A 130,565-nucleotide genomic window follows, 5' to 3' on the forward strand; every position below is an offset into this window, starting at 1 on the left:
CAAATCTTACTTACTGAGGTGCTGTAGTTTTTGAGAAATGAGTAAAACAATGTCATGAAAAAACGTTTGTAAATGATTAAAATAATTTTCGTCTCATGAGACGAAAATTATTTTCATGACATTGCTTTACTCATTACCCCAAAACTACAGCACCCCAGCACGTAGTATTTTCAGGGAAGCTTTCTACTATCATTATCTTCACACTGTGTAAGTTTAGTGTAAATCTGTGGACATTGTGTTTTTTGTCCTACAAAAGTTACATAGACCCTTTAATGATTAAGAAAGCACTACTTGCCACAGCTACCGATGATTCTGAGGGATTCACCGACGAGGGATTCACCGTCGTATCAGGCTATTAGCTGAGTGTGAACTTTCTGAAGCTGATCATGACGTAGACTGACTGCGTAGCTACAAGGCTTCTGGTCACCAATGATAGGAATGGACAGAGTACCAATAGAGGCGAATTCTGTTTTCTCACTCTGAGCCTATGGAAAGGAAATAGTTCAGATTAATTCATTCATTCATAACAATAATAATAATAATAATAACAACAATTGTGGCTTTTTATACAGTGCACATGTCTGTTACTCAGTGACGCTCCTTGCGCTGTTACATACAGTATTTCCTGTAAGATGTGGGACTACAAGGTGCTGTGGTGCAATTTGCTACAAATCAGACCAGGAACACCGGGGTGAACCCCTTCTCTTTTCGATAAGTGAACTGGGTTCTTTTACATGCGCTACATAATACATGGGACCAACAGCTTTTTGTCCCATCCGAAGGACAAAGCAGTGGTTAAGTGTCTTGCTTACGGACACAAGTGTCACGGCTGGGGATTCCAACCCACACTCTGCTGATCAGAAACACCAGAGTTGAAATTCGGTGCTCTTAACCGCTCGGCCACGACACTTCATTCATTCATTCTTGAGTGGCTTATTCTTTACAAAGAAATTTCGTATGAAGGACAGAGAATACATAAGTTCAAAAGTGAAAATCACAGAATGATGCTTTTAGGAGAGTCGCGTAAATACCAGCACTGGTCAACACGCAGTACATGCTAGAATAATGTTTGGCATCAAATTATATGTGTGACATTGTTTTACGAGTTTCTCAAAAACTAACCACAGAACCTCAGCATGGAGGTAGAATTATACATCAGCAAGTAACATTTTAAGGACAGCTTGTTACTATCATTATCTTCAAATGGTGTACGCTTAATGTCAATCTGTGGACATTGTGTTTTGAGTCCTACGAATAGAACCCAAACCCTTTTAAGCGTGTCTTAGAATCTGACCTACCTTGGAGAAGTCCGTTGATGGAAAGACAGAGAAGTCACTCTTAGCCTTGGCACCAGGACGTTGGCTGGACACTACGCTCTGTACCTCAGTCTGGAGCTAGGATTTCAAATCAAAATTGTTGTAAAAGTAAAACCGAATAAGCTGTTGCAAACTGCCAACTAAAAGGCCATACTATGGTACAAATACAAAAAATAGTTAATGGCCTCAATTTTTAACAGTTTATGTAAAGCATATTGATACGGTTATAGTAAAATGCGCTATTATAAGAACTAGTTATTATTGTAATTTAATCAAAGTAGAAACGTCTAAAGTGAAAACTGATATCTCTAAAAAACATCAATGAATGATGATCATATCATGACTAACTTATTAAAATCTGATCATAATCTAATCATTTATTGTTTTATGTGCACCACATACAATTATCTCAGCACACAGTAAAAAGTAAAAAGTTATAGTAATAAAAGATTACCATAATAAGAACGAAAGAAATTAGTTTTAACCAATGACTTAAAGGATTCATAGCTGTGTGCTGCACAAATGTTTGAATAATAACAGTTCTACCCACAGTGTAGTTGGTGCCGGAAACCGCGCCCAGCACTCAGAATTCCCCAACCACCACTGGAAGAATTTTCTCCATTTCCGAAAACCACATATTTTCAAAATTGTCAGATAAACTTTTGCAATTTCCTTTCAACAAAGATTTTCAACAAAACGTAAAATTGAACATTTACCAGTAGGCCTACAAAATGGTTCCAAAAGCCAGGAAAGTACTGCTCTGGTTTTGTGGTATTTTTTTGCGCCACTAATTAAATCCTTGGCACTATTTCAAAGCACAAAAATTGGCTTAGCATGAAATTTCTTCCTTGATGAAAACAGGATTACCAACAAAACTTCCATGTGATTTTCAGGATTTAGCAAATAACATTTGCATACAAGTATCAAGCAATATGCAACAAATGAAAATTTGGCTGGTAATCTTGTTTTTATCAAGGAAGAAATTTTATGCTAAGCAAATATTTGTGTTTACAGGCTTTATGAAATTGGGCCCTGGCAGAACCCTGGAAGACTTGGATTAACTTGGACCAACCGGTCGAGTTGGTCTTTGAAAAGCGTTGGTAACCGTTTGTTATAAAATGCATATGGGTAGAAAGATGTTGTAGAAGTACTTGTTTTACCTTGTCGACTAACACGGTCGACCATTTATGGGAGTCAATAAGTTGACTCCCATAAATGGCGGACCATGTCAATTCGCGACATAAAATGAAAACCGTGCAATTTTGAGTGATACTTGTGTGGTTCATTATATTCTACTTTTAAAACATCTTTCCAACCATATACACTTCACAACAAACGGTTTCAAACGCTTTTTTATAGACCAACTCGTCCGATCTAAGGCAACGTGTTCCTTTAAGTTTGTTCAATCTTCACATTCCACACTAAATGTCTACAGTTAGAGTAGGTCTTAAAAAACTAATCAGGAGAAACTGGTTTCAACACCATGACCAGTGTGTCCAGGGTTTGAACCCCAAGTATGACCATAAATGTACAGATAAATGGTTTAAATGGATGATTAGATAAAATGGTAAAAAATGGATGGATATATGGAGAGAAATGGATAAATAGATAAATGGTACATGTATAAATGGTTTATATATTATTTCAAAATACAAAAAAATACATCAAAAGTCAGAACAATCAATTGCATCAAACTTTACATTAATTCAATTTAAAATGCATAAGAAAATAAATTATTGCACAATACAGAACAGACAATCAGAAGATTTAATTGTGTCTAAATTTACATGAATTCAATAAAAAATGCATTAGCAAATCACAACAACAACAACAACAAGTTTAAACATAACAGAGCATTAAAGGAAATAGACTTTGGCAAATAGATAAAACATAGAAACAAGATATGGCAACATCACCTTCAGATTGCTCTTTAAAGACAGCGGACACTATTGGTAATTGTCAAAGACCAGTCTTCTCACTTGGTGTATCTCAACATATACATAAAATAACAAACCTGTGAAAATTTGAGCTCAATTGGCCATCAAAGTTGCGAGATAATAATGAAAGAAAAAAAACACCCTTGTCACACAAAGTTGTGTGCTTTCAGATGCTTGATTTCGGGCCTCAAATTCTAAATCTGAGGTCTGGAAAGCAAATTTGTGGAAAATAACTTTCTCGAAAACTACGTCACTTCTGATGGAGCCGTTTCTCACAATGTTTTATACTACCAACCTCTCCCCATTACTCATAACCAAATAAGGTTTTATGCTAATAATTATTTTGGGTAATTACCAATATTGTCCACTGACTTTAACTAGAGACCACATCGGGAGAACAAGCAACTTGTACCAAAAACAAACGGCCACAAACCGCTAAAAAGTCTGACCTTCTTCCATTCACATAAAGAGGTCAAACTCAAGGTCACGTCCGGATACAAATCTTACCTGAGTGATACTGGCGTTGAATTGGTGAACCTTAGCCATCTTATCGACGAGCTGATGAATGGGTGTGGCTTTAGTAATGGCTGGGACCACGCCCGGTTTACGCTGAGTGATGTCTATTACTCTTGGATTTGCACTTAGTAGATGCAACTCCTGCAATGGATTACAAGTAATTTGTCGATTATTAAGTATGGTGTATCCATTGTTGTGATTAAACTAACAAGGTACATGTATATTTATATAGGATTTGAGGCATTGCATGGTGAGGTATCAATGTGTATTTGGTTTGCGGTAACACCATGTGTGTATCTACTTGCCAGGTAGAGTTTGTTCTTAGAGAACTGTGTTGCTTTAGGTATATTTATGTTCATACATAGTTTTTGTCTGCTATTCTTTTTAAATGATATCTGTAAATGACGCATTGCAAACCTGTAGGAATTTTTTTTCTGTTGTTTAGAGTTGCCATCCTCAACAAATTTCCTTGATTTTTTTAAAGGATTTCTTTTTTTATTCGATTTAGAAAAAAAAAGTGCACATTGAAAAGCACTACGACAGTTGAAAGAAAAATTGCACCCTGTGCACCTCTTTCTTTGAACAGCGCCCTCTACTGTACATCAAATTAAAATGAAGTTCAGTCATTTCCATCAACATCCTTGAGGGCGCTATTCACAATTGCTGATTCCTGATTAAGCATTGTTAGGCCAAGTAAAAAAAAAAAAAAAACGCATGTTAATTACAGTGTCTTGCTTTTTTTAAAAAAAAGTAAGGAGGAGGAAGGGCCTTTTAAAATTTGGTTTTCTTTCAAAATGACTGCTCGACACATTTTTAAAGACTGGGCTTTTTATCGACATTAATTTTTTCTCATCTGAGATCATTTAACCGATCCTTTTTTTTATCCATTTTAAAGAAAAAGAACAGAAAAGGGGGCAGCCTCTAAAATTTTAAAAATTTTATTTGGCTTTATTAATCTTGTTAGTGATTGCAATTCAGATGTAACTCACATGAAGTAACTTGCGAGTTCTCCGAGCGAGCACAACGACGTCTTTCTGAGGCTCCATAGTAGCGGCTGGTGTAACAGCGCCTTCTGTTGTCCCAGTTTCAGCAGTTGGTACAAGGGCAATAAAGCCTGTTGGACTGGCAAGACCTGTTGGTTTCTTTGGTACATTCAAAGGTTTCAGGGTGTCCATCACTTTCTGTTAGCATAAAACAAAAACAAGATTCTCCAATGTGTTATTTGCAAGGACCCCCCATGTTTAATATGTGGCCAATATTGGTAACAATCCGCATAGACCAGTATCCAAATTTTATGTGACCCAAGTGACTGGTATCCTGCTCATTTTTGCTTAGCTAAACCAATATTTTCTGCTTAAAGTCAGTGGACACTATTGGTAATTACTCAAAAAAATTGTTTGCATAAAACCTTACTTGGTAACAAGTAATGGGGAGAGGTTGATAGTATAAAACATTGTGAGAAACGGCTCCCTCTGAAGTGACGAAGTTTTCGAGAAAGAAGTAATTTTTCATGAATTTGATTTCGAGACCTCAGACTTAGAATTTGAGGTCTCGAAATCAAGCACCTGAAAGCAACAGCTTCGTGTGACAAGGGTGTTTTTTCTTTCATAGTTATCTCGCAACTATATAATAAAGTATACAATAATGTCCAGGGTCATTAAGTAGCTCTATGAAGTGAGGCCCTGCACAGCATTTAACCATAAATTCACAGCTATATATTACAACAACATTGTTTTCATACTGACTCAGGGTAATGATGCATGTCGATGACTGCAGGTAACTAATTGAACAATAAATTAGATTATTGAAACTTAGTAACAGGGTAGAGGAAAATGGAGCCAGCATGGTAGGACAAAAATAAAGCAGATAAGAACAGCTTATGACATTGTGATGACAGATTGATCCGAATATAATTAACTACTATGAGTGAGATTAGTTTGTAATTCCTACCTTCATTTCAGCAGATTTCAGTCTTGTATTCTCTCCCTTGACCTTTCCTAGGGCTTGCCTCAATGAATCAATCTAAGAGGAAAGTCAAGTACATTATCACACCATGTCTATTTCCATTCTTCTAATTTACAGTAGATCAAGTTTTTGGCCATAACATGAAGCCCTACTCACTGTGAATGAAGATGTATGTAATGATTTACATGTAGAAGTTTGTGCTTCATTAAGCCCGGTTCGTACTTCCTGAGAATGCGAATGCGATACGAATGTTGACGTCACAAATTCGCAACGAGTAATTCGCAGCAGTTCAACTTTGCTCAACTCACTTGCGAATATCGCTGCAAATGGAGGGTTGTGACGTCAAATTCACGTCAAATTCACTCCGCATTCGCATTCGCAGGAAGTATGAACCAGGCTTTAGTCAACAAGTTTTGGAGGAGAAAAAGTGGAAATCACAGAGCAATGTTTTCAGGAGAGTCACGTAAGACTGTTATACACGCTATAATATTTGTTGTCTCACTGAGATGGAAATTATTTTTGTTAAATTGTTTTACTAATTTCTCAAAATCTACAGCACCTCAGCAGGTAATATTTAAGGGAAGCTTTCTACCATCATTATCTTCAAACTGTGTAAGTTTAATATAAATCTGTGGCTTTGTGTTTTTTAAAGTACAAAAAGTCCAAACACTTTAAGATTGGAATAATGTTTCCAGCATTCCCCTGAACCTCCCTGGGGTGCGTTTTTGGCGGTCGTAAACAATAAATGTTTTTGGTTTTTGGCCAGTGATTAAACACTGGCCATTTCAACCGAAACAGCTATTGGTGCCTACCTGTTGCACAAGTAGTGGCGAGTCTTTAATAACGACATGGCTGCCAAGAGGTGCACCTCCACCAGTGGGACTAGTTGGTGATGTACCACCTGAAAGATTTAAAAAAAAGAAAAGCAAAGATTACAAACAACTACAGGGTGTCGTTGCCGAGTGGTTAAGAGCATCAAATTCAAGCTCTGGGCCCAGTTTCATAGACCTGCTTAAGCACAAAATTCTGCTTAAGCAAAATAATCAATGCTTAGTAAAATCAGATAACCGGCCAAAACTCCACTCAATTGTTATGCTGTAAGTAAACAATAGCTCAATACCAGTCACAAGCAATGTTTATGGCATGAAATTTTGGCCAGTAGCATGTGTAAAATAAGCGAGCTATTTTCGTGCTTAACCAAATTTTTTGCTTAAGCAGCTCTATGAAATTGGCCCCTGGTGGTTAAGTCTAAGAGTGTGGGTTCAGGCTCCGATCGTGACACTTGTGCCCCTGAGCAAGATCTGTTACTATAATTGCTTCTCTTCACCCAGGGATATAAATGAGTACGTGCGAGGGTTCAATTCCCCAGGGTTTAACTGCTTACCCCTACTCCAGAGCAGGGGTGGCTATTCCCGGGGTATGGCTATTCCCCTGGGCTAGATCAGGGGTAGAGCAATCCAAGTGTGAAAGGAGAGGTCGTTAATTCCCTTTTTTTCTCCAGGAATAGATTAGTGTGAAAAGGGCTATAGAGTCCAGCTTCAAGATCCAAAAAAGTATGGAGTATCAATGTATCTCTGTTGCCATGGTAGGCTTTCCTGGCTTCTGGTTTAGTCAATAACTTAAGTTAGAGAGTAAAACAAACTTGATGTTCCATACCTTGATTACCGCTAGCGCCTCCCCCTACTACTGCTGCGATTCCAGAGGGCGCTGTCTTACTTGTCAAACAGCGCTTTCTTAGAGACAAGAGTCTGGCGATGTTTCAGACTTTAGTTAGAGAGTAAAACAAACTTGATATTTCCATACCTTGATTACCGCTAGCACCTCCCGCTACTACTGCTGCAATTCCAGAGGGAGCTGTCTTACTTGTCAAACTCTCAAACAACGCTTTCTTAGAGACTTGAGTCAGGCGCTGTTTCAGTTCCAGCTTCTCTCTTTCCAAGACGTCAATGTCCGACTGCATGTGATCCAAAGTATCGTCAAACTCCCTGTAAAATCATCGGATGAAAGCTGTATCAAACTTGGGGTAAAACAATAGTTATCATTCTTTATCCCAAATGCAAATTTCCATTATTAAATCGTTGTGGTACCCGCCCATGTTGCCCTTAAGTTGAGCATCGCCATTCAGGGTGGAGCTCAAGAGGCCAACCGTGTAACACTTGGGTGTGTCAGCTGGAAGCAGACTACGATTCCCGGGCATGGCAGCTGTGGCAATCCGCATTAGAACGCATCGGTTGGGCGGCTCTACGTCCACCATGATGGATTCAGAGAATGATGATGATGATGATGTACCCACTGCTAAAATATAGGATTTGAACTGCCTCTAGCTACCGGGCAATCTCAGTGGTCTAGTTGGTATGACACTGCTCTAGAATTGCAAAGGTCGTGGGTTCAAATCCCACCTGAGTAATATGCCTGTACTTGGGAAAGCTTGGGAAAGTACTGAGTATACAGTGCTATCACACATCGGTGTGTATGGGTAAACCAAAAATAATATTCCTTATCCACGAAGCTTTCTACCATCATTATCTTCAAACCGTATGTATAATTTAAATCTGTGGACATTGTGTTTTGAGTCGTACAAAAAGTACCCAAATCATTGAAAAAAAAACCGAACAATTTCAAATGTGAAAAAAAACCACAAAAAAACCAGTATACAATGCTTACTTTTCTTTCTTCTTGAGTACCTCCTGCTGTGCCGATAATTCACGCTCAACTTTTCTGACTTTATCTTCTCCGTCTCGGCTAGCATTTTCTAATTTCTTCTCAACGAGTCCAAGACGTACTGCATTGGCGCTGACTTCCTCTTGCTGCACGAAAACAAAAATATAAGAACAAATAATGAAACAAACTATTGAGCAACGTTTGCAAAGCAAAATTGGAGCTATCTAAAAGAAACAGTTTCTCATTTAACACCTTCTGTTTTAAAGTGTTCAACTGATCGTCTTCAGCTCTTTTTTGTATATGCTTCTAGCTGGTCCTAATGTTGTTGTTATTTCTTGGGCATTATTTGTATAACTAGCTCATTACTGGCACATTTTGGAATTCTCCCCATCTGTTTTCTAGTTTTGTTTTGTCGTCTTTGCTTATTGTTTTTGTATTTTGTCTCGGCTTATCAGAAAGGCTTCTTACTCACAACTTAAGCTGCATCTACTGCCAACTTCAAGTGCCAACTCAAAACACACCTATTCCCAGCTTATGATCTCTTTGTTTTAATGCATTTTCTTTATTTCTTTGTATTTAATTCTGGTGTTGATTGGTGAGGTGTTGTTTTCTTTGTAGAGTGGCTCATAAATGGTCTGTATTATTCAAAATACTCTTCCAAACATGACAGAGTCAGTGGCGGTGTAATGGTGACCAGTGTCTAACCAGGGCCCAATTTCATAGAGCTGCTAATAACAGGCCTGTGAGTGGACCCTTAAAAAAATAGCTGAAACACTACATGATGTAAGAATGATCGTGTGATGTCAAATAAGCGGGCGTCACGCATTTTACGCTTGTCGAATTGGAGCACCCCATGAATCCAGTAACTAGGTGTGTCTCACATTATTATTGTAGTTGGACATTATTGTTACCAAATTTATATAAGGCATGCCATTACAAAACGAGAAAAAACACAAAAAAAAAAAAAAAAACCCGGGAAAAACAAATCGTCCTGATCAATAAAAAAACAGATATCTGCTTTAGAGTGGAGATTTCATAGGCCTATTTTAAAAGCAGACAATATTGTTTAACAATTGTCTGCTAAGCAGAAATATGCAGGATACCAGTCACAAATTGTACAAAAGGTATAGGGTAGTTTGGTTGGTAATCTTATTCTGGTAAGCATCAGTAGTTGTGCAAAGCTACTTGTTGAGCTTAAGCAGCTCTATGAAAATTGGGTCCAGGAATAGTGTCAAACCAAACTAGTATTCTGTATAAGTATTATGATTATCACGACAGACAAACCTTTAATTTCAGCTGTCTCTTCAGCTCCTTCAACTCACTCTCCTTTAGTTCCAACTTGTGGCCAAGACCTTCCGAATCACAGATCTCCGACTTGACCTTAGCGGCTCGTCTAGCTATTGGAGGTTGCACCTGTGATCACCATTTAGAAAAACAGATTGACAGTTAATTTATCTGATCATAAACATCATATCCCTTCCCTGCGAATCCAATTATCACCTTTATATTCTCCTTGGCCTTGGTAATACAAATAATCACGAAAGAGACTGGGTGACCTTGACCCAATCTGGCTATAATATCTACTTAAAGGCACTGGACGCTATATTGGTAATTACTCAAAATAATTGTTAGAATACTTACTTGGTAACAAACAATGGAGAGCTGTTGAGGGGTATAAAACATTGGAGAAATGACTCTCTCTGAAGTAACCTAGTTTTTGAAAAAGAGGTAACTTCTCACTCAAATAATAAAAGACTTCAGCTGAAGCCTTTTATTATGCATCTGAAAGCACACAAAGTAATGCAACAATTTTGTTTCTTCCTTTATTACTCTCTTGCATTGCAAATTTGATTTGTTATTTTATGCATACGTTGGAATACACCAAGTGAGAATACTGGTCTTTGACAATTACCAATAGTGTCCAGTGCCTTTAAATTATCACCTAAAATTTGCCCTAGATCGAGGACGACGTTTGATCATGAGAAACCTGACAGATGCTTCAATAAGACCACCCCTGACGACACCTGCGCTAGCTTCAAAGAAATTGTTTGTTCTCTTTTGATTTTTCAGCGCGACTATCATGTGAATTATTAATTTGACATCTTAGTGTTCAGGGGCTAGAGGGCATACTGAGACAGTAAGGTCGATAAACGCAGTGTCAGGACAACCGACACATCGCAGGTCATCGACTCTGATCTCAATTTAATAGTGTAAGGATAATACATGTGAGGCATGGCATGTTGAGGTATCAGTATATATTTGGTTTTTGCTAACACCATGTGTGAATCTGTACTTGCCAGGTAGAGTCTGTTCTTAGAGAACTGTCTTTCTTTATTCTACTACCGCGGAGTAGATTGTTCAGGTGTTCGGGAGACTTCTCAGTTCTGAAAAGAACTTCCCTGCTTATTAACTGTACCCGGGCGGATGGTATAAAAATTAGCTGGGAATAGGATCGTAATTAACTGTACTACCGCGAAGGCAGTTCATAAAGGCAGTGGACACTATTGGTAATTACTCAAAGTAATTATTAGCCTAAAACCTTTCTTGGTGACGAGTAACGGTGTAGTATAAAATATTTTTAGAAACGGCTCCCTCTGAAGTGCCATAGTTTTTCGAGAAAGACGTAATTTTCCACGAATTTTATTTCAAGACCTCAGATTAAGAACTTGAGGTCTCGAAATCAACCATCTAAATGCACACAACTTTGTGTGACAAGGGTGTTTTTTCTTTCATTATTATCTCGCAAGTTCAGTGACCGATTGAGCTCAAATTTTCACAGGTTTGTTATTTTATGCAGATGTTGAGATACACCAACTGTGAAGGCTAGTCGCATCATCACTCATTGGATCAAACTTATCAGCCTCAAGATTTCAAACCAATCAGAACCCCCGTTAGATTACCTTATCTGATATATCACCATCACTTATTGGATCAAACATCAGCCTCAAGAATTTAAACCAATCAAAATGGCTGTTAGGTTACCTTATCTGATCTCATCATGACTCATTGGATCAAACTTATCAGCCTCAAGATTTTACACCAATCAGAACCACTGTTAGATTACCTCATCTGATATATCACCATCACTTATTGGATCAAACATCAGCCTCAAGATTTCAAACCAATCAGAACCACTGTTAGATTACCTCATCTGATATATCACCATCACTTATTGGATCAAACATCAGCCTCTTAATTTTAAACCAATCAGAATGACTGTTAGATTACCTTATCTGGAGGTACATTGGAGTCATATTCTCCTTCCTGTACAGCTTTGCTGATCTTACTCATGATGACCATCGATTTCACCAAAGACTCTCTGAACACCAAACAAATACATTGGATTCACTTTTCATTTGTTAACTTTCAAAACAGTAGAGGGTAGTAGAACAACCCTCACTCATCTCCTAGAGCAAGTTCGATCAAGGGACTATAGTTGACTATTGTTGACCATTGGACGATTTTGCCTGGTACCCAGGATGTATTTCATGCATAGGTAAACCATGGAACATTGACTGGTGGTTGACAAAATGGGCGCTGAGCGAACTTGCTCCAAGTGTCTTACTCTTAGCTTATAGGGAATTGATGTGGGCTCAAGGCAGGTTTCTAGCACAATTCCTGAGCTGTGTATGCTAAGAATGCCTAGTCACATGGAGTATGCACGCGCACAAGCAAAAATTACCTGCTAACCTGTGAAATACGCTTTATGTTGTGCGGCATTCCCTGCTTAAGTAAGCATCGATTCTTTGCTTACAGTAAGCAGAGCCATTAAAATTGAGCCCTGATCTATAAAAGCTCTGGGCCCAATTTCATAAAGCTGTTAAGCAGAAAATACTGAGTGGGGCATCGGTTGCAACAATGTAAACTTTTGGCTGGTAAAATCAGTTTCTGTTAAGCAATATTTGTCTGTGCTTAGCAAGTTTGTATGCTTACAGGCTTTATGAAATTGGCCCCTGGTATGGACACATCCTAAGATGGATAATCCAGGAGATTGCCGTACTAACCTGAAGCTCTGGTAGGGTCCTTTATCTTGTTTGCCGTAAGCCAAGTCTGAAGCCCTCTCCGCAATCTCCTCCAACCGCATAGCAGGTATACCATCAGCATCTAGCAAACAAAATAAAATATTTAATAGATGTTTAATTTGAATCGGGATAAAGAATATTTGTTTTGGTCTATCCATATGAATTGATGTATGTGTTGGAACTGTGTACTCAGTACTTTCCTGAGTTCTGTAAAAAAAATCATAGGCATATTACTCGGGTGGGATTCAAATCGACGACCTTTGCATCTAGAAAAGTGTCTTACCAACTAGACCACCGAGATTGCAGTAAAATAAAACATCTTACAACTAGCAGGCATGATATTATCTTTTCCTTTTCTTCATTTCTAATGCAGCCTTTGTGATTGAAGATAGTTGCACTGCCATACACACCGGGACGAACAACTTCTCTTAGCGAAATTTTAATTTCTTTCTATCTTCCTTTCTAGTGCAGCTGATTGAAGATAGTGGCACTGCAAGACACACTCTTTGCAATACGTGTGTACTGGGGTCTTTTATACATGCGTTGATAGTTTTTATAACAATACACAGGACCTACAGCTTTACGTCCCGTCCGAAGGATGAAACACTGGTTAAGTGTCTCGCTTAAGGACACAAGTGTTACGATCGGGATTCGAACCCACACTCTGCTGATCAGATACAGCGGAGCTTGAGTTCGGTGCTCTTGGCCCGACAAGGCCACGACACTTTCATTTGGTCCTTGGGGAAAAACTTTTAACATATTTTTTTAGTACAGAGGCTGACCTACTTATTCATATGGTGTAGGCTTTAATAGACTTTTTCAGGTTGTTTAATCCCAATTTCTTCTTTTTCCATGGGGGGGGGGGTGTTGCCATTTGCAAAAACAACTAGTGAACAAGTAATGTAACGATCTGATGAATTTATTACTAAAATAAACAAAAGGGTTAAAAAAAAAAAAAAGTGGTCACAACTTCTTCTCTTCAATCCAAAAGACCAATCCATTAAGCTGACCGCCCCATTGCATTTTGACCAATCATAACCCATCGCGCAACCGAAAGTCCGACAAAATAAAGTCCGACATGCGTTCGTGTATGCTTGACGGGCGCGACAGAGTTGTGCAGAATGGCATTGGAGAGGCTCACGTTTTTTTTTGCTCACACGTGCGCCGTGGGCGGAGCCTAATGGATCGGTCCATTGGTTGCAGCTTAACCCTACTGTTATTACACATTAGAGAACTAGATTTACACTACACAACTGTTTGTTCAAGCTACCCCAGTGAATGACTAACAAACAACACAATTAAAACCCATTCTTTTCAAATTGCTGGGTTCGATAAAAAGAGATTGGCATAAAAAAAATATCCTGGTAGACAGAATTTACAATATCTTTTATTCAGTGATGAGAACCAATTTAACGCATGAAGCAGTCAAGGTAAAATAAAATTGAAAATGTGATGTCACTTTTTTAATTTCTTTTTTATTTGTTTAGAATTTAAAGTTAATGACTCAATGGAAACTCTTATATGTTCTGTCAGGGTAGAATAATTTAACCTTGAAGTATTAACTATTTTGTCGTAGTTTTATTTAAAAAAAAAGTACAGAGTCCTTTGTTCAACAATCTCATATGGTTTCTGTCTGTATGTAGGAATTATCACGGAAGAGATAAATTATTATTTTAAAGGCAGTGGACACTATTGGTAATTACTCAAAATAATTATTATTAGCATAAAAACTTACTTAGTAACGAGCAATGGAGAGCTGTTGATAGTATAGAACATTGTGAGAAACAGCTCCCTCTGAAGTAACAAGTTTTCGAGAAAGAAGTCATTTTCCAGGAATTTGATTTCGAGACTTTAGAATTAGGTCCCGAAATCAAGCATCTGAACGCACACAACTTCGTGTGCAAGGGTGTTTTTTCTTGCATTATTATCTCGCAACTTCGACGACCAATTGAGTTAAAATTTTAGTTTTTTTTGTGTGTGTGCATATGTTGAGATACACCAATACACCGAGTGAGAAGACTGGTCTTTGACAATTACCAATAGTGTTCAGTGTCTTTAAATATATCCTGTTAGGGAATTCATAATCAAAATGACATCCCCTCTCACTGTTTATGTTACACCTAAAGCTTGCAAGCAGAGCCATGAAATTGGTAGCCTTTTTTTGCAAAAAATAACACCCAGCATGTCCAGTACGGCTGTTTGCCTATCATGATGTGTCTAGGTATTCTTGACAAATTTGAACAACAACTCAATAAGCTCAACACTCATTCGATTTTGTTTGGCAATGAATGATCAATTGCATTAGCACTCAACAGTCAAACAGAATAATTTAATTTCAACAGTTCAGCGTTCACTGGTCAACTTAGATTATTCAAATTCATTGGGTCGCAAAGATCGTTCCATTCCGCCTAAAGCCAACAGCAAGAGGCTGGTCAACTGTTCAGTTTCATCAATTATAAATAGAGTAGAAGAAATTTAACTGAAAAATTTTGAAAAATGTAGTCTTGAATGGCTCAAAATGAAACTGAAACGAACCTGAATGAAAAGTACAAAATCATGTGTGTATGAAAACAAAACTGAAAGACTAGCACCTTAAATAAACTAGCTCTAATAATGTCAGGAAATATGGGTAACATTTTTTGCGAGTTACTGAAACTGAATTTAGTTTTGCTGAAATTGAGAGGGGAAACCTACACTATACATGTATACACTAAATCTTGAATGTGGTTTTGCTGTCTACAGAACTTGAATTTGGGGGAAAGTCCACAAGATTGTAGCTCAAAACTTTGAGAGAATTTGTTACAAGACTGGAACAATACAAGAAAAAAAAAAACAGTTTCACATCTAAGCTGTTTTGGGAAAAAGAGAAGATTTATCTCATATTTTGTATTTATCGCCCAGGTGTTATTTCCTAGGCACATGGCCAATCAAAACTAATCTAATTCAACTAAACTCAGTGATTGGTCAGACTCCAACGACTGCTACAACTACGGCTATGGCTGTTGCTAAGGGTGTTGCTAAGGACATACCCCAACGCAAAATGACACGGAAATCTAGCTGTAGCCGTAGCCGCTGTTTTGGTGACAGCTTTAGATCATTCCTAGATAAATTCACCATTATACAACAATGCCTCATCCTCAATCAATCATAGATGTTCAACAGACGACATGACAACCCAACAAAACATCAAGTAATTCCCCATGATGTTCCTCATACTATCCCTGATGCATCAGACTATTTATTACCCCCCCCCTCCACCAGACCAAGGAAAAGAAACACTGTAATTACAAACAATGACACGCCCTAGCAGTTCACAGAAGCCTTTAGAGTGCAGAATGTAGGTGGATACAAAGACTTATCTCACAATAGACAAGATCATGTACTTTTGTTGTTGTTAGTGACTAATAAAAGCACAAATGATTGTCAAGGAAAGTGCAACACCAGGTGCCTAGCCCTGAAAAGTTCAATTGACCCGATGGTTGCACTTTTTTTCAGGCTGTTGTTCTGTAGAGTTGTAGTTTCGCTTCATATCTGTTGCACTTTTAGGGGATACTAAACGTTAATCCCTGAGATTTTAAACACCGTCACTGTCATAATGTCAGTGATTGGGTGATGTTCACAGCTCAGGGTCATCGTTCTTTTTTTTTTCTTCTTGAGAGGGAGACCCTTTGACCTTGTCTTATTAAGCAATTAGCGACTCCATTGGCCGGTTCAGCTGTTTGGCACGTTGTTCACGCTCATAAAAATTTATCATTGTTTCTCCACGCGGAGATCACCTTACATCAAAAAGACTCCATAGAAAAGAAAAAAAAATAGTAAAAATAAATATAGTAAATCACATCTGAGCTGAGCCAAGGACTATGGGGGACTAATCTAGAATAGTTTGTTGCACAAAATAGTTAATGGCCTGACGTTTCGACCCTAGAAGAGTCTTTTTCAAAGGCTAATTGACAAGACTCTGCTATGTTTTATATTGACACCATACATGTAGGTCATTTTGGTTTGTAAGCGATTTGCAACAGCTAATTCTATTTTCTCAAAATATTTGGTTGTGAGTTTTCTTTATTGGCTAAAAAGACGAACAGACTAAAAGACTGAGTTTCAATCAACCTCTGGCTATCTCTCTGACAATTCACAAAATTATGATCAATCAACAAGTAAATTGACATCAGCAGGAAAATACAAATGTTCAAAGAATTGGACATAACTTAAATTGTATAAAGATTGTCATTTCTAAACTATTTAAAAATAGTTTTAAAACATCAACATATAGGATGTTTTTTGTCTCGTTGTGCACTTTCTACTGTTTAAAACATCTACATCTGGATTAACTGAAATTTCCGTCAATTATTTTTTAAAACAACAAAATAAACTGGTTTGCCAGCAGGACTCAATTTCATGAAGCTGTTTTTAGCAGAAAATACTGCTTTACTAATTTCTTTGCACAAAAAATTGAGAGGGACACCAGTAACAACATAGGGTTGAGCTGGCCGAGCGGATAAGAGCACCGAACTCAAGCTCTGGTGCTTCTGTTCAGCAGAGTGTGGGTTTGAATCCCGGTCGTGACACTTGTGTCCCTGAGCAAGACACTTGTGAGGTACCTGTGAGGGCAGAGATGGTTCTTGTGATTGATTTAGCCGAGTAGCGCATATTAATGTTGCACAGGCTACATACTCCTCACCAGGGAGCTGAGATGGTTTAAGGAGTGATTTGAGGCCCAGTGACCAGGGGTAATAATGTGAAGCGCTTTGGGACTCCCTCCAGGTTTGAAAAGCGCTATATAAAAAACGGGTTATTTTTTATTATTAACAATAATGCAAACTTAATACAATTTTGGCTGGTAACCTGGTTCTTTTCTGTTTTAGCAAATTTGTGTGCCAGACTTGTATCCATGACAACATGGTGCGCAATTCCATTAGTACTGGTTCTTTTCTGTTTTAGCAAATTTGTATCCATGACAACATGGTGCGCAATTCCATTAGTATTTAATAAATGACTACAGAAAAAAAATTAATCATGACAATTAATATTTCTACTTCTTGTCAATTAAACAAATAAGATGATTACTATTAATAATGGCGCCATTGGTTTGATGGCATGGAATTATGACATGGTATAATGAATGCGTAGCTCAACCTAGACAAGTTGACTCCATTTCAGTTAAGACATTATTAAAGGAACACGTTGCATTCGATCGGACGAGTTGGTCTATAAAAAGCGTTTGTAACAGTTTTTTTAATAAAATGCAGATGGTTGGAAAGATGTTTTAAAAGTATAATACAATGATCCACACAAACTTGTCTCGAAATTGCGTGGTTTTCCTTTAACTGTGCGAACTAACAAGGTCGGCCATTTATTGACTCCCTCAAATGGCCGACTGTGTTAGTCGACGAGGTATAAGGAAAACCGTGCAATTCGAGGCATGTTTGTGTGGATCATTGTATTCTACTTTTACAACATCTTTCTACCCATGCATTTTATAACAAATCGTTACAAACACTTTTCAAAGACCATCTCGACCGATCCAAGGCAACGTGTTCCTTTAACGATGACGAGAAAACCCGAAGCCGACAATCACCTCAGCATCGGGGTGTATAGACAGGGGATGCATTTAATTACGGAATAAAAAAGGAAGATGGAGAAAAGGTCTTTAGATAATGATGGTGCCGTCTGCCCTTTTATAAAGTACTGGTTCAGTTGAAGGAAAGATCCATTAAAGGCACTGGATACCTTTGGTAATAGTCAAAGACCAGTATTCTCACTTGGTGTATCTCAACAATACATGTGCATAAAATAACAAAACTGTAACAAACCTTACGCTAACAATTATTTTGAGTAGTTACCAATAGTGTCCATTGCCTTTTTTTAAAGTAATTACCAATAGTGTCCACTGCCTTTAAAGGCACTGGACATTATGGTGTCCACTGCCTTTAAAGGCACTAGACACTATTGGTACTTACTCAAAATAATTGTTAACATAAAACCTACTTGGTAACGAGCAATGGAGAGCTGTTGACAGTATAAAACATTGTGAGAAACGGCTCCCTCTTAAGGAACATAGTTTTTGGGAAAGAAGTAATTTCTCACTCATATATTAAAATACTTTAGGCCTGAAGCCTTTTATTCAGGCATACGAGAAAGCACACAAATTTGCTCAACAAGGTTATTTTTTCTTTCATTATTCTCTCGAAACTTCAATGACCAATTAAGTCAAAATTTACACAGGTTTGTTATTTTATGCATATGTTGGGATACACCAAGTGAGAAAACTTGTGTTCAACAATAACCAAAGGTGTCCAAGATTTGGGACCCTAGATATTAAAACTAAGTTAGGACGAGTTAAACTCGAGATAAGACTAGTCTTAATTCTTTGTGAAATCCACCCCAGGGCCTTTAACTAGAAATGAGTCTGGACTCTGGAGGGTGGCACTTAGAAAAAGGTTGTTGCCTTTTATTCCAAGCAATAGGGTGACTGGATGCATTACCTAAAACATGGAGTTTGTAAGCCGCCAGTATATTTAGTGTTCACCAACATCACCATAAGCCATGACTATCCATTCCTCTTTGCTAAACAGATGTTTGGGTACTATTTGTGTGACACAAAACAAAGTCAACAGATGTGCATAAAAATTACATGGGTTGAAGAAAATGACGGTAGAAAGCTTCCCTTTAAAATATTACTTGCCGAGGTGCTGTTGTTTTTGAGAAGTGCATTAAACAATTTCACAAAACATGTTTTCATCTTAGTGAGACAAAACTATTTTAGAATATTTTTTACAATGGATTTACGCGACTCTCCTGAAAACATTGCTTTGTGATTTTCAGGTAAAAGAACCAAGAACACTTATTATGGCAGAGCTGCTAGGGGTTAATCCTGGTTTTACAGGGCTTACATAGCAAGCCCCCTTGTTTTCAAGTTTACTCAGGCTTGCGAGCTACAGTTACTTAGTTCCACTGGTGAGGCATAATCGGTCTGGATACCAGCAGAAACATACAAAAAATAATTCAAAAACAATAACAATCAAATTATATTAATGATGTTCGGTTCAATTCCTACTTTAAAGTTCGTTCCAATGAAACAATAACTGCAAATAATTCACCCTGGCTCCAACTAATCTGAAACCCATACCCTAGTTCTCAGTGAACTTTGGTATTAAGCTGGATTTCAAGCCATCACTTCCACTCATAATTTAGTAGTTAGATTGGTGTCACTGTACATCAACATCTCACCAATAATACAAACTCTTTACTATGGATGTCTATTATCAGAAATGACATTTCCATCCACCCCTGTTTGAGTAATGGACTGAGCTAACAAAACATTTTATTGTATGGATTACAATCATGGTAGGTTAAAAGAGCGGTGCAGACTATTTGACAAAGAGGTGAAGTTTAGTGTGTATTTGAATTTCATGGGGGAAAAAAACACACAAATAAGTGACAAACATTGTATATATGCGTATAAAACAGAGTCTTCAAAGACAATATAAACACAGAGTTCCTTCCACAATCAAGTGAATTAAATGAATTAAATGAATTAAAAAGGAAAGTTGAAATAATGAATTAAAAAGGGAAGTTTTTCCACTAAAGCTCACCCACCTCTTCACAACAATATTTATTTAAACACACCCTTGTATGAGAATGGAATGGTCTGCTTTGTCCAGTGTCTCAGGCCAGTCAACCACAGTGTACTGTTTGTTCGGCCTATAGCATTACTAGCCCAGGGGAGATACAGGTTGTCTACTTATTGCAAGGAAACCCTCTGGGCTTTTACAAAGGAAGTGTCAATTTTGGAAATTAATGTTATACTGTACAGCTGAATAGCAGGTTTGACATGGGTATAGAATTTTAAAGGCAGCGTAAGCTTTTATATAAGAGTAAACCATACATCCAAAGACTGCGGTCTGTAAAGGCAGCACTCACTAAAATTCAACAACAAGGGGGTCAAATCGAGTTTCCAACACCACTAAGGTGTACCCTGCAACCCCCTATCTTACTCTAAAATTCCTGGCCACCTAACTTTATGAAAAAAAAAAAAAAAAACCAACACACATCATTTTGGATCTCGCGTAGTTCTTAATGATATCAATTGAACTGGGATGGATATTGTTTGTTTTATAAATAATTAAAAAAATCAAGTTTTCTGGAACGAAACATCTAAAAAAACTAACCTGTGAATTTTTTTTACTGAAGAACAATATTAAAAAAATTCTTATTGAGATTGATTTCTACAACAGTGACTGGCCTTATTTTTTTAAGTATTTATATGAATGAGCATTTCCCTTTCCTCAAAATGAAATGACAAAATATGAATTTCTTTTCCAGAAAGATGAATTCTTTGAAATGGAAGCTCTCATGATAGCTGCTACTACTGCCAACTGTTTATTGCCGAGTGATAGGCTGTTAGATTAAAAGTAAAACAATTCAATTATTCATTCAATACTCAATAAAATTAATAACTTTAATTAAATACACACTGTCAATCACCAATCCTTCCAACCCATAAAAAGAACACTATTTGACACGTCAATGAACTAACCACAGCTCCACAGGTTATTTCTGTATAATTAGTACCATTATATTTAAAAAAAAAAAAATTATTTTTAGTCACTGACGCCCAAAATATGTATCAAATTCATTCCAACCCAAAAATACAGAAAAATTCATTAGCTGTGTAACACGTATATACGTGTTATGTAGATTGCCGTCTCATTATTTCTAAATAATCCAGTACAACTGGGTAATTGCCAAAAGAAAATTTCAAAATAAAAAACACTCAGTTTTGTTTGGTACTCTGAATGGGTATGAGGAACTTCACATTAAGAATTTTGATCAAATCTGCCACATTATTAAAATTAATAATTTCATGATTTGTGACCAAACTCGGTTTTATTAAATGAATGTGAAACAATCCCCATGAGCTGCTGTATGCCTATGATAGACACCAACTGTAGCAAGCTTTAAAGAAAAAAACAACATCCCATAATTCTATTTGTAGATATTGCTGGATGTTACGAAAGCAAACATCACACCAAATACATGTTGATTTTTAATAATCCCATCCCTTCATCTTTTTACTGACAGCATCATTACAGGGCGTTCTATCATCTAATTCCAGCCTCACCGTTTGTTGTACTTTTCCCATGGTTTAGCTGGTCAATTGCCAGTCAGGCTCCTCAGGTGAACCTAACACTGTACTATCGGTAGGTTCAAAGAACTCCGGAAATAACATTGACTCTATTCTACACGGACATAACAAGAAGAGAGACTAAAAAAAATAAAGAAAAAAAAAAAGCTTGGTTTATCAGCGGACATGCTTCAGCACCATGAACCAGTCTCTGAAGTTACTCCATACAAGGCATGCATTCAATGGACAAGCCACAGGTTGGACTGATCCATTCTACATTCAAGGGGGTAATCAATTTTAATCACCTGGTTTTTTTTTTCCCGTTTTTTTCTTTTCTTTTTTTGTATTCTTTGAGTACATAAATGTCGAATGAGCTGTGGTTAATAATCCGTGACAATTAAGTATTGTAATAAAAAGGGAAAACTAAACTGTAAATAATGTCAGTAAAGTCTGAATTTCAGGCAGCCCTCCTCTGTTTTGGTTTTATACGATTTTAGAAATTGTGTACAAAATCAATGCACTTTGAGCAACAAAAGAACCCATATGGTAAAAGTTTATGTGCGTCCCCATAAGCAAAGCAAAGCTTTTGTAGCTCGTGAATTTTTCACCCCTTAATTTGATAAAATGGAATAACCCCTAGTGATCACTGATAAAATTTTATAACAGGTTTGGGATATTCCATTTGACTAGCAGGCTGAACCTGTCAGACCAGACAAAACAGTAATATAACTGGTAAGCTCCATTAATCTCCTGACGGTGACTAGAGCAAGCTAGTCAAAATGTTTAGACCAAATTAAGAACTTGCTCTGCGGTAGTGAAGTTAATAATGATCCTAAAAGTAAAGTAGTAGGCCTGGCCGATTTTCTGCCATCTGCACAGGTAGTAGTTAATAAACAGGACAGTTCTTTTCAGAACTGAGAAGTCTCCCAAATTCTGAAAATCTACTCCTCAAGATAGTTCTTTAAAGGAACACGTTGCCTTGGATCGGTCAAGCTGGTCTTTGAAAAGCGTTTGTAACAGTTATGAAATGTTATGAAATGATGTTGTAAAAGTAGAATACAGTGATCCACACAAACATGCCTCGAAATTGCATGGTTTTCCTTTTACCTCGTCGACTAACACGGTCGGCCATTTATAAATGGCCGACCGTGTTAGTTCGCAAAGTTAAAGGAAAACCGTGTAATTTCAAGGCAAATTTGTGTGGATCATTGCATTCTACTTTTAAAACATAGTTCTAACCATATGCATTTCAAAACAAACAGTTACAAACACTTTTCAAAGACCAACCCGTCCGATCCAAGGCAACGTGTTCCTTTAAAGAACAAAATCTACCTGGCAAATAGAGACGGTGTAACCGCAAACCAAATATTTACTCATTAATAGACCAATAACAATTTTGTTATATATTACAAAGCAACCTCTTCACCAAAGAAAACGGGTCTCTCCATATATGTATTTATCTTCCAGTACGCGTTAATTCACCAATCAGATGTTCGAACTGGAGGGTGGTATAAAAACTTACAACCTACTTCCAGTTTTTTTATTGCACAGTGCAATGAGTGTCAATGCGTCGCGCTCTGTATACGAACAGTGCAACAATAACCTTCTAAACTTGGTGCGCGTGCATGCTTTTCGTCGCGAAATAATGTTCTAAAATTTTAAACTTTGCGCGTTACATATACGGACAGTGCAACAATAACCTTCTAAACTTGGTGCGCGTGCATGCTTTTCGTCGCGAAATAACGTTCTAAATAGTAAACTTGCAACCATGTGTAAAGGATAATCTAGTTTGAGGGAATGTTTGCTCTGCAGAGAACCAGTGTGGTCTTGAAGTTTCCAACAGTATTTACTGCTCGTCTTCAGGTCCCTCCATGTTGGAATTCTCTTGATACATAACTCTGATGTTAGATCTTTGAGCAAAAGAGCGAAACACGCAACTGCATTTTTAACTATCCTAATACAATTAAACTAATAAACATTAAGAACCCAAGAACTGACTCCGCGGTAGTACAGTTAATTACGATCCTATAAGCTAAAGTAGTAGTCCCAGCCTATTTCTTTACCATCCACCCAGGTAATAGTTCTTTTCAGAACTAAGAAGTCTCCCGAAAACCCGAACAATCTACTCCGCGGTAGTAGAATTAAGCAAGATAGTTCTCTAAGAACAAACTCTACCTGGCAAGTAGATACACACATGATATTACCACAAACCAAATATATATTAATAAACATTCCTTATCGATATAATGTGTTGCGATTTTTCTATAGACTGGTACTACTGATCAAAAAATCAAAAGCTTGATTTGTGATATTAAGTCATTAGTTTAATTCTAGGAATTAGACTACTTGCTGTTTCAAATCACGGAGAAAGAAATAAGTTACCCTTTAACAGTACAGTGACCCCAATTATTAGACTGGTGATTTAGAACAAACTTGTTCCTTTAGTGTGTAATTGATAATGGAAACTAGACCCCCTGTCAGTCAATGATGGATCAGTTCTGTCCACCAGAGGACAGTGATTTGTAAAGAGCAAGAATCCTCCCCTATTCATACAATGGAGGATTCCATAAGTGAACTGGCAGTAAAGGAGGTCAGTTCATTCAAGTGCATAGTATGGGGGCAGGCAGAGTGGGTGAGAACGCCTGAGGGTGAAAGTGCTCAAGAAAACAGACACAGCAGTCTGAGGGTGTAGAGTGGTGCTGAGATGAGCCCAATGACCGGAGAGTCTTTTACCCAACGTCCACCGGTTATCCTAAAGTTCACTCACCCCTTCACTTTCATAGTTTGTTTACTTTTTTTTTTTGAAGGCAGTGGAGCAAGATTTGTTCACGCACCATTGGAGGGAAACCCCCTGGCTCATGAATCATCATCAAAGCCATGACAACGTCAAAGAGTTTGATGAATATCATGCAGTGAGTGGTTTACAAGGAAACCGAGTTAAATCCAATCCAATCCGATACAGCATTTTGGTTGCACCCTTCTTCAATCCCTTAACTCGCTCAGTGCCTGCCTTTTTTTTTAATGGTTTGAACCCAAAATGCAAAGCTTTTGGAGGTTTTTGAAATTATATACATCAAATAAACAAGTAAGTCTTTCAAACCAAGCAAAAATGTATCTTGCTGATTTGTGTTGCATTGGACCTTCCCAGCTTTTTGAGGTTTTTGAAATTCTGTATAACCAACAAACAAATAAGTCTTCCAAACCAAACGAAATTGCATCTTGCTGATGCCTTGGTAATCCCACAGTCACAATGATTTCTTGAGTGACTGATAGAACTACATCATGAAATTCACTAATCACCAAACCCTTTTTAGGAAGTATACGGGCCCTATTTTAAAGTTTAAATTGCTGTTCAATGAGGTGAAAATATTTCACTCTGATAAATTTTTCTTGAAAACTACTACATGAACATGGGTCGGATATAATTTAGACAAATCTGATGTAAATTACTAAAAAAACACTGCTTCCTTAATAACACTGTCCTTAACAAATTTGGATCGTAAGAGAACAGCCAGATTTAGACTGTTAGATTCTCTTCGATAAAGAAAGGAGAGACAAAGGAAATGGGCGGGTTATACCTGTCAAAAATACTAACAAGTTTGGATTTACGATAGCATCATAGAATCAAATTATTGACCACAAAAGTATAACATAAATTATCCAATCTTGACAATAAAACACAGGACAGTTCTTTACAGGAATGAGATGTCTCCCAAATTCATTCTTCTTTAAAGAACAAAATCTACCTGGAAAGTAGATACACACATAGTGTTACTGCAAACCATTGATACCTCACTATGCAATGCCTCAAATCCCACATAAAACAAAACATTTTGATAAATAAAAATTTGCAAGTATCAGGCTGTTACAGCGAATCAATTTCAGGCACAGAAATCAAAATTTGATTTGGTTCGTGTGGATTCATAAAAAAAAAAAGGGCAGGATTCTGGTCAGTTTTGATGAAACATTCTAACTGGATCCAAGCTAATGACAGCGTGTGTGCGATATGACATAGAATAAACCCACGCAGTATCACTCATGTATAGCATTCAAGCCTCCAGCATGTAACCTCATCCTTCACTCACACAGACCAGACCTATATCTACCAAGCCCAACTCTTGTTGCAGGCATTAATAGACACAGTTCTATGTATATGCACAATCAGCCGGGGAAAACACAACAAGCCTTGGTCTAGAAGAAGCGATAACAAGTATATCAACCGCATCTCGATCGAGAAATGAAAAACAATAAGCTAATCAGAACCTACATAGAGTTAAAGGCATTGACCAGAAGAACAACAAATTAAATGCTTTTATTGTGTTTTAAATTTCCGGATGGATTCTTCTATTTTTGCGTTAGGGGTGATGCAAGTGATACATAGTGAGAGACTAAGAAAAGGAAATTTAAACTGATGGAAACTAAAATGAATCTCAAACAAAAAGGGGAAACAATTTGAAACCAAAACAAAACTTTCCTTAAATCTCAGTTGAAAACCACAGACAGTCTACCCCACTTTCTCTACCACACTTTTCTTTATTTCACATAAAATGTGAAAATTCTAACCGTGACTAACAAGACCAAAATGAAAAAAAAAATAACTATAAACATCATCCAAGGAACACAAAGACACATTCTGGAAAAGTACAAACAAACTATAGTCCACATCATTAATCTGTCATTAAATTTGTCCCTTTCACACACCCCCAACAAAAAATTGAAAGTGTCCATAAACAAGCCAGAAAGCAGAGGGCATTGTACTCCGATCTGAGTTCATTGAATGACAAAGTCACCTTAGAACAGTGCATGACATCTAAAGGTGTGCAAGAAAAGTCCTCTGACCTCCCGTGACCCCTGGATGACCCAGCTCTCGTGCCCTCACCCCTACTCAACCCTGTCGAGGGGTATAGTCAATTGCTCCTTCTTAGTATGGTCACCACCCGAGGCTTTGTCAGGACACTGACAGCTTCTCTCGGGATAGTTCACTCTCTTCTGATCTAACTCCTGTGACCAGGAGAAATAATTAGGTTTAAAGGGGACGACATCGTCAGGAGGACTTGATGAGTTTATAAATGATTGAATTTGAGAAACAAATGAGTGAGTTAGTGTGAAATAGCTTGACGGATAACAATTTGGTGTAACCTTCTGAGTAAAGTTTAGCATTTTTGACAAGGAAGGTTTGGTATTTTTGACAATTTGATTTGTGAGTATAAAATAAATATCATATTTATATGGTTTGCGTTAACACCATGTCGCGTATCTCACACTTGCCAGGTAGAGTTTGTTCTTTAGAGAACTGTCTTGCTATATTATATTCTACTACCGAGAAATAGATTTATCAGATTTTTTTTAGACTTCTCAGTTCTCAAAACTCTGGTCATCGTCAGGAGGAGTGAAACAAGTTTCTTTTAAAGGGAATGTATACTGTTGGTAATTGTCAAAGACCAGTCTTCTCACTTTGTGTATCCCAACATATGCATAATATAACAAACCTGTGAAAATTTTAGCTTGATTGGTCGTCAGAGTTGCGAGATAACTATGAAAGAAAAAACATCCTTGTCACACAAAGTTGTGTGCTTTCAGATGCTTGATTTTGAGACCTCAAATTCCAAACATGAGGTTTGAAAATCAAATTTGTGGAAAATTACTTCTTTCTCGAAAACTACCTAGCTGTTTCTCACAATGTTCCGTACTATCAACCTCTCCCCATTACTCGTTACCAAGTAAGGTTTTATGCTCGTAATTATTTTGAGTAATTACCAATAGTGTCCACTGCCTTTAATAGGTTATTACTGGAGAAGACAAAAATAAGCTTGTAAAATAAGCAAAAATAAAAATGTCTGTCCTTCACTAAAAACTCTCCCTCTGTAATGCACCAATACTTCTATTGAATGAATATGTACACAGATCACCATGGAACTATTTATGACCTCTGACTTTGGATCCACAACAATGTTGGAAAATGCTTTCAATTCATTTAAACCAATTCAAAGCCAAAATAAATTTGAGTCCCAGATTTGGCCTTTGTCCAATTCAATTAGAACCTACAAGACATTGCAAACGAAAGGCAACGTGTCACTCCCATATGTGGCCGTACATCACCATCAACATTTTCAAACCTGAATTTATCTCCCCTGATTGTACAATTTTAATTAACAATTAAATTATTAATTAAGATCCTGACAGAATGATGAATTTCAAATTCGGAGTTGGGAATCGGTCAAAGAAATAAAAGAGCAGCCAACTCAAACCCACTGCGAGGGATTACTGACCATGACTAATTATAATCAAGTTTGAAATGAAATTAAAAATTAAACCTTTCAGCATGTAAAAAATTACCACTCATTTACTTTAATGAATACTTAGTCAAAAAGTGAGTTCAACGAACTTCGGAACTTAAAAAAACTGGACGATACCATTCCATATGGGTGAAACCGATCACTCAGTATTCAACATTTCCTAAAATGGAACACCCCTCTCTGTTTTTCCTGCAGCGGTGAAATAACCAGGCCACCATTTTTTTTCTTTCTAGAGGAGACGACGACGGTTCAGGGGAAAGATGGGTTTAGGAACGATCAATGACTCGCTGAACACTGTCACCCTACCGCGGTTATCTAGGTCAGCCTAAGGCTACCTAAACATAGAGGGTAACCGTAACTTAATGAGGGGACAATGTCACGGTGATCCTCTTTCTCCTCAAACGACCCCCCCCTGCCTTCAGAGCGTTCATCAACCTGCAATCATTATCCATAATCTAGTTGAGATGAAGTAAAAGTCTGGTCAAGCCCTAGTTATACAATGAACCAAAAAAAGGGGATGCATTTCTGCATGAGGGATTCTATACACTCAAATGGGAAGTTTTGTTAAGTCAACATGAACGGCAAATTATTTCTGCTGTTTTGTTACACAGAAGTTAAAATCTGGTCAAGCCCTACATGTAGTTATACATGAATTCAAGAGTGATGCATTTCTGCCTGAGGGATTCTACACACTCAATTGGGAAGTGTTGTTAAATCATTGGGAATGGCAGATTATTTCTGCCATTTTGTTACACTGAAGTAAAAATCTGGTCAAGCCCTAGTTGTACAACTCTGGTATGAACTAAAGAGTGATGCATTTCTGCATGAGGGATTCTAAACACTCAATTGGAAAGTGTTGTAAAGTCAACGGGAATGGCAGATTATTTCTGCCGTTTTGTTACACTAAAGTAAAATCTGGTCAAGCCCTAGGTATACAACTCTGGTATGAACTAAAGAGTGATACATTTCTGCATGAGTATATATGTACACTCGAATGGGAAGTGCTATTAAAACGACAGGAATGGCAAATTATTTCTGCCATTTTGTTACACTGAAGTAAAAATCTGATCAAGCCCTAGGTATGACTCTGGTTTTAACTAAAGAGTGATGCATTTCTGCATGAGGGATTCTATACACTCGAATGGGAAGTGTTGTAAAGTCAACGGGATGGGCAAATTATTTCTGCTGTTTCGTTACACTGGCGAACCTCTTCAGTGTTGCATAGTCTACACATGTAGCATCTAGATTCACTGGTACTCCACTACTTATAAACCTAACTACAAATCCTTCTATTTGCAATATAACTACCGGTAGGTATGTTCATGAAAGAAAATGTTCATGAAAGAAAAATCATATCTACAGAATAAGCTGCTGGAGGAATTGGGTTCCAAACGGGGTATATCTCAATGGGGAAGGTTCAAGTGACACAAACCCTGAATACAGGATGGTCTTCTTAAGAAATTCAACACATCATCTTGCCAATAAGTCATTAGTTAAAACCCAACTAATTATCTCATTAACAGCGTTAACAAATCAACGCTTTATTAACTTAAAATAAGAAAGGAAGAGTCTATCACTTCCCTGCATCCAACTGTGCTCGAAATGCGGTGAATGACACACTTGCCCCACCGCAAAAAATAGAAGAAGAAAAAAAATCTGAGAAGAGAATCTAGGTCTATCCACCTAAGGAGGAATCTGTGAGAGTCCAAACGGGCTATTCTTAAGACAACGGCTAAGGGGGGGAAAGTTGGATGTGGTATGGAATTACGTCCCCAGGTTTCCCCTCGTACGACTCCACATCCCTACATGCATGCGTTGACCCAGATTCGCCAGTTCAGAATCCTGATTCCATGCTAATACGATACCCAGTGTGTACTGATGAGTTGAGGAAGAGATAAAAAAAAATAACTGGCTCAGTGCTAGCTTGGGGGGTTTTCAAAGATAGAATTGCGGACATCTGTGTGTTTGAGAGAGGGTAGAGGGAAAGAGAGGGTGGGAAAATAAAACAAGCTCATCTCAAACGATAAGGTGAACGCTCCCCTGTCACCTCTCTGGAAAGTATGGAGGGAGGTGAAAGTCCGGGAAAGACGTTACAGGAGTGCATTTGAGGAGGACGATCGGACTTTGGTCATCAACCAGCTACCCTAGTCAATGGCAGACTTCTGCGACGACCGCTCGGTCGTCAGTCGCAGGCAAAATCTGCAAGTCAACCGGGGACAGGGGTCTGTACTATATTCACATCAGGGATTTGCAAGAAATGTCACACACCGTAAAAATCCAAAGGGAGTTGAGTTTTTAATGAGAAGATAGTCAGTTACAAAAGGGAAAAAAAAAGAAGTAAGTTTTATATATAAGGCTCGTTTACCATAATCATATTCCCCCCTCAATAGGAATAGTCTAGCCTTTATCTTTCATGATAACTTGGACTAGTCCACTGTAGAGATAGGGGTGTCACTCTAAAGCTTTCCCAATATATTTATTGTAATTTTTTCACTTTCTATCAAATGTCAATGAACACTATGGAAATCCCATTATGAGAAGTGTTAATCCTGTAGGTATGAGCCATACAAAAGTCAACATGCTCTTTAGAAAACGGGCCCCCAACTCGCTGAATTTAATTTTACAATTTGGCTCTTTGGAGTCAAGAACCCTCGGATTTGTGCCCGGGGCCTTTATATATTTTTTTTACATGCACAAATCCCCTTGCTACAAGCACGCAAATTATCTAAGTCACTGACTTACCACATATCAGACAAACAAACCGATTTAAACCCACACTGTAGGAGTCAATATGCCTTGAACTAAAATCTCTAAACTAACCACCCCCGTGAAGAGCAGTCGACTGGTCTAAAAATGCTGTTTAAGTTAGCTTCTTTCATTCCAAATAGGGGGGCACAGAAAATTGCAAATTAATATCTTATAATCAAATTTACATTGGCTTTTCATCATATAAAAACACATCTCTATGTCTCTCGTCAACTACAGTTAAATACGTAGAATTTAATTTAGTAAGTTATAAAGCATTTACAGTCACCAATCATTCACTGCCTCAGTCAAAATTAACAGATTGATACATTTTGAAAACACTTTTCAACTATTTCCAATCACAATGAAGAAAAAGTGACAAAATGGTGGTTTAAAGTCCTTGATTCTCAAACTATAATCTCTTGTAACAATGAGCAGTTTTCCATCCTCTATAGTATCACACAGTAATTACTGTAGAAAGATTTAGGTTAGTTTCAGCATTAAATGCCAGCCCAGAATTTCTTTTTGTAAAAAATCACAATGTTACATAGTGAAGCTAAAGTCACCCAGATAAAAACTTCAGCTTATAACGGGACAAGTATTTAATTCATGCTAGTTTGCATCAAAATCACTCATAAGTCTGCAACAAGAGCTGGAAATTCATACAAAAAGTTTTTGGCATTCTCCAGAAGAGGACCAGAACATACCAGCAAAAAAGTCAAGACCAAACTGGCTCCTCCAAGAGCCACAACTTCTCAAAAGAGGTCTTAAGCACATGAAGTTGATCTTCATTACTTGTTTCCAACAAGTTTCCAACTTTGTAAACAAATCACAGGCATATTACACAAGTGGGATTCGAACCCACAGCTAGAGCTTAGGAAAGTACTGAGTATACAGTGCTAACACACATCAGTGTTTATGGGTAAAACAAAAGTAATCTTACATTTCCATCTATTAAGCACAACTTTACTTTGAATTTCCACGATGAGTTGAGCATCTGCAAACAGATTTCTAGAAAGAGTATCAAGTAAGGAGAGCCTTCATTAAAGTGACAAATAAATCTAGACATTGATGGAAGGGAAACATGTGGATTAAAGTCTTTAAGAAACAGAGTTTCATATATCCTCCGAGAAGACATTGTGACTCTTTGGTTTATTTCTAAAGCTTTGACAAGTTTGCTCTTCTCTAACTATCAGAAGATTGTTTGAAAGAAATTGTACATGTACACTAAAGGCCAAGTATGGACCACACTCTAGGTCAAGGATGGACGACACTAGGTCAAGGATGGACGACCCTCTGGATGACACTAGGTCAAGGATGGACGACACTCTAGGTCAAGTATGGATAAAACTAGGTCAAGGATGGACGTCACTCTAGGTCAAGTATGGATGACACTTAAGGTCAAGTATGGACGACACTTTAGGTCAAGTATGGATAAAACTAGGTCAAGGATGGATGAGAATCTAGGTCAAGTATGGATGACACTTAAGGTCAAGTATGGATGACACTCAAGGTCAAGTGTGGATGTCACTCTAGTTCAAGTATGAACGGTCAAGTATGTCGAAAGAAGCTACAAACTTATTCATACTTCAATTAGAAACCAGATATTTGAACATTAAGAACTTTAAGATGATACGACACTGGTATGAACAAAACTGCTACTTATCAGTTAGATTCAGAGTCATAAGTTGTAAAACACTGCAAAAAAAAAGAAATCTGTTAAATGCATTCCAGGGAACCATGTAAAACTGATTACAATCATATGGCCTATTAGCTGGTAACCCATTTCTGCAAACCTTTCAACACAAGCAGGTCAGCTAAGTAGGCTACAGTACAAACCAACTCTTCTATCCTTGGCTTGTTTCATATCGAATAGCTTAAGTATCACCGACACAGAACAGGAAGCGTCGTTCACATTTTCAAAACATAACGGATGTACGCTCTCTCCAACATTCCCCTATTTAACAATGGATGAGTCCACTTTCCCATCAGCTGCTTTTTTTGTCAATACATCCATTTCCAAGTCCGTGAGGGATGTTATTAATTATTTATAATGAATTAGTAAATAATTTAAAGTGGGAGGGCGTGCATTGATTCAACCCAACCCGTATTTGGAATGGAAGATTCTAAATTATGCACGCGGACAATTTCATTAATGATTGAGAGGGGTGGTTAAGATTCTTGGGACTAATAGTTGCTGATGGAGAGTGGTCTACGCAAGGTGAACACCCGATAAGACAAAGTCCTGGCTTCACTATTCAAATGTCGCTGACTCTTAACCGCAAATAAGCTACCTTTTTTTCCTAGAGTTTCTTGTTGTAGCGGATTTGCTCTTATCCCCTTCGGCATGTATTATTAATTGGCCTTTTGCATTAAAAAAAAAAGTATAATATTAGTTTGATTTTGCAAATTGTGATTTCCGAGACCTTTTGAAAAATGCATTAGAATTTGGAGACGTCAAAAATGATGAACTCTACTGGGGTTTGTTGTCAGTTGCTGATCAAAGACCTGTGTAAAATTGTCAGTCTACAATAAATGAATTTAAAGTATTGAAATAACTTCAGTGTTTTTCTAGTATGGCCAGATAGGTGAAGATGGGGCATTGTCATTTCCAAACAAAGACAAAAGGAAACTCTGAACAGAAACATGCAGCCAAAGTTCTGATCATTGTTAGATGTGACAAGCAATCAGAGCTACACAAGTCATGAAATTAAATACACTGGACACTATTGGTAATTGTCAAAATCCAGTCCTCTCTCTTGCTGTATCTCAACATATTTTTGTTATGCATAAAATAACAAACCGGTGAAAATTTGAGCTTGATTGGTCTTCTGAGTTGCGAGATAACTATGAAAGAATAAAACGCCCTTGTCACACGAAGTTGCGTGCTTTCAGATGCTTGATTACGAGACCTCAAATTCTAAACTTGAGGTCTCTAAATCAAATTCGTTGAATATTACTTCGTCACTTCAGAGGGAGCCGTTTCTCACAATGCTTTATACCATCAACCTCTCCCCATTACTCGTTACCAAGTGAGGTTTTATGCTAATAATTATTTTGAGTAATTACCAATAGTGTCGACTGCCTTTCTGTTTTATTACCTAATTTTGTGATTTTTAATTGTATATACAAACATAAATGTGCATTTTATGTGCGAACTATGTTGCAGGGGCATGATGCCTTATGATGCATAAAAAAGAGTTGATTTTAATAAAAACAAAATTGTTGAACAGGAGACATATTCTATAGGATTGGTCTCAGAATGATTGATTATAAGCTTTGTTAATGTAACAAAATAATAATAATAATAGTAAGGCATAAAATTAAAAAAGTTATATGGCGTAACCCGACCTACCCTAAAAATACGGCCCGCCCTGGATATTTTTATTTTTTTAAGGGAAGAAATATAATGATTAAAATCTATTAAAGACTCAAAAATAAAATAAACGTCATCAAGAGTTTAAAAATATACTATTTGTTGTGTGTTGCCTTGTTTTCTTTTGTTATCATGTATACTACCATGTATACTACTTAAACAATTAGAAAACATGTAATTTTCATTGCTGGGAGGGAAGAAAAAAAAAAAAATCACTACCTACCTACCTACCCACCCTTTTTTTTTTTTTTTTGGGGGGGCCCGTTATGCCAACATAACATATATTTTTGTTATGCCTAATAATAATTGTCAGCACTCGAGTGAATGTTTCACAACAGAAAGATTTCAAAACCATTGTTAGCTTTCCCATAATGACACTCAGTGGCTACCACATCTTCCTTAAAAATACCATATAATAATCAATCCAAATTAGAGATATAGCATCCAGGCCCGTATGTTTCGTTTTTGAAAGAGCAAAGTCACACAGGCAGTTTCCCCCCTGGCAAGAAAATTGTAAATTTCTACTGGAGTATTTCAAGGGCACCAAGGCGATGGCCAGGGGGGCATGAAGGCAATCGCCTTCTTTCAGTATCAGGACTGACAATGTGTAGTTTCCCAACTACGCTACCTACAAGTAAGACTCTACTCTAGGTTTGTATCATTCTCTGAAAGTTTAATCTCCCTTAATGCATGTCAATGCCCTCGTACCGACGATGGTTAACTTATCCACATTCTAAAGATTGTCTGAAAACGATACTCGCGCATTTAACCCAAAGCGTCTACACCCTAAGACATGAGGTCATTACCCCCATGCTTGTAGTCCTGAGGGTCACCCTGTGGAACCTAAACTTCAAAATCAAGAGTTTCTTTCCCCAAAAATGTCAAATTCTGTCCAGAACATTCATCCCACAATTAGGAAATCAATATTTGTGTTAAAGGGAAGGTACACGTTTGGTTATTACTCAAAACAAATAAGAACTTAAAAATTGACTTGGTAACGAGCATAGGAGAGTAGTTGAGAGTAAAAAACATTGTGGAAAATGACTCCCTGTGAAGTAACTGTAATTTTTGAGAAAGAGGTATTTTCTCACTTTTATTCCTATCTGAAAGCACAAAAATTCGTCTCACAAGGGTGTTTTTTGTTGTATCATTTTCTCACAACTTCGATAACCGATTGAGCCCAAATTTTCACAGGCTTGTTATTTTATGCTTATGTTGGGATACACCAAGTGAGAACACTGGTCTTTGACAATTACCAAAGGTGTGAAGGTACAACATATGGTTTCTGTAAATTTATGCGTAACACAAGAGACTTTTATGGGATTTGAAGGGGTAAGCATTTCATGGGGATGTATCAATGTGTAGGTGGTTTGCGAAAACACCATTCTACTCGTCGGGTAGATTATATTCTTTTGAGAACTTGTCTTTTTTGAGATTTTTCGGAACTTGGGAGACTTAAATGTATATAGAAGTGACAGGTAAGTACAGTATTGTCCTCCTAATCAAGTTGACAGGTTAAGTGGGCGTTCACAGTTTTAGAGTTAAAAAAAGGAGCGAATAAAGATAACTAATAATTATTTTTGTCAGGGATGGTACACAATGTTTGAAGACTTAAAGACACTGGACACTATTGGTAATTGTCAAAGACCAGTCTTCTCACTTGGTGTATCTCAACATATGCATAATAAACAAACCTGTGAAAATTTGAGCTCAATTTGTCGTCAAAGTTGCGAGATAATAATGAAAGAAAAAACACCCTTGTCACACGAAGTTGTGTGCTTTCAGATGCTTGATTTCGAGACCTCAAATTCTAATTCTGAGGTCTCAAAATCAAATTCACTACATTTCTTCAGAGGGAGCCGTTTCTCACAATGTTTTATACTATCAACAGCTCCCTATTACTTGTTACAAAGTAAGGTTTTATGCTAATAATTATTTTGAGTAATTACCAATAGTGTCCACTGCCTTTATAGGATGATTTGAACCTTCATATTTTAAAGGTTTCCTTACGACTGTTATTATTTGTTATGGAGAACCTACTTTCTAGAAAGCATAGTAAAGCATTTCTTTCTACAAAACTTGACAACTAATAAAGCTGAAACTTTAACATGTAAATTAAATTACATACATCTTCATTCACAGTGAGTGAGGATTCATGTCATGGCCAGAAACTTGATCTACAAAAAGATATCGAAACCCTTTAAACAGTCATCAATCATGTAACTGCAGTCTCACTGCTTCACATTCATGTATTCATAGACGCAGACGATCAAATTACAAACAGTTTGAAATTTAAAAAAATGTTACCGAAACAAGAAATAGCGGCCCTAGAGTGTAGAGAGGGGGGTGGATTATGTCATTCAACTTCGATGCAATCATGTCTAGATCAATCAAGCGTACAATAAACTAAAGAGTCAGTATTGATTCACCACTAGAGGGCGCTGTGTGCAAGCTATATAGCTTGGCCCTTCATAGCCTGAACGTCAGTCCTCGAGGCTCATGAATAACGCCAGAGACCGGCATCAAAAACTGGCGCGTGGTTTAACCTTTGACCTCAGTCATGTCACATAAAGATACGCAGTCAAATTCTATTGCGGCCGTAAGAGCAGTGTACTGTTTGGGCATATTGGGTGCATGTTTATCCAATATCATTGTATCCAATGGAATCACTGGACCTGAGGAGCTGGGACCCGTCTTTATCCTTGCGGATAAAGACAGGGGCCCAGTCTAGGCCCTTCATTGCAGAACAGCCAAACTTGAAACAAGACTTACAACTGGGCTTCGACTAAGGTTTTAAAATGCATCGTAAACGCATAATTACATTTTCTTGTATGATGTAGTTCCAAAGAAAATATGATAACTCCAGAAGCTCCCAAAAAGTAAAAAATAAAATAAAATTAATACCTCGAAAGGGCATGGAAAATGTTGGTTTTGAATACCCAGTCGATAAAGCTCTGGATGTTAAGCACATCTTCAGCACAAGAGGGCAGTAAATAGCTTAAGCTTGCAGTTGCATTCAAATAGATCCATGTGGTGACGGGATCATTTTGGATGTGTCAGTGCACACACAATGCACTACAATAATTAAATGACTACACATGTACAATTAAATGACTATGCTAGCATTGATTATGTCAACTATAAAACAACACAACAAACAAAATAAGTTATTTTCTATTAAACTTTTCTATTAAACTGCATTGCATTTGCATGTTATTTCATGTGGCAGGAAATAAATGTTACTTTTCTTTTCAGCTGTTTTATACACTAGAAAGCTAGAAACATTGGCAGTGTTAGATAAAAAAACCCAAGTCAGAATGCTAGACTCGAATGTGCCATCTGAGGCCAGGCCTGAAACGGCGGCTTCGGCTACAGCTACGGCTAGATCGCGGGTCTGCCTATTCATCAACACTGACAGACAGACTGATCTAGCCATACATGTAGCTGTAGCCGAAGTCGCCAATTCGGATAGGCCTATGTCTAAGTCAGCGGCTATGACTACAGCAGGATCGCTGCATCATCATGCGTTAAAGTATAGGTTAACCTTAGCAAGAGCCTTAACAACGAGTAGATCATAGCTGTGTAGCCGTAAATCAGCCTCATTGTTTCTATCTGAACAACCTTTGAACTATGAATGGCCATTCAAATGGCAGTTTTATCTGTTATATTATTTAAATGATACCTGTAAATGGCGGTTATCCGTTGTTGGATATTGAATAAATAAAATAAATAAAAATAAAGAAATGGTTTGAACAACTAAAGTTTGGGATGCGGCTTCACGCATTTCTTTGTGCATGGTGAAGATGAGTGTCACAGGAAATAATTCCAAAGTGAGAATAACAAAAAAACACCTTTATGTCTCCCCTTGAGCGGAATTAACAACAAGCTAAGATTGATCTCAACTGTGTATCACTATGTCAAGTGTGATACCACAGTACAAACTTCCAAGGTGATATTAACAATTCATCTTAAGATGAGTCTTAGTGCTTTGTGAAATCAATTCCTGTTCTTATAACTGGTTATAACATCAAGTTGCAGATTTAACTTCGGATATAAAGTGCAAAAGTTGACTCTACGGCTGTGTCAAAAATAACCGTTTTGGTGAACGTGCTAATTACATTCATGCAAGTGTATAGGGTGTCATGGCCGAATTGTTCTGGGGAGTGGGTTCGGAGACACTTCACTATAATTGCTTCTCTTCACCCAGGTGTATAAATGGGTACCTGTGAGGGTAGAGACTAATACTGTGTGTGAAACAGCCTCTCGAGCACCAGCTCAAGGCTGTATATTCCCAAGGGAGCTGAGAAAGATTAATACAGGACTGTTATTGGCCCAATGATGACCAGGGCAATAATTTAAAAAGCGCATTGATACATTATTGTAAAATGCACCATATAAAATCTAGTTGTTATTATTATTATTACAGGGTGCGTTCAATTAGCTTCAATGGGTCTACCCCGCGGTGCTCACTCAACTGAGCCCCTGACAAGAGCTAAACGAACGATCACACTCGCCCTCTCGTGGTGACGGCATGCACATCAGGTCACCCCCAAGGGACCCACTCTACAAGCAGGGCACTGGGGGCTGACCCAGGTGAGCCCCGTCAAAGCTATTCGAACGTACCGGGGCAGACCGGGGTCGACCCAGGGAAGCTAAACGAACGCACCCACAGACACTATTGGTGGCCATAAAGTCAAGCACTAGGCAGACGCAAAAATGCACGCATCAAGCCACCATCAGTCCCATACAAATGGGTGCGATGTTCTCTGTTTGCCCACCAGTAGTGAATAGTGCATGTGTGATGTGCAATTAACGTTTCACGGAGAAGGGTCTACTAACAGCTGCGACGCAGCCCATAGCAACACCCTTAACAACAGCTGCAGCTATAGCCGCAACCATTAAATCGGAAAGGCCTCAACAAAAAGATTACAGTGCAATTGCAGTTAGAAAAACAAAAATAAGCCAAATACGCAGAAATCTTCAAATTTGAAGCAGGACAACAATAAAAGGTATTTCAATGAATACCATTGGAATAGTTTGACGTGCTGCAAGACAGTAAACATGCTGGGACAACAAGCTTGAATGCTTTCTTACCGTTCAAGATCTATAAAGTTTAAACTATCAACTTAACAAAACGTAGCAAAACTGTTAGCAAGTGAGAGATATTGTTGCAATATGCATAGTAGGTTAGTTTGAATGCATCCTAGTTGGGCCCAATTTCATAAAGCCTGTAAGCACAAAAACTTGCTTAGCACAAAAAAAAACTTTTGCTAAGCAAAAATAGGTTACCACCCAGAATGCCTTACAGGTACCATCACTGTTTTACTGGTAAACCGGTCATTTCTTGCTTATCCAAGAAATTTGATTAGCAGAATTTTCTGCTCAACAGCTTCTCATTTCAAAGAGCTGCTCAAGTAGAAAATATTGCTTAACAACTATCTGCTAAGCAGAAATGAGCAGGATACAAGTCACATATGTTTGTACACGTGACATGGTAGTTTGGCTGGTAACCTTATTCTGGTAAGCAAAATTTTGTTGTGCTTAGTTACTTTTTGTGCTTAAGCAGCTTTATGAAACTGGGTCTGGTTATAATGCAAGCTATTCATTTGATATTTAACTGTTAGTCTGCGATTGAACGAGCAGATCAAGGATCGAGTGCACAAACCTTTCTTTCCTTCCTTGGATTTCTTCTCTTTCTCTGGTGTGTCTGTTTATAAAATTACCATTGTACACTCTTAAGTAAAGTACAAGATGGAATTCTTACCTAAAAGTTTCCCATCGGATGCCTACCGGTAATAGATAATTTGCAATAGATGCCATCTTTACGGGCAAATTGCATTTTGGCTTGCAGGCGCGTCAAGCGTTCAGTTTATTAACCAATCAGACAACAAGCTTTGTGAAATGTGCGTGTGCTGCATGCCGTTCTCGCGCAAAACGCATATCTGTGTGCTGCAAATTGCCCGTAAAGGCGTCATGTAGGAACTATCTATTGTACCCTCAACAGGAGAAGACGGTTTCAATCCGGGTGCTACATTATACCCCAAATGGGATAGTTTAAGTAACGAAACCTACGAACAAAGCTGAATTTGATTCTATCAATGAAGGGTTTCCACACTTTAGGGTTCCTTTTTTAGCTTTCAGTTTTTGCCTGTTTAGACAATGATAACTGAGGCCTACAATCGCATGAAGTTTTAAGGCTTGAGGAGCTTTACTTGTTTAATTAGGATGATGAGGCAATTTTCTACGCCAGGAACTGACACAAAACTTTGTTGCTCCATTGCTCCGTAATTTAGGACGACGTGCATTAAAAATATATATATATAAATTAAGTTCAAAGCATCATGTCCCCACTTCAAAAACAATTGTTATAAAATACCCCAGAATTTTGTACAAAAGCATGATTTAAGAAAAAAAAAGAATAATTTTAAACACTTTTTTCTCTGTTTGCTACTTGTTACTGGTATCTACATTTGTGTGTTCGTGGTGTCGGTGTTGAACTGGTCAAGAATCTGTCAGGCTTGATAATTCAGAAATGTGATGGGGGGGGGGGGGGGGTTGGGCAGTTGCCTCCATAACCTGGTCATCGCCTTCTGGTGCCCCTTTCAAACTTACAGTAACTTAGAGGAATGTTACAGAATTGGTAAGAAACAAAAATCGTGAAGATCACAGATTTACATAAAACTTACATGGTCTAATGATGATGATAGTAGAAAACATCCCTTGAAATATTTCTGTTTAAAATTTCATATTTGATGATATAAATAATCTAATTTCGCGTTTGGAGTTTATCGCTCAGTGAGCGTTTTATTCATTTTTGTTTTGGCATCGACGCAATGCAAAATTTGTGATCGGTTTTTCACTATTCTCTCGTGACCCAGATGGCCGATCGATCTCAAAGCTCTACAGGTTTGTCAGTTTATGTATATTGTGGATTACATAAAGTGCTTACACTGTCAGCAACTGTTTTGCTTGCTAGCAAAACCAAGTCTGCAATGTTCCTTTAAAATTCATAGAGAAGTGACGTTTTATACTTTTGAGGAACAAACTATCAGGCCTGCATTGATTGTTATCTCTACCAAATTATCCCCTAAATTTTAGCCCCATTGGAAGACAAATACAAAATACCGTAACATTGTTGGCTAAATTCCTGCTATAAATTGATGAGTATCTATGTTCATATTACACAAGTTGTAGGGACATCGAGCTGTTTGCAGTAGGAGTTGTATTACAATTACGTCAGTGAATCATGAAATCAGATCTGTTGAACCATCTGTGCATTCATTGATAGTGTCTTTATGTAGCGATATCTTAAAAGCTTGTTTAAATGCTTGTCATACATGTAAGGGAATAAAAGGGTGGCGTTTAAAACCTTGCAGGGTCGTAACCGTGCGATAAAGGCCTGAGCCGAAGAGTCACTACTCTTTTATTTCAATTCATAAATGCCTTTTTGGTTAAAAGGCGTAAAAAAAGAAAGAAACTCTGTCAAACTTATCCGTTTTTCCGACGTCCTTTCCTTAAGCTTTGTATGTGTGTTGTGTTTTTATGAGACAGTTTTCGGATATTTATTCGAGTGTGTAGTAATGCATCCTCAAATCCTTGGGCTAAAATGGCGCGTGGAGATCGATCACCCCTGGGAACGAGGTTGTGGGCTAACCCGCACATTGCTATCCGCAAACAACCGGTTATAAACAGCTCCAGCTGGTCTTTACGAACCGTATAAACACCCCCACGTGACGCGCTCTCCACCAATAGGAATAGAGAAACTGTCTGGGGTATTTATGAATGCTCATCAAAAAAAAAAAAACGAACAGAACATCACAAGCATCATACTTCTACTTGCAATTGTGCACAGCCACAATCATGGGTACACATTTTCCGTGTCCAATGTCCTTTCTCTATGATCTTTAGCTGCGCCACGCATCTGGAACTCTCTACCACTTAATCTTAGATCTTATCTCTATACCACAAAGTTCAAATCTCGTCTCAAAACTTGCCTATGTTAAAGATTTTTAAGTGCTAACTTAGTTGTGTCTTCTTTCTTTCGTTTAAAAAAAAAAAATTGCACCTTGAACACCCGGCAGGATGGATATGTATGCATTACAAGTCTTTATTTATTATTATTATTATCTAAAAACAAAGCAGAACTTAAAATATTTGCAGATAAATAATCCAGACATGATATGTAACAACATCCACTCGATAATATCGCTGACTTCATTCAATTAAATTAACTCAACTCCAGTCTTATCATATTCAAAAAATTAATCTAATAACCATAACACATAATTTAATAACTAGTTCTTGTATTACAGTATGATTTATTACTAGAGATAACCCAAATACATGGTAATTTTTCATGTTATTTTCTTCATTTTAATTGAAACATAAACTATACCCATGGGGTCATTAAGTATTCTGCCTCACATTGATTTATGAAGGAAAAAAAAAACGAAAAAAAAAAAAAAAAACTCAAGTAATATCGTGAACCTGTGTGTGATCCCTGTTTATACGAGTTATAATGTTGATGAAATAGGGAGACTACCAACATTGGGCGAGATAGCTCAGTTGGTAGAGCGCCGGGTATGCCAATACAGAAGCCGAAAAGGTTCAAGTCACACTCCAGTAAATTTGTATAATTTTGAGTCAACCAAATTCGTTCGACCCAAAATGTTTTGAACAAAAGTTCTGTGTGTTTTCTGTGTCTGTGGACAAATTTACAGATGCCTGGGCCAGTTTCATAGAGCCGCTTAAGCATAAAAATTAGCTAAGCTCAACAAAATTACGCTTACCAGTAATGTTACCAGGCAAAATATCGTGTCAGATGTACCACTTCTAACCGTTAGTCTGCTTGTTTCTGTTAAGCATGAATTTGTTAAGCGACATTGTCTGCTTAAGCAGCTCTTTGAAATTGGATCTTTTGAACTTTAACAGACAGGACTTGAACCCATGAGCTTTTATAGACACCTGGAATAGGATTTGAATCCCACTTTATCACCAATTCAATTATGACATCACTTAAAGACACTGGACACTATTGGTAATTGTCAAAGACCAGTCTTCTCACTTGGTGTATCTCAACATAATGCATAAAATAACAAACCTGTGAAAATTTGAGCTCAATTGGTCGTCCAAGTTGCGAGTGATTATGAAAGAAAAAACACCCTTGTCACACGAAGTTCTAAATCTGAGGTCTCAAAATCAAATTCATGGAAAATTACTTCTTTCCAATCTTGAAAACTATGTTACTTCACAGGGAGCCGTTTCTCACAATGTTTTATACTATCAACAGCTCCCCATTACTCGTCACCAAGTAAGGTTTTATGCTAATAATTATTTTGAGTAATTACCAATAGTGTCCTCTGCCTTTAAAGTGAAAACACCAAAACAAAAGAAAAATTACCCAAGGATGATAAAGAGTAAAAGAAAAGGGTACTTTCTTACCTGCCAATGAGCCAGCCGCCTTCATAGCTCCTTGTCCAAGCTCTCTCATTCCTCCGATTAGGGTGACGAGATGATCACTACACTCAGACAAAGAAGCTTGAATCTATCCAACAAATAGGTGTAGCAAGATTCAATAAGGTTTCAATTTTTGGGCTACTATCTATTTTGTCAATAACTTTGTTCGGGGGGGGGGGGGCTGCCAGTCAGAAGCCATTTAACTGGTTTCTGACTGGCACCCCTGACAAAGATATTGACGATTTTGGGAGAGCCCCAACAGAAGGGCTAGATGGCTAAGTTGATAGAGCACTGACACATATAAACAGAGGTATTTAGGTTCAAGTCCTGCTGTTCAACCTAAAATAAGTAAATAAACAAATTATCCAGTCAGACCCTTGTGGTTTACTACTTGCATGTCAATATGTACCAAACAAAAAACATTCAAGAAAAATCCCTATAGAATGCTTCAGATTGCAGACTGTAGCTTTAATAATTAAGATAAACACCAAGTAGAAAACATTCCAAAGACCTTGTTCCAATAAAAACAAAAAATATAAAAAATCCCCAAACTTCAAAAGTCAACGTATGCGACCCTTGGGTGAGCAGTCAAAGTTCCAATACAAACTTACAATTTTAAGTGACTCGTTAATTAAAGAAATTTAGTTTGATGTTAGTTTTTTCTTATAACTAAAGTAAGTTTTGAGTAAAATATATTTTAATGTATCCCTTATCAGTGACTATGATTTCATCTTATACTTACATCTGCAGTATACACAAGAGCTTGAGGTCCAGGGGTAGGACCATCACTTCCTTCAGCTTGGGGTAAACGACGTCGAATCTATCAACAACAACAACATGCACAAACAATCAACATACTGGATGACACATGCCAAAATTAATCCACCAATGGACATTCATATTAAGCCCAGTTCATACTTTGACGTCACAAATATGCAACAATAATTCTCATTAGTTGAAATGTGCTGAACACTCGCAGCGAAAAACAGGGCTGTGACGACAACAAATGTTTCAGCTTAGCGGTTTTAATACAAAGTTGTGAATGCTTACCATGCGAGCGAATGTCTTCAGGTCTGTGTTGGTACCCTCCAGATCCTTCAGGAGAATAGAGAAATCACTGGTTTCCTGCATCGCCTGTAAGTAGTAATGGTTTTACGAGCTTGATTAATTTCTATGCTTTTTAGTCAGGTTTGTGGTAGCACAGCCTTGCTACCATTAGATATTATAATTAATAATAATAATAATTGTGGCTTCTTATAAAGCGCACATGTCCGTCACCCAGTGGCGCTCCTGGCGCTGTAACATACAGTATTTCCTGCAAGATTGTGGGACTACGTTTGAATTATGAGACCTAATTCTGATAGAACCATGTAATGCTTTACAAGGTGCTGTGGCGCAACTTGCTGCCGATCGGACCAGGAACACAGGGGCGAACCCCTTCTCTTTTCGATAAGTGCACTGGGTTCTCTTACATGCGTTATATAACACATGGGACCAACGGCTTAACGTCCCATCCGAAGGACGAAGCAATGGTTAAGTGTCTTGCTTAAGGACACAAGTGTCACGGCTGGGGATTCGAACCCACACTCTGCTGATCAGAAACACCAGAGTTTGAACTCGATGCTCTTAACCCCTCGGCCACGACACTTCCATTCTGTGCTTCGTCACTGTCCTCACTTTTACAGACATTACAATTAAGGAAATTACTGATCCTCAGAACAGCTTCCCGACCCTTATTCACAAGTGTCACAATTATTACTACTATTGAAGTAATATTATTGGTTAGAAAAAAAACGTGTCTAAGATCACAGATGGCCGATCGCAAACTTCTACAGGTTTGTCAGTTTATGTTTATGGTGGATACCATAGATACACAGCCAGCAACTGTTTTGTTAGCAAAAACCAATTCTGTAATGTTCCTTTAAAGGATTTGGGTACCTTTTCAAAATGTCCATAGATTTACATTAAACTTACAGGGTTTGAAGATAATGATAGTGGAAAGCTTCCCTTATATTACTTACTGAGGTGCTGTATTTTTTGAGAAATGAGTAAAACAATGTCATGAAAATATGTTTGTAAATGCTTAAAATAATTTTCGTCTCATGAGACGAAAATTATTTTCATGACATTGTTTTACTCATTTCCCCAAAACTACAGCACCTCAGCACGTAATATTTTCAGGGAAGCTTTCTACTGTCATTATCTTCAAACTGTGTAAGTTAAGTGTAAATCTATGGACATTGTGTTTTTTGTCCTACATAAGTTACATACCCCCTTTAAGACAACCTTACCTGCATGAGAACTCGTAGTTTCTTGATCTCCAATGCCACCATATCAGTCCCAGAGGTAACCAGCCTGACGGTATCAGCCATAAAGGAAGTTTGATCTAGAGTTTCTTGAGACAGATGAACGCTATAGAGATGAGTGAAGAATCCGATGGCTTTCATCAAGAAGTCCAGGGATGTTGTCTCATCGAGCTAAGGACACCAGATATATCAATCAATTATATTAATTAATGAATAATTCAGTTGATTGGGAAATTATTTCCAATATAAACCATTACATAGTCACAACATCAAGTTAAGATCAACAAATATATGAATAAATTATAACAATTCTATCAGTTTAACCCTTACACCGATGTGTGTTAGCACTTTACAATCGAAAACACGACGGTGTTAGGGTAAAGCCAAAACCAACATATCAATAAATTGTAACTATTCATGCAATCTTTCTAATGATTTGGAAAATGGAAAATGCGAAAACGGCATTTTCGCTGGTGACCGTATTTTGGTAAGCATAATTTTAATAAGGATTTGAAACTTTGATTAGTGGAAATATAATCAGGTAAGGTTTGTGGTATCACCCTGTGTAAATCTCTTATTGAGTAGTGCATAAACAACTGGTTCTTTTCAGAACCAACAGTACTCAAAACAGATTTCCACATGGTGCTAACGCAAACTGTTTTGTTTTGCTAAGCAGAAATAAGCGGGATACCAGTCAAATATTTTACACATTAATTGGTATTTTGGCTGCTAGCCTTATTCTGGTAAGTATAATTGTTGTGCTTAGCAACTTTTTGTGCTTAAGCAAATCTATGAAATCCAACCCTGGTCCCTTGAAATTGCAACTGGCATGACTGGTCTGGTGCCATGACCCATTCACTTACCTGATCTTTACGCAGCAGATCAATCAGATGATCCAATGCAGTCTCATGTGGAGACATTTCAGGATACAGGGTACCAATCTTACAGAACAGAGCCACATTACATGAAGTCAGTGATCTACAGACAAAAGGTTAACACCAAATTGAAATGACAGTTTGGAAGATAATCAAACAAATCTTGCTAAGCACTTTTTGTTAAGTGCTTTTTCAAACACAATGTCAACCTCTACCCTAGCAGGGACACATTTACATCCCTGGTGAAGAGAAGCAACTATAGTACAGCATCTTGACCAGGATCCGAACCCACACTCCGATGACTTAACCACCAGAACTTGAATTTGATGCTCTAAACCACTCTGCCATGACACCCTACATGTGTAGTTCTTTATTGGAAATGAAGAAGAGGGGGGACACAAATTGGAACTCTACTGAGCTGAACTAATGTTTTTTTCATGGTTTTTCGTATCTAAATGACTTGCTTGGACACGGCTACATGTATGATTTCACTCTTTCCTCTATGAATGGTTAGACAGCTGTTCTCTCAACCACAAGGTTGCGGGTTTATATCCTACCAAGCTAGCTGCTGATTTCACCATGACTAGAATAAGTATTGACTTTAAGGGTCTTACATCTGGTACTTGTTGAGGATAGTCTGAAGCTGAGCGATGGTGAAGATGACAAAGTTAGTGAAGGAGAGTTGTTCTCCCTTGTTGTTACGGAGTACGTCCTCACGAGACATTGACTCAGGAATATCGGCCTGTAGGAAACAAAGATCTGATTGGTTAGACACATCGATGAATTAACCAATCACAATTGTGACTGTGCGCTTACCAGTTCAACAATGATCTGTGCCCAATTCCATGAAGCCTGTCAGCACAAAAACTAGCTTAGCACAAACAAGTTTGCTTTAGCAAAAATAGGTTACCAGCCAAAACACCATACAATTACCATTGCTGGGACTGGTACCCTGTTCATTTCTTGAAATTTGCTAAGCAGAATTTATGTGTTGAATTCATGTAAGAAAAACTTTTAACAATTATTTACAATTTTAAATTTGCTAAGTACCTTTTCTTTAAGTTGGCTGACAAGAAGATCAGCCTTGGATAACATCCTCCCAATGAAGAGTAGTACCTGCACACAATCATGATCACCTGAAAACAATAAAACCAGAAATAACTAACTCCCATGTTACTCTTTCAGAAATTTTGTTTCATGAGAGATCAACTAACATCACAAGGTCAGACGGCCACTTCATGGTGAGGGCTATGTTACTGTATTATTGTCCGGTAAAGTTTCTGATCTAGAAGCCCTGTGGTCTTGTTGAAATTTACACAAGGGAAAATAAAAGAACTCCTCAATCAATAGACATTAAATTAAATTAAATTAAATTCAATGAACATTTATTTTCATTTCGACAATAACAATTTAAGCCTACACTAGAAAACAAATATCGATGAATATAATAATGAATGACGGATGCAATGAAGATAATAACTACAAAATTGAACGTAATAGTCAACATGCAGGGAAACAGTTTAAGCATAATGCTTTTGTATATTTTCCTGAGACAGACAAGGACTTGGACGACAAGGAAAAAAAAACAAAAGCAACCAAAAACAGAACAAAGAAACAAACAATGACACAGACCAGACTAATCAATAAAAATAATTATCGACACCACAGTCTTTGTACAATTAGTGTATATACTACATGTATAGTTACAAATACATATTCAAGAGGTGCTGTTTCAATTTCTTTGAGAATGAAGAAATTGAAACATATCTAAACTTACCTCCACGACGCAAGAATTGATCCGGCATAAAAGCACATAGATGATCAACATGCTGATTTGCTTGATCAATACGCAGCTTGAATAAATCAGTCTCTATGGCCTGAAATTAAAATTACATCTTTTGTTAATTGTGTATTAATTATATCAACATGTATTTTGAGTGTGTGACTCTTGCCCCCCTAAACAGTAAATGTTTTCTTTGCTAGGAATTTCATCACATACTTATTGCCCTCAAAGTCAGGTATTATAAAACCCATATCTTATCCAATTCATTGGTATTTGGCGTCTTACATATTGCCCTCAACTTCAGTCATTCGAACAATCTTTTTGGACTAACAGCCTGTCCATTAGTATCCCCTCGTAGTCAGTCATTATCAAACTATCTTTGCCCCCACAGTCAGTCCGCTAGTATCTGTACCTTAGCTTGTGCCTTTGTCTCCAGGAATTTAGCCTTGAAATCATAAGTCGGGATGTCAGCCAGTGTGTCTGGGGATTCAGAAGAATCTGTTTGCTGGCTAACGAGGTCGCGATTCTTCTCCTGAATTCAAAAATCAAACCAAATAAATTTATCAATTATTCAACTTATGTCTGGAGAATCAACTAAATCACAATCAGTTTTGTCTAAAAACTGTCTATTCAAAAACACAGAGGATTAAGATGAAAGTCAAATTTAAGAGATGTTAAATTTGCATTGGGGATAAAGAATATTAATTTTGGTTTAACCCATACACTGATGTGTATTAGCGCTGTATACTCAGTGCTTTCCCAAGTCCTGTGAAAAAATATCACAGGCATGTTACTCGGGTGGAATTCAAACCCACGACCCTTGCAATTCTAGAGCAGTGTCTTACCAACTAGACTACCAAGGTTGCCCGGTAGCTAGAGGCAGTTCGAGGCAGTTCGAAAGTAAAATTGTTTAAAAGAAATGGCTCACAGATCCCTGTAATTGATGGCGTGTTATGTGGCCGAGCGGATAACAGCTCCGGATTCAAGTGTTGGTGTTTCTGATCAGCAAAGTGTGTGTCCAAGTAAGTTTTTTATTATTATTATTGTTATTATTATTGTTATTAATCTTGCCACATCCTTCATGACTGCCCTGACTCCAGACCACCGAAAGGCGAGCAGGGACTCGGAGACCTTGATGAGGATACCACTAAGTGTCTAGAAGTCACTCTAAACTACCAACTTAATTATCTTCAATGTTCACCTAGGTCCAGAGATCAAACGAAAGAAGAGACTATTATTCATACCTGTAGAGAAGCCGTCAGCTGACGGAACTTAGCGATAGTTTCCTGGTAATCATTGGCTGTGTCCTGCATCCCTCCAATACGACGCTGGTACTCCACCACCTTACTACGCTGCATATCAATCTCCTCTCTCAGCTCCATCTCAGTCTCTCGAGCATTCTCCTGAAGCTCCTCATTCATGTCAGACAAAGCTTCCTATTCATCAAATGATTAAGACATGGGAGTTAAAGGGTTTGTGTACTTGTACTAGGACACAAAACACAGATAGATGGATTGCAATACGCGTCATCGGCCGCCATATTTGATGAATTGTGCATGTGTGAAGAGCTAGGGTTTGCTGAGAGTCACGCCCAGCGCGTACTCTTTTTCAGTGTCATTACATCAAAGATGGCGGTCAATGCGGTACTGCAACCCATCTATTGACATTAAACTTACATGGTTTGAAAATAATGATGGTAGAAAGCTTCCTTTAAAATATTACTTGCTGAAGTGCTGTAGTTTTTGAGAAATGAGTAAAACTCTGTCACAAAAACAATTTTAGTCTCAGGAGACGAAAATTATCTTAGCATGCACAATGTGTTGACGCAACTCTCCTGAAAACATTGCTCTGTGATTTTTCATTATTTTTCTCAAAAACTTGACGAGTCATGAAGCTGAAACTTCTACAGGTAAATTATCTTACATACATCTTCATTCACAGAGAGTAGGGATTCATGTCATGGCCAAAAACATTTGTCACATTTACAAAAGGTATCAAAACCCTTTCCAGGGAAGGTATACATTTGGTAATCGCTCTTAAAATTAATGGCAATAGAAACTATTGGTTAGAAGCATACAGCAGCTTTTAATAGTATAAAGCATTTTGAGAAGCATTTCACTTTGAAGTAGTTTGGTAATATGAAAAAATATATCAATGTTATGGCCCAAAATATGAATCTGAGAAGCATTACTGCAGTAATAACTTACCAGATCTGTGACTGTAGTCTGCAAATCTTCAACTCTTTCTTCTAGCTCCAAGTTCTTATCAGTCAACGTTTCTACCATTCCTTCAGCACCCAGAGCAGCATCCACCTGTGTGTTATAAATTAATCCATTAGGAATACTTGTTTTGTTTGGAATTTCCTGTTAATTTGCTCCAAATCAGAAAGACAAATTTGTTTGATTGTAAATCCTCAAAAAAAAATTATTTGAACTTTTTAGAATAGTTGGAATTATCTTGCTACTTACCTGTTCCTTAAGCTCAATGATTTGGTTCTCGGCTTCCTGCAAGAATTAAAAATGAAAACCACTTTTAATATCAGAGAATGAAGTTTCAGTTTGAAATGTGGGAGGAAAAAACCCCAGGGAATTATTCAAGGGAAAACTACGTAGTCAGGTATGGACTGAAAACCCAATCCACACGTTTGAAAACAGTTTGAATATTCTATGACAGCATACCGTTAAGGTTTGGGTAAGTTTGTGTGTCTACACCTAAACCAAACGGTACACTCCTTTCCTGTCCGCCATACCTCGAAAAGGCTTATGGAGTCACGCAGGGACCGAAAACCCAGTCCACACGTTTGAAAACAGTTTGAATATTCTATGACAGCCAGAGTTGTAGCCATGGTGGGCGGCGGTGGGCGGGCCCGCCCAGCACTGACAATTTCCGCCCGGCACTTCAGCTGAAAAATAGACTGCCGCCCACCAATTTCTCCCAAAATTAATAAAAAATTAAAAGTTCTACTGATATTGATCACATTGCAAGACTAGAATGTCATGTTTTTTCGTGTTTTGTCATTTTAAATGCAGTTTGTAATTTTTTTGAGCCAGAATTACGAGCAATAAAAACCTCAAACGTGTTTTCCCACGTAACTTGCCTCTTGCCATCTTGTGAAGTTTTCTTCGTGAAATGTGCCCTGACGTTTTTATTGAACGAACTATAGTACAGTGTAGAAGGCGTACCGTCTATACAGGCTGACAGCAGTGCTGGTACCGTGCACATGTACACGATGTATGTATGTACATGTGGTGTACACCAGTGCGCGCTGTGGTAGACCCTAGAGTGCACTACAAGTCTAGTCGTGAGGTTTTCACAGAGATTTCACGCATTCCATGTACACACAAACAGTATCGCCACACAACAGTACAAGGGCTGTGTAAAGTCTAGTGTACGAGTTCGCGTATCCCGGATGTAGGCATGTAAACACGTTCGCTTCGTGGTCCACACGTGTGACAGTGCGCTGGGTTTTTAACTTGAATGAGATCTGTGTAAATTTTAAGATGGCCTCGCAACATACGGTAAGCTGGACGACTTTTTTGGAAAACGCAAAAAGATTGGAAGATGATATAAAAGTATCTCGTGCAGCTTCAGTTAGTGCTGAGAATGAAACTGTACCTGAGACTATCGAGACAGTTACTCCACCTTCAAAGTTCAAGTTCAACTTTATCGCGGCGGGATTACAACAAGCAAACAGCAGAAACTATTTCAAAAACAGTCTGTTCACAACAAATGCATCACAATTATTTTGTATTAACACATTTTTGTAATAACAATTGTCATTATACTTAAAAATTGTGATTCTTGTATCTTACATAATGTGCATTAAGCTTGGGCGATATCGATTTATTTTATTCACGATATATCGCCGACAATATATCGCGATATTCGATATAATCGCGATTAATTAAATTTGACATCATCAGTCTTCAAACTCCAAGTGAAAGTTGTAGAAGAGACAGTCATAGCATAAGAGAGGTGTTCTAATGACCTATTCTTCTGGTTTTACTCCAAATCCATCCGATATCGAAATCGTTTCCAAAATAATACCGCGATATTCGATAATATCGTGATATCGCCCAAGCTTAATGTGCATTTGTTAATAATTAGCCCTGAAAACAATCCTTACAACAAAGTACGTGCGCAATGCTCGCAGTTTCTGACCAAGTTTAAATTTAGCTGCGCCCACCACTAAAAATGTCCTAGCTACAACACTGATGACAGCATACCATACCTTGAGAGCTTTATTAGCGCTGTCTTTCTGGCCTTTAGTTTCTTTCAGTTCAGCAACAATCTTATCTTTATCCTTCAAGGCTTTCTGATGCTCGTGTTTCTCAGCGTTAGACAAATCTCGCAGCCTAATCATTTTAAATAAATAAAGTTAAATATGAAGTTTTATGAACATTTAAAGCTTGACGTGGTAACCATTGTACATGCCATAGAACTTCATTCATAAATACCTTAGACAGTTTCGCTATTCCTATTGGTGGAGAGCGCGTCACGTGGGGGTGTTTAAGCTGTTGATAATGACCAGTGTTTATAACCGGTTGTCCGCGCTAGTCTTGATGCAAGACAGTGCTTGTTACGGCCGTTGCAGGCGCTATCGGTGATTTGGCCGCGCTGTGTGTGAAAGGAAAACCAGCGAATATGCACTAAGAGTATACGCGCATGTGCACGAACGGAACCGGAAAACACACGCCTAAGGACATCGTACATGTACATTCAACACGTATATTAAACATACCACGGAGGTGGAAACATACAGAGCTCAAGCACTTGGAAACGGATAAGTTTTACAGAGTTTCTTACTTTATTACGCCTTTTAACCAAAAAGGTATTTATGAATGGGAATCAAAGTGTGTTGAATCGGTTTTCAACTAGTGGTTTAAACCCGCCGAGGCCTGGTTCTTGATAACTTACCTCGACTTCGTCTCCATAAAATATCAAGAACCAGGCCTCGTTGGGATTAAACCACTTGTTGAAAACCTCTTCACCACACATTGATTCCCTTATTTTCGAAGGGGCAAGTTTTAATTGAATCTGTTCTCTAATCAGTAGCCAATAAAGTTCTGAAATGTAACATAGTTTTTGAGAAAGGTAACTTTTCACTCAAATAATAAAATACCATGGCCTTGTGCAAGTGAGAATACTGTTCTTTGATATTTACAAAAGGTGTCCCATGACTTTAGGGGAAGAGCATCAAGGGTGTTTTTTCTTTCATTATTCTCATGCAACTTCGATGACCAATTGAGTCAAATTTTTCACAGAATTCCTTATTTTATGCATATGTTGTGATACATCAAGTGAGAATGCTGGTCTTTGACAAGAAACGAAGGTGTCCAGTGCCTTTAATTTAATATGTAATGGAAGTATAATTTGTTAACAGTCTGCATAGAGTTGTTACTCACTTGACCAAAGCTTCTTTCAATCTGGCATTCTGTTGTTCCATCTGCTTGATCTGATAATTGGTTGAAGCTCCATCAGTACCTATCAAAACAACAATCAACAAAAACAACAACAACAGTCAATATGAATGACTGAGATTTCACACACTCATTTTAACGAAGGAACTTCAGCAAGAAGCCTCCATTTCCCGCCCTCGTGCATCACCAAGCTAATCCGCATCACCAGTACTTATAAGCAGCACGCAGCATCAGAGTCCAGCTTTCTCCAGAAGACGATCAGAGTATACTAATCCAAACGTTGAGTTGAAACCAACGGTTCTTTTCAGAACCAGCCAACTCATTTAGAGATAGTCATTACATGGTCAATGGTGTTACCGCAAACCTTGCCATATCGAATTTCCACCATGCAAAGTTTCAAATCCTACCTAACTTCAACAAGAGTTTTGTTTATATTTGTTTATTCAGCATCTTTGGTTCTGGTCACCTTAACATATTACCACAGAGCTGCTTATAACACCTGCAACAACAACCCTGCTGAGAAGTCATCTTTGTTCAATTGACCACACTCTACGAAGACCTGAGGTGCCTCTCGGTACCTTCCTCAGTCCACAAAACCAGCCATCTGAACCCTTTGGACAGCTCCGGGGTGGAAGCCTCTGCTGCATATAACAGCTTATAGACGACCTCAATGCCATCGGCCTACAACACGATCAAGCTGTTCAAGCTGCCCAGGATCGGCCAGGATAGCACAATGGGAGACTTTCTGGGACGATAGAGGGCAGCAGACTTACCGGGTAAATCCATTGTTCTCAGAATTATGCGCATGTTCAGAACTACGTAAACAATGGAAATTTACCCGGTATGTCTGCTGCCACCTAGCGTTGGAAAGTCTCCTATTGAATTTCTAACATTTCTAAAATTTCTAAACGTACCTGGGGTCACAAGGTCTCGAGCAGAGTTCAGCCTGAGTAGCGTCAACTATATATAAGCACCAAAAACTAGCTAACCACAACAAAAATATGCTTACCAGGAAAAGGTAACCAGCTTAATTACCATTTATACATGTAGCAACTATGACTGGTATCCTGCTTATTTTTGCTTAGCAGAAATATTAATGAAATTGGGCTCTGATAAGAATCTGAAATTTCTCATCCCTACATATCAGTAGCCAATCAGCGATCAATGTACGACATCATAGTCTATATTTAGATTCAGTTCACTGACCTCCTTGTTCAATTTCTCCCCTCAGCAGCTCAAGGTCAAGGGTCAATTCTTCAACTCTCTCCTTCAGAGTGTCAACTTCCACTTGTAGTGAGTCACACTAAGAATCAAAACAAACATGCAATAAATAGTGTTGAATAATAACATGAATATTTTCTAATGCGCTGGAGGTATACATCACAAAAGATGCTCATGGCTCAGTAAGCCGTGAAAAAAAAACAGAAAAAAAAGTATAACTATACATGTACCTGAGAGAAAATAGAACGATACTTTATGGGCTATATAAGCTTGAGTGAACAACAATGTTTTGAGAGGTTTTAGAAAACTACACAAAGAAGATATGTAGGACAGTTCTTTTTAGAACTGAAAAGTCTCTCTAAAATCTACTCCACCGCAGTAGATAAAATAGTAAGAGAAGTTCTCAAAAGAACATACTCTACCCGGCGAGTAGATATACACGTGGTGTTTTACAGCAAACGGAATATTAATTTGAAAGCTCTTATTCTAAGAAATATTGTAGTCTAGAGACTTCTAACAAAATAATTCTCACCTTTTCCTCTGCCATTTCTTTGTCCAGTGTTGCCATTTCAATGGTTTCTGCAACTTCAGACATTTCTTCCTGATAACGTTCTCTCGCCTCTGTTGATTCACGAGCCTCCTATCAAGTAAAATATCAACAAAACATAACAAATAAAATCAGGTTTATGAAATGATTTGGTGTTGAATATAGAAAAATTGACTAGAGCAAGATTTAAACAAATGTGATGCAATCATCAAGCTAAATGAGTAGTTTGTCGGTAAATGCATTACTAAATAACAGGCCAAAATAGGTCGACATGTGTGTACATTTCTATACATCTCTTGGTGTTTCGACTTCCATTACTTTTGAACCAAAGGTGGTATCAACACGGGGTTTTTATATCCTTCAAGCTGAGATTGTACTTCTTTCAAATGGATTAAAAAACAAAAATTGACAAGGGTCGACAGAAGACTTATTTAGCTTGATCGCATCACAAATGGACATCTGGATTACGTGCCAGCGCTCTACAACTGCAGACCTGATACTTTACGGAGGCAACAAAGGCGATTGCCTTCATGCCCCCCTGTTCATTGCATTGGTGCCCTTGAAATGCTCCAGTAGAATTTTACCTCATAGGGTGCCTTTTCATTTTTTCAATCCCTACCTACCCCAGCCCTGTTCATTTTCCCCGTCATTTTATTTTTGTCGTTCCCCCGCCCGTCCCCCATTACACAGACGTACCACTTTGTGCCCCTTCCTCCTGTCCCCATCCTAAATCTAACCCGTACTTCCTTCCCTACATCCCGCCCGTGAATTGTTCTTTGCACTTTTTCCGGCCCGACTTTCCCCGTTCTGCGCGGGTCCCGCCAGTCAGGTGGTTCTCCGTTTCGTGTATTTTTCTCTGTCCAGTTTATTTTTCCCTGTCCAATGTCATCGTTAGTCCCTTTTTCTTTTTCCCCTTTCCGTATTATTTTCCCAGCCCTTTTACTATGTTCCCTTCATTTTTTGCGGTTCCCCCGCCCCTTCCAACAGACGTACCACAATGTGTGCCCCTTCCTTCTCCCTGTCCCACAACGTGCTCTAATAACCTCCACCAGCCTACGTCCTGTCGTCGCGCGAAGTTACTGGACGGTCGCGCTGTGACTGTGACGTCACAAACAACACATATTATTTCCAACCCACGGGTACCCTGAAATTGACCCCAGGACGCATCATTTTAGCAGGGTGCGGGCACCACTTAACGTGAAAACAACATGGCGGCGCCCATGCGATTTAAGCGCTTTTATAATATAGAAGCATACAGACATGCAATTGAGTGATCTACAATCCCAGCCAAAAAGCTTGGGCCATGTGAAAGTAAGCATACTCTCTCCTGTTCCCTCGCTCCGTGTTGTTAACCAAAGTTGGAGCTGAGACCGTGCAATGAGTGCCAACATTGAACGGGGGGCGGTCCCCTGACGGGGCAAGGATTGTCTAAAATCGTTGAGCATTGAAATATATAAAATAACAACACAACCAGCCGGCGCATGAACAAATTTAAAGTAAACTGCAAATTGACAAACCTTCTTGGCCTCTTGCAGCTGTCTCTCCAAATCATTTTTTGCTTCAATCATCCTGGCTTTGAATTCAGACAACTACCAAAAAAAAAAAAAAAAAAAACAATCAAACAAGTTTCTAAACAATTTTATTGAAACAATTCAACAGTAAACAAATTATCAGTTTTTTAAACATCTGATTTCCACAAGCTTCTTGTGAGTAAGTTGTATTTGCAAACAACTATTGGCTACTTTGGCAAACTGTTTTTTACAAATGTTATAAAAGGGAATGGTATTTGGTCCTTGGAACAAAGTAAAAAAAATTTCATTTAGAACAAGGGCTAACCTACATGAGCACATGGTGTCAGTCTCAAAGTCTTTTCAGGATACTTAATAACAATTAAAGGAACATTACAGAATTGGTTTTTCTAACAAAGCAGTTGCTGCAGTGTAAGCGTTATCTACCATATACATAAACTGACAAACCTGCAGAAGCTCGAGATCGATCCGCCATCGGGGTCACAAGAAAATAGTGAAAACAACGATTACACATTTTGCATGACATTGATGCAAAAAACAAAATGAATAAAACGCTCACTGAGCGATAAACTCCAACTGCAAATTTAAATTATTTATTCCTCATCAAATATGACATTTTAGACAGAAATATTTTAAGGGATGTTTTCTACTATCATCATCATTAGACAATGTAAGCTTGATGTAAATCTGTGATCTCACGATTTTGTTTTCTTACCAATTCTGTAACGTTCCTTTAATAAAACAAATTTCAAGGGCAAACAAATTGGAGTCAGACTTTTAAAGGCATTTGTTATTACTCAAAACAATAATTAGCATAAAAACATACTTGGTAACGAGCAATGGAAAGCTGCTACAAAACATTGTGAGAAACAACTCCCTCTGGACATATTTTTGAGAAAGAGGTAACTTTAAAAGACATCAAGACTGAAGCTTCTCTTAGGCATCTGAAAGCACACGACTTGTGCAACCAGGGTATTTTTCCTTTTGATATTTTCTTGCAACTTCGATGATCAATTGAGTCTACATTTTCATAGATTTGTTATTTTATGCATATGTAGGGATACAACAAGTGAGAATACTGGTCTTTGACAATTACCGAAGGTGTCCAGTGTCTTTAATTACATAGGACAATCCTCAGTGATTGGATGGCTCGGGTTTTCCGTTGTGTCTTTGCGTAGGATATAAGAGTATCATGCCGGTATAAACTCATTTTTACAAATGCAGAATTAGAAAATAGAATTAGCTGTTGCAAATGCAAAATTAAGTTAAAGGGATACTGCAGTGAATTAAAATAAAAAAGTAAATTTTGCTGTCATTTATTTCTGATATATGTATTGAACATCAATAGAATGTGTTTTGTTTATTCCCGACATATCTGACTTGCGCAATTAGCGAATAAGTCATGCCCCCCCCTTTTGTGGATTGTTACCGCCCCCCCTACCATTGACGTCCCTCGGGAATTCAAACATATCGTCGGCAAAAAGAGTCTGGTCCCTAACTACACACGCCTAGGTACCAGACCACACAGTGCACCTGTCTCTATATGCACACAGCCAGGGGGCCCGACGGCTCGGGTTACCGACATGACGTCCCTTTATGCAAATGAAGGCTCCCTTTTAGGGGCGGGGTGGGTTCCCCTAATCTCTTGAAAACCATTTTTAAAATACTTGCGCATTTAATAAAAAATAGAAAAAAATATTTCATGTTTAAAAAGTCATGTTTAATCGTTTAAATGAATAAAAAAAACACTGCAGCCACCCTTTAATGGCCTGACTTTTTGACCCTAGTAGAGTTTTTCTCGAAGGCTAAATTAGTCTATTTAGAAAAGAAGCATTGTAAGTTACCTGAGCTAGTTGAATCTTAACCTTCTCTGCATCTTTAAGACGCATCTTATCTTCAGCTCGTTTAATTCTCAGCGTCTCAAGCTTCTCTTTAAGATCCTGTACCTCTGCCTTGTAAGACGACACCTGAAAACAGGAAATATTTATTCAAACAACTTTCTGAATCTGGATAATAAAGTCAACAAAGCATTCTTATGGACACATCACACCAGCTTTTTGTAAAAAAGACAATGAAGAAATTTCAGTTTTAGACATGGAAGGAAAACCCCTATCGAACGTATCGAATATAACCCATTTGTTGCCATGAAAGTCGCTATCGCGTAGGTCAGACTGTATGCGTGTCTAAAGGCGCACATCAAAGAAGCATGCAGCGTTCCTGGTTTGATTTCTATGGCACATGCACAAACACACATACACGCTCACAGACGCCATGTTGTAGGGCAGGTATTTGAACGGTGACGTCATTATTCAATAGGGCTGGAAAACCCAACCAAATGTAAGAGGAAGCTAGAGAGATAATTGTTTATTTCTTCGTACTGTTACCGAGCAATCGGACAATGAATCTTGGTGGTGTTCACAATTAACTAGAGATAACTGTTTCAGTTCTTAGTATCGGTACGGATATGTGGGATGTCGTGGCCGAGCGGATAAGAGCACCGAACTCAAGCTCTGGTGATTCTGTTCAGCAGGGTGTGGGTTCGAATCCCAGTAGTGACACTTGTGTCCCTGAGCAAGACACTTAACTGTAATTGCTTCTCTCCACCAAGGGGTAAATGGGTACCTGTGAGGGCAGAGATGGTTCTTGTGATTGATTTAGCCGAGTGACACATGTACTTGTTGCACAGGCTATATACTCCCCAGGGAGCTGAGATGGTTTAAGGAACAAATTAAGGCCCAGTGACCAGGGGTTATAATGTTGGAAGAGCTTTGAGACGCCCTTCGGGTGTGAAAAGCGCTATATAAAAACTGGTTATTATTGTTATTATATTACACGTACCTGCTCAGAGCTTTGTAACTCACTCAATTTGTCATCAATACTGACCGGCTTAGCAGATGGGTGAGGCAAACGTGAGGGAGGAGCAGCAGCTGGTTCAACAGCTGGACTCTCCACACGAGGCTAAGAATGTAATAGAGAGTCAAAGAGAAATATACTGGATTAGGGTGAGTACAAATTGAAAAACCACTCCCTCTGTATCAATGTTAAACTGTGATAAAAAGGGTTGACATATTTTTTAGTATTTTTTTTGTATGGACAGTTGCCAATCACTAGGCCATAAAAACCGGGAACTCACGGTGATGGCTAAAAAGGTAGGAAAGAGTAAAACAGAAGTAGAAAGATGAAATAGTTTTACATAATTCATGTTTTAATATTTAAAGGCAGTGGACACTAATGGTAATTGTCAAAGACTAGCCTTCACAGTTGGTGTATCTCAACATATGCATAAAATAACAAACCTGTGAAAATTTGAGCTCAATCGGTCATCGAAGTTGCGAGATAATAATGAAAGAAAAATAACCATTGTCACACGAAGTTGTGTGCGTTTTTCGAGACCTCAAGTTCTAAACCTGAGGTCTCGAATTCAAATTCGTGGAAAATTACTTCTTTCTCGAAAACTATGGCACTTCAGAGGGAGCCGTTTCTCACAATGTTTTAAACCATCAACTTCTCCCCATATACTCATCACCAAGAAAGGTTTTATGCTAATAATTATTTTGAGTAATTACCAATAGTGTCCACTGCTTTTATAGGGATATGTTGCCTTGGATCGGGCGAGTTATTTTGTGCAGTCAAAAATCCACAAAAATTGGCGTGCTGTGTTAGTTCACGAAGGAAAACTATGCGATGTCATAACAAACGGTTTAAAACGCTTTTCATGGACCAACTCGGCCAATCCAAGGCAATGTGTCCCTTTAATATACTGCATTAAGTGAACAAAAAAAACCCCAGAAATAGCAATATGACCCTCGTTCTGCATGCAACAATGCTCCTTCCAAATGCATCAAACAAACTTATTACGCATAAAGAAAAATGATTTTATTTAAAGGCAGTGGATACTATTGGTAATGACTCAAAATATTTATTAGCATAAAACCTTTCTTGGTAACGAGTAATGGCAATGAATGGAGAGAGGTTGATGGTATAAACCATTGTGAGAAACGGCTCCCTCTGAAGTGCCATAGTTTTCGAGAAAGAAGTAATTTTCCACGAATTTGATTTCGAGACCTCAGGTTTAGAACTTGAGGTCTCGAAATCAACCATCTAAACGCACACAAATTCGCGTGACAAGGGTGATTTTTTCTTTCATTATTATCTCGCAAGTTCGATGAGCGATTGAGCTCAAATTTTCACAGGTTTGCATATGTTGAGATACACCAACTGTGAAGGCTAGTCTTTGACAATTACCAATAGTGTCCACTGCCTTTAACCTTGTTAATGTTATTTAAGCAATCGCACAACATCTGTAAACAGTATTGTCCAAAGTCCCACACTTCGTGTATCACAACTTATATATAAAATAACAAACCTGTGAAAATTTAGGCTCAATCAGTCATTGGAGTCGGGAGAAAATAACGGGAAAAACCGCCCTTGTTTCCGCACGTTTCGCCGTGTCATGACATGTGTTTAAAATAAATCCATTACTCTCGATATCGAAAATTGATAATTGTTTTAATGTTTTCTCAAAAAGTAAAGCATTTCATGGAATAATATTTCAAGGGAAGTCTTCACCATTACCTTCTGTAAACCCTGTCAGTTATTTGTAAATCTGTGAACTTTTAATCTTTGTTCTGTTCAGAAAGTGTCCAATGGCTTTAAAGGGTTTTTAATACCACTTGTTGATCAAGTTTTTGGCCATGACATGAATCCCTACTCACTGTGAATGAAGATGTATGTAATGTAACATTTTAAGCGTAATTAGTCTTTAAGTTAAAAAAAAGTGAAAATCACACGTTAATGTTTTTTAGGAGAGTCGCGTAAATACGCTGTACATGCTAAAATAATTTCTGTGATTTTTGTTTACTCATTTCTCAAAAACAACAGCACCTCAGCAAGTAATATTTTATGTTGACATTGACCAACAACCTAATAACTATTTATGTAAACACTACAAAACATTAGTATTTTTCAATAGTAAACAATCAGTATAACCATAAAGCAAATTAATCTAACACAACGAACCAAAATCAAATCAATAACAATCTATAAAAAAAACTTTTGGAACTGTCTTTAAGTTTGCTGTTAAAATATTAACAAATTAAGATTTGCATTATTATATTTACTAAAAAATAAAAAAATAACTATTTAGTTAGCATGGTGCAAAAAGAAACTATTTTCATAACATTTTATTTTGGGGTTTTATTTACTAATACATTTAGGTTGAATGACCTTCCAATATAAAACAAACGTCTATTTTATTATAAATATTTTTTTCTTGTTGCTTCAGCTCAAGTCAATTTCAACTCTAGCATATTCTCCTAAGACCAACTGTGACTTCTTACAAGAAAAATATTCTTTTTTTTTTTTCCATTTACAAAGTGCACAAAGTTTTAAATCTTACTCTTTACGTTGGTCGGTCAATTAACAGCATGTTTAATTAAGGTTAGTACAAAGAATGTGAAACAAAGCTGAACAAATTATAAAAAGAAAAAAAAAAAGACTGGACTGGAATGTTGTCTCTGATCCACTGAAACAGAGATGTTGTGGCATGTATTATTAAGCAGAGGTACATGGAATTAACCTTTGCCTAGTCTTGGTGCAAGAAGTTCTTGTTGAGTGGGGCCTACGTATATTTACATGTGCACATACTCAACACTACACACGTCGCCACTTTTTCCACAGATAAAGAGAGCGATTCTGGATGCCACAAACTCGCTCTTTTTTATGTGTGATGTATTGTTGATCTGTTCACCATTTTTTAATAGTAATGTGTGTGGCGTGGAGTGGAGTGGGGGATCACAATAGTTGACTGATAATGAACAACAACAACGTCTTGCACCAAGACTAACCTTTGCCATACTGCATAATGGACCAAGTTCAAAAGGTCAAAGTTCAAAGGTCAAGGTAAAAGGGTCTCTAATTTATGAGATTAACATAAAGTAGGATGAGCCCCTCTTTTTTTTATACAAATCTACAGTGCAATAAGAACTAGCCTGATCCTTAAAGACGAATCCAGACGAGAGAAGGGTTTCATAAAAGTCTCCGGTTTCCCAATTGAAGTAATTATGCAAGGGTTATTATTATTCAAATAAATATCAACAAAAACAACCAAATTCCATTGTCAGTTAGAACAGAAGTTTGTGATAAATTTGACCACATTTTCCAAAAGAAGAACGTTCGAATCTTTATTGACATCTTTATTTTGTTGTAATTAATCAGTTGTCATTGGTTCTCACTTCTCAAGATCCAATAAAAATCCAAAATTGAGAACCGCTCTCCATTTTGTTTGGAATTAAGACACGACCCCCAGTTATGTTTTAAAGGTACGGGGGACCCCCAGGTTTTTTTTTAAGATAAAACATTTTGCACAATTGACTCTAAAGAAAATGTGGACAATTCTATGCAGATTAATGAGACACTTTGGAATGTTAGGTGGCGCCAGACACACCAGGGTCAAATGTCATGTAGCTGCTTACCAAAGAAATACGTGCTTACTTGGTACCATGTAAAGTTTACACTTCTATATGGGTTTGAAATTTACACTGGAGTGGAGGTCAAGGCCAGTAATTTAAGCGTCAGTCAGGCCAGTAAAGTCTGGACCAAAAGTCCAGCAGTTTAGTGATTTTCAACTGAACAATTTTACGTCAAGATAAAATAATATAAACTGAAACAAATGGTGTTTAATAATAATTTGATGAATTCCGGTTCAATTCTGTCGATTAAATTGATATGATGTTAAATTTGCATCGGGGATATAGAATATTAATTTTGTGTACTCGGCACTTTCCCGAGTTCTGTGGAAAAAAATCTGTCGAACATTGAAGTACACTAGTGCCTTAACCTTAAGACAATTCTTTGCTTGATGTTTTTTTGTTTTTTTCTAAATAAAACCAGTTTATATGTTAAACTATTTATTTTTTTGAGATAGTTTTTTTTCTCATTTTGTTTCTTGTCTTAAAAAATTCAGTCCAGTAAAAATTTCAGAGCTACAAGCTCAGCGGTCGTGTGAACTTTGTCTTTAATTTCAAACTCTGTAGACCGAAAGTGCAAATTTCCCACTGTAAGCATCGCCATGACATTGGACTCGGGTAATTTGTTACCGTCAACTTTATTCTAGGCATCATTCTGCAAACTAAACGGATTGACTCATTAAGTCTGCTGCCATCAAGAGCAAGTTCGAGTGCGCACATTTTAGTTGACTACTGACCAGCAATATACATGCGCAGTGACTACTCACTCAAACGACTCAGTTGGAAGCCTTTAGTCAGCCATTGGTACCACGGTAACCAAAACTTCTGTGCTTTTGCGTCACAGGTTCCCTTTTGCGCTTTACACTTGTTAGCATGGAAAAGGCTTCTGAGACCAGTGAAGAAACCATGGTCATGCGGTTGGTTCCAAATGGCTGACCACAGTAGTCAACCAATGGTCGACCAGCCTAGGTTTGAGTTAAGCTTTTTTGGGGTCAAACTTTAGTTAACCATGATGCACACTTGAACTTGCTCCTAGTGTCCCTCAATGTCTATTTTCTTCTTAGTGTCAGCGTCTTATTAGTTCCTGCATGCTAGTCATGCTTCAACTCACTCTAGGCAAGCCATCAGAGGGTCTTCGTGCAGGGTTGAATTTGAGTAAACGACGTACAGGCAAACTCTGTAAGAGAAGTTAAGTATGGGGGGAAAACACACACACACAAACGGATGAAAACACACAATCTGGTTTATAACATGCAAGGTTTGTGGGTAGAGAATGTGGGTACCTTGATGAGGACAATAAACAAAAACAAAAACAAACAACAAATAAACAAACCAAGATTCATACTTCCTGCGAATTTTGAGCGCATGTTTCTTAGGAGTTGAGTACAAGTCAACTAACTGGAATTATTCGTTGCGAATTTGTGGCGTCAAAATTCGTATCACATTCGCAGGAATTATTTCCCATAGCTTGATACTGGCTCTGTGCTTAACATGTTTGTGTGTTAAGATTACATGTATATCCCACAGCTTCATACCTATTTCAGCTTCTTAAGTAATTTGTGCTTAACATGTTTGTGTGCTAAGCTTCTCATTTATAAAAATTGAAATGATGACATGGATTCTAAGCATTGAAGTTATTATTAGATATGATGTACATGTGTACATGTACATACAATGTAGGTGTACAAGCTCAGAGCCATGAAGTACTGAGCCTTGAAAAACAGTATCTTTACAGAAATGTGCATGATATGTGATCAGAGTTCAAATAAAATAGTAAAAAAACAAATAATATAGTAATAAACAAATACTAAGAAAAAGCAGTGATAAAACAGTAAATATAATTCTTTTAAAGCATTTATTTATACACTGTGTGTGTAGCATGTGAGTGTGTAGAAGTGTGTAGAAGTGTGTTAAAGTACATTTATCTTGAAGTACACGCTAATCCTCCAATCAGATTTGCAGAATGGAGTGGTGATAAAAACATACTGCACGGCTAATATCACTACTTGCATCTTGTGCGTTCTATGTCACGTGCCAAGTTTGCTTAAAGATAATTACGTTATCACACGCGCGCTCGTGGAAATACAGAAAATATAGCGCATCTGCGTCCCATATCCAACGAGGCAAGGTGCTATATTTTTCCGTATTCCACTCGCGCTTGTGTGATAACTTATAGTATACGATTCAAACCAGCGCCCTATAACAAAAGGGACAATAGGGTCCCCGGTTTGGAAAAGGTCCACGAGTGGAAAACGTGTACAAAACCAATGGGAGTATTAACAAAAGATGAACAATAGGAGGTCCCCAATAGACCGATCCAGTAAGCTCCGCCCACAGCGCACGTGTGAGCAAGAACACGTGGGGCTCTCCAATGCTTTTCTGCACAATTCTGCCGCGCGCCAAGATACGCGCACGTATGTCAGACCTTATTTGTCGGACCTTCATTGCGTTTTGATTGGTCAATACGCAAATGGATCGGTCTATTGGAGGTGTTAACACACTTGCGTGTGTGTGTAGCATGGATTGAAAAGCAGGATTTTATATTGAAAAAAAAAAAAAAAAAATCTTCATTTATTATGTGATATGAAGTGACTTTTAGAAGTAGGTCACTGACAAAAATTGACAAATATACTATTTACCCAAACCTTTTGTAAATAATTGTGAAAGTGGTAGTAACACAAACAAACAATTCACTTTAAAATTAAATTTTAGATGTCATGCAACAAGCCACTAGTTTGTTTATTTATTGATATACTACAAACCAGTTTGTGCGAATTCCTAAGTTATTCATTCTTAAGACACCAGTGTAAGGTCTACTTCTGCAACCAGTCACCAGCATCTAGATTCCACTACTCTACCAACCATGACCCCCATACTACATAACCCATGACCCCCCATACCCATGGTCCCATAATAAACCTGGGCGACTCATGAAATTCACTACTCGACTAGTCATGCCTCATATAGTTGCAACTTTGACGCTAGTCGGGACTAATTTTTAATTCCAACACAACACAACACAACGCATTGCAGCATTTTGTTTGCCAAAGGCACAACATGGTAAAATTCAAGCTGAAAGGATTAAAGGATTGTAATTGAAGGATTGTGTCACTGAGGTCTGATTGTGTGTTCGTAAGTAAAGCATGTTGTGGTGAAAAGTCGTGAGCGACACAAGTGGTTCACCAAGCAGGAAGACGCAACTATTTTTGTAGTAGTCATGGTGGCGCGATTAGTTGAGTAGTTAAAAAACGGTAGACGACACAACTCCACTAAGCAATCAATAGTCGCGACTTTGACACTAGTCACCCAGGCTTATCACAAACTTCAACCAGCTTTTACATCTATGTACTGTTCACTCTAAATGCAATCAATAATAACCAACTCCTCACTCAAGTTATTCCTGTGTGGAGCTGTTTAAATAAATTTAAAAATGCTTGGTGGGAAAAGGATTCATAAAAAACATCGCCAAATTAAAATTTGTTGCATTTTTAAGAGTTACAGGACAGACATTTGTCAAAACAAAAAAAATGAAAAAGAATGCCGCTCTTTTTATTAAAAAAAGAAAAGAAATTTGCACAGACGTACTTTAAGATGCACAAAGATGTATTTTGAGGTGCTTATTTCAGACCATATTAAACATGTTTGCTTTGCACATGGAATGTATCAAAAAAATAAGAGTGAGTTCATAAATTGAACCCTTTTTTCTGCATTTTTCTCAAATTTCAATCATAGATTGGAATAAAACAACGCAACCTGGAACAGCTAACATGCATCATAACAAACCCTGGTAATGATGGCTTAAACTGTTAATAAAGCAACTAAATACTTTTCCTTTGACTTAAAAAAGCAGTGATTAAATATAATAATGGGTGATTACCAAAGTTTATCACTAACACAAAGTGTGCTTTAATAACCAAGTCCACCACAGTGCCACGCTCAGAGATGAAATTGGATGAAATTGATAATTCATGAAAATGGCTCTCAGACCTTGGGGTCCTCATATTTTAGACCTGGAACTAACAGGCATGTATGCTTCCATTTTGAAAGGGCAAGGGCACCAAGGCGTTTTCTCCTTGGCAAAGGGCAAGCTAAGAGGAAAGTGCAAATTTTTACCGGAGTACATGTATTTCAAGGGCACCAAGGCTGGTGCCAGGGGGCAGGGTGCCAGGGGGCATCACCTTTGTTGCCTCTGTTAAGTGTCAGGCCTGCTCCCACATGTTAAAATTAAGGGCGTTGGCCTACTCCATGCAAAACCAGAAATTATATCACAAGTTTGGACACTACTTTTTTCTCTTTTATGACGAATGATTTATGGAACTCTTTAAAAACAATTGACGGTTCAAGGAGATTTGAATCTGCAACCAATACGGATTATTGGCTATTGCTCCACCAACTGAGCTATCTAGCCCTTGCATTCTCCTTATTTTGTCAAATATCTTTGTCCGAGTGTGCCAGTCAGAAGCCATTCAACCTGTAACTGCTCCATAGCCAGGGATCACACCCAAAGTTAATGATACAAGGGATCGCCTTAACGGGATGTGACTTTTTATTTCTTGGCATTTTTTTCAGGCTATGCCGTTTGAGGACTTGGTTATTGAAGCCTTTGGACTTCCTTCAAAGACACAGGCAAGTAAATAGTGCTTTTTATTTTAGCACAATAGCCTTAGAACATCTCGACATGTTTCTATCCGTTTTCCCATGAATATTTTCTTAAATAAAAATAATTAATTCAAGAGCAAAACAGCAGGCATTGAGATACTTTGTGTTAGAGATACCCATAGTCTACGTTGTACTACACATAAGCAGCCAATAAGCATGAACTTGCAATGCAGTTATGACATGAACTTGTTTTTCTTTCAGGAGTACAAAAACCTGGTGGAAAAAAATTGCAATGATTACCAACTCACTTTTTCCAAAGGTGTTTTCTGTTCGCCAGACTTTTGCGACGGACTTGGGGGTTGTTTCTTCACAAGCGGTGACTGTACGTAATGGTTTGTTTTTAAGGGTTAATCACAGAACAACTGCTAGCCTTTCAAAAAGTATGGATAAAACTGTAATAAGGCTTTCTCTTTATATAAGATACCAAACCTAAAACTTCAGCAAAGGTCTAAATATCAAATTAGGTTGTTTTTTGCTGCAGATTTCATTCCCCTACCATGTGTCAATCGAATAAGTCCATTGCAGAAACTAGACACAAAAATAACTGTAATAAGCCATTTTGAGATACGTTGGACATGAAGGGTGCTTTCGATTAGCTTCCCCGGGTCGACCCGATCTGCCTTGATACAATCGAATAGCTTTTATGTCATTCCAGGGTCTCACCCGAGTCAGCCCCAAGTGTCCTGCTTGTGGAATGGGTCACTTGGGGCTGGCTCAAGGTGCATGACGTCACCACGAGAGGGCGAGTGTGATCGTTCGATAAGCTCTTGTCAGGGGCATACCTGACTGAGCAACGCTGTGTCGACTGGGGAAGCTAATCGAACGCACCCAATACTGTAACACTGTTAGGTTTGGGTAAATCTGTCTGTATACACCCAAACCGCACATTGCACTCCTATAGTGGCCACCATATCTCAGCAAGGCTGATGGTGGATGGGTATCGACCTTTTATACTGCATTAAATTAACACAATCAGTCAACAAGTGTTACTTCTAAACTGAAAAGGGACGATTATAAATCTGCAGATTTTGGACTCAACATAAGGGCCATGTCACTTCAGGTGCTTTTACAGGAAACTTTTTCCAGGCAAGTTCCACGAAAATAGCCATTCACATTTCAATGTTCAAATATTTTTTATTGGTGATTGTAAGACATTGAAAAATCGACTCATGTGCTACCTAAGTGGTCCTGTAGCATGCACTGCAGTTGGTTGCCTCCAATAAACTGTTCACAGGAACAGTATTAGCGAGTGAACGCTGAATAAATATCCTATCAGTCTCTACTACTGGTTGCCTCCAAGTTGCCTGTACAAGTTGCCTCGTGCAACAAGGCCCGTAGTCTTCCATCTTAAAATCTGAGAAATTAGGACGAAGAATCCTTTACAACATCCACAAAGGAATTGTCTAGATTGACACTCTCACTGCAAACCAGTGCTCTCTGCTAATGATTAGGCGCCAAAATAAATAGATTAGGAGCGACTCTTGGACGACCCAAATAAATTTTGGTTTCAGACAGGCGAACTTAACATAACATATACATTAGGTTTATCTCATGACAAGATCGTCGTCTGAAACCAAGACGCTCCAGAGTCATTCCAAACGACTGCAACAGTCGATCTTTCGACGTCCAGTCGCTCCTAACTGTTTCAGACAATGAACTTCTCATGTATTTAATTGAGAAATCGATTCGGCGCGAGTCTGGAGCGTCTGTATGAAACGGATGTTAGTTACATGTAATTAGTTGTAAAAAAAGATAATCTTAATCTTACCTTCTCTGTTTTTGGTGCACTGGCTCGAGGGATCGATGTTGGGACGGGAGAGGTGGTCCCTGGGGAGACCACTCCACTTCCTGGGGGAGACTCTTCCACAGTAATCTGTCATCCAAAAATAACAAAATATTACAGTCTTAAAGGGAAGGTACATATGATTGGTAGTCACTCCTAAAATAAATGGCAATTCATTGTACTTCGTTAAAAATATAAAACACTTTTTGATTGTATAGAGCAATTTTAGAATCATTTCACTTTGAAATAATGTGTACTTTAGCTTTAAATGGATCGTTATCAATTTCACTACCGCGGAGTCCCTAGTTGATCTCAGGGTCTACTGCTGTTATGCCTTTACTGGTATATGGATTATCCAAATACACATGGAAGACAAATCTCATGTTTTTTTTATCATGATCAGGACTGGGATTACTAGCACGCCACTGAGGCCATGCCCTCCGTTGCCCCTTGGTGTTGGCCTTTGTGCCCTTCAACAGTTTCCAATTGACTTTAAGATTTCCCCAATGGAAGTGTCCTTTGCAAAATGAAAAAGGCCTTGCCCTTTCAACATTTTCAAAGATGAAACTCCAGGCCTGCATGGCAATAAATATTTGTAATCTTCAATCTTCAGTAGAAGTAGAAGTTAAAGAACATAAAACCTTCAAAATTGTCACTCATGTCTACAAAATGCTTCACACCCAATCTCCATCATATCTGGTTGAACTTGTACATTCCTACAACTCTAATACTGCTGAATGCATACAGGCAACGACTCCGCTCATCAGCGCTCATCAGCTAATCAGACCCGGCTTTCTGTTCCTAGAGCTAGAAGGAAGGGTGGGATGGCTGCCCCGCGTCTATGGAATGAGGTTCCCCGCCGGTCTGAGAGAGGCGATCTCGTTGCCTGTAGTCCTATTCAAAAGCCTCCTCAAGCCTCATTTCTGTTCCCCAACCCATCATAGTTTATTTGTTTTTCTGTGTTGTCCTTGTCTCATCTAAAGTGCTCTGTTCTCAGTAGAGCGCTATATAAATGCTTCATATTATTATTAGAAGTAGCTTACCTGAGACTGGCGTACAAAGATGCCATAGTTGTCCGGACAATTGAAGTACTTCTTTCCCTGAACGACTCCATTGTTCTTCCCTTTGGCATCGTCCAAGACTACACCAATCCATTTCCCGCTGTCAAATTCAATCAATTCAAAACCCGATCAGATTTCACTGAGAATATTCAGTGTTTTTATTTTAAATTCCAACACAATTTAACATTTTTCTCATAGAAGTGCCCCTACCATGGAGGAAAATTGAAGTTCAATGATTGCATTTATAAACAGAGTTGGATGAGATCATTTGGGGAAACTCTATAATGATACAACGATGAGATGAGAAGCTTACGTTGCAAAGGCCGTCACACCAACAAAGGCAACCTTCCCATGGAGTCCCTTGCCAGTAATCTCGACCTTTGACCCGATCTTAACTGGCTTCTCAGCCATGTTGATTTCTCAAAGTCTCCCACAATCTGTGACCAAATATAAAAAAATAAAAAAAGGTAAAATTAAAAAGAAAATCAAATCTAGGCTACAATTGAATTATGTTTACTGACAATTAATTGTTTACAAAGGAACTGAATTCCTCAAAAAGAGTCATGAATCAATGTTAGATTATTTTTGTATAATTTTAATTTTAAATGCCAGAACTTCGAATGGCCTCTAAGGGCCTCAAGTTTAAACCATAGCAGAGTCTTACTCAAAAGATAAACGAAAACACACCAAACAATACAGCAAACATGTAAATTAGTGTAGCCAAAGATACAGAAGGCTTCCAGTCAGGGCTCAATTTCTTAAAGCTGTTAAGCAGGAAAATACTGCTTGACAATTTCTTTTGCTAAGGAAAAATTGAGTCAAGCACCAGCCACATCAATGCAAACATAATGTAATTTGAGCTGGTAAACTGTATCTGCTAAGCAATACAATTCTGTGTTTAGCGCGTTGCTGTGCTTACAGGCTTAATAAGGAACAGAATGCAGTCAGAAGATGGTTTTAACTACAATTCTAAAAATAATCAGAAATGAATTGTTTACAGGCAATATTAAATGTCTTGAATGATTAGGCCTCCCAATGGCCCACAGCACCCACAGCAATTGCCATGGGTGCCCTGTGTATTTGCTGAGGCGCACCCTGCAAGGTTCCAATACAAACTTACATTTCCTCCCTAAAAGTGCGCCTTAAAGGAACACGTTGCCTTGGATCGGGCGAGTTGGTCTTTGAAAAGCGTTTGAAACCATTTGTTTTGAAATGCATGCATGGTTAGATAATTTAAAAATGTAATAGGCCTATAATGATCCACACAAACGTGCCTCGGAATTTCACGGTTTTCCTTTTATGTCGCAAAGAAACACGGTCGGCCATTTATGGGAGTCAACAATTTGACTCCCATAAATGGCCGACCAATGTTAGTCGACGATGTAAAAGGAAAACCAAGCAATTTCGAGGGATATTTGTGCAGATCATTGTATTCTACTTTTACAACATCTTTCTAACCATAACAAACGGTTATAAACGCTTTTTATAGACCAACTCGTCCGATCTAAGGCAACGTGATCCTTTACATATAGAAAATTGATGTGGCTCTTCAAGAGTGAAGATCAAGGCCTGAATGAATAGCATGGTAAAACAAACCCTAACAGCCCAGTAAATGGGGGATTGATTTCACAAAGAGTTAGGACTAGTCTTATCTCAAGTTAGGACCAGTTACTCGTCCTAACTTAGGACTATCCATGCAATTTGTATATCTCCTAGGACTCGTCCTAGGTTAGGACTAGTCCTAACTTTTTGTGAAATCGACCCCTGGCCTGTAATAACTCCCAGGCCACGGAGGCCATGGCCTCCGTTGCCCCTGGTCTTGGCCTTGGTGCCCCTTTGAAAGTTTCCCATTGACTTTAAGATTTTCCAATGGAAGTGCTCTTTGCAAAATGAAAATGGCCTTGCCCTTTTAAAGAAATTCCAGGCCTGCAGTAATCAATTTGTCTTTAATCAAAACCTATATAATCAAAGTACCCACTAACAATAACATTCCGTACATTTGTACAGTGCAAAATCACTGACCTTTGTTTGCTAGTGTACGATGCAGTCGAATTACACGTGTACATTATTGTTCATTGTACATTGTACATGAAGTATTATTTTTAGACACGCAAAACCAAAACGCACTTCTCTGTACAAATATTCGTTTTTTTACAAGTGACAATAAACCACTAATAAAAATAATAAAAGTGATTGGTTATGCCTATTTACACCAATATGTATTCTAATGTACATGTACACAGTGTACAATAATGTACACAGTGTACAATAATGTACACAGTGTACAATAATGTACACAGTGTACAATAATGTACACAGTGTACATTAATGTACACAGTGTACAATAATGTACACAGTGTACAATAATGTACAATGTAATAGTGTGCAGTACACATTTTTATGCAACTGACTAAATTCAGTGACAGACAGCTGCACAACGACCCTCAAAGCATAAAGGTGTCAAATATGTCAACAATTTTCATATTATTGACAATGACTAAATACGACCAATCAATTTAGTCTAATGAATTAGTACCATTCAATATAAAATGTAATACTCAATCAATAGAAGCAAGGTTTAGTTAAAGGTTATCTCATACTTTCAGTTTTCCCTGTTTGTCTGATGTGTGTTCCCCAGTGTTGTTGTCCAGTGTTTTCTTGTTTGTGTTGTTTGGTTGTTTGTTGGAGTGTTTGTTGTTGCTGTGATTTTTGTTTGTTCTTCATTTGATTGTCTGTTTGTTAAGGTGTTGTTTTCTGAAAGTCTTTGGTTTTGTTTTGATAATTGGTTTTTCTGTTTTTCTTGGTCTGATTAAGAAAAATGATGCAGACTTTATAAAAATAGAGTTAGGTATTGTAGCGGCGGTGCCGATCGACCGGTAGGGGGCGCCAGCACGACTCCCCTTCGGGGCACTGCTTGTGGCCCAGACAAGCCGATCGTGTCTGCTCGCTGGAGAGGGCGCTCTCTGGCTTAGGTTTCTGTTTCGTGTAATTTCATGACTGGTTGTGTGTAAGTAAACCTCCAAAGAAACGGACAGAAAAGGCAGTTAATTGTACCTCAATTGTGTCATTAAACTGTGTACAACGCAACCCACGGTCAACGCTACAGTATACACAATACAACCTGTGAGTGTGACAAGACATCACATGTTTATACTGGACACCTTTGGTAGTTGTCAAAGACCAGTCTTCTCACTTGGTGTATCCCAACATATGCATCAAATAACAAACCTGTGAACATTTGAACTCAATTGGTTGTTGAAAAATGGAAGAAAAAACACCCTTGTCGCAGAAGCTATGTGGTTTCAGATGCCTTGATTTTGAGACCTCAGCTGAGCTGAGGTCTTGAATTCAATTCAAATATTTTTGTGAGAAATTACTTCTTTCTCAAAAACTACGTTACTTCAGAGGGAGCTGTTTCTCACAATGTTTCATACCATCAACAGCTCTCAATTGTCGTTGCAATTACACCAAGTAAGTTTTTATGCTAACAGTTATTTTGAGTAATTACCAATAGTGTCCAATGCTCTGCCTTTAACAGCCACAGTACATGGACTCTCTGCAGGCATTATTTGTACACAGCTTAATGAAAAAAACATAAAATAAATTTATACATTTTATTTGTTAACCCTTAAAGTTCAAATTGTTATGGAGACTTTCAATTTTCATTAAACCCTTCATGTTTTTTCAAGTTTAGGTATGAAGAAAGGAGTACATGTCAAAACTTTGTTTTTTTTAAAGTTTTTTTTTGAGCTGTTTCTTTTTATAAACGAATCTTGAATTTATGTGTGAATCTTAAAAATTTGGAAAAACATTCCATATCCGACCGCCCCTTTTTCACTCATTGATTAATAAAAAATAAAAAAATTATGATGATTAATTCATAAAAATGAATGCAAAAGTTGTGGCCGAATACTAAAATGTTTCCGAAAACAAAAATCACACCAATATTATTAGCTTATTTATATGGTAACTTTACTGGGATGGTCTTAGTTGCGATAATCGTAACCCTCCATCCTCCCGACGGTCGGAGACCGGAGGGTTACGACACAAGACTGATATTATCGGTGTAACTAGCAGTTTTGACCAGTTTTTGCCAGACTCGTGATCAGATTCGTCCTTTTTTTCCACTTTCCAAAATCATGACAGACATTCTAAACACATGGAGTTGATCTTTATTGTATGACAACGTCATCTGGAACCCTTAAAACAACATCATGAAAATATTTGGCACAAAAAACGACAAAAACTTACCAAAAGACTGACCGAATATATCCATAATCCATAGCGGGCCCAACTAGTGATTTTGAACGTCACACTTGCTTGGCAACAACCAATCAGCTTGACCCAACCAAACACGCACGATGTTCATACAGTACATGTACATGTACATGCCTGCATGCTGCGCACTCGGTGCGGGGGATCGGTGCTTACACACACAGGCGGTGAGTTTGCAAGCTGGAATGGCTGATACGCATACGACAGCCATGGCTCGTCCAGATGCGTGTTTGGTTGGGTCAAGCTGATTGGTTGTTGCCAAGCAAGTGCGACATTCAAAATCACTAGTTGGGCCCGCTATGGATTATGGATATATTCGGTCAGTCTTTTGGTAAGTTTTTGTCGTTTTTTTCTGCCAAATATTTTCATGATGTTGTTTTAAGGGTTCCAGATGACGTTGTCATACAATAAAGATCAACTCCATGTGTTTAGAATGTCTGTCATGATTTTGGAAAGTGGAAAAAAAGGACGAATCTGATCACGAGTCTGGCAAAAACTGGTCAAAACTGCTAGTTACACCGATAATATCAGTCTTGTGTTGTAACCCTCCGGTCTCCGACCGTCGGGAGGATGGAGGGTTACGATTATCACAACTAGGATGGTCTAGTCTTGTCACAGCACAGAGCAGAGTCAGTTGAATTTAGCCCAAAAGGTCAATACTCAAGGAGGAATAAGTGTTCTTATTCATCCATGGTTAGCCCCACTTCTCTTTGCATTCTCTGTGGCACAGATCTTGGGCACAGACATGACAAGTGGGCCAAAAAGGAAGCGTAAACACCGACTCAAAAGCAAGGAAGGCCCAATCTGTCAACTAAAAAACTGTTCCCAATCGCTGCTGCTGTCGATGAGTGATGTTGGATTACTAAATAGGACTGGTCCTTTGCCACAAAAGTCTACGGTGTTTTGTTAATAAAATGCAATGATTTACAGCTTCAAAATTGTGTATAGTTTTAACCAGATAATAATTTGATTAGTTAAAACGAAGGAAACAAAAAACCAATAATTACCAGAATGAAGATTCCAGGTTTTTTGAGAGAAAAATTACTGTCCGCCCCGTCCTCGTAATCATGTGCGGTAACTGAACTACACTCTAAGAAACGAAGCGGATCCTAGTGAAAGTTACCAGACTATAGAGAGAAAAAATTAACCTCGTATTCAAGAAACGCTTTCACTGATACAATGAGGATGCCTGTACTTGATTGCTTTGGGGGGACGAGCAATACACACAAATGATACACCAAAATAAAGGTTGAGTTCCCCGGAAGAAAACAAAATCACTCAGATTACGAGAGGGCGCTATTTTTAAAAGACGGTGTTTAAAAAAAAAGCAAAACAACAACAGCATAATAATATTATGCTCACTATAGTCTATAGACATTAGACCAAACAAAATTCAGACCAAACAGACTACTGACAATAAAAAGGTTTCCAGGTTTATTGTTAACAAAGATTTGTCTTTAATGGAAGTTTGTGTTGACTCAGTGCGTTCTGCGGTTGAAGCAGAAAGGGGTGGTAAGTGTGGTCGTCTTGTTTGTAATTGTGTATGTAAAGTTATAATTCCTTCTTAATCTTGCTTAATCTTAACCCAACCCAAGTAACAACTGGGGCGCTGTATTCCTTTTTCGAAATTTTGACATTATTATGACAAAATGTCAAAATTTCGAAAAAGGAATACAGCGCCCCAGTTACTGGGTCTACTTGCTTTGATAGATAATGATTAGCAAGTTATTTATTAGTCCAATTCAATATATCCATGGTACATTTGTTTGGTGTCCTGGGCCCAAATTCACAGAGCTGCTAAGCACAACAATTTGCTAAGCATTTTTTGCCTTGATAAAAACAGGATTACCAGCCAACTTTCCACATGATTTTTAGGACGGAAATAAGCAAACAACAGCAGAATACCAGTAACAAGCAATATGCAACAAGTGGAAATTTGTTTGGTAATCCTCATCCTGTTTTTATCAATCAAGGAAGAAATTTCATGCTAAGCAAATTTTTGTGCTTAGCAGCTCTATGAAATTGAGCCCTGCTCTCGAGTTTCTGATGACTCCCTGAGTCCATGGAGGTAGAATTATAGCTACCACTTGTTTTTATTTATATTAATATTGACACCAGTTGTATTGCTTAATCAATTTAAAAAAAAAAAAATTCAGGAGCATCAAGAATTGAACTCTGTGCAAGTCTTGCTGAAGGGGGGATCACCCCAAGTCTTGGTAAGCCCGGTTTAAATTTTTATACTTCAAACATGTACTTTTTGTTAACGTAGAGACTAATTTATGTGAACATTTTGGATACTCAATTGGTTCACCTGCCTGCATGCAACCTCAATTCCCCACTATCATCCACTCTGTGCTATGGTCACATAAGTAGTCACCCAGCACAAAAATGGATTGAATGGACTTAGTTTTAAAGTCTAAAGAGAAGATGCGATGATCGTAACCCTCCATCCTTCGACCGTCAGTAGGATGGAGGGTTACGATCGATCATCGCAACTAAGTTATATTAGAGCACAAATGGATTTTGCAACTCGCCCTCCCCAGGACAGCAGCAATGCTTTGACTTTTTAGGAGAGTATAACAATTCAAGATTCAAGATTGGTATACTCTGCCCGTTGATAAGACAGTTTTCTTTGTGCGTAATCCTAAATTATCTGGAAATTCAGAAGTTTTGCGAGGGTTGGGGCTAATTTCAGCATGTGGTCAAAGTTGATTTTCCTCTATTTGAAATAGAGTAGCGTTGTTAACAGCAATTTTGACTACCTGTGAAAAAAAGTAAAGTTATGATTGGGGCATATCGCTGTTAAAACCTTACATGTAGGCATAAGGGTTGAGATCAAAACTCACTGTCATTCTGGACAAATTAGCAATTTAAAGAAAAGACTTCAGCAGTTTTTCTTTCATGTGGTTCTCCTTTCTTATCAGGTTTACTTCGCGTAGTAAAATCCACGATAAAGTTGCCTGTTTTTGTTTTAATTCGTCCAAGAGGAGGAGATTTCCTTTATAGCTCACAAGAGGTTGATGTCATTCGAGAAGACGTCAAACTCTGTAAGGAAAATGGTGCCGACGGATTTGTGTTTGGCGCCCTCACAAGGTGAGAGAGGAAGAAGCTTCAACATGTACATTTGCGTGAGACATAATGTTATCATAATAATAATAGTAGTAACAAGTTCTTATAAGCGCATTTTATTTCACAGTAACGTCTTAATGCGCTTAACACTAGTCCCACTAACATTCCTTTAATCTTTCTCAGCTCCCTAGGGAATATAAAGCCCTGAGCTGCCGTATGGCGGTAGTGGCTTTTTCACACAAAATGTCAACCTTTACCCTCACAGGTACCCATTTATACCCCTGTGTAAAGAGAAGCAATTAAAGTAACCATCTTGCTCAAGGACACGAGTGTCATGGTCGGGATTTGAACCGCACTCTGATGACTTAACCAACCGAACTTGAATTCAAGGCTATAATGTTATTATACTATTTTCAGAAAATTTGATAATGCGGCTGTATATAATAGTTATATTTTTATCAAGTACAAATAAAACAAGTTGTTCTCAGATAAACATATTTTACATCATTATTCATTTTAATGATTGTTTCTTTCTTTTACAGCTCTGGCGATGTAGATCATCAGATTTGTAAAGAGTTTATTGGTGAGATAATTGTCAATTGCTTTCAACAAATTTGCCATGTTTGTTCCCTCTTTATGACTTGTCTGAGCTAAAATAACCCACCGTTTTTCAAAAAGAAATTGACTTTATTAATCAAAAGAAAGAAAAATTGTGATTTTAATTTATGTATTTGTGATTGATGTCTAATGATCTAGCTAATTATCATACAATTTCTTTATTTCTTTACAGAACTTTGTCGACCCCTTCCAGTAACCTTTCATAGAGGTACGTTAATTTAGTAAATGACTTCTTCCCAAGAATCTTTCCATATCTTGAACTTTGAACTTTTCTCACTGTTACAAATTCTCACTGTCATTGTTTTCTTAACAGTTAAATTTTGTCTGCCTTTTTTCATTTTGTCCTGCAAGTGCAAATCAACCCTTTGGCCACCACAGGATAAATATTGTTTAAGAATAAACTATTTAAGAATAAATGATTACCATGAATATTTTTAATAGATGGAAGTTTGCATCCGGCATAAAGAATATAAATTTTGCAAACTTCCATCTATTAAAGCCATTTTACACTTTGGGAACAGAAAAAAAAAAGTTAACAGATTTACAATTAACTTAGCTTCCGGTGGTCTAGTTGGTAAGACACTGCTCTAGAATTGCAAAGTTCATAGGTTCGAATCCCACCAGAGAAACATGCCTAGGTGATTTCTTTTACCGAACTCGGGGAAAGTACTGAGTATACGATGCTAACACACATTGGTGTAAATTGGTGAAACCAAAATTAGTATACACATAATGAATGTTTATGAGTGCAATGGTGCGAATATGTTCATGAGTTGAAAGATGGAATGTTCTATTCAACGAGGCGGAGCCGAGTTGAATGGAACATTCCAGCTTTCAACGAATGAACATATTCGCACCATTGCACGAATGAAAAACATTCATTATTTGTTTTATATAACATCCAAGTAGAACTTTGTCATTTTGATTGAAAGAAACAACTTTCAAAACAAACAATTTCAACTGTAGAAGCCGAATGCTAGTAATTTTACTTTGCCTTCTTGCAGTAACACCTGCTGCGTTACCAAAGACACGCGCACGCAGTGATGTTTTTACTCAGCTTTTTCGTTCCATCCGAAAAGTACCATTGCACGCTGGCAGCGTGCCAGCGTGCAATGGTACTTTTCGGATGGAACGAAAAAGCACGGCGAGTGACTCAGCGTGCAATGGTACTTTTATTTGCTATCACGTGACGGACAATCCTCCAATCAAATGGCAAGGATCTGCTTGGGTGTTATATAATATACCATGACTGTTTGCTGTTTGTTAGTCATTTCTGATTATTCTTATGGGTTCATAATATAGCTTTTGATATGTGTCGTGATGCATATACCTCACTAAGGGACATCATTAACTTGGGATTTGAGAGACTGTTGACAAGTGGTCAGGAGACTTCAGCTCTTGAGGGGCTACCACTAATCAAAGAGATCATTCAACAAGCTAAAAACAGGATCATTGTGATGCCAGGTAAGCAGGTCTCAATCCTAAGTTCAGAAAGCTATTATAGGCAGTGGACACTATTGGTAATTACTCAAAATAATTGTTAGCATACAAACTTACTTGGTAACAAGCCATGGAAAGCTGTTGACAGTATAAATATTGTGAGAAAAAGCTTCCCTCTGAAGAAACATAGTTTTTGAGAAAGAGGTAATTTATTACTCAAATATTTTAAAGGCTTCAGGCCTGAAGTATTTTATTATTTGTGTAGGTATCTCAAAGCAATTAAGTTTGTACAAGGGTGTTTTTCTTTCATTATTTTCTTGCAACTGCGATGACCAATTGAGCCCAAATCTTCACAAATTTGTTAGTTTATGCATATGTTGGGATACACCAAGTGAGAAGACTAGTCTTTGACAATTACCAAAGGTGTCCAGTGCCTTCAAAGGGAAGGCATATATTTGATAATCACTCTAAAACTTAATGAAAACATTTTTATGGTTATTACATTCAAATTTTTAACTTTTTGTTACTTTTTCTGTACTGTTCGGAGGTGGAGGAATAAATGAGCGAAATCTTGACCGTATTCTTACTGAAAGTGGCGCTCGTGAATATCATTGTTCAGCTCGAAGTACAGAAGATTCCTCAATGGTGCACAGAAACAACAGGGTTGCCATGGGAGCGTCTCTTAAATCTCCAGAATTCAGCTATAAATTTGCTGACAAGGAGCTGATACAGACATTGAAAGACATTCAAGCTGCTGTCTAAGATAAACTGATTCTTTGATGAGGATTTCATTTGTAGACGAGGAAGAACTGGACCCATTATATTCAGAGGTTTCTGTTGTAGCCATGGCCTAGTGGTTAAAGGCAGTGGATACTATTGGTAAATACTCAAAATAATTATCCTCATAAAACCTTTCTTGATTACAAGTAATGGGGAGAGGTTGATAGTATAAAACATTGTGAGAAACAGCTCCCTCTGAAGTGACGTAGTTTTCAAGAAAGAAGTAATTTTCCACGAATTTGATTTCGAGACCTCAAGTTTAGAATTTGATGTCTCTGAATCAAGCATCAGAAAGCACACAACTTCGTGTGACAAGTGAGTTTTTTTCTTTCTTTATTATCTCGCAACTTCGACGATCAATTGAGCTCAAATTTTCACAGGTTTTATGCGTATATGTTGAGATGCACCAACTGTGAAGACTAATCTTTGACAACCAATAGTGTCCACTGTCTTTAAGAGTACTCATCTTTGGCGATCAGAAATAAAGAGTTGGACAACCAGCCGAAAAATAAAGAAACAAACCCAGCAACGATTGTAATAATGCGTTTTTCTTTCCTTTTGCTGCTTGAGTTGAGTATTGTTTCAGTTTACTTGAGAAAACAAATTCCTGTATAGGTATCTTTATTTCAACTATTATAATAATAGTTTTTTACTCTACAATAAAACTGAATTTGTGTCTGATGTGTGACTTATTCAACATATCTTTGAATGCGTGAGACGATATCATGTGTGACAAATGGTAATATGGGTGCACCCCACTATATTAGGAGAAAATAGAGCGTCCTGCCGTCGATTTCACAAAGAGTTAGGACTCGTCTTATCTCGAGTTAGGACGGGTAACTCGTCCTAACTTAGGATTAATATTAAGGTCTGCATGCTACAGTGCAGGGTTGGTTAGCTTAAGTTAGGAAAAGTTTTGTGAAATCGACGTCAGCTCATTAATTAAAATAATTCCAGATAAGAAATTTGTTGAGACCCAAAGAAAAGGGATATTGTGTAAAACAAATTCCCAATTATGACTTGGGGCGGGGGGGGGGGGGGGGGGGGTTATTGACTTCCAACTTGAGGTAATTTTGATGATATAGATCCTGAAATAAGTAGTCATAATTCGCTAACAGGTGTACTGGACATTTTCAAAGATTTATGCTCGGACCTTGCGAAAATTACTGGGTGTATTTTTATTTTGAGGGTGAATAACTCGACCGGCACTCGGACTCCCCATATTAAATTGAGCAGAGAATTAAAGTTCAAGAGTCAATGAATAATTTCCCCTTTGCTGTAAAAGCTGTGAGACTTCTAAAAGTATTTTCGTGTATTTTTAATTAATAAGCATTATGCACTGTAGGCCCTATGTTACAGGTGTTTATTTAGTGGTGGGTGGGGTGCACCCATCAAGACGACCGGTGTCATGACAAAAACTGTCCACTGGCAATAAGTGTCCGCTCATTAGCATATTGCGGTCAGACGTCTATGACGTCACATTGTTTACGGAAGCTTGCTAAATAGTGTGCGCGGTTAGCGTGCATCATCGTTGCGTGCTTTGCTTGCTGCTTTTTTAACCTTTTAGTTTTACGTTTTTGTAACGCTTTCCTGCTTGTATTTGATTATAAATATTCGTATTATTTATCATTTAGCACTTTCACAATTCTTACTTTTTAACCTGCACGTTTTAATTACTCAAGTAAAATACCAAGACATACTTCTGAGCTATTTTGTAACTTGACTTTTATTTACTTGAACGTTTTCTTGGTTGTATTTTATTATAAATAATTCGTAATATTTAGGACAATCACTGTTTAAACCTGCACTGTTTTACCATAGTAAAATACTAATCTTGACATACTTTGGATATTTCCTGTTTTGAAATTGTACTTAGATAAATATCTTTATATTTCTTAATTCGTTTTTCTGTAATTTTCTGTAAATAGTATATATTTTATTTTTTTATTTTTCATATAATTTTAAACGCAATTCGGCCGCTGGCTGCTGCCAAGTTTGATTGTTTTTTAATAAACCAATAATAAAAAGCGGACAGTTTTTGTCATGACACCTGTCCGGTCGCCAATAACGAACAGCGCCCTCTTAGTCTTATTATGTCTTGAACGTCCTGATCAAGGCTTTATATCGGAAAGTTATTTGGACACGTGACCCACTAGCGCCCGCCGGCAATTTTTTTTCTTTCTTTTTCGTACGACATGCTGTCTAAGGGGTCAACATTGAAGGGATTAGGGAAAGCGCACATACCTTATGCGTGTCTACGATGGCCAGCGTGTGGTACGACCAAAAAAAAAAAAAAAAAATGCCGCCTGCCGCCTCCCTCCCCAATCCCAACTTTAGGCCATAGACTTACAACTTCTTCCATGGTCAAACCATCTCAGGGAAAAACAAGTCCACCATAGTTGGGCAACTTGGTACGATGACATGACACAAGGTGTCATAAACTTAAGCAGCGATAAGCTTTATAATAGGGAGAGGGTATCGCTTGGCAGTGATGGACACTAATGGTAATTACCCAAAATATTTATTAGCATAAAACCTTTCTTGGTGACAAGTAATGGGGAGAGGTTGATGGTATAAAACATTGTGAAAAACGGCTCCCTGTGAAGTGCCATAGTTTTTGAGAAAGAAGTAGTTTTCCACGAATTTGATTTCGAGACCTCAGGTTTAGAACTTGAGGTCTTCGAGAACAACCATCTAAACGCACACAACTTCGTAAGACAAGGGTGTTTTTTTTTTCTTTCATTATTATCTCGCAACTTCGATGAGCAATTGAGGTCGAATTTTCACAGGTTTGTTATTTTATGCATATGTTGAGATACACCAAGTGAGAAGACTGGTCTTTGACAATTACCAATAGTGTCCACTGTCTTTAAACAGCGATAGACTTTATAATAGAGAGAGGGTATCGTTTGGTAATTATTCTTAAAATGAAAGTTTTTATCCCCCGCAAATTTGAATCTGAGAAGCGTTTTATTGCAGTAACGTTTCTGGAGATTGTGTCCGAAATATTCGCTCTGGATTTTTTTAGGCGATATCTGAAAAACGCAACCAATAAAAATTAAATGTTCACAAGCTAGTTTGATTTGAATACCTGTACATTTATGTAGGATTTAAACAGTTATACTGTTTTTAAAACTGAAGGTATACTTTGCCTTAAAATACTGGGTCATTTCATGCTAAAACAATTAATGACTGAAAAGTGAAACTTTGGTTTTTTTTCCCCAACAAAGTAGACATTGACTTTTATTGTATAATCTTTCTTGATAATGTTGCATATAATATAATATTATGCAAAACTATACGCAGATAATTTTGCACATAAAAGATCTTTAAAGTTTTCGGTCTTCTACTTTGTACAACGTGCACATAACTATCTACGCTTTATGAGTTCAGATTTAAGTAGAAGTGTAGGCCTTTTTCGTACATAGTTTTATAAAAGTTCATATAACTTTTTACAGTTTCTGGATTTTGACTATACATTCCTATTCCGTTATTTTCTCATTTTTGTTCACGATATTTTGTAAAACATATTATAGGGGCCCTATAATTGGTTTATTTAATTAAAACATACATTAAAACGGATGTACCGTATGGCAACCGATAGGTTGAATTTCACTGGTTGGCCTACAATACATACACATTCTTTCAAAGTAAAGGAACACGTTGCCTTGGATCGGTCGAGTTTGAAAAGCGTTTGCAACCGTTTGTTATAAAATGCATATGATTAGAAAGATATTTAAAAAGTAGAATATACTGATCCACACAACACAAGTATCACTCAAAATTGCGTGGTTTTCGTTTTACCTCGTCGACTAACACTGTCGGCCATTAATTATGGGAGTCAAATTTTTGACTCCCGTAAATCATGGCCGACCGTGTTAGTTCGCAAAGTATAATGAAAACCACGCAATTGCGAGGCATATTTGTGTTGATCGTTGTATTCTACTAAAACATCTTTCCAACCATTTGCATTTTATAACAAACGGTTTCAAACGCTTTTTATAGACCAACTCTTCCAATCCATGGCAACGTGTTCCTTTATACTAATAATAGTTATAGAAGAACAAAAAATAGGGGGGGGGGAACTGTTATCTCCATTCCTGGAGGACCTTTGAAGTCAGGTGTCCCTTTAAAAGAGTGACTACCAAACGTGTATACCTTCCCTTTAAACGTCATAAGTTGAAACAATATTGACGTCCCCCCTTGAAGGTGTGTAAAACACTTGATGTTGACATTTGCAACCAACCCGACCTTGCTATGACCTTGCAGGTTGCACGTCCACCTCGGGCACTTATGAATACAATGCACGCAAGCCGTTATCATGGACCATGAGTAAAGGTAATTCTCAACTATACACACGGGGTTTGGTTGAAGAGTACGTCTGCAACAACCGTTACGAATGCCCTTGATCGTTTCCCCGACGAGTTGGAAGTGCGTTCAGACGGTTCTACACGGGTCGTTGGCGTTTCTCTGTGTTCTTTTTAACTCTATGGTTTTAGACACTCTCCGGGAACGGATTCGGTTCACACTTGTATGACATTGTCGCCTGTTTCTTTCTTAGACCAAGATGAATTTTTCTGCCAGCAGTGATTACTGTGGTGACGCCCGGATTAGTCAACATACAGTCATAACGCACAACAAGAAGAAGCTGACATTTTCACCCGAGGATACCGTGCTAGACGCCGGATGTGGTACCGGTGAAGATACCAAATTAACGGCGCTCAAAGTCGGCAAAGTCACAGGTCAGTTACGGCATGGAGGTTACGGGTACTTTTGTATGGCAAACACTACAAACGTCTACAGATTTAACCTCACACAGTTTAAAGATATCGATGGTAGAAAGCTTCCCGTAAAATAATACTTACTGAGGTGCTGTAGTAGTTTTTGAGAATTGGTGAAACAATTTCACGAAAATAACTCGCCTGATGAAGCTGAAACTTTTTCTGGAATATTGTAAACAATACATCTTCATTTACAATAGGGACATGTCATTATTAAAAACTTGACCTTCTAAAAGGTATCAAACTCTTTTATGAGCGTACCGTCTACTAGACCAGGTATAGACTTGGTTCCAAGCCTGTGATCGTGGCTTCAGTCGTCATCCTCAGTCGATACATTATTGGTTTGAACAGCGCCCTCTTGTAATAAATATCCGTCATTAGTCTACTGTCTGAGACTGCGAGATTATAGATCGTGTGATTGCAAACTGCGCCAGAATTCTGCGTGGCGAGAAATAACCGCAGTCTCAGACTTGTAATCAAGTCTAGACCAGGCGTTATGTTTATACCAGATGATCAAGCTTACAATACTATTGTTCTTTTTTTATACAGGAATTGATCCGTCCAAAGAAATGTTGGACTTTGCTATGAAAAATAATTCCTCCTCCAACATTACATATCTGCTGGAAGACGCACAGACTGTCGGTGACAATCCTGATCTGCGCGGGAAGTTTGACAAAGTTGTTTGTTTTCATGTTCTCCATTGGGTTCCTGACGTCATCAAGGCACTTAGGAGCATTTGTGACTGCCTGACACCGGGAGGGGAAGCTCTAATCATCATGGACAACCAGTATGACAACTTCGTACCATTTGAGGCGGATCGGTTCTTGGAAGATCATATCAAATGGGGTCAATACACAAAGGTATCATGTTTATTTTGTGGTATGTTTTTTTTAACGTGTTTGACTAATAATTAATGGCAACCTGTTACATCAGTATTTTGTAATACGTACTAAGTTGGGTAGATGGCCTAAGCTTTTGATCCAAACAGGACCTTCTTTAGAGTACGAATATATTGTCAATTAATGCTCACATCTTTACGGTTAACTTGGTTTTTGGCATCAGAAACATATGGAGAAAATTGAGCCTTCGATGATACCAGCCACAAGTATTTCAGGTGAATGATATTTCCCTCACAGCTTCACAGTTGCTGAAAAAAATATTTTAAATAACAAGCAATTTTTCCAAAACTTTCAAAATTTCTTGCTTGTTGCGCTATAAAAAATTCTTCTGATTGACTGATCATTGATGGCACCTGCCTTATCATTATAGTGTATTGTTATTTATTTACTTTAAGTATGAAACTCATTTTTTTCTTTTGTGATAAAAAAAGCAAGAGAATACTTCAATGGTTTGTACGATTTGTCTTTTAGGGCTGTAAAACTGCGATTCGATTGTGGAATAAATCTATACCAGCCACTGAGGATGTACTCCGATCGTGTGGTTATGCAAATGCCCATTGTGAGGTTCAGGAACACGTCATAGACCTATCTGAGAAGCAAATGAAATGTAAGTCGTAACTTCTTGACTTCGAAACCTTCATTTTACTTTCAGAAGTGTTATAGCGGCCAAGAGCACCAAATTCAAACTGTAAGGTGCTATATAAATGGGTCTCCGAATTCATAACTTCAATAACCTATCTTTCGGTATAAATTTATATTCTAATAAAGCGCATTTTAGTACTTTGTGTGTAGGTACGTGTGCTATATCGGACTTCGATATTAGTTTTTAGAGTTGCTTTACCTTTTTGCTGCTGCAAGCCTATTTCAATTGATATGTGTTTCTTTCGACAGTGTTTTTCAAGACGATAATGAAGCAACTTTCCAAGATTCCCGAGAATGAACGAGAGGAATGTCTAGAAGACTTGTGGGTCTGGGTGCAGACTCTCTTCCAACCATCACTCGGGGGCCAGACTGGAAGTATCGCAGTCCCAAAGTGGTTCATGGTTATGCATGCAAAGAAATGAACACAGAGGATTGAAATAGTCCAGCCTACCGTGATGGCCGACGAAAGGTGTTTGATATCTATCAACCAATTCCATGGCCAGGCCCTTTTCGAATCCAAGTCTTTTTCTTTGGATTCGGCTTCAGGCTTTCGCTCGGCCCCAGCGGCCAGTCTATCCAGGACCGCTGGGATGGGCTAATCGCTGCACAGATTCTTGTTCAGGAAGTACGTCATGCGTACAGTGCATAGAAATATGGTGCAGTGTGAGTGTGATGCATGATGGGACTGCGCATTATTAAACCAATGACAGTGGATGATACGTTTGCCCATCCCATCCAGCGCCTTTGGTTGAAGCAAGGCGCTGGGGACGAGCAAACTTCAGGCTCCGTTGTCTCGTCTGAAGTCACAGCTGAGCGCCGCGTACGCAAAGAACTCGCAATTTGTCCAAACAACCGCGGGCAGCGGGGCCAACCTAGCCTGAGCCGAATCTGGAGCCGAAACCGTGGTTTGGAAAAGGGCTCATTCAAGTTATTGTAGCTGTACATTTCAACTCGATTGATGCGCTGACGGTATGTAATTTAAGCAAGCAACGTGTTCCTTTAAAAGGAACACGTTGCCTTGGATCTGTCGAGTTGGTCTTTGAAAAGCGTTTGAAGTCGTTTGTTATGAAATGCAAAATGTTAGATAGATAATTTAAAAGTAGAATAAACACAAATATGCCTCATACGTCGCGAAGAAACACGGTCGGCCATTTTTTGGAGTCAAAATTTTTACTCCATAAAATGGCAAACCGTGTTAGTTCGCGACGTAAAAGGAGGCCGTGCAATTTCGAGTGATACTTGTGTGGATCATTATAATCTACTTTTAAAAGATCTTTCTAACCATAATGCATTTCATAACAAACGGTTTCAAACGCTTTTCAAAGACCAACTCGTCCGATCCAAGGCAACGTGTTCCTTTAAGTCTTTTTTAAAAACGGTGGTCACTCGTGGAACTGCACTGCTTGATTTTGGTGAAATAGTCAGATTTACCCAAACCTAGGCCTAGTGTCGACCGCCGCCGTACCTCATAATGGTTTATGGACACCGATTCGTACACTTTTATTTATGTAATCATGACATGGTCGTGTTTCGTTCAATTAAAGTAGGGCCTATCTGCAGACCAAGAAGGATGTGTTTTAGTTTTATTCCTGTCTGTCTATGTCAGTTAAAACTACGGCCGCATTCATGAAAACAACAGTCACCGTGAAGTCGAGTTGTTCTGTGGACGCAATTACACCGGTACTGCATAGCCTTTACCTGTGTTCTGTGCTCTGCTTACTATACCGCCACATTTCTGCGTAGAATAATTTAAAAGTAGAATATAAATGATCCACACAAATGTAATGGGAGCTGTTGATATGACAAAACATTGTGAGAAACGGCTCCCTCTGAAGTAACGTAGTTTTCGAGAAAGAAGTAATTTTCAACGAATTTTGATTTTGAGATCTCAGATTTAGAGATTGAGGTCTTGAAATCAAGCACCTAGCAACAGGTTTGTTATTTTATGCATATGTTGAGATACACTAAGTGAGAAGACTGTTCCTTGACAGTTACCAATAGTGTCCAGTGTCTTTAAAAAAGGAGTGAGCCCTTAAGAAAATGCAAACTTTTGTCCGGATAGGTGACAAGGTTTAATGAACTAAAATCTGAAGATTTCATGTGGCGCCTATAGGAGATCAATCACCCAATATAGCCCGAACATCTGACGTCACACTTCGAGGCTCGTGAGTAACGCCAGAGAGTGACCTTAGCCTTTGGGTCAATGCCTGTCCATGATAATCACCTTTCACCTACATTCATTTCACATGGAGAAACGCAGTCAAATCCAACATAAGTACATAACAACATTACATGCAGGTAGGCCTGCATTATATTAGTCAAAACAAAATTATTTAGTCATTAGACATGATTTTGAAGTAAGTCATAATCATGTTTCATGTGTCTAATTAGTGTTTGTTTTTACTATGTAAGAGTATACTTAACTTAGTGCACACTGCATGCAGACGACCGAAAGTAACCTTTCTAAGTTAAAATCTGCATTTTTATATGTGTGCACAAAATCATTGCAAAGTATGACCTTGGCATACAGAGGGCGCTATATAAGTTTAACTAATGAAATAGACCTTTTCGCAAATACAAATGCGCAAGCGCAGACTGTTGAATGAGGTGCATTGTGGGATAGATATGGATCAAATTTGGATACCAGCTAGACCACAATGCACCTAATTCCAAGCTTTACGCGTGCGCCCCAGTATTATTGCGAAAAGGTCTATGGTTCAACAACAGCACAAGAAGTATCAGTTCAATTACAGTTCACCACAACTTCAAGTTGAATTTACTCCAACATTATAAGGGAGGTTTAGCTGCACTTTCCGCGAGCAAATACGTGAACGTAAACGTCAAAAAATAGGGTTGTTTCTGGGTGACGTCGCCACTTTGGGCTTATTATGCTCACGTATTGCTGACTTTGTCATGGGGGTCAAATCGCGAGTTTTAGCGAGGTATTGGTCTAGACCCAGAGCTGGTGTGTGGCATCCATGGTGGTGGTGTGTGTTTTGGCATTTCCACCTCAGTAGGCCGAATTTGCACTCGGTTTCGACGATACATGCCATTGTTTTGTCCTTCAATCATATAGGTGCGATCACCCAAACTTCAACAACTTTGCCAAGGATCCAGCGGTCATGTTCCTTAAGCTCAAAGTAAACTGTTTGGCCGGGATGTAGTTGCGGTAGATCATGAGCTCTCCGATCGTGGTATTGGCTTGCTTCACAGCGTTTCTGCGTTTTGCTTTTCGTCTCACAACTTCCGGTTCACGGTAATCCTTCTGAAAACGTGGAAGCATGGTACGGGGTTTATAGCCAAAAATCATCTCAGCTGGGCTCTTGCCAGTATCTTTACGGGGGGTATTGCGCTGTTCCAACAATGCGATGTTTGGATCAGTCCCATCTTTGCATACTTTCATGATCAGGTGTTTGGCTACTTTCTCTGCTGCCTCAGCTTTCCCATTAGCACTGTGATGTCCCAGGGAGGATCGAACATGAATAATTCCCCAGTTCTTTAAGAAATTCTGGAATTCTCCTGATGTGAATTGCGATCCAGAGTCCGTTGTGAGCACAGTAGGAATACCAAATCGAGCAAACTGCTTTTTGTACACAGATATAAACTTGGTAGTAGTGGTTGTTTGCAAGTGATCAACTTCAATGAAATTAGAGTAGTAGTCAACTGTTGCTAAGTATTGTCGGCCTTTTGCTTCGAAGATATCACTTGCGATTTTGTCCCATGGGCCATTTCCATCATCTTGTGGCTTAAGTGTCTCCCTCGGGTTACGAGGTCGCAGCTCTTGACAGGGTTCACATGTATCCACGAGTTGCTTGATGTCTTTGGCAATGTTGGGCCAAAGAACGAGGGATCGTGCTCGGCGTATCATACTGTTGTACCCCATGTGAGCGGAGTGCAATCTCTTCATAATGTCACTCCTCAGACATCGTGGAATGACGATAGATTCACCTTTAAGGATAACTCCATCCTCATAACTGAGTACATCCCTGGTATCGTAGTAAGGGCGTGCTTCATTTGGTACTTGGCACTTTGCATCGCGCCATCCATCAAGAATGAGTGATCGCAGAGTTTTTAATGATACGTCCCTGGATGTAGCTTCCCTGACCTCTTGCAGTCTGACATCGGACATGTTAGGAAAGAAGTTGATTTTCATAATGCGAGGTCGGAGGTCAGGTGAGTCAATATAGGCACGGCTTAGGGTGTCAGCAATGATGAGCTCCGACCCCTTGAGAAAATGAAAATCCATATCATAACGATGGACTCTCATCATGAGGGCTTGCAGTCGTTTAGGAGCCTGACTGAGTGGCTTTCTCATGATAGATGCAAGTGGCTTATGATCATTCTGGACTGTTACCTTGGTGCCATAGGTATACTGATCAAAACGCTCAAGCCTAAAAACTACAGCCAATAGTTCTTTCACTATTTGTGCCCAGTTTCGTTCAGTAGTAGTGAGCGTACGAGATGCGTACTCTACAGGTTCCCATCCTGTAGCAGAACAGCTCCAATCCCATCCTTGCTGCTGTCTACTTGGAGTACAATGTCTTTATTTGTGTCGAAGTATGCAAGTACTGGAGTGGCAGACAGCTTTTGTTTCACAGTTTCCAGTGCATTGTCACAAACAGTAGACCAATTCCACTCGGTGGCCTTTCTTGTAAGGGCTCTGATCGGCTCGAGATCGGCAGCAAGGTTGGGTAGGAATTTAGCCATATACTGCACCATTCCACATAAACGTTTCACCCCTTGGATGTCTGTTGGGTGCGGCATATGTAGTATGTAGTATGGCCTCCACTTTGGCCTCCACATCCAGCAATGATGATGTCATCGGCAATCGTGAATGCGCCATCAAGTCCACTCAGTGCATTCATGAGTTTGCGCTGAAAGATTTCGCTGCTTACCTTCAGTCCGAAAGGCAATTTGACCCAGCGAAAACGTCCAAATGGAGTGATCATTGTTGTAAGTTTACTAGATTCCTCATCCAGCCTAACATGCCAAAAAGCTTCCTTTACATCAAGTTTACTGAAAACTTTAGCACCATGTAGCATTGGCAGAACGTCATCAACAGCAGGCAACTTATAATGTTCTCTCATGAGTGCTTCATTGAGTGGTTGCGGGTCAATGCAAATGCGTAGTTTTCCGTTCGATTTTCGGACAACAGCTATTTGACTTACCCACTGGGTAGGTTCGGTGACAGCATGGAGGTAGAATTGGTGACAGGGATGAGTACACCGCGTTCTACAAGATTGTTCAGTTCTGTGTGAACGTCTCCTCTGAGTGCAAGTGGTAATTTGCGACAAGGCAATGTTCGAGGTTTCATTGTCGGATCGACTTGTAGTTTAGCCAATCCAAGATCACCCAGAGGCTGATTTTTTGGCTGGTTATGCCCTCAATGAATCGATCTTTGTTCACAGTTATCAGGCGCATGTCAGTCACTGTTTTCAAACCTAGCAAGCAGTTCAGATCATTGGGCACAACAATAAAATCAGCAGTGTGTTGTTCTCCAGTCCGAACATTAGTTATTGGGATGATCGCTACCCCTAGAGGCTTGACCTTTGTGCCGTTCCACATTACTAGTCTCCTTTTAGTAGGCTGAACTTGTTCCTTATGAACAAATCTCCGACAGATAGTGTTGACGTATGCACCTGTATCCATTTGAAAGCGAATATGGCAGCCATTTACTCCTAATTTGGCTGTTAGGATTTTTCGCCTTTCACTGTTTACATTTGCGAGGTATGCATCATATTCGTCTTGAGAGTCAGAATAACAATCTGCATTGTCATTCTCAGTGTGTACCTTTGTTTTCTTGCACTTGGCCTAGAAGTGATTTTTGCCTTTGCAATTGGTACATGTTTAACCCCAGGCTTGACAGTCAGTCTTTTTCATCACGTGAGTTAAACCACAGTAATTACTGTTTCGTCGAGTTTTGTTTATTACGAACTGTCGCTTGAGGGCGCGATACTTGGCGACCGTTTTCCGATAAACGCATCAGAAACTGTATTTCTCGATAGCTTTACTGATGTAAAAGGTTATCTAAACTGCTTGAATTTGTACTGATACTGCTTAGATTTACTGATCGGCGTTTAGGGTGAGTGTTATAGAATTGTATTGTTGGCTAAGACTTTCAGTAGTTTCGTAGTATTAAAGATATTTCTAACGGTTTTTCTGCTCTTGAGAAGTTGTAATATGTTACATGTACATGCATTTGATGCACGTCAAAGTTCAAAGGTTAAAGTTCGGATGTTTATAAATCCGTTTTATAAGGTTCCAAGTTACAAGTTCTGCTTATGTAAGAATTTATGAATATTCTAGAGCAAGTATCATCGAGGCCAGGATTTGTTTACTGTAAATCAGTTGGGCATGTTCTTATTGATTTTAAAGGTGATTTGTTCAGGGTAAATTTAGTATACATGGCAGGTTCCTGTATTTAAAATGTTTTCCTTTTGTTTAGGGGATTACCGTTTGATTAACTGAACTGTATGCTGTTTAACTGGACTTAACTATTGTTGCTGAACTGTTACTGATCTGCTAGTTGTATCCGGTCACAGTAATAAGTTAATGTTTCCGTTTAAAAAATCATTATGTTTCATTAATTACTTTCACTTGTTTCAGATGTTTGGACTGTAATAATCTTTCTGTTTACACGTGTTAAGACTGTTTAGCAGTATTCTGAGTTATGGTATGTGCACTCATTCATGTACTTGGATTTTGTTTGGTTTATTGCAGAATTGAATGCTGATTTATTAAAATCTTCATACATTAAAACCGGGTGCGACTCCATTCTTTAAATCCTCTGGCCTTCCAATTACACTCACGCTTTTGAGGCTCAGTAGGAGTAGGTCTTTGTCAGAGGTTGGCTGATCTTTAGCAGCAGCTTTCCGTGGTGCCTGCTTAGTAGTAGTTCTTTGTTACGATCCACGGACTTTCTTTATCGAGGGGAACATCCCTCGACTCGGGCCTCAATATTTTGCCTTGTGTGTTGGCATTCTCAGCTGCCTTGCAAATATTTATACACAGATCCAGAGTTAGTTTGGGCTTGCGTAGTAATAACTTTTGTGTTTCCTGTTCACGGAATCCAAGCACAATGCGATCTCTTAGGATAGAATCCTGCGAGTCCATGTGATAATTGCAAGTTTTCATTAGGCTGCGAACTGCTGCAATGAAGGATTCAAATGATTCTCCCTCTTTTTGTTCCCTTTTATTAAACAGGAACCTTTCGTAGGTCTCATTTACTTCACCGACTGCACCATGTTGCGAGGACGAGCAAACTGAGTCAGAGAGTGACTTTTATCAGAGTAAGAGTAACTTTTATTAGTAGAGAGAAACAACAAGTACATGTAACAATACATCAAACATGGTCTCTTATACACAAGTAGTAAACAAGGTCGCTTGAGGGCGCTATTAACTTTGTCTAAGTCCTCAACTCAACACGTATGACGTGTGCGCGCGTATGTACCTGACGTGAAAAATGGTAACATCATGTATGCTAAAAATGTGAGATTTTAACGACACCATGATGTTCACGTTCACGCGGAACGTGGAGCTAGACCTCCATAATGGGTGCGTTCGTTTAGCTTCCCTGGGTCGACCCCGGTGTGTGACGTTTTTTTTCCCAGGACGAAAGTGGGTAATTATCAGCACACGTTCGTCCTGGAAAAAAAACCCGCACACACAGGGGATCGACCCCCGGGGAAGCTAAACGAACGCACCCATTATTGGTTGCTTGGAATTTATTCCTCCATGCTTGGACATAGGTTGACTCCTTATGCTTCTGTGACGAGATGGGGAAGGACCGACACAAGTCTAATCTAGCTTCCGGTCAGTGGGTAGGGCAGGCAGGCAGGCAGGCAGGCAGGCAGGAGTCAATCACGATGTGGTTGGGCGGTGCCTAAAGCGTCTGACGCGGCATCCATACGTACGTGCGCAGCGATTACAAACATGGCCTTTGATGGTTTTCCAATGGCCTCCCTTCATATGGGCGGCCAAAAGGGCCAAAAGCTAAATAAAATAAAAACTAACTATATTTTTTAAAACTAACATAAAAAACGAAAATTAAAGAACAATTACAATTAATTAAAGATAAACAATAATACCAATAATAAACAAACGAAATTTATGTGTAAATCGTAAATACAGAGCACCAAAAGTTTAAAATGAACAAAATAATAGTAAAATAAAAAACAGCATATTGTTAATTTAGATTATAAAGGGAAAAGATGAACAATTAGTCAAAACTTGAAATAATATGAAAAAAATATTAATCCACTAGAAAAAAATATTACACTAAATTTAAAAAAAAGTTATAATAAAAACATGTTTTCCCTTTAAAAATAAATACACGAAATGTTTTTAAATTAACAGTAAAAGAAAACTATCAAAAAAAAATGCATTAGAAAAAAAAAGACACTAAATTAAAAAAAATCACTAATAATAAAAGAAATGTTTGTCCCTTAAAAATAATTACACGAAATGTTTTTAAATTAACAAGAAAAAAAACTATCCAAAAAAATCATCCTTAACAAAAAAAAATTCACTAAATAAAAAATAAAGTTAATTATAAAAATTGTTTGCCCTGAAAAATAATTATACGAAATGTTTTAAAATAAAAAATTAAAAAATTATCCTTAAAAAAAATTACACCTCATATATTTTTTTAATTCTTACCTAAAATCCACCAAGGTAAACTAAAATTGCACAAGCTACGTTAAAAAAACCGAAACAAACATTGAGGGCGTCAAACTAAAGACAAATTGTGTAAGGACAAATTTTGTAAAGGACAAATTTTGTAAAGGACAAATTTCAGAATCGAAGAACAAAAGTTTTGACGAACTGACCATAAATGAACATAGAGGGCGCGGATGATGGCGAGTCGCGAATTTTTCTCTTTTATTTTAGTGGTTTTTTTTTATAGGCCAAGATTTTCCCATTCGCTGCAAAAAGCGAATTTTTCATCATACATCTCGCCGGGCCAGTGTTCCCCTAATATTAAAGCTATTATTCGCTCTATGGTCTCAGATGCTGGCCATGCATTTGCAAGACGACTTAAAACTAAAAAGTTAAAAACTATTGGTGTACGTGTATAAGACCATATTGAGCATTGCCATAAGCAGCTGAAAGACTGCGACTGGTGGCTTACGATCAGGGATAACATGAAAATAAAATAAAGTCAGTGGTACAATTTGCTCTGAAAACCAAATGAAGAGAAATGGTGGACTTATGACTGGTGCCCGACTAAATTTGTTGATTGTGAAGAAATTTTGTTAGCAGTATTTTGCTAACAAATGAAGGTGGGCCCTGTTAGTATTCACAGTAAAAGATTTTTTAATCTTGGGGGAAGGGAATCTTGAGGGATTCGAAAGTGTCCATAGACCTTTTTTAGATCGTTTTTTGAAACGTAAGTGATGCTGCAAACCTTGAATCGTGAGCCTATCGACTCGGATTGAAAGCGTACCTGTTGATATTGTAGCGTAACTTGGAACCTAAATGTGTCTTGGAATGTAAAGCGTAGCTGCGTGCTTGGAACGTAACCATATCTTTTGGAACGTAAGCATATCTTGGAACATAAGCGTAGCTGTCTTGGAAAGTAAACATAGCTGCATATGGAATGTAAGCGTAGCTTGACTCGGGCTATGTACACCGTTTTTATATTATAGCGTAACTCGAAGGGAAGTAAGCGTATCTTGAAACCTATGCGTATCTGAGTAGCTGCGTAGCTTGGAACAACCATTGTTATAAGGTTGGAGACTTTTTGTTAAGTTGAAACACATGAGCAACTGTAGATCTGGGCCCAATTTCATGGCTCTGCTTACCGCCGAATTCTGCACTTACGATCTCGATTCCCCGCTTACTTGCAAGCTCCGAATTTCTGCGCTAGCCTTGTAAGCATAGAATGCCTAGTAACGTGGAGTACGCATGCGTAGAAGCAACAATTCGCCGCTAACCTGTGAAATATAGGCTTGCCGTAAGCACAGAATTCCCTGCTTCCGCAAGCGCCGATGCTGTGCTTACAGAAAGCAGAGCCATGAAATTGGGTCCTGGTTGTGTGACATACAATGGGCTTACTTAAGCATAATATTAAAAGCATGAGTGACGACTTGTACAAGTCCTTCGTAAGTATTATCACAACACCATAGGAACGTAGTCGTAACCATATCTTTTTGAACAACTCATGGGAAATTGCGGATTTTGATTGCTTAGTCGAGTCGCGCCTTCTGCTTTTCAACCCACTTGGTTTATAGTGCGACTAAAGCTACGTACTATGAAAGTGTCGCGATCAAATTCCCCTTGGTTAACTCATGGTTATAACCACTTCTGTCGCTCATGATTACAAGACTACAAAACACAAGACATCAGTGACACAATCTTTCAATCCTTTCTGCACGAGTTTTACTTAATTGCACCTTCATAGACCCTTAATGCTCAACGTGAAGTGCACATGGGCACAAACCAAAAGCCCCGCTAACCTGTGAAAATGCTTGACAAAAGCAAATAATTTCGTATTTCCAAAGCAATGATTCTTTGCTTACGGTGAGCAGCTGCTAACGCGTAGAGTACGAATGTGCACGTGCCGAAATTCCCCACTATCTTGTTAACATGCTTGAATGACATAAGCGCAGAACAGACCCTTCCCATGAAATATGTAAATTGCACGTAGCGCGTGTGCACTAACGTTTTGATTGGCAAAATGAGGGGAACATCGCGCTGTTTTGTACACGGCTAATGGGTGCGTGACGGAGACGCGATTGCGCATCTGCTTATAGTGCACAACTCTATGGCGTTTGCCAACCAACAGGGTCTGTACGCATGCGTGAATGTAATTAGCATATTTCATGGGAAGGGTCCATCATTGATATAGAATTAAAATAACTAGATCGGCCGCGCGTACATACGCGCCATTGCCTGTGTAGAAAAAGTTTTTGTTCACTATGGACGCGGTAAAAATTTCACGTTCGAAAGGCGGCGCGCAAAAATTAACACGGGAGATAGGCCTTGACGCGCTAAATGTCACGTGCTGACGGCAAAAAATCACGTGCTGACGGCAACGCACAGAAAATGTACACGGGAGATAGGCAATGGTGGCCCCCATGCCAGAACCCGCGTATGTACGCGCGGCCTATCTAGTTATTCTATTCTATATCTATGGGGTCCATTCCCTGCTTCCACAAGTGTCGATACGCACAGTAAACAGAGCCATGAAATTGGGGGCTCCAGTGCAGGCTGGGCTGTGTGTACTTTAAAAAAAAAACATTCCTGGGGAATTCCCGAATTTACAAGAGCTTTTCTCACACACATGATCAGCCATGAAAGCACAGGTTTTTATCAATGATCGTACGGTCTTTGGTTTTTATTGCACCACCATACATGGACTGTACATGAATATGTACACCTACCCATGTAAAATAAAAGTGTTTATTTTATTTTAATTATGGCTCCATGAAATCACATGTTTCAACCCATAGAGCTATTCTAATAACATGATAAAAGCTTTAATAATAGGGGAACACTGGCCCGGCGAGTACGATGAATGATGCTGTCTTGCAGCCAATGGGAAAATCTTGGACAAAGTCATTGGGAAAAGAAATTCGCGACTTGCCATAATGTGCGCCCTCTATGTTCATTAATGGTCAGTTCGTAAAAATTTTTGTTCGTTGATTCTGAAATTTGTCCTTTACAAAATTTGTCCTTTACAAAAAATTTGTCCTTTACACAATTTGTCTTTAGTTTGACGCCCTCAATGTTTGTTTCGTTTTTTTAACGTTGGTGGTTTTTAGGTAAGAATTAAAAAAATATATAAAGAGTAGTTTTTTTTAAGGATAATTTTTGTATTTTTTATTTAAAAACATTTCGTGTAATTATTTTTCAGGGCAAACAATTTTTATAATTAACTTTTTTTTTTATTTAGTGATTTTTTTTTCTTATTGATTATTTTTTTGGATAGGTTTTTTTTCTTGTTAATTTAAAAACATTTCGTGTATTTATTTTTAAAGGGACAAACATGTTTTTATTATAACCTTTTTTTATATTTAGTGTAATATTTTTTTCTAGTGGATTAATAGTTTTTCATTTTATTTCAAGTTTTGACTAATTGCTCATCTTTTCCCTTTAATCTAAATTAACAATATAATGCTGTTTTTTATTTTATTTTTATTTTATTCATTTTAAACTTTTGGTGCTCTGTATTTACGATCAACACATAAATTTCGTTTGTTTATTATTGGTATAATTGGTAATATTGTTTATCTTTAATTAACTGTACTTGTTCTTTATTTTTCGTTTTTTATGTTAGTTTTAAAAAATATAGTTAGTTTTTATTTTATTTAGCTTTTGGCCCTTTTGGCCGCCCATACCTTCATGCATTGAACTAACTATGCGACGCGAGGTTGCTGTTTATCATATTATCATAGAGTATGATCATAATGACTGATGCTGAACCGGAGTCTCCGGGATAGCATTTTAATAGCGGTAGGTATTTCAATCAGAAAGGCGAGTTGGAATTACGTTCAAACGATTCTTAAGGTTGTTTGTGTTTCTCTGTGTTTTTTTTTATTGAGACACTGTGCGGGAAAAGGACTCGGTTTTAACTTCATGTGCGACTTTTTGTGTTTTATTGCGGGCCAAGATGAATTTTTCTGCCTCTAGTGATTACTGTGGCGACGCCAGGGTCGTCCAACATACAGTCATAACACACAACAAGAAGAAGCTGACACTTTCACCCGAGGATACCGTGCTAGACGTGGGATGTGGTACCGGTGAAGATACCAAATTAACGGCGCTCAAAGTCGGCAAAGTCACAGGTCAGTTGCGAAAGGGTCTGTACACGTTTGGCAATGACTCTGAAATTAATGACAATAAAAACTAACGTGGTAAGAAGTACAACAGCTTTCTTGATAGTATAATGCATTGTTAATGCAAGAAACGTTTCACTTTTTTATCACCAAAAATGTAGACTTGTGGACAAGTCGTTAATGGCTGCCGCGGTGAGATAGTCGAGTTGTGGCGGTGCTCTCGCGAGATCACTGCTCTCGCGCGAATTGCTGGTTGCCCGACTTTTACTCCCATTAGTCGTGGGAGGGCCAGCAGTCTTAGGGGAGATTAAGATTTAGGAATGGACCGATCCGGCCTGTCATAGACCTCATCGCAAATAACAATGTGCAAGCGCAGACTGTTAAATGAGGTGCATTGTGGGATATATATGGATCAAATTTGGATACCAGCTAGACCACAATGCACCTAGTTCCAAGCTTTACGCGCGCGCCCCGGTATTTGCGAAAAGGTCTAATTCAAACTATGCGCATTCACCCATTTGACCAATCACAGCAATGATTGTGGTCGGACAAACTCGGTCATGCGTGCGTGTATATTTGACACGCGCGGCAGAATCGTGCAGACTAGACCTTATTGTAGTCAGGTTCCCTGACCAAAGATTCCTTGACGTCTCTTCTTAAAAATCTTAGGTCAGGTATCACCCACGGTTAAAAATAGAGCATGACGCAACTTGTCAGGGTCGGGGGTCATCTCCAGGGAAACCATGTCTGCACGTACTACTAGTTGCGATAACGTAACCCTCCTCCCAACGGCCGCCAGACCGGAGGGTTACGAGATTATTTTGATCGTCAATTAATTACAATCTGGTTCAACACGTATAATTTCGACAGCTCGTCACCAGATTTGTTCCCATTTTCACCACTTTAAAAAAAATCATTTTGCACCTCCAGTTATACGGTCGTCATGTAACGTGTTCTACAAAGTTTTTTTGTAAACAATAAGTTTGTAAACATTGACATTGTTTGTGGTGGACGGTCGAGCTTCTGTGGCGGAAGACAGTTTCACCCACGAATGGGTGTACCTCCATGCTTTATTTAGCCATGCCAGATGTGTATTATTGATATAAAAAACTACGACAATAATGCCATCGGACCAGTGTGTGTGCTTTGCGACTCAACGGAAGAACGAGGGACTGTATTACGTTTCGTAGGTCGTGTTAAGGGGCGAGTAGCTAACAAGAGTGATTTGTTAAAACCACCCCCTGCTGGTGTATCTTTCCAGTTGAACAAGGTTCTTAGTTCTATGAGGAGAGACAATGTTGGTCTGATTGTCAAGAATGATTCTTTGATTCTGGAAGTTGCCAAACGTGAATACCTCAGACTTGGCCACGATGTTACACAATATGGCTACATTCGGAACAAACTACGAGAACTTGGTCGTCTTGTTATACAACTGAGACAAAACACCCACCAACCAAATGCCTCACTGGAAGTATTCGTGCATCCCCGCCATCTGAATGATATCGTCAAGGCTGTTCATGATGTCGCCGGCTTCAGTGAAGGAAAACAGATGTATCATGTTCCATCTCTAGCACTCAAGATTGGACATTCCATTAAGAGATGTGCACTCATACTGCAAGCAAGTGCTTTAGAGTTTAATCTTAGGCAAAAAGCGGAACAGGCCGAACAGTTTAGGCAGTTATGTGAAATTAAGTGGCCAGAACTTGTGTCAACCCCTGCCCACAGAACACTGTACCAAGGAAAGCGCAACAAACGTGCCGATCTCCCCACAAATGCAGATGTAGTGAAAATCTCATAGTTCCTTCATGAAACTGGCAACAGGGAAGTGCAGCTCCTACACTCTGTTAAGGGCCATGAAATTACACCAGCTTGGAAGAAATTGAATGAAGTCACACGGTGCCATCTCATTATCTTCAACCGCAGACGACAGGGTGAAGTATCCAAAATGAAACTGGAAGATTTTCACAAGCGCAGTAGTGCAGCCATTGTGAATGGTGATTGCGTGATGACTGATCTTGAACGGCACCTCTGTAAAATGTTCAAAGTCATTGAAATAGTTGGTAAGAGGGGCAGAACTGTTCCTGTGCTTCTTGGTACTGATGTGATGGCGTGGTTGAAGGCTCTGGTCGCAAATAGAAATGCAGCTGGAGTGGCACAAGACAATACTGTATATTCTCAGGCTCAGGTCATATACGAGGAAGCGACTGTCTACGAGCATATGCAAATGAGGCGGGCTTTGAGAATGCTGGTAGCATGCGGTCTACAAAGCTTCGTAAACATGTAGTGACTGTTTCACAAATTCTGGTCTTTTGAATGAACATCAGCTTGAAACACTTGCAGACTTCATGGGCCATGATTTGCGGGTCCATCGTGAGTACTACCAGTTGCCAGACACTGTCCAGAGGGTTCCCAAACTGTCTAGACTTTTCCTCAGCTTGGAGAGAGGCAACTTGGTTTCGCAACATGGCAAATCTTTGGAGGAGTTGCTTGTTACTGGAGGTAAACAAACCCGTTTTTTAACTTGTCTTTCCAATTTAATTCAAACTGTGGTGCCAAATTTTTCCCACAGTCATTTGCGCACACATGCGCAGTTGTTCAAAATTGCTATCTTAAATAAAGTCTATGTCATTGGGAGTGCTCGTACACGTGTCTTGCTCACGTGCGCGGTGGGCGGAGCTTAGTGGAAAGCCGGAACGGTCCGTAGAGCCGGAACGCTATCACCGCGACAGACATTTAACGACTTGTCCACAAGTTTACCAAAAAAAATGTGGACAAAGAAGCTTTACCGCAATATAATGTTTTTCAGCTACGGTGTGTTCCAATGGGGATTATTCTTCCTGTGTGGACTTCGCTCTGGAGTTGCAGCGATATCTAAACAAACGAGACGATCCTTTGGAAGTAAAAATTGTCACGGTTTAATTTTATTGTATAAAATAGGCCTACAACTACATTTACATGATGTTATATTAAAAGCAGATCGTTTTGACCAGGTACCAAAGGTGACGATACTTATACAATACGCTTGTTTCATACAGGAATTGATCCATCCAAAGAAATGTTGGAGTTTGCTTTAAAAAACAATTCCTCCTCCAACATCACATACCTGCTGGAAGACGCACAGACTGTCGGTGACAATCCTGATCTGCGCGGGAAATTTGACAAAGTTCTTTGTTTCCATGTTCTCCATTGGGTTCCTGACGTCATCAAGGCACTTGGGAGCATTTGTGACTGTCTGAAACCGGGAGGGGAAGCTCTAATCATCATGACCAACAACGATGACAACTTTTTACCCTTCAAGGCAGATCGGTTCTTGGAAGTCCATATAAAATGGGGTCAATATACAAATGTACAGATTTTTGGTTTTGTTTATTAAATGTGTTTGCCTAACAATATATATAGGCAACTCTTATCAGTATTTCGGAAAACTAAAGTGCGACATATTTCCACAATAAATTCCCGATTTGCCCCGATCTTTACGGGCAACTTGGTTTGGGCTTTCGGAACATTAATTGGGGAACAAAATTGTGCCTTTTGATGATGGAATTTGGCACACAGTCAATCAAAATATATCATGAAAAATATACTTTTCCTCACAGCATCGCAGATGTAAGTTTTGAATAGAATAAGCAATTTTCAAACCTTTCAGAATGTCTGCTATTGCTTGTTATTCTTACTTATAGTTTTGTTTTCAAAGAGGGCCAATCTGTGACATGTGCCAAGATCATTGATTGTGGTGACATATACATGTTTTCTGATTGATTAATTGATTGATTGATTGATTGACTGATTGACTGATTGATTGATTGATTGATCAATTGAGGCACAATCACATCATTACCTGTCTATCTTAGTGTATCATTTTTTTAAAGAGTATGAAACTCATTTCTCTTGAGTGATTAACCCAATTTTATTCCTGTTCTTCCTTTGCCTCAATGTAAGATTACTTCAACGAATATCAAGTTTATACGATTTGTCTTTTAGGGCTGTAAATCTGCGATTCAATTGTGGAGTAAGTCGATTCCAGCCACTGAGGAAGTACTCCGGTCGTGTGGTTATGCAAATGCCCATTGTGAAGTTCAGGAACACGTCATAGACCTATATGAGAAGCAAATGAAATGTAAGTCGTAACTTCTTGACTTTAAAACCTTCATTCTACATTCATAGTTGCTTTACCTTTTTTGGTGCAAGCCTATTTCAACGTAGACTCGGTTCCAAGTGTGTGATCGTGGCTTAATAGTCGTCCTGATATTAACCGATACATTATTTGCTGAAACAGCGCCCTCTTGTGGATCCGTCATTGGCCTCACAGTTTGCGAGTTGGATCGAGCGTGTGTTAGCATATCTGCGGTGGAATTCTGTGGCTGATGCCGTGAATTAACCACAGTCTCCGACTTGAAATCAAGTTTATGTGATTGCGAGTTAATGCAGATCGTGTGATAGCAAATCTGCGGGTGAATTCTGCGTGGCTGATGCAGATGAATAACCGCAGTCTCAGACTTGAAATCAAGTCTAATTTCAACGTTATCTGACACACTTTGTGTATTGTGTTTCGTTCGACAGTGTTTTTCAAGACGATAATGAAGCAACTTTCCAAGATTCCCGAGAATGAACGAGAGGAATGTCTGGAAGATTTGTGGGTATGGGTGCAGACTCTCTTCCAACCATCTCTCGGTGGCAAAACTGGAAGTATCGCAGTCCCCAAATGGTTCATGGTTATGCATGCAAAGAAATGAAAATAATGTGGGGGGCCTCTTTAGAGGAAAAGAATAACACTGAGTAATGGTCGACGACAAGGGTGGGATAGATCTATTAGCATATTCCAATGCCCTTTTCGACTTAATACACGGCTTCGGCTTTGGATTCAGCTTCGGCTTTGGATTTGGGGGCAGGCTCCGTTTTCTCGTCTGAAGCCCTGAGCTTCGCGTACGCAACTCGCAATATTGTCCAGACAACCACGGGGCCAAGCTACCCTGAGCCGAATCTGGAGCCGAATCTGGAGCCGAAGCCCGGGTTTCTAAAAGGCCCCATTCAAGTTGTTGTAGCTGTACATTTTAACTCGATTGATGCCCTGACAATATGTAATTTATGCAAGCCGTTTGTCTATAATTAAAGGCGTAGTGCCGTTGTGGCAGGAGATTCTGTCCCCAACTCTGTCTGGCGGCCTGTCTATCCAGGACCTCTGGGATGGGCTAATCACTTGAACAGATTCTTGTTCAGGAAGTACGACATGGATTGTATGCAGTGCATAGAAATATGGCGCAGTGTTGAGTGTGATGCATGTTGGGACTGCGCATTAGTAAAACGTTGACGACAGTGCATGATACGTTTGCCCATCCCAGCGCCTTTGGTACAAGCAAGGCGCTGGGGACGAGCGAATGGGTGGATATGATCCGATTTACCCAAATCTAATAGTTTTTATATTAAAGTGTGTCCGCCATACCTCAACATGGCTTATATGGATACCGTTAACAACGGTTTATTTCTTTGATGATGTGTTTAGTTTGAATAAAATACTGCAGACCCGTACTTAGAAGGAGATGTCGCTTTTAGTTTTATTTCTGTCTGTCTGTAAAAACTACGGCCGCTGGCTACTATAAGTTGCAGATTATTCTGCAAACAACAATCACCAAAGTCGCACTGTTCTGTATATGCAATAAAGTACACCGAGCCTATACCCATTTATGCCCAATTTCATGGCTCTGCTTACCGCAGAAATCTGCGCCCGATCACCATTCCCCGCTTTGCACGGCAAGCACATAATTTCTTCGCTGTGCAGGTATCGCGACGGGGTGGGATTGAGGGATTATGATCTGAGCGAGGGTTCAGAGAAAGTTGCTGCATTTGATTGTTTTGGAATTGAATATGTTTTGGTTTGGGATTACTTATACCAATTTTTATTTGCAAATTTATTGGTAACTTGTTTGTTTGCTTACATCATAATTATACGGAGCCCGTCTGAAATGTGTTGGGAATTGAAACACAATGGAAATAGCTTAAAGGCACTGATGGACACCTTAGTTAACTGTCAAAGACCAGTCTTTCTAGCCTGGTATATCGAGAGAATAATGGAAGAAAAAACACCCTGTCGCATAAGTCAGCCGAGGTCTCGAATTCAATTCAAATATTTGAGGGAGAAATAACCTTTTTTTTCTTTTTCGAAAGCTACGTTATTTCAGAGAGAGCAATATCTTACAATGTTTTATATATAGCTCTCCATTTCTCGTTACCAGGAAAGTTGTTGCTAACAACTAATTTGAGAAACTACCAAGTGTCGAGTGCCTTTCATAATTGAAACAGATTTGTGAACATTCACCCGAGTGGGCCCCAAAGAAAATACTAATGTTGCCAAACACAGGACATGGGAAGGTTAAGGCTATTGGTAATTATTCAAAATAATTGTTCGCGTAAAACCTTATAACTTGGTAACGAGTAATGGGGAGAGGTTGATGGTATAAACCACTGTGAGAAACAGCTCCCTCTGAAGTTACATAGTTTTTGATATAGAAGTATATGTAGGGACCGCCCCCTTGTAAGATAAAAATATAAGTAGTTTATTTTCACCCCCCTAAAAATTTAAGAGCCTTCACACTAACCCACCAGTTTATCAACAGCCTAATGCTGGACCCCCCAGTGAGGAACAGCAGGTAGGGGAGTGATGTGGTTTTGTGTGTGGCCCACAGCCAGTCATATTCTGGATGACTGTGAGTGAGGAGACACAATAAAATTATGATCACTCCATAACTGGCTGTTTCATCCTTATTTTCAGGTATGTGGATTTCTGTTATACTTTAATTAAAAGTTCACAGTACATAGCTCAGTTTAGCATCATTTTAGTCATTTTAATCTAATAGTAAAAGAGATATTTCTATTCAAAGTTGTTCCAAGACTTTCACTTTAGGTCCATTGTTTTAAGCCCTATAGGTTTTGCTAAAAAGGTGGTCTAGAAAGTTCCATTAAGTAATAGTTTTCTAAAGTTAATGTTTTGTTCCCTATTGATATTTTGATTAATTGATTTGGGTATGTGAAACCCCATAGATGATTGATTTAGGCTAAATTTGTGTTCATTGACTTTTCCATTTACTTGCAATTGGTGAGGAAAAGTCACGATAGTTTTGTAGATAAATACACTTTGGTAGTATCCATTGACTATAGCCACATACATGTATGGGTATAGCTAGGGCACACTTTGAGTCCACCCGCATTGGGTAATGCACCAGGCTGGACAAGGGCTAGATATAGTCTGAGTGGCACCGCAACAGATGGTTTGGTAATCAGTGCTATGCCCTAAGGCTATGGTCAGGGTAGGCCAGAGAGGTTTCCATAGGAACAGGCTGGCCAAGGACAAGTGGATTGTCTTATGTTTTTCTTAATCTATCCAATTCTTTGTTTTTCTTTAGTCAAACCACCTTATGTTTTTCTTTGTGTCGGTTTATGACCAACAGTAGCAAAACTGAGAGTGTTTACATGATATGTGCTGCAGAGCTTGTGTGAATGATTGTTTATCACAACAAGTGGAGTCAAGTTGTTTTGACTTACATAAAGGTGTTTCCCCAAACTGTCTTGTAGATTAGAGTTTTAAGTTGTAGATAGCTTTTGTATTGGGTTTAAGTTGTTATAATGTAGTTATAAGTCATATTCTGGATGACTGTGAGTGAGGAGACACAATAAAATTATGATCACTCCATAACTGGCTGTTTCATCCTTATTTTCAGAACCCTCCCGCCCCCTTCGCCTGGGCCCGGGGTCTACATATAGTTCCACGAATTTGATTTCGAGACCTCAGAATTAGATGTTGAGGTCTCGAAATCAAGCATTTGAAAGCACACAAGTTCGTGTGACTAGTTTTTTTCTGTTTTTCTTTCATTATTATCTCGCAACTTCGACGACCAATGGGTTCAAATTCTCACAGGTTTGTTATTACGCATATGTTGAGGTAGGCCTTCACAAAGTGAGAAGACTGGTCTTTGACAAGTTTATTTAATGAACTATAACATCTGTAGATTTCATGTGGGGCTTCACTCGTACCTATAGAAGATCAATCTCCTACTACTAGCCTGGACATCTGACGTCACACTTTGGAGCTCGTTAATTACGCCAGAGAGTGGCCTCTAGCGAGGTAAACACCTGGTCATGGTCACCCTTTCACTACATTTATTTCACACGCAGTCAAATCCTACATAAGGTACATAAGGAGTAGATCTCACAATTCAAACTTAGTCCCACACCTTGCATAACTTACTGCATGTTTCAATCAGCGCTTTGTTCGCTTGGTGTATAAAGCGCTATAAAAATATTGATTATTATTATAACAACATTCTCAAGGGATATTCGACTGTTATTTTCAACATGACAACATTTTGTACAATGCATGTACTTTACACACTGCACGTGTGCATGCAGACGACCGAAAAATAATTACCTTTCTTATTACCACATACGACACAGGAACACTTTGGTTTGATCAACAGAGTGGCCTGAGCAGCCTTTTATTTGTTTATGCTGCAATGAGCTAAGCAGACCAGTAAGCTGAACTGATTCCCGGTAGTCGCATCACCCGTGAAATCAAAAGTAATAAATAAAGCAATTAAAGCCAAACTGATTTCCGGCAGTTGCATAAATCCGCGAAATCAACAACAGTAAATCAACCCATAGCAAAACTGACCTCCGGCCGTAGCTAAATCCGCGAGGTCGCCAAAACTACTACTGCATACAGGTTTCCGGACGAGGCTGTACCGTGAAACCAAAAGGGTTAAAATAAAAGGTTTGCAAAGGAACTTGAAATTAAAGCAAATATAGCACAGTTAAATAAACAGCACATATTGTTCCACGGTTGTTGGCAAATTAAGCCAAAGCGCCTAAAATACGGTTCATCAACGCAGAATACCTTAGTTATAAAAGTAGCAAATTATAACAGCTGAATGAATATACCTGAGGACTATTGAGGTGTAAACAATGAAATACCGCCACACGGTCATCGCGATGACCGCCGCCAAAATAGCCTCAAGATTAATTCAGTTGGGTATAACTTTTATGGAAATAAAGTGCGAAGTGCATCATTAAAATTAGAAATCAAGAAATGACAAGCTGTGTTAGAAAGGTGGATGCCGTCGTGGATAAATAATTCACGATTCGACCACACTATTTGAGGATGGTTAATCAAACCACCGGGCGAAAACTGAATTGCACATGTCAACTGAATTGCACATGTCAACATATAGTCTGTGTTTTGATTGGTCCGAGGTGACGTTTGTCAGCTGCACCCACATCACCTCAGACCAATTAAAACACAGATATGTAAATGTATAGAGCCCCTCCAAGAAAACAGTATAGTATTGTGATGTGAATAATAAATAACGTGATGTGAGTAATAAATTGAAATTGAAATTGAAATTGAATGTATTACCCCTCTGTGTAAAACGATATTGCCCAAAGACACCAGAGTGCCGCATATTGAGTGTTTCTGTACACTTTCATATAATTTGGGATGGCGATAAGACTCTACTAAAAAAAACTGCTTCATTCTTTCGTCTTTGCCCCTTACAGGTATGTACTACACACAGAGGAAAGATTACACAACTTGTGTAAAATATTACCTGTTTTAGATGTAGTGGGCGAACACCATAACTATTAGGTAAAACTTTACCCAACAGGCGTTGGGTAATATCTTGCTTAATAGCTGTGTAAAAGTTTACATAAATATTGGGTAGTTTTCTTTACTGAATTGTTGGGTAAACCCACTCATGTAAAATATTACTTAATTGTGACGTAAGACTTTACCGCTTTACAATGTAAATAGTTGTGTAAAACTTTACATCAATATTGGGTATTTTTTTTTACTGAATTGCTGGGTATAAATCCACTCATGTAAAATAATTACTCAATTTTGAAGTATAGATTTTACCGATTTTTAATGTAAACTGTGTGCCTTTAAAACTGGTAATAATATACACAATGCTTGTGTTGAATACTAGCAAAGTGTTATTTCATGGAGTTTAGGGCTGTAATAAATGGACACATCATAAATACTGAGACTTGGCGACTACAACATGAATTTCAAGATAACAACTTTTTAATAAAAATTTAATGGTAATAATATTAACAATCCAAAACATCACATGTGCAAAATGGGGTTTTCTGTATGTTTCATAATCAGTCAACAATTTCAGTGAATTTAAAAAATTACAAAAAATCTACCTAATTGGCAAGGTCAGAATAAATACTTCCAGGCTAACACAGTTTAAACTGTAAGGTTGTTCCATAAATCAAAACTATCACAACTATCACATCTCTTATGATTTTGATACTTTATTGCAAACAATTTGTGCAAGAACTTCTTTAACTACAATGCTTCTGGAATGGTCAAATTACATTAATTGGCAAGGTCAGAATAAATACTTCCAGGCTAACACAGCTTAAAGAAGAACTCCAAGGTCAAATTCAATTTTGGGTTTGAACAATTTGTATGGGGAATTATTGGTTTATCCTAATTGTCGCTAAGCAATCAAAACGGTGTTGAATTTGACATTTTGACAAATTTGACAAAAACTGGAAGGGTATTGAATACAAATTTGAATTTGACCTTTGAGTTCCTATTTAAACTGTAAGGTTGTTCCATTAATCCAAACTATCACAACTATCACATCTCTTATGATTTTGATACGTATTTGCAAACATTTTGTGCAAGAACTTTCACTGCACCACCCGAGTTTCTGAAAACCAATTTTTCAAGATTCTTGCAGTAAACAACTGGAATCGTAGTTCAATTTTTAACAGATAGCTTAATATTTATGCACAATTTTTTACCCTTTTGGTAATGTTTGTATAAAAGTACAAGCTCCCATTGGGAACAATAATCAGCTCTCGAATATTTTTTTGTAAGGATAAAATGGACACAATGGTTTTCAGAAACTCGGGTGGTGCAGTGAAAGTTCTTGCACAAAATGTTTGCAAATACGTATCAAAATCATAAGAGATGTGATAGTTGTGGTAGTTTGGATTTATGGAACAACCTTACAGTTTAAATAGGAACTCAAAGGTCAAATTCAAATTTGTATTCAACACCCTTCCAGTTTTGTCAAATTTGTCAAAATATCAAATTCAACGCCGTTTTGATTGCTTAGCGACAATGAGGATAAACCAATAATTCCCCATACAAATTGTTCAAACCCAAAATTGAATTTTTACCTTGGAGTTCTTCTTTAAGCTGTGTTAGCCTGGAAGTATTTATTCTGACCTTGCCAATTAATGTAATTTGACCATTCCAGAAGCTTTTACAACCAGTTCAGTAAAATTTGCATAATATGTGTTTAAAGTTGCTAAGTTATGTAAACTATTAGTTTTACTAACTATTTGAGTAGTTTTTTATTTACACAAACATTTTGTTTAAATTTTTCATTAATTTTTACTTATGTTAAGTATTTTTTCACTTAACACATTTAACATAACTTTTTTACCATTCTTTTTCTGAGTGTAACTTTTCTTTACTTAAAGGATTTGTGTACAAAACACAATGTCCACAGATTTACATTAAACTTACACCGTTTGAAGATAATGATAGTTAAAATCGTACCTTAAAATATTAGATGCTCAGGTTCTGTAGTTTTGTAGAAATGAGTAAAATATACGTTTTTACAAGCTCAAATAATTTTTGGCTCATGTTCACTGAGACGAAAATTATTTTCATGACATTGTTTTACTCATTTTCTCAAAAACTACAGCACTACTAACAGTGTAACAAACGGTGTAAGTTTAATGTAAATCTGTAGACATTGTGCTTTTTTCCTACAATAAGTACATAGACCCCTTAAAATAGGTACAAAATCTGTACTTCAATGTTCACATTGATTTTACTTAAAGATGAGTTTAAAGTATACTTTATCCTCTGGAGTTATCACTTATTCTTGAGGTATAAAATGAGTTACATCCACAGCTGTTTTTTTTTATTATAAGCTTTATTTTTGTGTAGTTTTGAACCCATGTGGCATTTTGCGTTCTGGAGATATTACTGATATTTGCATATTCATATTTAACAATTTAATGAAAGATGCCTTCAGAGATACAGGTCCTTAAGGAAATTACAAATTGATACAAAAGCCTTTGTGTTTTCAACTTAAAAAAAAAGAAAGGATATTAATTCTGTACAACTCGGGACAACTTGTTTCCGAGAATCAGTAATTTGGTTTACTTCTGTTGTCCCTGACCCGCTTAGTATTGTTTGGTAGTTTGAGTAGTTTTCTTGTGTCCTCCCCCAGATTAACTTCTTTTATTTGCATGCTCCCCTCATACACCCATTTTTCACTGTTCTCTCTATTTGCCCTCACGTCACCATTTTTTTCCCTCTCTTTTTTGATTTCTATATTTATCTATTTATTTAATTATTTTCTTTTCTGTTTATTTGTTAACTTATTTATTTATTTATTTATTTAATTACTTTATTTAATTACTTTTTATTACTTTTTATTTCTTGCTTGTTTGTTTACTTACTTGTTTTTTTTTGTTTTTTTATTCACTTAATTATTTTTTGAATTATTTATTGATTGTCGGAGCAAAGAAATTCCTTGAACTATGCGTCAAAGTTACCAGAGGGGGAACATTGATAAAAAAAAAAAAAGGTTTAAAGGATGGTTACAGAATTGGCAAGAAACGAAAATCGTGATGATCACAGATTTACATAAAACAAACACGTTCTAATGATGATGGTAGTAGACAATACCCCTTGAAATATTTCTGTCTGATGAGACTGAAATAATCTAATTTCACGTTTGAGGTTTATCGCTCAGTGAGCGTTTTATTCATTTTTGTTTGGGCATCGATGCTATGCAAAATTTGTAATCGCTTTTTACTATTCTCTCGTGACCTAGATGGCCCATCGATCTCAAACTTCGACAGGTTTTTAAGTTAATGTATAGGGTGGATTACATAAAGTGTTCAACACTGTCAGCAACTGTTTTGTTAGCAAAAAAAAAATTTTTTGTAATATTCAGTGTGCAGTGTGTGTGTGTGTTTTTTTTTTCCATTTTTTTGCAGACCAAGATGAATTTTTCTGCCTGTAGTGATTACTGTGGCGACGCCAGGGTCATTCAACATACAGTCATAACGCACAACAAAAGAAAGCTGACATTTTCACCCGAGGATACCGTGCTAGACGTGGGATGTGGTACCGGTGAAGATACCAAATTAACGGCGCTCAAAGTCGGCAAAGTCATAGGTCAGTTGCGAAAAAAAAAATTACAGTCTAAGGATCGTCCAAACCAGGTAGCTTGTTCAAACCAGAAGAATATTCCTCAATCCAAGGTCTTGTTTGGTGTTCCCCAGGGATCTGTCCTTGGGCCACTATTCTTCATCATTTACTCCAAACCAATAGTCTCAATCGCAAGAAACCACGGACTCCATTGTATCTTTCATTTGATTTGAACTGTTCTGATAAGCAATCTGAACGCAAACGTGTTGAGCAATGTGTTTCTGATATTAAGTTATGGATGACCAATAATAAGTTAAAACTCAATGATGATAAAACAGAACTGCCCATAATAACGTTTAAACATAACCAAAACAAAAATTAAATATAGGTGTAATATGATCATGTTTTTTAGATTTTGTTAAAACACGAGGCAGCATTTTGTAAAAGTTGTAGTTTGTGGAGCTGGTGTTCGGTAACTCCGTATAATAGGAAATTACCATTGTCAAGGCGAGAAGTGACCAAAGAATGAATGATATTAGCAGCAGTTTTATGTGATAAGGTTTTTCGAATGGTATTAACAGTTCTTAAGTAATAGTATGTCTGGTTGACCCGGAAGTAGAGGTCAACTTGGGGTCATGGATTTTCAAAGTTTATTTTTAATGCCTTGGGAGGATAAAACTGAACAAACAGGATTGAAAATCGGTTGTATAGTACTTGGCGTATGGTCCCACTTCCGGTTCACCCAGACGTAGAGGCCAACATGGGGTAACGAGTTTTCACAGTCAATATTAATGTCAAGGAGTCTGTAAGTGAAAACAAATTGAAAATCGGTTGAGCAGTTCTTGAGATATGGTCCCACTTCCGGTTGACCCGGAAGTAGAGGTCAAATTGAGGTCACGGTTTTTCCAAATTTTTCTCCTATCCCAAGGAGTCTTATAACTACAAACAGTCGACATTCTTAAACAAGAATGTCGTCTTCCTGTGATAATTTATCTTGGGATGTCGACATCCTAAAAGTAGGATTTTGTCTTGCTGTGATAATTTATCTCAGTATGTCAACATACTAAACGTCAGTTGTCATCTTCCTGTGATAATTTATCTCGGAATGTCGACATCCTAAAAGTAGGATGTCGTCTTCCTGTGATAATTTATCTTGGGATGTCGACATCCTAAAAGTAGGATTTTGTCTTGCTGTGATAATTTATCTCAGTATGTCAACATCCTAAACGTCAGTTGTCATCTTCCTGTGATAATTTATCTCGGGAAGTCGACATTCTAAAAGAAGAATGTCGTCTTCCTGTGAAAATTTATCTCGGAATCTCGATATCCCAAAGTAGGATGTCGTCTTGCTGTGATAATTTATCTCGGGAAGTCGACATCCTAAAATTAGGATGTCGTCTTCCTGTGATAATTTATCTCGGGAAGTCGACATCCCGAAAGTAGGATTTCTTTTGTTGAAAGGATTTCACTTGTATACGTTTTGTTAACTAGTATTACATTTCCAACAATATTCATGGTCATAAACTACGTTAAACTAAAATAATGGACGAAACAAAATGTCCCACGTAAAACTCTTGGAACATAATGGTCCCGCAAGTTCAAATACGCGAGAGACTTGCTTAGTCTACACAGAAGGTATTAAATAATTTATTACAAGCAAATGCAATCGTACAATAATAGAAAACAAAAACTAAAAATCAATGCAAAACACATGTAGGGGATGGAGGGGCCCATAAAAAGCAAACCTTAACGAGTACGGACCCCCCCCCCCCTTTTTTCTAACGAAGAAAGCAATGTAAGAAATTATATTAAGTGGGTGTAATCTTATGTAGCGGCAAAACAATTCAAAATTACAGGAAGAACAAACACAAAAACAGTTAGCATAAAATAAAACTTAACCATATATTTAAATGAAACAGATAAACAAAATACCAAAAATAAATACTAGAAAAATTGGGCCCCACAACTCTTGCTGGGAAAAACCATGTCGAAATAAACCATTGTTATCCATTAGAGACGTTTTGTAGTCACTTTGGTTGGGGAGCGAGGAATCTAGCAAAAACACACGAAATCCCATGGCTGGGACATCAGTTTATACACCAGACAAATCTATTATATGGATTTTTTTTTTGAATATTTTATTTTGTGCATATGGTCCGTGATTCATGGTCCGTTGAATATAAGTGGGCGGATGTATCGACAACAGACTTTTATCCTTTTGATCACCATCAGCCCCATGTACAATAAAGTTCAACGGTATTGTCTTGTTAAACTCCGGACGCATAGATTTTCTTGTGAATAGTAGCTGTGTATGATTCATGGTTCGCTGAATAATGTGGCGATAACAAACTTTTATTCTTTTGATCACCATCAGCCCCATGTATAATAAACTTCGACGGCTGACGCCTGCACTTTTGGTATTGTCATTGTTAAACTCTGGTTCCATTGTGTGCTGTATGTTACCCTCCACACATAGATTTTCTTGTGAATAGTAGCTGTGTATGATTCATGGTTTGCTGAATAATGTGGCAATACCAAACTTTCATCATTTTGAACTGAATGCCTCATTTATTATCTAGAGGTAAATGCTTGAGGCCAGTAAGAGTATTGTGCACGTACATCATGTAGTTTTTGTTGGAAACCGTTTGCTAACAGCCATTTATGTTACCCTTTGAAATAAAATCAGAAAATTTATAAGTTTGCTTGTTGCATAAAATTAAATTGAAGATGATGCCTGAATTGATTTTTACAATCAGAGTTTGACTCTAGACTGACGTGTTGGACTCCTTGAACACTCCACGTGGTTCAATAGGTAGTGCAATTCCAATACTTATGCTGATGTTCTCACGATGTCAGCATCAACAGGAAGTTCCAACAACTTTGTCCCCTTGTACAATTAAATATGCAAATATGGGTCACGTGGTTAATTAATTACGATTTTTAATTAGTTTTGGGGTCGGTGGTTTGATGTTTGATCTAGTACGATTTGATTTCACAGAACTCTTAACCACCAAACTTTGCGCTTATGGTCACCATTTTCCGCTTACTGTGTTTTTCAAACATCATCGTGTCATGCATGCACACAGGTTATGTTGGCTAACAATTGAACAAAAGAAAAGGCAACACTATCGATATAAAGATAAGAATCTAACTTAAATATTACAAAAAGAAATATTTTTGGGGGGATACAAAAAAATAGTGAAATCACACGGAGATTCGAACTCGCAGGTATCAGAGATGTAAGCGCGACTGATGACCACTAGGCCATGGACCCAATGTATACTAAGAGGGTTTAAATGTTTTTGTATCATTAGAGGGGATTATGATCCGGCGAAATAATTCTCGTGTCATGATTTTGCGAACATTGTCACTAAATATGAACTGCTTACGCCTTTAACTATTAAGTAAGGTTGAAATGTAGTATTAGATGCCTTTAGGGGTTTTTGACGACGACGTTGTCGTCGTCAAAAACCCCTATTCAATTACGCACGTTCGCCGACGGAGGACACCACCCCGGAGTTAATTTTTTTCACTCATTTCTCAAAAACTACACAACACCACAGCAAGTAATATTTTACGGGAAGCTTTCAACTGTCATTATCTTCTAACTGTTTAAGTTTAGTGTAATTCTGTGGACACCATGGTATGTCGTCGTCGTCAAAAACCCTATTTATATACGCACGTTTGTTTAAACGAAAACCCTAAGCCTTCGTGTACAAAGCATATTGGTCCAGAACTCGGTTAAACGAAGAAACAGAGACTGCGCTGTGGTCCAGAACGTGTGTAGAAAAACAAGAAAAAGAGACTTGAGTAGACTCCTCTCAAGAAGTCACAACTCATGATAGGTACATACTGAATTGCATTTACCATAGAGAATTATTAGCAATAACATGGAAGTGACTGCATCCAGTTATGTTCAAACGCGTAGACTCATCTCAAGAAGTCACAACTCATGATAGGTACATACTGTATGGCATTTACCAAAGAGAATATTACAATCACATGGAAGCGACTGCATCCAGTTATATTCAAATGAAGATTACGTGGCTAATTAATGAAGATTTTTTAATTTTGTTTACATTTAGAGTAAAGCTTATGTTCTAAGCTTCAATTTGGTATATGATTTCACTCTTTTGAAGTTATGGTCTAGGAGATTAGGTTTAAAGAAAAAAACGTGTGCAATTGCTATGGGTTTTAGGCAGAAACAAAGAATAAGAAAAAAAAAAAAAAATCTCGACAGAAACAATACCTGTTCCGGGCGGAACAGCTAATAATAAATCACCAGATGAAATTTGGCACTGCTTCTGTAACTTCATATGCAAATGGAATTTTTGATAACACTATGTGCATGTAATCCAACGTAAAGAACAACTGTCAATCTACTTTTTACCATATTAAAAATATTAACAGCATTCGCAAAATCCTCAACGAAAAGTCTGCTTCTATCCTTTATCCTTATTCATGCTTTCATCACATCCAGGCTTGATAATGGAAACTCATTGCTTTATGGTATAAACAAGAATCTTATCACAAAACTTAAAAATGTCCAGAACGCTGCTGCTCGCGTATTATCTAAAACACGTAAATATGATCACATCACACCTGTATTGAAACAACTTCACTGGCTCCGTGTCTGTCAAAAAATTTAATTCAAAATTATTTTGCTCGCCTGGGAAGCTATGAACGGTAGGGGTCCTCCATATCTCAAACAATTCTCTCACCATATACACCTACTCGCAATCTTCGCTCTACAAACCAACTTCTTTTAACTGTTCCTAAAACAACCACTTCCAACGGCGTTCGTGCTTTTTCTGAATCCGCACCAACTCTCTGGAACTCTCTTCCTTTACATATCCAAGCTACAACGTTTCTGGACATTTTCAAAACACTGCTAAAAACCCATCATATTCAACAAAATTTTACGATTGACTTTCTGTCTGTTTTTTAACATGTATTTTTTGCCAACACGTTTATGTAATATAACTTTTTTTATTCAACGTCATCTTATTTCTTTCTAAGCTACGTGATCTGTATTCTACTGTGTTACGCTCTCTGTTTTTTGTTTGTTTTTCATGCGCCTCGGAATAAGTTTAGTCTTAGATAGATGGCGCTTTATAAGTTTTAATTATTATTACTATTAATTACTTTTTTATTTTATTATAGGAATTGATTCGTCGAAAGAAATGTTGGACTTTGCTATGAAAAACAATTCCTCCTCCAACATCACATATCTGCTGGAAGACGCACAGACTGTCGGTGACAATCCTGATCTGCGCGGGAAATTTGACAAAGCTGTTTCTTTCTTTGTTCTCATGTGGGCTCCTACTGACGTCAGCAAGGCACTTGGGAGCATTTGTGATTGTTTGAAACCGGGAGGGGAAGCTCTAATCATCATAGACAGCCAAGATGACAACTATGTAATATTTGAGGCGGATCAGTTCTTGGAAGACCATATCAAATGGGGTCAATATGCAAAGGTAGTGTACAGATTTGTGGTTTTGTTTTGGGTGTTGGGAACATTTTGGGGAAAACTGTGCTTTGATGATACAATCATGGAATTTGGCTCACAGTCACATTATGTCACTGGAGCAATATTTTCCCCAAAGCATCGCAGATGTAAGTGTTGAAAGACAGCAAAAAAGGTAACGCAGCTGTTGCGAAAGCACCTATAATTTTGAAATTGTTACTCGTATTCTAAAAATAAAAATACCAGGAGACGGAAATATCAATTCCCGCACCTATAATTTTGAAATTGTTACTCGTATTCTAAAAATAAAAATACCAGGAGACGGAAATATTAATTCCCGCGGTATTCTCGCGAGACTGCTGGCCCCGCGAGACTACTGCTCTCGCAACTACGTAGAAGTCGGCAACCAGCATTCGCGCGAGAGCAGTGATCTTGCGAGAGCACCGCCACAACTCGACTATCTCACAGCGGTAGACCATTAACGACTTGTCCACAAGTCTAGGCTTCTTCCCAAGTGTGTATAAAACTGTACTAATAAAATTTCTGTTCTTTTTACTCGACGCAAAATTACTTCATTTATAAAGTTTGTTTTCTTGTCAGGGCTTTAAAAACCAATGCCAGTTGTGGACTAAATCGGTACCAGCCACTGAGGATGTACTCCGTTCGTGTGGTTGGTCAAATCCCCATTGTGAAGTCCAGGAGCACACCACGGACTGTTCTGAGAAGCAATTTAAATGTAAGTCATGGTTCAGAACCACATGTAATCGTTGCTACGTCTCGGAGCTTACAGCTCCGTCCCACCTTGATTTTTATTTCAGGCACAATCAGGAATTCCAAAACAAAAATAAAAAAGGCCTTATTGCCTTAAACTGTTTAACAAGAGTCATAAAGTCATCATCTTTATGGCATCTTATAGCTTGTGGCAAATTTTACATTTTATTTGTCAACATAACCGCGCGTTGACCTTTCCTTAGGGTAAAAACAGCACGTTGAGAAAGAGTTCCGTCATGATTTATTACGAACAGACTTAAATGACATGTATTTTCCCCCTTTTGTTTAGAGGATTTGGGTATTTTTTCAAAATTTCCATAGATTTACATTAAACTTGCGGGGTTTGGAGATAATGATAGGGGAAAGCTTTCCTTTCAAATATTAATGTCATGAAAATACGTTTTGTAAATGCTTAGAATAATTTTGCCCTAAAACTACAGCACCTCAGCACATAATATTTTTAGGCAAGCTTTCTACTATCATTATCTTTAAACTGTGTAAGTTTAGTGTAAATCTGTGGACATTGTGGTTTTTTTTTTGTCCTACAAAAAGTACATACATCCTTGAACCAACCGAAACCTACAGTCTTTTCTACACAATGTCTAATTTAAATGTATTTTGTTTAAATGTTTTTTTTTGTGTTTCATTCGACAGTGCTTATAAAGACCATAATGCCACAAATAACGATGATTCACGAGAGGGAACGAGATGAGTGTCTGGAAGATTTGTGGGTCTGGGCCAAGACTCGCTACCAACCAAAACTCGGTGGCCAGACTGAAATTGTCACACTCTCATTCAAGTTCATGGTAATGCACGCAGAGAAGTCAGTGTAAAACAAATCTTAAGTCGACACCAAATGTCATATTATGTCTTTCAAAGTTGCCCAGTTCGGTAACAGTATTTTAAAGAGCACAAAAAATAGAACTTATGTTACATTGTATTACTTAAATATTTTTGTAAAGGTAAAAACCTACTGAAGATAATTTATAGTAACTGTGTACTGTGCTTTGATCTTCTGAGTTTTTGAAATACTAACGTTATTTAGAATTTTTTTTAACGTTTTGACATAATCGATGACGTAATTGTTTCGAAAAACTTGCTGTTTTGTCTTTAAACTAAAGCTCTGCAGGGGCGGAGAAGGGGGGGGTATCGTGCATTCATTGATGTCAAGGGGATTAGCGTTAACAAAAAATAAGTTATGTGTAGACTATTGTTAAAATACTTTCTTAAAGCCAATGGACACTATTGGTAAATGTCAAAGACCAGTCCTCTCACTTGGTGTACCTCAACATATGCATAAAATAACAAACCTGTGAAAATTTGAGCTCGATTGGTCATCGGAGTTGCGAGATAACTATGAAAGACAAAAATACCCTTGTCACACGAAGTTGTGTGCGTTTAGATGGTTGATTTCGAGACCTCAAATTCTAAACTTGAGGTCTCGAAATCAAATTCGTGGAAAATTACTTCTTCCTCGAAAACTCTCCACTTCAGAGGGAGCCGTTTCTCACAATGTTTTATACTACCAACCTCTCCCCATTACTCGCTACCAAGTAAGGTTTTATGCTAATAATTATTTTGAGTAATTGCCAATAGTGTCCACTGCCTCTTTCTTCGGAAAGGGCAATTTGAGGGTACGTATTGTATACATTGTATTCTCCAAAGTGTGATGACTGGGGAGTCAAATGTCTTAATATCCTGGACCATTCCATATTTTAGAGCGGATAGAGGGGGCTGGGGCTGTAGTCAGGCCCCAAATTCTAATTGGTCCTATTGCTTTTTCGGCGTAAATGGGTAATAGCTCAATTACTGGGTAGATAAAGGACTCAATATTGTTGTCACTAGACAAAAGCTGGGCAATGTAAAGAAGTAACTTTTAGTAAAAAAAAAAAACCAAACAAACAAAAAAGACCCCCAAAACACTATTGAGAAATGAACATACTATTTGCTTTCAAGCTAAGTAAAAGACTGTGTGATAAAAAGCCAATACAAGTCCCTCCCATTAATGATGTTATTAATCCCCCTCTACCACAGGGAACTTTTAGGTGTTTCAACATCTCCAAATGCATCGTCTGTAGACAACACATCAGGGAATCGGACTCCTTCACCAGTAACACCGGCGGTACCACCCATAAGACAAGGGGTCATGGCACATGCACCACTAATCTCATTTGTCTCATATCTTGCAGAGTCTGTGGTGTTCAATATATAGGTGAAACAAGAACTACACTCGAGAGGCGTTTCTACGGCCACAGATCTATAGTCAAGACCTAAAAGCTAGACACACCTGTAGGTCATCACTTCAATCTTCATAATCACTCCATTTCTGACATGATTTTACAGGGCATAGAGGCACTAGGCAACCACAGAGAGACTGTTCGTTTGAGTAGAGAGAAACTCTGGATTAGACGCCTCCAGACCATTCAACCCCCATGGTCTGAACATCCAAGAAGGAAACGACTAATAAACCTTTTGTTTTGCCGTCTCCTTTTTCCCCACAGCCTTTTAGCCTGAGCCTCATTTACTAATTAGTTACTTGTTTACCCCACCTCCCCACCCTTGATGTTGTCCTTTGTGTTTCCATCTTCTTGCTTGTGGTCAAGCCAGCCCCTTCCCTTCACCCCCCCTTTTTGTCCCCCTATTCATTGTTTACCCCCTGCTTTTTTTCTGTACGCTTTCTAACCCCATTCATGTATTTCCACTTCACTGCTTATGTTTCACTTTACATACCTGTTCATGTTTGTTATGTTGTCATTTAGCCTTCAAGAAAGACTCTGCTAGGGTCGAAACGTCAGGCCATTAACTATTTTTGGCATTTATACTCTCGGTCCATTTGGTTGGTAAGTTGTTTGCAACAGCTTCATCTATTTACTCAGAATAATTGTTAGACTAAAAACATTGGTAATTTAACGAGCAATGGAGAGCAATTATAATGTAATTTAAAGGGCACTGGACACGAATTTTTACTCAGAATAATTGTTAGAATACAATACAATACAATGGGTTTTTATAAAAACATTGGTAATTTAATGAGCAATGGAGAGCAATTATAATGTAATTTAAAGGGCACTGGACACGAATTTTTACTCAGAATAATTGTTAGAATACAATACAATACAATGGGTTTTTATAAAAACATTGGTAATTTAATGAGCAATGGAAAGCAATTACAATGTAATTTAAAAGGCACTGGAAACAAGTTATTACTCAGAACAATGATGATAACGATGATGATGTAACGAGCAACGGAAAGCAATTACATGTAATTTAAAAGGCACTGGACACAAGTTCTTACTCAGAATAATTGTTAGAATAAAAACATTGGTAATTTAACGAGCAATGGAGAGCAATTTTAATGTAATTTAAAATGCACTGGAAACAAGTTATTACTCAGAATAATTGTTAGAATAAAAACATTGGTAATTTAACGAGCAATGGAGAGCAATTATAATGTAATTTAAAAGGCACTGGAAACAAGTTATTACTCAGAATAATTGTTAGAATAAAAACATTGGTAAAATAACGAGCGATGGAGAGCAATACAATGTAATTTAAGAGGCACTGGACACAAGTTATTACTCAGAATAATTGTTAGAATAAAAACATAATCGGTAACGAGCGATGGAGAGAGCTGTTGATAGTATAAACTCATTGTGAGAAACGACTCCCTCTGAAAAAAAACGTAGTTCTTGAGCAAGAGGTAACCGGCGTTTCTCACTCGGATATTAAAACTAAAAGACTCCAGGCTTTAAGCCTTGTATAAGGCATCTGAAGGCACACAAGTTTGGGCAACAAGGGTGATTCCCTTTCATTATTCTCTTGCAACTATACGATGACCAATTTGCGTAACAATTTTCGCAGGTTTGTTATTTTATGCATTTGCTGTAGACTTACGGACAAGTCGTTAAATCGACCCCACGCGCAAGTCGTTAAATCGACCCCACGCGCCGAGATAGTGCTCTCGCGAGATCAGTGCTCTTGCGCGAACTGATGGCTCCCCGATTTCGACGAAATCGGGGAGCCATCAGTTCGCGCGAGGGAGAGCACTTTCTCAGCGCGTGGGGCCGATTTAGCGACTTGTCCACAAGTCTACATTTGCTGCGATACACCGTCAAGTGAGAATACTTGTCTTTACCAAAGGTGTCTAGTACCCAAGGATCAATCACCCCACCACCTTTGAATACTTGATGATGGGGCTGTGACAGTCAACAATAGTAACAATATGTTGCTGATCCTTTAAAATGTAGCTCAAAGCAATGATCGAAGGAAAGACAACTTCCTGGGCAAAAATGACCGTAATTGTGATTTAATCAATAACAAAAACACGTGTGTGAACTGAACTGTGTGTGTACTCAGTACACAAAAGCATGTTTTCAAAGTAGGACCTAGACTGGTCCCCTGTCTTTATCCACAATGATGAAGACATGTACTTGCTTTTCAGAACCAGTGATTTCATTGGATACAATGATGTCATTGGATAAGAGTGCAGTGACGCACACGTTCTGTATCTGTGTTTTGATTGGTCCGAGGTGACGTCTGGCTGCACTTGCGGTCGTCTTCATTACTAGGTGAAAGGTGAAGATGGACAAGGATTGACCAACGCTTAATCACGAGCCTCGAAGTGTGACGTCATATGTTCAGGCTAAAGTAGGACCTTGACATAGACCCTTTTCGAAACGACGGCTTCGGCCTTTGGATTCGGCTTCAGGCTAGCCGAGAATGTGTCCCCCATGGATCGAGCGTCCACCGACGACGGAACTTCAGTGGGAAATTTCGTTAGGTTTGACACACATTTTCACCCTTAAAACAGCCATTTTTTGAGCAGTAAAACACATTCGAAGACGTGTATTTTTGTACCAATGTGGGTATGTAAAATAATTCAACATTGCAGCTTTACCTTGAGAATAATTAGTCTCAAGATTTATTCAGATCTTTTCGTGACACACGAAAAGTTGTGGGCGTACGGTACATAACTAAAAGTAGTTCCGGTCGGCAGTCACAACGATTACCGACTTGATTCCAAGACTAATGGGAAGTAGCTATACCTCACTTCCCAGTCTTGTCATCAAGTCGGTATTAGACCCCAAAGTTGAGCATTTTTAATGAAAAGGAGCAAAATGTCTTATTTTATTGTTTTAAAAAGATTACAAAAGTCGCACAGAGGTCTAAAATGAGAGGGTGCACATTCCCCCAGCGGACAGAAAACCCTAGCCGGGGGACAGAATCCCGTAGGAGATTCTATCCCCGACCGTTGTGCGGGGGACAGAATTCCCTGTGACACCGTCATTTCGAAAAGGCCATAGCACTATGTAAAGAATACATGGTATAGAGGGCGCTATAACAGTTCAACAAACGAAATGGTTCAATAATAATGCAGCAAGTAACAGTTCAATATTTAACATTTTTTTTTACAATTTCATGTTGAATTTACACATTGAATTCTTGTATTTTTACACGTCTGTTAGACCTCTCTCTATGGGTTGACTTTTTGGCCCTCTGTGATATATGACTTCCAGTGCGTGGATTATTTGAACGCCATTGGACACTTTCGGTACAGAAAAAAAAAAAAGTTCACAGATTTACAAATAACTTACAGGGTTTACAGAAGGTAATAGTGAAAGACTTCTCTTGAAATATTATTCTATGAAATGCTTTACTTTTTGAGAAAACATTAAAACAATATCACTTCTCGATATCGAGAATTACGGATTTATTAAACACATGTTATGACACGGCCTTGGGTCAATAAGCTCACTATATAAGGTAAAACCATTTTGCATGGAGGTCAATTTTTAACTCCATGCAAGACCGATTTTGCATAATCATAATCTTTGCACACTAAAGACCACGACAGTGCATGTGAAACAAACGACATTCACTCTGCTGCAGCAGTGGATTAGAATTGGCCTTCGATGGCTTACAAAAATGGCTTTCATGGGTGCAAAGATCGGTTGCAATTTGATGTTAACAAACAACAAACGAAATAGGCCTAGGTTCATATTCAATCAGAACAGGCTAGTTGGAGTTACGTTCAAACGTTTCTAAAGGTTTTTAGTTATTCTCGGTAGACACTGTTGTTGACTGTTTTTTTGCGGGCCAAGATGAATTTTTCTGCCTCTAGTGATTACTGTGGCGACGCCAGGGTCATTCTGCAAGCAATCATAACGCCTAACAAGAAGAAGCTGACATTTTCACCCGGTGATACCGTGCTAGACGTGGGATGTGGTACCGGTGAAGATACCAAATTAACGGCGCTCAAAGTCGGCAAAGTCACAGGTCAGTTGCGAACAATTAATAATAGTCTATGGATCGGCCAAACCAGGAAGCTTGTTCAAACCAGAAGAATATTCCTTAATTACTTTTTAAATTTTATTATAGGAATTGATTCATCCAAAGAAATGTTGGACTTTGCCTTGAAAAACAATTCCTCCTCCAGCATCACATATCTGCTGGAAGACGCACAGACTGTCGGTGACAATCCTGATCTGCGCGGGAAATTTGACAAAGTTGTTTGTTTTCATGTTCTCCATTGGGTTCCTGACGTCATCAAGGCACTTGGGAGCATTTGTGACTGTCTAAAACCGGGAGGGGAAGCTCTAATCATCATGGACAACCACATTGACGACTTACTTTATTATTCCGCAGATTATTATTTAGAAGACCATGTCAAATGGAGTAAATATGTTAAGGTACGTACATTGTGGGCCGATATACCGGATATCTAAACAAAAACTATACACTTCTGAAGTGGCGGCCGAATGAAAAGCATATGATTCATCAACAAGTCCGAAAATAATTGATGATTGGGTGAGCACTGTTCGCTTTTGTGAAGGGTTGAAAATTAGGCTAGGCCGGAATTAGCCTCCCCTTTGTGAGAGGTAAGTCCTCAGGTTTATAGACAATTCGAACACTATACTCTGCTTGTCTTCCGTATACTCTGCTCGTCTTCATTTCTCGAAGTCTCCTGAAGACGAGAAGAGTATACATACTGTTCGAAACGTCGAGACCAAACCAAGCGATTTTACTCATGGTTGTACCCGCAAGTTTACTATTCATACTAGTATTTATAGTTAGTCTTATTCTCCACACCATTCAAAGCTTCAAACGTGATCTACTACACATCTACATCAGGCTGGTACCGGCGTCAACGCCTTTCAGCAGTTAAACAATACAATCGAAAACAATACAATAACACTTTATTTTCCCTGCATGGGAAATTCCTTTGGCCTTTTTGCTCACACAAAAATACAGTCACCAGTAAAAACGTTAAAGGGGTTTAACTCTAACCACAGAGAAATAGAGGGCCCACTAGAGATTTTAAACAGTGAACCACAGAAAGATAAAAGGACGGGTACGGAAAAAGAACATTAAACAGCAACAATTGTTAAAACGATATTTAAACTCCTCTTTATATTTGACGCAAAACTTTTTTGATATAAAATTTAACGATTTTCTTTCTTGTCAGGGCTATACAAATCAATGCCAATTGTGGACTAAATCGGTACCAGCCACTGAGGATGTACTCCCATCTTGTGGTTATGCAAATGCCCATTGTGAAGTTCAGGAACACGCCATGGACTTATCTGAGAAGCAAATGAAATGTAAGTCCAAATTCAAAACCAAAATAATGTCATAATCATTGCGACGTCTTGCTACAGCACAAATAGCAATTTATTTGATAAATTAATATTTAATTTTTACTTCCGGTACAATCTGGACCTCTTAAAAATATAAATATATGGGCATTATTTGCTATATATCCCCCAAACCATGTCACAAAGTCATAATCTTGTTGCTGTCTCATAGCTTGTGGCACATTGGATAATTTATTCTGAAACGTTACCGCACGAAGATAAAAACCACACGTCTTTTTGTTTGGTTTATTTAACAACATTCGTTGAAAACAGCCCCAAGGCTGATAAAACATATGGCAACCATGTTACAAGAGCACAGAATATGCCATTACATGTATATTAAAAAAAGCCTTAATTAACGACTAGACTTTTTTTCATTTTTTATGTTCCAGCAACCGAAACCCCCGTTGTTTGCGACACAACGAAAACAATATCCAACTTTAATGTGCTTTGTTTGAATGTGTTTTATTGTGTTTCATTCGACAGTGCTTTTTCAGACCCAAATGCCGCAAATCTCGTTAATTCACGAGAATGAACGAGATGAGTGTCTGGGAGATTTGTGGATCTGGGCCAAAACTCGCTACCAACCGAAACTCGGTGGCCAGACTGAAAATGTCACCCTCTCATTCAAAGTCATGGTAATGTATGCAGAGAAGTCAACGTAGAAAACTCTAATGTCGACACTGTGTGTCATAGTTGATAATATGGCTTTAGTCAAATTTGCCAACATTGTTGTTCAACAAAATCCCCCAAATCAGGCCCCAGATTTTGTTTGTACAGTTTTCCCAAAATGTTTGCCCTAATGCCTCTTCGGCGTAAAGTCTGGGTAGTACGCCAATTACTGTGTTACTAATTAATAAACTCAATTTTTGTATATAAGTCACTTTCAGTTTTCAGCTGGCCTATCTCAACATATTTACAAAATAACAACCCTGTAAATTTAGAACTCAATAATGGTCGTCGAAGTTGTGAGCCAATAATGTAAGAAAAAACACCCTTATCACAAGCTTTGTGTTTTCAGATGCTTAATATCGGGACCTAAAGAACTAATTCTGAGGTCTCGAAATCAAATTCAAATAACTTTAGTGGGAAATTACTTCTTTCTCGAAAACTACTTCAGAGCATAGAGAAAGGACCAATGTTCAGAGGTAGCCATTTTTCAGAAATGTTTTATACTATCAACATCTCTCAATTGATTGTTACCAAGTAAATTGTTAGGCTAACAATTATTTTGAGTGATTAACCAATAGTGTCCAGTGCCTCTACCCCAAAGTAATACATGTATTGGAAAATGCAAATAAATATTTAGATTGTGGTTAAAACAATTAAAATATGTCAATTGTGCACATTGTGTCTGCTTCCTTCTTCTTTTTGCTTACCAGGTAATTGTTAAAGCAAGTTATGCAGGGCCCAACTTCATACGGCTGCTTGAACACAAATGTTTTATAAGCTAAACAAAATCATTGCTTAGTAAAATTATGTTACCGGGCATTACTCCACTCAATGTTATGCTGAGTAAACATCAGCTAAATAACTCCCGGGAAATTCCCGTGAGTTTTTGTTTTTGTATTATTGTGAAGAGAGCGACCAAAAGTTCCAGGGAACATCTCGGGAAATACCTAATGTGTGAAAAGGGCTTAAGTCCTAAATCGCCCAGTGCCCAATTTCATCAAGCTTATAGCAGAAAATACTACTTGGTAAATTTCTTTGCTAAGTAATCATTGAGTGGGGCACCAGTCTTAACAATGTAAACTTAAGGTAGTTTTGACTGGTAACCTTTTCGGTGCTTAGCATGTTTTTTGTGTGTGCTTAAACCGGCTTTATGAAATTGGGTCCAGGTTAAATAATAAATCACCTGGGCAAAATATATGTTTTCTCGGTCATCAATTTCGGCAACTGAGCAGCTAATTTAACCACCAATCTATTCTTTTTCGTGCAAAATCGAATGCAAATGAAAAGGGTCATTCGATTTCGTTATATGATTAGTCAAATGTAATGTTGCTTCATTCAATTTTAACAATTCATTAAAGCAGCATTCAAATTCGCGCGCTTCTTGAGGCGTGTGTGTCACGAAAAAGAATGACGATACGCTCAAGGAATTTGACTCGACTCAAAACGAAATTGAATGGCCGAATTCTGAAATTGAAACGCAGTAACAACTGGAGAGGCAAAACAGCTTTAATTCGAACGCATGGAAATGAAATTGGCTGCTAATTTGCCGAATTTGACCGACAAAACCTTCACTTTCAAAAGATTGAGTTGAAGCTGTTTTGCCTCTCCAGTTGTTACTGCGTTTCAAATTCAGAATTCGGCAATCCAATTTCGTTTTGAGTTGATTCAAATTCCTTTAACACTCTGTTCAATTTAGAGTATCGCCATTCTTTTATGGCACACACGCCCCAAGAAGCGTCTGCGAATTTGAATGCTGCTTTGATGAATTATTAAATTGAATGATTATTTTGTTAAATCGAATGACGCAACATTACATTTGACCAACCATAAAACGAAATCGAGTGACCCTTTTTAGTAGCATTCGATTTCGCGCAAAATAGAATAGCTTGGTGGTTAAATTTGCTGCTCAATTGCCGAAATTAAAACCTATAAATCGCCCCGGAAAATAAATAAATCGCTCATCCCGCCCTCCCCCAAAAACATGTTTAATAGAAAACAAGGAAACAAATCAAAACCTCACTCAACACAGCCTGGCTCTCCAAACCCCAGAATTATACAGAAAAAGAATGCCCAGGCTTTCGTGATTTTCAGAATAACTGCATATACATTAAAACCTACATTCCACCATTGTCCCGCACTGCCAAATAAAATGATCAATCAGCCATCTGGGATTGAAACTGTTACTCAACAAGTCCATTCTGACCAATCACTGGACATAGGGGTCACCGTGGAATGTCACCTCACGAAGATCATTCTTTGTTATGCAAATAAGGAGTTTTGCGCTTTTTCAGAGTCCCTTTTTATGTGGAAATACCACACAATGCTATGGCATTCACATTGCCGTATGGCGCGACCTGGATGGACAACATGCTGTTTGCTGTGTAGATGGCTCTACGTGGGATTTAAATTATTTTATGTCGAACTTTACGTGAAATGTTATCTAAATTCTGACCATGTGCAGGTCATGTGCATTTACAAAATTATTGCTAA

General features: G+C 38.2%; 7 protein-coding genes across 12 annotated transcripts; 5 read left to right on the forward strand and 2 right to left on the reverse strand.

Moving 5' to 3' along the window:
* Positions 1–204: 204 nt before the first annotated feature.
* LOC117294581 (dynactin subunit 1-like) lies at positions 205–76,429 on the reverse strand. 4 transcript variants are annotated; one of them, XM_033777050.1, is made up of 37 exons: positions 76,351–76,429; positions 71,382–71,505; positions 71,051–71,168; positions 69,993–70,097; positions 68,473–68,544; positions 64,677–64,742; positions 59,937–60,056; positions 58,943–59,065; positions 57,087–57,158; positions 55,555–55,662; positions 55,008–55,104; positions 53,787–53,865; positions 52,613–52,736; positions 50,850–50,885; positions 50,589–50,693; positions 49,626–49,817; positions 48,794–48,913; positions 48,376–48,475; positions 47,649–47,734; positions 47,213–47,340; positions 46,587–46,701; positions 45,709–45,894; positions 44,468–44,551; positions 44,160–44,237; positions 43,403–43,505; positions 39,627–39,668; positions 12,400–12,499; positions 11,624–11,714; positions 9,680–9,808; positions 8,399–8,541; positions 7,538–7,719; positions 6,547–6,635; positions 5,720–5,791; positions 4,759–4,950; positions 3,761–3,910; positions 1,299–1,394; positions 205–485 (listed from the first exon to the last, which is right to left on the reverse strand). In XM_033777050.1, the coding sequence occupies exons 2-37, from the start codon at positions 71,477–71,479 to the stop codon at positions 348–350; spliced, it is 3,939 nt and encodes a 1,312-aa protein (XP_033632941.1). In that variant the 5' UTR covers positions 71,480–71,505; positions 76,351–76,429; the 3' UTR covers positions 205–347. The 4 variants fall into 4 exon arrangements, with proteins under 4 accessions (XP_033632941.1, XP_033632942.1, XP_033632943.1 ...); XM_033777051.1 differs by lacking the exon at positions 76,351–76,429 and adding an exon at positions 71,988–72,005; XM_033777052.1 differs by lacking the exon at positions 64,677–64,742.
* Positions 76,430–76,667: 238 nt separating this feature from the next.
* On the forward strand, positions 76,668–81,391 carry LOC117294911 (copper homeostasis protein cutC homolog). Its single transcript, XM_033777461.1, has 7 exons — positions 76,668–76,855; positions 77,500–77,559; positions 78,268–78,436; positions 78,955–78,995; positions 79,203–79,238; positions 80,333–80,494; positions 81,018–81,391. The coding sequence occupies exons 1-7, from the start codon at positions 76,804–76,806 to the stop codon at positions 81,230–81,232; spliced, it is 735 nt and encodes a 244-aa protein (XP_033633352.1). The 5' UTR covers positions 76,668–76,803; the 3' UTR covers positions 81,233–81,391.
* A 4,234-nt stretch (positions 81,392–85,625) lies between these two features.
* On the forward strand, positions 85,626–88,137 carry LOC117294402 (juvenile hormone acid O-methyltransferase-like). Its single transcript, XM_033776783.1, has 4 exons — positions 85,626–85,992; positions 86,581–86,891; positions 87,402–87,537; positions 87,822–88,137. Exons 1-4 carry the CDS (start codon positions 85,818–85,820, stop codon positions 87,992–87,994), a joined length of 795 nt encoding a protein of 264 aa, XP_033632674.1. The 5' UTR covers positions 85,626–85,817; the 3' UTR covers positions 87,995–88,137.
* A 2,517-nt stretch (positions 88,138–90,654) lies between these two features.
* LOC117294658 (uncharacterized protein K02A2.6-like) lies at positions 90,655–91,887 on the reverse strand. The gene has a single exon (XM_033777163.1). The coding sequence runs from the start codon at positions 91,885–91,887 to the stop codon at positions 90,655–90,657; it is 1,233 nt and encodes a 410-aa protein (XP_033633054.1).
* Positions 91,888–93,469: 1,582 nt separating this feature from the next.
* LOC117294400 (juvenile hormone acid O-methyltransferase-like) lies at positions 93,470–105,884 on the forward strand. Of its 3 annotated transcripts, none has more exons than XM_033776779.1 (6): positions 93,470–93,947; positions 94,776–94,861; positions 100,180–100,360; positions 103,387–103,697; positions 104,333–104,468; positions 104,912–105,884. In XM_033776779.1, exons 1-6 carry the CDS (start codon positions 93,866–93,868, stop codon positions 105,082–105,084), a joined length of 969 nt encoding a protein of 322 aa, XP_033632670.1. In that variant the 5' UTR covers positions 93,470–93,865; the 3' UTR covers positions 105,085–105,884. The 3 variants fall into 3 exon arrangements, with proteins under 3 accessions (XP_033632670.1, XP_033632671.1, XP_033632672.1); XM_033776780.1 differs by having other exon boundaries at positions 100,186–100,360; XM_033776781.1 differs by lacking the exon at positions 93,470–93,947 and having other exon boundaries at positions 94,800–94,861; positions 100,118–100,360.
* Positions 105,885–110,698: 4,814 nt separating this feature from the next.
* LOC117294401 lies at positions 110,699–120,816 on the forward strand. Its single transcript, XM_033776782.1, has 5 exons — positions 110,699–110,732; positions 113,378–113,558; positions 118,695–119,008; positions 119,599–119,734; positions 120,424–120,816. Exons 2-5 carry the CDS (start codon positions 113,384–113,386, stop codon positions 120,600–120,602), a joined length of 804 nt encoding a protein of 267 aa, XP_033632673.1. The 5' UTR covers positions 110,699–110,732; positions 113,378–113,383; the 3' UTR covers positions 120,603–120,816.
* Positions 120,817–125,851: 5,035 nt separating this feature from the next.
* LOC117294659 (ubiquinone biosynthesis O-methyltransferase-like) lies at positions 125,852–128,068 on the forward strand. The gene is made up of 4 exons (XM_033777164.1): positions 125,852–126,045; positions 126,148–126,458; positions 127,235–127,370; positions 127,890–128,068. The coding sequence occupies exons 1-4, from the start codon at positions 125,871–125,873 to the stop codon at positions 128,066–128,068; spliced, it is 801 nt and encodes a 266-aa protein (XP_033633055.1). The 5' UTR covers positions 125,852–125,870.
* Positions 128,069–130,565: the final 2,497 nt, after the last annotated feature.

The sequence above is a fragment of the Asterias rubens genome, chromosome 9, assembly GCF_902459465.1.
Source record: "Asterias rubens chromosome 9, eAstRub1.3, whole genome shotgun sequence".
Lineage (NCBI taxonomy): Eukaryota > Metazoa > Echinodermata > Asteroidea > Forcipulatida > Asteriidae > Asterias > Asterias rubens.

Excerpts from the sequence above, each read along its gene's own strand:
- LOC117294581 (XM_033777050.1), bottom strand. The coding sequence starts at position 71,479 with ATGGCTGAGAAGCCAGTTAAGATCGGGTCAAAGGTCGAGATTACTGGC. Across the intron at positions 64,743-68,472 it reads AGAAAACACCTTTGGAAAAA|AGTTTGCCTGTACGTCGTTT; the intron begins GTGAGTTGGTAA and ends CTTCTCTTACAG. Across the intron at positions 49,818-50,588 it reads AGACTACAGTCACAGATCTG|GAAGCTTTGTCTGACATGAA; the intron begins GTAAGTTATTAC and ends TTTGATGAATAG.
- LOC117294911 (XM_033777461.1), top strand. The coding sequence starts at position 76,804 with ATGGAAGTTTGTGTTGACTCAGTGCGTTCTGCGGTTGAAGCAGAAAGG. Across the intron at positions 77,560-78,267 it reads GGGGATCACCCCAAGTCTTG|GTTTACTTCGCGTAGTAAAA; the intron begins GTAAGCCCGGTT and ends CTTTCTTATCAG. Across the intron at positions 78,437-78,954 it reads GTGTTTGGCGCCCTCACAAG|CTCTGGCGATGTAGATCATC; the intron begins GTGAGAGAGGAA and ends TTTCTTTTACAG.
- LOC117294402 (XM_033776783.1), top strand. The coding sequence starts at position 85,818 with ATGAATTTTTCTGCCAGCAGTGATTACTGTGGTGACGCCCGGATTAGT. Across the intron at positions 86,892-87,401 it reads AATGGGGTCAATACACAAAG|GGCTGTAAAACTGCGATTCG; the intron begins GTATCATGTTTA and ends TTTGTCTTTTAG. Across the intron at positions 87,538-87,821 it reads ATCTGAGAAGCAAATGAAAT|TGTTTTTCAAGACGATAATG; the intron begins GTAAGTCGTAAC and ends TTCTTTCGACAG.
- LOC117294658 (XM_033777163.1), bottom strand. The coding sequence starts at position 91,887 with ATGAGAAAGCCACTCAGTCAGGCTCCTAAACGACTGCAAGCCCTCATG.
- LOC117294400 (XM_033776779.1), top strand. The coding sequence starts at position 93,866 with ATGAATATTCTAGAGCAAGTATCATCGAGGCCAGGATTTGTTTACTGT. Across the intron at positions 100,361-103,386 it reads CAAAGTCGGCAAAGTCACAG|GAATTGATCCATCCAAAGAA; the intron begins GTCAGTTGCGAA and ends TGTTTCATACAG. Across the intron at positions 103,698-104,332 it reads AATGGGGTCAATATACAAAT|GGCTGTAAATCTGCGATTCA; the intron begins GTACAGATTTTT and ends TTTGTCTTTTAG.
- LOC117294401 (XM_033776782.1), top strand. The coding sequence starts at position 113,384 with ATGAATTTTTCTGCCTGTAGTGATTACTGTGGCGACGCCAGGGTCATT. Across the intron at positions 113,559-118,694 it reads CAAAGTCGGCAAAGTCATAG|GAATTGATTCGTCGAAAGAA; the intron begins GTCAGTTGCGAA and ends ATTTTATTATAG. Across the intron at positions 119,009-119,598 it reads AATGGGGTCAATATGCAAAG|GGCTTTAAAAACCAATGCCA; the intron begins GTAGTGTACAGA and ends TTTTCTTGTCAG.
- LOC117294659 (XM_033777164.1), top strand. The coding sequence starts at position 125,871 with ATGAATTTTTCTGCCTCTAGTGATTACTGTGGCGACGCCAGGGTCATT. Across the intron at positions 126,046-126,147 it reads CAAAGTCGGCAAAGTCACAG|GAATTGATTCATCCAAAGAA; the intron begins GTCAGTTGCGAA and ends ATTTTATTATAG. Across the intron at positions 127,371-127,889 it reads ATCTGAGAAGCAAATGAAAT|TGCTTTTTCAGACCCAAATG; the intron begins GTAAGTCCAAAT and ends TTCATTCGACAG.